The sequence below is a fragment of the Pistacia vera genome, unplaced genomic scaffold (genome assembly GCF_008641045.1).
Source record: "Pistacia vera cultivar Batoury unplaced genomic scaffold, PisVer_v2 Contig107, whole genome shotgun sequence".
Lineage (NCBI taxonomy): Eukaryota > Viridiplantae > Streptophyta > Magnoliopsida > Sapindales > Anacardiaceae > Pistacia > Pistacia vera.
The window spans coordinates 3,922-148,100 of NW_022195104.1; the positions used below are offsets into that span (position 1 = coordinate 3,922).

The following is a 144,179-nucleotide window of genomic DNA, read 5'->3' on the forward strand; positions in this document are numbered from 1 at the left end:
GAGTATATTTTGTGTTTTGTGTCTAAGAATGAACCTGTTTTCCCAAATTAAAACCTTAAATATATTTTAAAGGACATTATTCTTCACTCTCGCCCACTACTTTCCTACATTTCAAACGTCATCGTTCGGCTGTTCAAAATTATTAAAAAAAATTTTAGTTACTATCTATGTTTATACCAAGAAAATTCCCCATTTTTAAATTAATTCATATCTAAAGTCAACACAATGTTGACTTAATTTAAGTTTTAGTTTACTTTAGCTTAGGTTAGATCTGATCAAAGTCATGAAAATTTATATTATAATCTTTGGATGCCAAAAATTAAAAAAAAAAAAATATTAAAAGAAATTTTGCTAAAGGTTTACTCAACACATTTACTCAAAATTTTGCTTCTCATAAATTTATTCAAGCAAGAAAGTAGTGTGTTATTATATTCTTTTCTCTTATGTTTTTAATATTGTATTATTATTATTTTTGCTTAAGGTTTGATATTTTTTAAAGTTTGCACTAGTTGTTTGACAAACAATGGCGGAGCCGCGAAGGCCCTCTTTCAACAAAAATCCTAGATCCGCCACTATCTCAAGGTAATCAAGGATATCCGGGCTAGTTTGCACGTATCTCAACTAATCTCGCATACACCTCAACTAATCCCTTGAGGTCTTAAAGTTAAGGGTCGGGTAATCCTCCAATTGTCACTCTTATTAGCAACAGAAGGAAATCGAACTCAAGACGTTTTAAGTAATATATCCAAAAGTCTCAGTTGACCATGTGGCCACGTAAGGGTTAGTTATTTGACGTTTTAGTTCATATTAGGTCTTGTTGATAAAAATTAATACAAATATCGTTAATAGTATATCAATATTCTCCTATAGAATTATGTGTCTTAGAATATGATATTATGATAAATAATATAAATAACTATTTTCTTAATTTAAATGTATGTTCGTGAAGTTAATATATATATACAAAAGATGAGTTGTCACTACTTTAGAATTAATTGGAGAGGTCGTTATAATTAATACCAAAACCAAAAAGTTGCTTTCATGACTTTTGCTCTCATAAACATTATAAAAAAAATAAAGGGAAAAAGATTTTATATTGGAAGCAAAAGCAAATACGAATGATGAATAAGTGGGGGACTAATGACCATAACCTAATTACAAAACAAAGAAAATATATATACACATATATATATATATATAAGTGGGACATCTTCATTATTATGTATAAACTACAATCCATCTTTACTTTTGACTTTCAAGTTATGATATATTTCTCACAGCTAAGCTCCCACCCATTTTATATAACCAACTGCTAGCTAAGCTAATCATCTCCTTAATTTGTTCTTAATTAACATAACTCAAGCACAACACTCCCTCTCCATGTTGAAATGATGATTTCTTCACATTTATGATTGTACAGGGCTTTGAAAACGCCAAGGAAGAATGAATGGCTAATATTTTCGGCTTCTTGTGAGCTTCTGGTATTGTAATTGTGGTGGTGGGTTGGGAATGGCAGCTACTGTTTGGAACTGTAGAATGGAGCCCAAGCGTGCGGTTGTAAGGGAGCAAGCAATTAATCACCTTCAATCAACACCTTCTGGGCTTTGTCAGAACAATCGACATGCTTAATTGAATGCGAAAGAAACATGGTTCATCATTTATTTTTCTCCAAGTACTCAGATTTAAAGGATGTATGACAACATATAGTGAAACTGTAGTGTGCTTAAGATTAATCTCTAATCACCAAAACAAATCTCCTTGGGAAAATATGTCAGCCCTAAGTCGTTAATGTTATATCTCACGCCTTAAACAAACGGTAAATTAAAGAATCAAACAGATCACACACACACACAAGAACACCAAGATTTCCTGTGGTTCACTTACTCAATTCGAGTAAGTTACGTCCACGTTAAGCTCGGGAAACAAGCGAGCTCACTGCACTAAAATTTACCAAGAACTCAGTTCAGATTACACACAGTATATCAAGCCCCTCAATCCTTATCTAAATCTGTAACTCACCATAGAGATCCTATCTTTGAAATCCCTAATGATCTATGTATACTAATACACTCGAATGACCTGAAACCAGCCACTCAATCACCAGTTACAAGATTCAATCCACAAAATTAATTAATAAATCCTAACAAACCCAATTTTGCTGATGAAGAAGAGAGAGATAAAACGCTTTAGCTCTCAATCTACCCTATTGGTAAGCTTTTATATGGTTGACTAAGGGACTCATTCCAACCATTGGATCTTCAGTTAATCAACGCTCAAAAGACCTTGCTTCATTTAATCATAAAACGTCACCGTTTCAAGCCATCACAATAACAGTAAATCTCTACAAATTAAGGTAGAATTAAGTCGCCATTCATTTAATTTATGTGTAATCTTGTAACTAGGCGTTCATTCTTTGACTACTTGACCAGTCATTGATCATATTCACCTGATGACCCGATGACAATAGCCCAAAAAACAGAAAAACCATAGTTAGGCCTTTGACTTTGGACCAGCCCCTGGGTTGGTCAGGACTTTGGAGATCACTCTTTTGTTTCCTACGCATGCCAAGAAAAATTCATGGAAAATGGATATCAAGAAGTTGAAGGAGGTCTTAGAAGTGATCAAAAAATTGTTCATGTGAACCCGACGAAATCAATAGTGGGTGTATTGGTATTTGGTAACTGAGAAAATTAAGACAAGACTTTCAAACATTTGATAATAATCATACTTTTGTTATTACTTATTGACTTTGCTTATACATGCATTAGCAACTTTACTGTGGCCTGTTCCATTTTATAAAGTTAATTTCGTCGATTTTGAATAATTACCATGTTATTACTTGTGCTATTTTTGTTGATTGTGGTGTTCATGTGGAGCAACATGGTTTCAGCTACAATCCAAGTGACACTTGGGTTGGAACATTGCGCAATTTCCGACGACGGAAGAAACTTGCAGCCTGCTGTTTAAGAACCTTGTGAGAATTCCAGTCTCGCAGTCCTCAAGGGACACCCACTGAATATCAATAAAATGATAAGTTGTTGAAAGCAAACTCTGTTAATTCTTCAAACTCCAATGTTCTAGCTAAACTCTCACACCTTTTTACGATTTACTATTTGTTTTTGTGGTTCCATGCTGCCATAGAGCTACACCTACACTAAGGAACATTGAAATACTCAATATTCATGTTTAAATATACGGGGAACAGTAACCTCTCAAATATATAATAATTGAACATAGAAAACTTAGCCTTAAATTAACTAAATCAAAATGCCACCCTCCTCGCAAACCAAGCAAAGATCTTCTCGTTGATTGCATGGCGGTAGACAGGCGCAAAACACACATTTCTTACGTTTCACGTTATCGTATGAACCAACACACCACCGCTTGTTAATGTTAAGTTGATTCATGGCCCTCTCACTTAATTCATTTTATTTTTTCAACTTTTGTTGGTACTATTGAATCTCTCTGTTGGGACCATCGAATTTCCCTGTGATTATAAACGCTTCGAGATTTTCGTTTCAATTGATACAATACAAATCAACACATGGGCTGACTCGAGAGTTGATGCAGTCGTTATTTATTACGAGATTGTTTATTAAATTATAATATTAATAGCCACCATTTTACTGAAGGCAGGGAGGATGTTGGAACCATAGTTCCTCTCCTAACTTTGACTTGGGCTCGTATGTTGTGTAGCTAGCTGCTAGGTGTTAAAATCTATATACTGTATATATTTGACTTGTATTTCAAGTTATGATGAAGTACTCTCTATATAAATACACTGCTTTGTGCCTTCATATATCTCTCTTCTCCTGCCTGATTTCGACAACAAACATACCCTAGCTACCAACCAAATTAAGAAGAAACACATCCATGGCTCCATTGGGGTTAACATGTTTCCTTTTTATACTTCTTTTTACTACTTCAAGCTTCTCCAATATTACCGCTTATGCACACCATCAAGGTAATAGTACTTCGGTATTTCCATTTTCTTTCTCTTGCTCACAGCTCAACCCAGCAAAAGCCACTACTTTTAGTTTCAGGTTAATTACTAATTACTAAAGTTTAATTAATTTCCTTTTAGATGGCGATGCAGCTGTTGAAGTTGATGCTGTTTCAAAGGGAAAGGTAAAGACGTTTTGATATGTAATATTTTTTTGTTTTTGGGCACATTATTTTTTTTATTAAAACGATATGTTCCCTGCAGGGAGTCGTCGATGGTGAGATCACTTCAACTGGTGCGAACGATCAAAGACCTGGCGGAAGGAGAATGGGTTCCGTCGTTCAAGTAAGGAAGGCAAAGAAGGTGAAGGTGTCTGGTGTTTCTGGAGAAACAAGTCAATTTGCTGCTGGAGGAGTTGTAGACCAAAGGAAGAAGATGTCTAATGTAGCATGTAAACAAGGAGTTGGTCATCAATTTTCTAAAGAAGCGGATCAGAAAGAATTTGTAGCTTTCAATGCTGATTATCGTGCACCCAGGCACCACCCACCTAAGAACAACTGATGTAAAGAAGGAATTATGAATATTAATTCTCTGCTTTCAAAGTTTAGGCTGAAATACTCCTGGTTTCCTTCTGTTTGCACTTTGCTCCTTCCTCAAGAACTATGATATATTGTGCACTGCATCATTAATTACCAAATTAGTAGTGCTCAGTTTTTGTTTTTCTGCAATGCATTGTAATCAGAAAATTTTGAATGAATTACCAAAGAAGTAAATTACCCAGGTTTCAGTTCATTTGTGTGAGAAGTAATGTAATATCGGGTATAGTTTAAAACTGTTTTCAATGTAGTTTTGATGAGAAAATGAAGATTAAGCTGCATATGGCGGTGGGAGCCTAGCTAGGAGTTGCATGCATTCCACGGAAACCTAAATGGGTGGGGGTGTGATGAGAAGGCAGGCATGGTTTAGTCAAATCAAATGTCATTGGTGTCTCCCATACACAAGAACATGAGTTTGGTAAATTGAAAAATCTGAAATGCAGTTACCAAAATAAAGGCCAGCGAATGAAGTAGCTAGGAATGGAAAATGAATAAGGGCAGCACGTGAAGGCGTTTTCAAGTTGATATTTTTACCGGAAATATTGGTTACAGGATATTCAGTAGGAGTCAGTGTTGCCCGTGTTGCCAAATTGTTAATAGAAACAACAAATTGTTGGTGTTGGTGCTCGTAATACATTACAGAGAGAAGAAGGCTTTATCTTTTTTATTTGAGGAGTTGTCGTTTCAAGATCAACAAGGTTGAGTTGAAGTTTCAGTCTTGTGTCATTGCAACTCAAAGTGATGAGATGAGTTTAACTGGATTTAGACACTGTTCTACCACAAGCCCACGTGGGTTGGGTAAGTCCTTTTTCTAGTAAATTAAATATTTTATTGTAAGATGGAGCAAAACCTTGTTGAATTTCTTTGAACAAATTTAAAAAGGAGGAAGGGTCTCTTCATTAAGAATGCAATGCAGATACACAGGTTTTTGATTGATTCAAGTTTATATGTTATGGATTCTTCAAACTCTTGTTTAAATAGCATCAAAACAAGGTGCTGGAGGTCGAGTACTGACAAACAAATAATTTGGTTCAACAATATTGATATTTATGTTGATTCTAATCCCTAGTTTTTAATAGCTAATTAATTATTATTAGATATTAACAAATTTCCCTCTTGTGATTTGGGATTATATTTACCCATAAAATTTAAGGAATACACAAATTATCTAGTCACACACATGTCAAACATCCTAAATAACCTAAATTGTTAAAAAAATAAAATAAAAAAGGTTTAAGGCATAACTATTGTGATTTTTTTGTCATTTATTATTGATATTAAATGATGCTAAAATTATTTTTTTTTCTTTACTTTATTTTCTATTGTTAAAAGAAAATTTTATATGAAGGCGTCCCTAGCTCCATCGTAGACACCAAGCACATAAGTTGTGCAAAATCTTTAAAATAAATAAATAAATGCAAAAAAAAAAAAAAAATTCGTAGTGCAGCTATAATGTAGTGTTTTGAAGTACAATTCGTGAGTTAACAACTTTTTCTCACATAAATAATGGTTTAATAACATTTCTCACCCACAAACTTTTAAAATATCATTTTTTATTCAAATTTATATTCCGACAACAAACAGAGAGCAAATTCGGTCTAGACTATTGGAGCTTTTGAAGAAGGGAGAGGTCGATTAGTCTTTTTGTGGTAGAATGTTGGATTTTTTGGTGGTTGGGATTAATCGAAATTTAACTTGGGAGGGGCGGCTGCGCAAACCCTAATCGCTCGATTGCTAATGATTGGCAAGATCAGCTGGAGTAGGATTTGAGGGGTTTTGGTGAGTAATGATCAAAGAAGAGAATGGTGGTGATGTGGGGTCGCAACAATACCAAAATTGGAAACATAATATAAATTTGAGTAGTAAATGAGTAATACTACACCCACAACCTCTTATCACAAATTTTCTCTCATAATCTCGACATGACAGCTCGCAATCAGTCAGTCACAATTTATCAAGTGGGAGCTAACTAATTGCGAGTTGTCACTTCGAGCTATGAAATGAAGTTTGTGAGAAGAGACTGTGGGTGTAACATTTTTTTGTAGTAAAATAGTATTTTAAAAGTATGTGGATAGGAAAATATCATTAAGCTATTATTTTGGTGGGAAAAAGTCGTTTACTCGCTACTTGTTTGACCCTCTTTATTTTGTATTAAGACTAAATTTAATATTTTGTTTGTTATAATATAGATATTGAAAGTTATTAAAACACGCGGGTTTTACTAAAAGTGTCCGTTGATATAGAATTCTACACCAACCAGCGTGATCCGATCGACCTTGCCAGGATCGGAACCGATGTATGCGTAATTAGTGAAAATCAGCGATGAATATGAATGAAATAAACTAAAAATAAAGAGATTTTTACAGTGGTTCGGCCAGGTTAACAGCTTACGTCCACTGTGTTTTTATATTTGCTATGAGAGCTTACAATGCGATTTTTATCTGAAATTTGTAACCCCCTCCTTATTGTCTGAGGGGGGGTTTATACACAAGATTGGTACAAAGGAAAAAACGAAATTCGAGGGATTACAATTGATTCAAATTATAATTCTAATATCCTCACGATTGGGTGTTGTGACTGTGCAGTAATCACCATTGATCTAGTCTTTCTCGCAATTACTAGGATCTGAAGTAATCTGGGAATTGATTGAATGATTTTTTGAATTGTTCGCGACTAACTTATATTGGGTCGAGCTATAGCTCGACGAGCTTATGCTGGGTCACCAATCATAGTTGTCAAGCTCATTCTAAGTCGAACTATCATAGTTGTCGAGCTCATTTTGGATTGAGCTATATCCTCGAGTTAGCTCGAGCTTGGCGAAAAAACCACACACAACATCTTCCCCCTAATGTTCGATGCTCGTTTCGGGCTTCGAAAACTATTGCTCAATTTGATGCCAAACTCGGCTTCAACAATGAGTCTCCGAGTGCCTGTCCAATTAGGCCCCCGTGATCGACCTTGTGCTTGGTGGACGTACCTCACACTTGGATCTTTATTCCTCATGGTACTTGTCAAAACTCAAAATATGAACAGTCAGGACATACAAGTAATTTCTGCGTGGTCATGCCGCTTTAAATGCGGTAGCCTTTGTCAGTTACGTTTCGTCGCGCGTGGGCGACGTTAGCTATTCACGTGCGAAGTTGAGGCGACATGCGGTGACAGTTATCATTATAGCAATGTAACGATTCGTCGCTCCTTGCGGATGTTTGACACGTGGCCATACCTACGGGCTGAGATTCCTCGATGAATGAAGGGGTCATGATCTACTGTAAGTCGACGACCACGATTAAACCCCGCCCTTCATCTCCCATGCAAACCACTATAAAAGGCAGCAAAAAACCTCAGAATAGTCACTCCGAAAGTTATTATGACTCTAGTTCTCCTTTGTCATTGTTCTTACATCATCACAGTGGTCTTTCTTACGAGTTTCCAGCACTTTTCTTATTCCGGTAAGGCTCTTTTCCTTATTTTTTTCTATTTTTCTGATTTTGCGTCAAAGGGTGGCTACTGTAGTGGCCACATTGGATGTTTTAAGGTTTTAGTAAGGTTTTTGGTTGTGTCTCCGGTGGTCTCAGGTTTTAAAGGGGCTTAACGCGGTGGCTGTTGGTATCCCAGGTAGGTCGCGTCCCTTCGTTGTATTACGTGAGCTATCTCGGGTGCTTGAAATAGAAGCGAGTGTGGAATGGTCGTTGATTTATTTGAGCTCTAACACATGTTCGCTTCTTTTTTCAAGTACCCAGAGGCGAGCTACAGCCATATCTTCCTCCAGTAGTCGCACTATAGATCGAATGTTCGATTCATCGGCAGGCTTGGCAGCCCTTGGAGATGTGTCCCTCGAGGTCTCTGAAGAATTCATCACTCGAAGCTCAGACCCTGACGCTACGGGCTTGTCCGATCATGCTTCGATTCAGCTGGCTCACTCCCCGCCGTCTCCAGCCCATAAGCTACAAAGAGAACCACAATCCTCGATCACCCTCAAGGATCTTGAACACATAAGAGTAGTCTACGCATCGCAACTTAACTTGATGTTTCCGAGGGAATATTCTCGGAAGAACCCCCCTCATGGAAGGGTAGCCACCTCTGAGACTCTCATGAACATGATTCCACCAGTTGAGGTTCCCGACCTTGGAGAGGAAGTCACTGTTCCTCTTGTTGATAAGACATTTCTTCCTCTCGGCGACAACCTTCCTGGACAGGTCGAGGATGAAGCTTCTGCTCCCCACCCACCTGAAAAGTCGTTTTTTTTTTTCTTGCCTTGGTAATTAAACTTAATCAATGAAAGAAACTTTTATCGTTTCCATGTCAAGCAATATTTATTATACTTTTATGGAGTTGATTTGCCGTCCTGGTAGGACTTGTAACACCAAAATCTGAATTTGCTTAAAGTTACGCGTAGCTCGCTTCGTAATAAGCTTTTACGGATTTGTACGAGGAAATCTTATGTGCCATTCAACTTCGATTTCGGACCTTATTGACTTTTTCAAGTTTTTTGGGCGTCAGCTTAAGGTCGATTTCCTTCGACGTATTTTTCCTTGAAATTGATTTCAAGTTTAACTTCATCAATTTAGGGGTGTTTCACCCTCAAAGAGTTGGATTTTGGCGTGACTTGTTCGAGATAAGCTGCCTTTCCTTGACTCTTGACTCCGAGTTTTTTTTTTTTTTAGAATATCATCGCTTAGGTTGCGATTTTGTAAAATGCTAACGATCTTAAGATGTCTACAATGAATCATAGAAAATAATGAATAATATCCCGTTTACTAATCAAGTATTTTGGCCATAAATGGCGTTACAACGAACGTGAATGCAGAACATAAGAACAAGTGAAACCCGAGCTGCTAATTGGTAATATCTTCACAAGTGCTCGGCGTTCAAGCTCACATTATTGCTTTGCCGTTGAGGCGTTCCAAGTGAAAGGATCCTAGCATGAACTTTTTGGATATCCTAAAGGGACCATCCCATTTGGGCCCAAGTGCCCCCAAGTTCGAGTTTTGAGTACCCTAGACAACCTTTCTGAGGACCAGATCACCCATTTCAAAGTCTCTGTTTTTTACCTTGGTATTGAAGTATCGCTTGGCTCGCTGTTGATATGAGGCGAGCCTCAACTGAGATTTGGCCTCATGTTCTTCGATCAGGTCTAGCCTCAAGCGGAAAAGGTTAGGTCGAGTTCCTGGTAGTCGTTTTGTAGGACCATAAAGCTTTTGGCAGCTCGTCAGCCACCTCCCTTTAAGGTCATCAAGCTTCTTCTTTATGGTGTGCTTGATCACTTTGTTCACAACCTCTACTTATCCATTGGTTTGAGGCCGATAGACGACAACGAAACTCTTCTTGATGTCAAGCCACTCGTAGAAGGTCTTGAAATCTTCGTTGTAGAACTGCTTTCCATTGTTGGTTATTGTTGTGTGGGGAATCTCAAATCAAGAAATTATGTTCTTATAGACAAAATCATTCAGCCTACTCGACATTATTGTTGCCAGTGGTTCGACTTCTGCCCACTTGGTGAAATAATCAATGGCAACTACCGCAAATTTAACGCCTTATTTTCCCTAAGGCAATAGGCCGATAAGGTCGATGCCCTAGATCGCAAATGGTCATGGGCTTGTCAAAGTGGTCAATTCTTACGATGGAGTTCGTGGAATATCTACAAATCTCTGGCATCTGTCACATCTGGAAACATAATCTATTGCATCATCATAAACCATTGGCCAGTAATATCCCTGGCGGAGCACCTTGTAAGCTAGAGATCTGCCCCTTACGTGGTTCCCGCAATTTCCCTTATGTATTTCTCTCATAAGATAATTTGCATCCTCGTTGTCAATACATCGCAGCAATGGTACATTGAATCCACACTTATACAGTCTATCGTTGATGAATGTGTACTGAGCTGCCTTCGTGCGGAGTGCTCTAGCTTCAGTTTTGTCCTCTGGCACTGCGTTGTCCTTCAAGTAGGTGGTGATTGCATTCATTCAGTTGTACCTTTAACTTGTGGTTAACACTGGATCTTGTGGAGCGGAGATGCTTGGTTTCGTGAGGAATTTAACTGGGATTGAATCAACCTTCTCATTGTTCATTACTGAGGCTAGGCAAGCCAATGCAGCTGCTTGCGAGTTTTTCTCCCTTGGGATCTGGTGAATGGTAAAGCATCTAAACTATCCGAGCTCGGTCTCTACTTGCTGGAGGTAGGATGTCATCCTATCTTCTTTTGCTTGGTATTCTCCGGTAACTTTATGGACCACGAGTTGTGAGTCACTATAGATCTTGATGGACTCTACCCCTATTTTCCTAACTAGTCGTATACCTGCGAGCAATGCCTCATACTCAACTTCATTATTGGAGGCGTTGAACCCGAACCTTATTGCGGCTCTGATTGGGTCTCCCTCTAGACTTTCGAGCAAGAGGCATGCTCCTACTCCCTTTTCATTCAATGAGTCATCTATGTACAAAGTCCACAGTCATAAGTTGTCACTCTTTTGTTTCTATTGCTCGATCTCTCTAGACGTATTTGCCTCTAGCGGGCTTGACTCGACTTCTAGTTGATAGGAAAACTAGGATATAAAATCTGTCACAACCTGACGTTTGATTGATGTCCTCGAGATATACTTGATGTCGTTCTGACTCATCTCCATCGTCTACTGGATCAGTCTATTCGATGCCTCGGGCTTCTGCATTATCTTCTTCAAGGGAAAGTTTGTCAGCACATGGATAGAGTGTGCTTGAAAATAGAGTCACAGCTTTCTAGCGGCAACAACAAGGGCGTAGGCGAGCTTCTCCATCTCCGAGTACCTTGTTTCCATGTCGAGCAGTCTCTTGCTCACATAATACACTGGCCATTGTATTCTTTTCTCTTCGCGTATCAACGTCGCGCTTACAGCGGATTTTGATACTGACAAGTACAATAGTAGCGGCTCGCCCTGGATGGGTTTTGATAGTAGGGGAGGCTGTCCGAGGTGTTTCTTCAGCTCCTAGAAGGCTCTTTCGCACTCCTCTATCCATTTGAAACCCTTTTTCCCCTTCAAGGTCTCAAAAACTGGTAAACACCTATTTGTGGCTCGAGAAACGAACCTACTGAGCACAACCACACGTCTAGTCAGGCTCTGTACCTGTTTTATTCTAGTCGGGCTTTTCATGTCAAGCAGGGCCTGAATCTTCTTTAGGTTAGCTTCTATACCCTATTGGTTCACGAGGAAGCCTAGGAATTTTTTGGAGCTTAACCCGAAAGCACATTTCAGTGGATTGAGCTTCATTTGATACTTGCTGAGGATGTCGAACATTTCTCCCAGGTGCTCAATGTGACTTTCGACGACCTTTGACTTGATAAGCATGTCGTCGATGTATACTTCCATGGATCGGTCGATTTGGTTGGCGAACATTTTGTTTACCAAGCGTTGGTAGGTTGCCCCAGCGTTTTCGAGACCAAATGGCATAACCCTGTAACAATAGATTCCACGGTCAGTAATAAAAGAAGTATGTTCTTCATCGAGCTGGTACATCGAGATTTGGTTATATCCCGAGTATGCATCCATAAAACTAAGTAGTGCGTTTTTCGTTGTCACGTCTACTAGCTAGTCGATTCGTGGTAGCGAAAAACTATCTTTTTGACAGGCCTTGTTCAGATCCATGAAGTCGACGCAAGTCTGTCACTTGCCATCCGACTTCTTGACTAGGACTAGATTGGTGACCTAGTCGAGGTACTTGACTTCCCTGATGAAGTTGATTTCCAAGAGTTTGTCGACTTCATCCTTGAGTGCTTGAGAGCGCTATGCATCCATGACCCTTCTTTTCTGTCTTATGGGTCGAGCCTATGGGTCGAGGTTCAACCTGTGGCATATTACCTCAGGACTGATCCCAACCATATCCACGTGCACCCATGCGAATACGTTGAGGTTTCTCTTTAGGAACTCGACCAAATTATCGGCCATTTCTCTGGTCAAGCTGCTGCTGATTTTCAGCACGCGAGTTACATCTTCCTCGTTAACTCTTATTTCTAACAACTTTTTGGTCGGTCCTGCTGCAGGCTCTTCTTTGTGGATGCGAGGATCTATAGTGTCCTATAGCAACCCAGGGTTTGGCTTGGATTCTGCGATGATCATTTTCTTTGGGTACGACCATTTCTGTGTGGCATTTATAGCCCGATTATAGAATTCTCGAGATTCCTTGGTGCAGCTCCTAATAGTCAAGACTCCCCTGGAAGTCGAAAATCTTATCGCTTGGCAGCGCACTGATGTGACTGTTCTTAAATCATCTAGGATTGGCCTTCAAAGGATGACGTTATATGTATTCGGGCAGTCCACCACTAAGAATTTGGCCATCACTGTTCTGACCTTTGGTTCTGTTCTTAGAGTTACGAGAAGGTCGATAGTACCTTTGGGAACCAAGCTGTCCCCGGTGAACCCATAGAGCGACGAGGGGCACACTCACATGTTCCTTTCTATGAATCCCATTCCTCAGAAGGCTCCCAAGAATATGATGTTTTTCGCGCTCTTGTTGTTGACCATAACCTTTAACACTCTTGCATTGTCGATCCTGGCCGCGATTATAATCGTGTCATGATTATGACGTGGGGATATTTCGCACTTGTCAACTGCGAACCCCACTACTTGGCTTTCTTGTTTGGGCCACTTTGGTGGCTTTTTCTCATAGCTCATTATTTGGAGGACCGAGTCTGTCCTCACTTCCCAAGCATACTGCTCGCGAGCTTGTCTCGAGCTCCTTGTTATGTCGGGCCTTACGTAGATCATATTCACGAAGACTTCGTTGGGATTTGGTTGAGCCTGTTGAGCTGAACCTGAACCTGAACCTGTCCTAGGGCCTGACTACTTTGCTCGCTAGGGTTTTCACGAGTCAGTTCTGCCTTAACAAATTCTTGCAGGTGGCCTCTTCTTATCAAGTCTTCGATGGCGTCTTTCATGGCTCGGCAATCATTCGTGTTATGCCCAACATCTCTGTGGTACCGATAATATTTATGCCAGTCTCTTTTGCCTAGAGCCCCCCTCATCATTTCTGGAGTGGGCAGTCTCTTCGCCTATCGGGACACTTCATAAATGTGGGCGATGTCTTGAGTGAGAGGGGTGTATTCTGCATACGGCGGGAAATGTTGCCTGTCATCGTGGTTATCTATCCTCTATTTCTTTTGGGACCTGTTGCGATCCCTGTCGTTGCAGTCTTAACCCCCACGCTTATTTGAGGGACGATCTTGTCTCCTGTCTGGGACCCCCCGCAGTGAGCTTTTGGCTAACGCTACCAGCGAGCTCTCTACTCGTTGGCATTTCGTGGCCATCTGGTAGAATTTGGTCAGGCTCACATGATCTTCACTCTGGAGCTCTTTCCACAGCTCCGTGTTAGGTCTAGTCCCTGCGATCACCAAAGTTTGAATGGATTCTTCGGGGGCGTCAGCGACTTTTGCCTACTTGTTCTGGAACCTCGTTAAATACGAGGTCAGTGATTCGTCTCGCTCTTGGAGAATGTTGCTCAAGTAGCTAAGCAACATCGCGAATTGCCTCCTTGCCTGAAATTGTTGTTGGTACAGCGAGGAGAATTGTTGCCAAGAGTTTATGGAGTTCACCTTGAGCCTTTTGTACCACCTCTTGGCATCTCTGACTAATGTGACTGCGAAACACTGGCATTTCGCTAAGTCATTGACCTGGTGTAGCTCCATCAAGTCATTGAAGCTGTCGAGGTGGTCTTTGGGGTCCCCTCTCCCTTCAAACTTGCCTTTGGGCGCCTTGAACCCTTGTAGGAGCAGGGCTTGATGAACTTTCTCCGTAAATAAGTTCCTCTGCCAAGTTGTTATGGCAAGCTTTTAAGTCGTCGAGCATCCTCTGCATGCGATCTAAGTCTTCATTTTGGTTGCCCTAGCTGGCTCTATTAAGCCTCACCTCAAGCAAATGAGTCAGCAAGTCTGTTGCTTGCGAAGCTCCTCCGGCATGCTCATTGATGCGCGAGGTTGAGTCATGATAGCTGGATTGATATGTGCTATCATGCTCATCAGTGCGTTGCTCGCAACGTCAGTCATAACCGGAACATCAGTCATTGCCAGATTAACACACATGACTCACTTCGCGAGCCTAGAAAGATCAATCTCGCCTTGGGCGTGGGCTAAAACCAGCATGTTGACGCTAGGGATACCATCGAGCTTCTCGGCGGAATCCGTCGCCTTTGCTTTCCCTTAACGGCTGTTTCCCGGTCACCTCCCAAGGTTTGTTTGCCTGCAATACTCACGCTCGTGCGTGGAGTGCTGCTTGTAAGGTTGGAGGTATTGATCACCCCTTGGCGGTGACGAAACAAACTGTCCACCTGCAGAATTCATACCTGTTGGGATTGCGTTGGCGAAACGCTACTGGTCGTGGTTCTGGGCAACTGGTTGTTGGTTCCTTAATTCAGCCACGTTTTATTGCACCGCCTATGCAAACATTGTCCTGATCATCTCCATTAGTTGGTCGTTCTCGGGGGCTGACGTCCCTACCCCTGGTTGTTCGCAGCGTGCTGAGTTGGCAGCATAGGTGGTAGGTGTCCAGCGTTCTCCTATTGCACCTCCTGGTAGGTGGTTTCCACGTTCTCATGATTTTCGGTGATAGTTTTTGATCTGGTGTGCACCATTTTGGCCTTGGAACAAGTAAATTGCGGTGAACGTTTGCCAAAATATTTGAAATATTGGCAGATGCCTTCCTTCTAGTGCCAAAATGTTGATATAGAATTTTGCACCAATCAGTGTGATCCGATTAACCTTGCCGAGATCGGAACCGATGTGTGCGTAATTAGTTAAAATCAACGATAAATATGAATGAAATGAACTAAAAACAAAGAGATTTTTAAAATGGTTCGGCCAGGTTAACAGCCTATGTCCACTGTGTTTTTGTATTTGCTGTGAGAGCTTCCAATGCAATTTTTATCTTAAATTCGTAACCCCCTCCTCGTTGTTTTTGGGGGGGTTTATATACAATATTCGTACAAAGGAAAAAAACGAAATTCGAGGGATTACAACTAATTCAAATCGTAATTCTGATATCCTCACGATTAAGCGCTGTGATCACCGTTGATCCAATCTTTCCCGCAATATCTGAGATCTGAAGTAATCTAGGGATTGATTGAATGATTCCTTGAATTGTTCGCGACTAGCTTATGCTGGATCGATCAATCATAATTACCGAGCTCATTATGGGTCGAGCTATCATAGTTGTCAAGCTTATTCTGGATCGAGCTATATCCTCGAATTGGCACGAACTTGGAGAAAAAACCACACACAACAGTGTCGAATTGGCAAAACCAAATTCCAAGTGTCCAATAGGACCCCCTTCTTGTTTGGCCGGGGGTCAGAGTATGCAGATTGGTGTTCATGACCCAAACTAACCTTTCTACCTCAAAATATCTTTCTAATATCAAATTTTATAAATGAAAGAATCATTTTTCGGTAAAGGATTTAATAGGTGATAATTAATTGATAAATATTTTCTCTTGAAAGAAAATTCAAAAGAAAATATTTATTGTTATACCCGGGAAAACAAAGGGCTGACGTGAGAAGAGTCACGTTACGGGTGACCTGCTCCCGTCAGGGCAGCATGCACACGTCAGACCTGCAAAGTAATGTGGGGCTCACACGCGTCCATTCCTCTGCAGCAAGTCGTGCGAAATCAGCTTGGAAAAAGGATAATGGTACGTAAAGCCGGATTACATCCTGACAATCACACCAACCCATGGATTTAATGATGATTACACGCCTCAATTTGTTATAAAATGAAGAAGACCCCTCCATTAAGGGGATTAGGCCATTCTTTACAAAAATAACTCTCTCTTGTAAAAGAAAACACTTACTTTTCATAACTTTTTGTACGTCAGTCCGCTTCGCGACCTGACCCACACTAAAATCAATACAACTCAGTGGACGTAGGACTTGCTACCTTAGCATCCGAACCACTTTAAAAGTTTTCCCTGCATTTATTTCATTTCATATATCCATTATCACGTGCATTAATTCATCAAAGAGCAAAACCCACGTGACAATTGGTTGGTGCCGAAATCGGAGCATCAACAGTTTGGCGCTAGAAGGAGGGCCGATTTAGCGTCTACCCTTCATCAGGAGAATCTTTGACCTACTGGTCTTACAGCTACAATGGCCCGCCAATCTGAACCTGAGCAGGGGAACCAACATGTTGAAGGAGTCCCCGCGACCCAGAGGGACACCCCTTCCAGCGTACCTCCAGTATCGCAAAATGCTATTGGGAATACCCCGGCAGCTCCGCAACTGGACCCTGCCATCCGAAGCTACCTGGAGAGGTTCGACAATACTCTCCAGACGGTCAACCAGAGGTTGGACCGTTTGGACCAAGGCATGTCATCCGCGGCAGCCGGAGCAGTACAACCGCCAAAAACGAACCCGCAGGTCACGCGAAAAGCGCGGCAAAGGGCGATAGCCCGTGCCGCGAGCACTGCAGCGCGTAAACGCAAGGGTAAGCAAGTGGCAAAAAGTAAGCCTACGGGCTCCCAAGGGCCAGCGAATACAAGGGGTGTCAGCAAGCTGAGACTCGGTGAAAAGGTAGATCCCGAGCTGTCCATGCCAGTCGCAGGCAAACCCAAGCGAAAATGCTGGACGCGATGATTCCTATCACCACCAGCAGAACGACCCCGATCGTTCCCATGCGGTGCCCCACACCTCGCGGGCGGTTCGTACGCGAGGGGGTGGTGAAAATGCCCCGCACAATACATCGCCTTCGCACGCCTCTAGTCAGCGTGTGTCGAGCGCTGGGGAAATACCGACCGAGGCGAGGAGGCATCCGACCTCCGAACTCTCCTGAACCGCAACAGGGAAGGCCGGGCCGCATGGGTGAAAACAACCCAGGTATGGCACCTTACCACAAATTGAGGAGCTCCAGCGAGCTCTAGATAGGCTAAGGAGCAGCAAAACGAGCAGCGCAGGTCGCCTCTACATCCCCATTTTCTCTTGAAGTGCTAGCTGCCGCTTCCACCAGGGTTCAGAATGCCAGATATGCGGCCGTTTGATGGAAACTATGATCCGCAGGATCATTTATATGAGTTCAACGACCTGATGGAGCTCCACCAGGTTTCGGACCTTGCGAAGTGCCGCTGTTTGGCGTGACGCTGACCTCTCACGCCAAACGATGGTTCAGGTCGCTCCAGCGGGATCCATCAGTTCGTGGCCTCAGATGAGCACGGCGTTCCTGCGGCATTTCCAAGCCAACCGGAAATTTTCAATGCCTTTGAGCTACCTCAGCAATATAAGGCAAGAGAGAGACGAATCCTTGCAGTCCTACATTGATCGCTTCCACAGGGAGCTCAACAAAGTGGCTCACGCACCAGAGGAGTCCATCCGAACTCTTATAAAGCTGGAGTTCGCCCGCAAACCGAACGTTGGAAAGAACTGCAGGCTGAGGATGATATCTCTCTCACCAGATTATAACCTGGCAGAAAAGTATCTTCGAATAGAGAACTCACTGGGGCGCTCCGCCGTCGCGATACACGGCACTTCCAATAGTATGTCAGGTCGGGGAGACGACAGGCGAGCTGATCGCAAAGGAGACATTGACAGTCAGCGAAAAGGGAAGAAACCCCACCAGAGCAGAAAAAGTCCTATGCTCCTGTCCCCCCGTCGCGACCGCGACGGGACCCAATACACTCCGTTGAATGCATCCATATCTGCGATCCTCAACAAATCCGAGGAAGCTAACCTGCTCGGTGAGCCTGAACCAATGAAAACCCCCACTACGGCTAGAAACAACAAGAAGTACTGCCGTTACCATCGGGAAAATGGGCATCTCACCGATGAGTGCCGAGCTCTAAAGCAGGCTATCGAAGAGCTCATCAAGAAGGGGCACTTCAAAGAGTACATTGATGACTCCCAAAAGAAAACCAAGGGGAGCGAAAGAAAAAGCGCCGTGATCGCAGCGGGTACGACAGTGTTAATATAATCTTCGGAGGTCCGCACCTCGCGGGAAACACGCGAGGAGCGCAGAAAGTATGCTCGCAAGCTCGCCACGACCCGATTAGGGTAATGAATACATCGCAGCGACCTCCAAAAGCCCGAAAAGGGAACCGATCACCTTCTGCGAGAAAGAGGCAGCTCGCTTGCACCATCCTCACGAGGATGCTCTGGTGATCACGCCCCTGATAGGGTGTCATTGTCTGCAGAATGCTTGTAGAACCGGAAGCGCCGTGAACATCCTGTTCAAATCCGCTTTCGACAGAATGAACCTGGTCGAGGCCGACCTGAAACCGGCCTCGATGCCTCTGTATGGTTTTACGGGGATCACTGATCCCCAATGGGATAATCCAGCTCCCACTCACGCTCGGCGACTACGACGAAGTGACTAGGGTTACCGAATTTTGGTCGTGGACTGTCCGTCGGCCTTCAACGGCATCCTGGGGCAACCTCTACTGAGAACCTTCAGGGCAGTCACTTCCATTTATCATCTCAAGATGAAGTTCCCCACTCCATCGGGGATAGGGGAGGTAAGCGGGTCGCAAAGCGCATCTCGCGAATGCTATGTAAAATCAGTCCAAATGGTCGACAAAGGAAAGGGCATTTCGCGTTGTGCACCCCGCCATGCTATGGCGACCAGCCGGATGTGAGCCACAGCCTGGTCCGGCGGGGGATAACATGATTCGCGAGTTCAAGAAATTCCCCCGAGCGGCCCGGTTGAGGATCTGTCCGAAGTTTCGGTTGATCCAAAAGAGCCGAGCCGAATGCTAAAGATCGGAAGCTGTCTTAACCCTCAGCTCGCCTCCGAGCTGGTGAGCTTCTTGAAGGAGAACATTGATGTGTTCGCCTGGTCGCATGCGGATATGGTCGGGGTCAGCCCGAACGTTATATGCCATTCATTAAACGTCAACAGTGAAGCTAAGCCAGTTCGCCAAAAGAGAAGGGCAATGGATCCGGAGCGGTACGCCGCATTAAAATCAGAAGTGGAGAGCCTTCTCCGCAATGGATCTATTCGCGAGGCTCTCTACCCGACCTGTGGTGCTAACCCGGTCTTGGTCAAGAAGCAAATGGCAAGTGGCGGACCTGCGTAGACTTCAGCGACATGAATAAGCTTGCCGAAAGACAGCTTCCCCCTCCCAAGGATCGACCAGCTCGTTGACGCCCACCTCGGGGCACGAGCTGTTAAGCTTCATGGATGCATACTCGGGATACAACCAAATCCCGATGTATAGGCCAGACGAGGAGCATACGACCCTTACGGACCGGGGACTATACTGCTACAAAGTCATGCCTTCGGCCTCAGAACGCAGGTGCGACCTACCAGAGGTGGTCAACCGAATGTTCTCCGACCGATTGGGAGGACAATGGAGGTCTATGTAGACGACATGCTGGTCAAATCCCAGATCGCCACAGATCATATTTCGCACCTCGCTGAGATGTTTGACATACTCCGACTCTACAGAATGAAGCTGAACCCTCTCAAATGTTCGTTCGGAGATCGTCAGGAAAGTTCCTGGGATATATGGTCAATCAGCGGGGTTAGAGGTAAACCCCGAAAAGATTCAAGCTCTGCTCGATAGGAAAGTCCGACCAGCAAGAAGCAGGTCATGAGTCTGAACGGGCGAATAGCGGCACTTAGTCCGTTCATATCGAGGCTAACGGACCGCTGTTTACCGTTCTTCAATGTTCTGAAAGAAATAAGAAATTCGAGTGGACTTCCGAATGCGAGCAGGCATTCCAAAGTATAAAAGAGCATCTTGGGAAGCCACCACACCTCTCTAAGCTCTTCCACGAGAGATCCTGCTCATCTACTGTCCGTGTCTCAGTTCGCGGTCAGTGCGGCTTTAATACGAGAAGAGGAAAAGTTCAGTGGCCGGTATTATGCAAGTAAGCGTCTATCGGATGCCGAGATGTGGTACCCGGAAATGGAGCGGCTAGCTTTTGCCCTGCTGGTCGCGTCCAGAAAGCTGCGACCTTACTTCCATGCCCATACAATCAATGTGATGACGAGTTACCCTCTCAGGCAGGTCCTCCAGAAACCGGAGGCCTGGGTAAATTGCTCAAATGGGCCATGGAGCTGAGCCAGTTCGATTTAAGGTACACGCCCAGGTCGACTATCAAAGGGCAGGCTGTTGCAGACTTCATTTCGGAATTTTCCTATTCCCAAGCGAGCAACAGTCTAGCGAAGTCGGGCAAGAAACTATCCAGAACCTGTTGACATGGAACCTCTGTCGACGGGTCATCGAAAGGAAAAGAGCCGGTGCGGGTCTTTCCTGGTAAGCCCCGAGGTGATCCGAATTCATGGTATACGGTTCGGGTTTAAACGACCAACAATGAGTCCGAATACGAAGCTCTGCTCGCCGGGTTGCGACTCGCAAAGAAATGGGTGCAACCGCGATCAGCATTATAGCGACTCTATGCTGGTCGTCCAACCAGATCCTAGGGGAATACCAAGCCAAAGAAGAGAACATGGTCCGCCTAAAAGAAGCTAAGGTCTCTCTGGGGTCGTTTAAGCACTTTGAGATCGCTCAGATTCCCAGAAAGCAACTCAATAGCAGACGCCTTGGCAAAGATAGCCTCGTCACTAGATTCAGAGGCTCCCGATAGCATTCCTGTTCGCTTTGTCAACGCTCCAACTATCAGTTCGACCGAACAGGCCGTGAACGAGGTTCAGCCAGATTCCTGGATGACTCCCATTTCCAGTACCTCAAGGATGGGACCTTGCCCAGCGACAAGGTCGAGGCAGGGTCCTACGAGTAAGGTCTGCTCGGTCGAGCTGATAGTTGGAGCGTTGACAAAGCGAACAGGAATGCTATCGGGAGCCTCTGAATCTAGTGACGAGGCTATCTTTGCCAAGGGTCTGCTATTGAGTTGCTTTCCCTGGGAATCTGAGCGATCTCAAAGTGCTTAAACGACCCCAGAGAGACCTTAGCTTCTTTTAGGTAGCGGACCATGTTCTCTTCTTTGGCTGGTATTCCCCTAGGATCTGGTTGACGACCAGCATAGAGTCGCATAAATGCTGATCGCGGTTGCACCCATTTCTGGCGAGTCGCAACCCGGCGAGCAGAGCTTCGTATTCGGACTCATTGTTGGTCGCTTTAAACCCGAACCGGAGTATACCATGAATTCGGATCCCCTCGGGGCTTACAGGAGAAGCCCGCACCGGCTCTTTTCCTGTTCGATGACCCGTCGACGTAGAGGTTCCATGTCACAGGTTCTGGATAGTTTTGCCCGACTTCGCTAGACTGTTGCTCGCTTGGGAGATAGGAAAATTCCGAAATGAAGTCTGCAACAGCCTGCCCTTTGATAGTCGACCTGGGTGTACCTTAAATCGAACTGGCTCAGCTCCATGGCCCATTTGAGCAATTTACCCGAGGCCTCCGGTTTTGGAGGACCTGCCTGAGAGGGTAACTCGTCATCACATGATTGTATGGGCGTGGAAGTAGGTCGCAGCTTTCTGGACGCGACCAGCAGGGCAAAAGCTAGCCGCCTCCATTTCCGGGTACCGCATCTCGGCATCCGATAGACGCTTACTTGCATAATATACCGGCCACTGAACTTTTCCTCTTCTCGTATTAAAGCCGCACTGACCGCGAACTGAGACACGGACAGGTAGATGAGCAGGATCTCTCGTGGAAGAGGCTTAGAGAGGAGTGGTGGCTTCCCAAGAATTGTCCAGTACCTCAAGGATGGGACCTGCCCAGCGACAGGTCGAGGCAAGGGTCCTACGAGTAAGGTCTGCTCGTTTCACACTCATCGGGGATCAGCTGTACAGGAGAGGATTCAGTGCCCCACTCCTCCGATGTGTGACCAGCGAAGAAGAGACTACATCATGAGGGAAATTCACGAGGGGATCTGCGGTAACCACACAGCAGCTTGGTCTCTGGCGAACAAGATTGTTCGCCAGGGATACTTCTGGCCCCGAATCCAAGAAGATGCGAACACTTCGTCAAGAATGCGACAAATGCCAACGGTTCGCGAACATTCCGCGAGCCCCTTCTCACGAGCTAATCACTATGTCTAGCCCCTGGCCGTTTTCCATGTGGGGAATCGACCTCAGCCCCATGCCGGTTGGAAAGGGAGGGGTCAAGTATGCCGTGGTCGCGGTAGACTACTTCACAAAATGGGTCGAAGCCGAGCCGCTAGCCGCGATCACGACCAGAAAGCTGAAGGACTTCGTTTTCAAGAATATAGTGTGCCGCTAGGATTCCTCACACCCTCATCTCAGATAATGGAAAGCATTCGACAATGAGGAGTTCAGGCAGTTCTGCGACGAGCTGGGCATCCATAAAAAATTTGCCTCAGTCGCCAGACCCCAGGCGAGGCCAGTCGAAGCAGTCAACAAGACCATCAAGCACACTGAAAGCCAAGCTCGGGGCAGCCAAAGGAAATTGGGCTGACGACCTCCCCGAAGTCTTGGGCGTACAGGACAACTCCAAGGACCTCCACCTCGGAAACTCCATTTTCGCTAGCTTATAGCTGTGAAGCAATGATCCCTGTAGAGGTCGGAACCGGGTCTCTTCGGGGGACTTGTACATGAGAACGAAAACGAAGCACTAATGAGAGCAAGTTTGGATCTGGTCGAAGAGCACCGCAACAAGGCCTCACTAAGGATAGCGGCCTACCAACAGCGAGCAAAAAGATTCTTCGACTCAAAGGTCAAACGAAGAGCCTCCAGGTCGGAGACCTTGTCTAAAGGAGGTTCTCCTGGGACCAGAAGAACCGAGTGCGGGGTACTAGGACCTAACTGGGAAGGTCCATAGGGTCGACAAAGTAATCAGACCGGGGACCTACCATCTCAAAAGGTTGAACGGTTCCAAAGTACCCCGAGCTTGGAATGCCGAGCACCTCCGGCCGTACTATCAGTAATCCTGAACTCAACTCTCACTATTTTGTAAATTTCCTTTAAGTATTACCTTGTTCGCTTAAAACAGTTCGTATGTGTTCTGTTCGCATTTGTAGACAATTATGTAAATTGCAAATTGTAAATTGTACACACATATATGAAAAGAGCACTGCGAATTGAAAAGATAATTTCATTTACAAGAAAATTCCAAAACCCGATTACAACAAAGACAGTTCATTACGCCTAAGGTGGTGGGGAGATCCTTCGAGCCAGAGCCACCCGCCGATCAGGTCCCTGGGCGGCCGCGGCAGCCTGGTCGTCCTCTTTGGCATAATCCCAAGGTCGCTGCCACCCTCCGGGAGGGCGGACATGTCCAAATCCGGGTTCCTTGCTCGCAGGGTGTAGATACACCCAATCGCCCAGTCCGCGGCCTTCTCCTCCAGCTCCTCCGACTGATTCTGCATTTCATCAGTCAGAGAAGCGACCCTCGCTTGACTTCCTGGAGCTCGGCCTAAGAGGCTAGTCTTTCCTGCTCGGAGACCTGTCTATCCTCTTAGCTCGTTGAGCCCGTGAAAGGTCGCCTGAAGCTCCTGGTCCTTTTCTCCGACTTCTCTAGAGAGCTGGCGGTCGTCCTTTGGAGTTCTCTGACTTCCTCAGCAAGCCGATCGAGCTCTGCCCTCTGGAAGTCCACTGTTCGCTGAGCAGCGTCCTTTGGTTCAGGTACCTATTCGCTGCTTCGAACGCTTGGGTTCTTTCCGCTTCAACGGACTCCAAGTTCTGCTTCAGTTTCGCGACCTCCGCCTCCAGGTCGCTCGTTCCCTTTGCGGCCCCAGCCGCGTCTTCTCCATGGACATCCTCATCGCAAGCAACCCCTGCGAGCAGTATACGAGTTAGAAATAAAATCAAATGGGAATTCAAGGTACAGCTGGTTTACCTTGCTCAGATGCTGAACGAGGTGGCCATCAGGTCGTCCCCCGTGTCTGCAAATTCGCTGTACGACTCCGATAGCTCGCTCTCGAGCAAGCCATATACAATTGGCTGCAGGTACTCGGGCAGACTCCCCAGCGAGTCCAGAAAAGCGCGTCCTTCGCCTTGTCGCCAGTCACCGCCCCGCTCGCGGGTTCCTTTCCGACTCCCTGGATTCTGGCGCACTGGGGGCTCCTCCTCGGATTCGGTCTCAGATTCTTCGACCTGGACCTGTTTCCTCTTCTTGGACCTTTGGGCGGAGCCTTCCGCCTGGGGCGAGCAGGAGGTGCTGGAGCGACCTGTTCTGTTCTGGTCGCTCTTGTGCAGGACGAGGCTGTGAAGGCGCAGAAGTTCGCAGCGGTTGTGCGGGAATGACGAGCAGCTTCGGCCTCCCTCTTCCCTCTCCCTCCCTCCTTGATCGAGGGAAAACAAATGGCGCTCGGCGGACTGCCCGGACTCCTTTGGGGGCATGGTCTCTGCATTTAAACTTGTCAGTAAGGGAATTTATATCACGACCAGAAAGCTACCAGCATAACTTACCGTCCAAGGGTTCTAACGATGCCTTGTCGGTGAAAAAACCGTACTTCCGCAGGTTCGCGGTTGTCACAAGCTTCCTCGCGTCCCGCTGTTCCTCGTCTAGTACCCCGAAAGTACGAGCCTGTTCGGGTCGGCGAGTAATTCTTGGTTGGTCGTTCTATTAACTGCATAAGAAAACAGGTCGTTAGCTAACGATCGTGCGAGCAGATAACAAATCCAGCAAAAGAAAACCTACTTGGATCCTGGAAGTGGCGGTGACCGTTATAAACGAAAAAGAAAAACTTTGTCTCGTAGGCCCCCGCATTGCTGGGATAGCTGTGTATCCCGCAGCAATGGTAGGTCACCGAGACAAATAGTAAGAATCCTTGTCCCTACTTTCTTCAGGTAGTAGGCGACACCGAGCTCCACCGCGACGGCTCCCCCAAGCTGTTCTCGCAGCACGCAATGTACATCGCGACGGCGATGACATACGCGTTTGGCGTCAGCTGCATTGGTGCGATCCGAAATGATCCAGGACCGACCTGATGAAAGGATGGAAGGGAATCCTCCCTCACCCTTGAAGATCTCCTCAGAGATCGCGGCAAGGCCGTCGGTGGGCGCCGTGACGGCCTAGTGTGGTCGAGGAACACCTCCTTACGGATATCGAACTGCCGCTTTATTCTAGCATATTCCTCGGAGGTAAGGACCGAATAGACGTCGAGAGCTGCGTCCTCGGAGCTCCCCGCAGGACGAGCTGGCTCCTCCCTCGGTCCTGGATGTTGACAGTTCCATTCCAGTCTGCAACATCGACAGACACGGTCATTTGGGCCTTCGTGTTTGTCCCGTACGGCAGCAAGGGACAAATACTTAAAACCTAGTGGTGATTCAAGCCGCCATCCAGGCTCGGATCCATAACGGCGTCGCGACTCCGGTGAAACACCGGAAGACCCAACGCCGTGGTTCAACCAAACCAATCCAAAAAAAAAAAGAGAGAGAAAGAAGAGAGATAACCTTACTCTGTGGTATATGGAGCTAGGGCTGAGACTCGTTCCGGTTGCCTGAAAAGCGTCGATCGGGAGAAAATGATTCTTGGTTTGCCAAAGTTTGTCACTCGAAGCGAAGAAATTTCGGTGACCTCATCTGAAAAATACAAAGTTTTTATATGGATAGCGAAACGACGTTCACCCTCGGAGACGAAACGGCAGTCTCCTCTCCCTCCGCATTAAATGCGCCCCCACGTCGCATTAAATGCCGTAAAAAGGGGCGCCATTTCAAACCCACGTCGCATTAAATGCAGTGATAAGGGCTGTCGGTTTCAAACGCGTTAAACGGTCAAAACTGTAAAAACGGCGTCGGGTCATCATACCGCGCATTTAATGTGTCTGACAAGCGCTGTGACGCATGCAGGGCGCCTGACAGCGCAGGGACAGATTCATTGAACCACTAAGGTGCAGAAAGGAGCGTCCGTCAAGTCCAGGTCGCTGGGATAAAGATTGTCAGGTTGCTTAGGCAAGGGATCGCGCGAGATCGTGTTCGCTGCGAGTCTTGAGGCGAGCTCACCCCATCCAGGTCGGAGCGATCAAAGTCTCCAGTGTGACTTAGTTTCCAAGGCTCGTTCCTCGAACCTTAAAAACTAGGGGGCTTCTGTTATACCCGGGAAAACAAAAGGCTGACGTGGGAAGAGTCACGTTACGGGTGACCTGCTCCCGTCAGGGCAGCATGCACACGTCAGACCTGCAAAGTAATGTGGGGCTCACACGCGTCCATTCCTCTGCAGCAAGTCGTGCGAAATCAGCTTGGAAAAAGGAAAATGGGACGTAAAGCCGGATTACATCCTGACAATCACACCAACCCATGGATTTAATGATGATTACACGCCTCAATTTGTTATAAAATGAAGAAGACCCCTCCATTAAGGGGATTCGGCCATTCTTTACAAAAAAAAAATAACTCTCTCTCTTGTAAAAGAAAACACTTACTTTTCATAACTTTTTGTACGTCAGTCCGCTTCGCGACCTGACCCACACTAAAATCAATACAACTCAGTGGACGTAGGACTTGCTACCTTAGCATCCGAACCACTTTAAAAATTTTTCCTGTATTTATTTCATTTCATATATCCATTATCACGTGCATTAATTCATCAAATAGCAAAACCCACGTGACAATTGGTTGGTGCCGAAATCGGAGCATCAACATTTATCAATTAATTATCACCTATTGGTAGGCTTGAATAGTAAATAACTCTCAAAGAAGTTAGTTAAGTCAACAACTGGACCACTGGTGGCTTGGATCTGGACCCGTCGGGACCCTGTAGCCGTCCTACAAGTTTGACTTGTTTAATCATGATCCACAAAATTCCACCACTAAAGAATGCGTGCTGTCTTTACACGCAGAAGCCCACTTTCCACACACCCTCAACAATTCTCCCATCTTCATTTGGTCTCCGTCAAAAACACTAGTCATGTCCACACACGACGGCGCCAGAGCCCATATTCTCGTCTTTCCTTACCCAGCTCAAGGCCACGTGCTTCCGTTGCTCGATCTCACCCACCAATTGGCTCTCTCTAATCTGTCCATCACCATCGTCATCACACCCAAAAACCTACATACTCTCACTCCCCTTCTCAGTGTTCACCCCGATATTCAAACCTTGGTCCTCCCGTTCCCATCTCATCCCTCCATTCCCGACGGTGTTGAAAACGTTAAAGACTTGGGCAACGCCGGTAACATCTCCATTATTAATGCTTTAGGCAAGCTCTTTGACCCAATTACTCACTGGTTTCATTCCCACCCCAACCCTCCAGTTGCGATTCTTTCGGATTTCTTCCTGGGATGGACTGTACGCCTTGCGCATCACCTCAACATTGTCAGAATCGCTTTTTTCTCTTCTGGTTCGTTTTTAGTTGCGGTTTCTGAATATCTTTGGAATCATTTAGATGAAATCAAGTCAGGGACTGCTATTCAGCTTCATAAATTGCCAGGATCTCCGATTTTTAAGGAAGAGCATCTGCCTACCCTAGTTCGACTGTATAAGAGGGATGATCCACAATGGGAGTTTGTGAAAGAGGTATATGTTGCAAATTTTTTGAGTTGGGGTTGCGTTTTCAATTCTTCCGAGGCATTGGAAGGTGTGTATTTGGATTATTTGAAGACAGCAATGGGTCATAACCGTGTTTTCGGGGTTGGACCATTGAGTTTGGTGGGTCCTAATTTAACTCGTGGTAATAACCCAGATTCGGACCCGAATGCCAATATCTTCAAGTGGCTGAACGAATGTCTGGATGGATCTGTTCTTTACGTCTGCTTTGGGAGTCAAAAGGCGTTGAACAAAGAACAAACAGAGGCTTTGGCAATAGGACTCGAGAGAAGCGGGACCCGATTTTTGTGGGCGGTTAAAACGGGTTTTTGCGGGCAGGCAGATAGTAAAAACGGGTTAATACCGGATGGGTTTGAGGAACGGGTCGCATGTCGAGGGTTGATATTGAAAGGTTGGGTTCCCCAAGTGGCAATATTAAATCACAAAGCAGTGGGTGGATTTTTAAGTCATTGTGGGTGGAACTCTACTTTGGAAGCAATCGTGGGCGGGGTGATGATATTGGCTTGGCCAATGGAGGCTGATCAATTTGTTAATGCAAAGCTCTTGGTTGATGACATGGGTGTGGCGGTTAGGGTGTGTGAGGGTGCTGAGTCGGTGCCTGACTCGGCCGAGTTAGGGAGGATTATTTCGGAGTCATTCAGTGAATGTGCAGAAATGAAGATTAAAGCGAAGGAGTCGAAAGAGAAGGCTTTAGCAGCGGTGAAGAGCGGTGGGAGCTCAAATCGGGAATTGGATAAACTTGTGCAAGAACTGAGAAGACTTCATCATGTCAAATGAAGTGTAGTTGTGTTGTGAAAGAGAATAACATCTGCAAAACTATTATTATAGTCTCTTTTAAGAATTTATTATATTATATGAAGAGCCAGTGGAACTTTTCCATGTTGAATCTCAACAACCATGAATGAGAATGGGTAGTTGAAAGTATTAAAATAATTTTTTTTTTTGGTAATTTTATAATAAATAAAGAATAGAACTAAGATGGGGGAACCCTACACAATGCAACTCTTTACATCAGCAAAATTGGCTACGTGATGTTAATAATCTCCCCTTAGTTGTTCCACAAAATTACTGAATTTAGTGTTTTAAAAACGTGTTAAATTTATGAAAATACTGATATATATTTATATAGATTACTAAAGCTCATTCTTGTTATTAATCGTCATGTGGATTCCGCGTACGATGCCATATAAGATCTTGGGAGTTCTATTAATATATAATTGTTATGAAAGATTTCAGCTATAGAATTGCTATTTATTAGTATTAATAACATATGTTGGGCATCCAAATGTCTAATTAAAATATATATAGATTTATGTTAGTCCTTTCACAATTACCTAAATATTTATAACAATTAAATAGTGACATCCCAAAAGTCTAAAGAAAACTTTGTTTATATGCGCAGATTCATATTTGTCCTTCTCTCGGTCAAAGCATTGCTAAATATTGTTAGTTTTAATCTTCTTGATGACTTCTATGTAGGTATCAAGTACGACATAGCCTCATGCCCTCATCCATGTTAGTTGTAGAATACTACCTTTTGAAACGTTTTCATGTACCTTACAAAAAGCGACCCACTGGCACCCAAATTGCACAATTATTTGTCCTTATGTAATTTCTAAACATCGGAAAAACAAATTTCCAAAGAAATGCATATAGATGTTGGATCTATGGTTTATCTAATTTCAATTGATTTTTAGCTCTCTACTTTGTTGCTGTGGCTACTGTTGCTGCTTTAATTGGGTAGCATATTGTGAGAAAACTGATTATTTTATTGGGAAGGGCATCGCTTATCATCTTCATTTTAGCCTTTATCATATTTGTTAGTGCAGTATCTTTAGGTTGGTGCTAATCTCCATTTTGCCTAGCTTGATAATATCATTTTTCATTCAGATATCATTTTACTTGGACAAAATCTGAAACTGATCTTTTCATTTGTTAATAGGTGGGGTTGGCATATCCAACATGATCGAGAAGATTGAAGAGCGTGACTACATGGGATTTCAGAACCTTTGCAATATCCTTCTTATGAGTTAAGACTTCAGTTCACTTTGCTCAAAGACATCCTTATCTATGGCTGTAGATTGTCATCATCGTCTTTCCAGCAATCTTCAAACTAACAATAGTGGCCATTTTTTTAATAGAAAGGGATTTGTGATGTGGGTTGATTTTATGAATGGAAAATATAAAGAGCTGTGAACAATCTTTTCATGGAAGCTTTTGGAATGATACTTTGGACAAGGGATTCCAACTTTATTACCATGCATTCCCCTTATGACTTTTTTTTTTTATGGGAATAACTTTTGATGCGTGGTTCCAATTTCAAGTTCCACATCATGAATATAAGAGAAAAATCTTCTTTGACAAGAAATTTTTCACAATTTAATCCATAGCAATGCAAACGGGACAAGTACAATGAATGGTCAATTTGGCCCCTGAAATTAGGGTACCAAAACTCATTTGGCATGAGTTAATACTTCAATTCATTTCATGCATGTATAACCTTTCACGAATAATATAAATGCCCTCACATTCAGATAGACAAAAGCAATACAACCATCAAAAACAATTACTGTGAATATGAATGTCAAGGGTTTCTATTAGGGGTGTTTAGAAAAATGTAAAAACCGAACCAAACCGATAATCGAACCGAAAAATCGGTTAATTGAAAAAACAGTTTGGTTACGGTTACCGGTTCGGAAAAAAATAAAAAACGGTTAACCGAAACCGGTTTTACAAATATATATTAAATAAAAAAATAATTTCATTTTGGACTTTTATTTGTATCAATTTTTAATGTATTGTTAGTAGTGGTCAATGAATATGTATGAATGTTTAATTTTTATTTAGATATGTATTGTTTATATTTACAATTTAATTTAGGAAAAAATTTAAAAAAAATTAATAAAAAAAAAGGAAAACCGATTAACTGAAAAACCAGTTTTCCCTCTAAATCGGTTCGGGAATTTTTCCAAACCAAAAAACCGGTTCGGTTCAAAAAAACGATTAACCGGTTCGGTTAACCGCTTTTGAACACCCCTAGTTTCTACAATACATTGAATGCATGTGAAGTATTACTATTTAATATTTATGGGATTAAACAATATAACCAAAAAACATTTAATTTGAATATGAATGTCAAAGGTTTCTATAGAAGAAAACAATAAACAAACAGATAACTATTTCAGCATTTAATGTGAATGTGAAAGATTTCGACAAAATATTGAATGTGAATGTGAACGATTTCTACAAACCAAATAGGCCATACCAATAACTCACAAACACATGCATTTACAAACCACTAAAACTTTACAATAAAACTATTTACAAACTGTTTCAAAAACAACCACTAAACATACCCGCACAACGTACAAGCCTTCCATCTAGTTTATAATAAAGTGATGCAATTATCCCTCACCTTTTATCTTAGTTAACCCCAATTATTACTTACTTCTTAATTACAATTTTATCCCCTATAAAATTATTAAATAAGATTCAAAAGTTATTAAAAAGATAAAATATAAGTTTCAAACACACAACTTAATTTTTTTTAATCAGTATAACACAATTGTGGCATGAAGTCTTTCTATTAAAAAAAAAAAAAGTTTTCTCTCGTTTTGGGCATGCAAAAAACAAGGTAGTTGAGAATTATAGACATAGAATGTGTGGCTCACAGTTCATGTGGGTAAGGGGTAATTGAGCTGAGCCGAGCCAAGTATTGATAAGCTTGAGCTTGGTTTGATTGAAACAATTGGACTCAAGCTCGGTAGATATATGGTAGGCTCGAGCTCATTTTATGTGGGTGATAGAATTGATGGTTTTCGATTTTATATTAATATATATGATATCAATATAAAATTAAAATAGTCAATCTCGACTAAGCTCGCGTGCTAATCGAACTGAATATTGAGAAGCTCGAACTTAACTTGACTCGGCATGCGAACTACTCGAGCCGAGCCCGAGTAGCTTGGCTCGTCTAACACCCCTATTGTAGTATGAAATTAAAATTTATGTAGTTAAAATATTAAATATATCCCAAAAATAATAATGGAAATAAACATGTATTAGACTCATGAATTAGATTTTATGTGAAATTAAAAAAGTTATGAATTGAAACAAAACAAGTTATAGTTAAAAACTCACCTAATGTTTGATTAGTTGATAGAAAATTTTGAGTAATCCGATACTTATAAGACTAAATAGATAATAATAATAATGAGTATAAGAAAAGTAGTTTCTGTCATTATTAATTAATGATAAAAATAATATAATCTTATAGTAATTTCCTTAAAGTTTTTCATTAAAAGTTCAAAATCAAAATATAAATTAGATGGGGTCTTAATATTAACAAGTCAAAATAGAAATTTAAAAAATTCTTTTACAATTAATATCAATAGGTCGTTGTAGTATAGTGGTGAGTATTCCCGCCTGTCACGCGGGTGACCCGGGTTCGATCCCCGGCAACGGCGAATATTTTTTGACTTTTCTTCTTTTCAATTTTTCTAGTTTCATTCAATATTTTTTTTTTTCGCTTTCAATTCTTTCTCAAATTTTGCTTCTCTTTCAATTTTTTTACCAAATTTTTGTTTTCCTATAATTCTAGTTTTATGTAGCTAATAATTCAATATACTTGTTTTAACATTTTTTGTTTTTCTTTCTCTTAAATTTCACAATTTTTGTTTTATCTCTACTTCTAGTTTTATGTAACTATTAATTTAATTTCATAAATCTAAAACTAACTCTAATCATTCAATTCCAGAAATCTAAAACTAACCTGGAAATGTGTTTATTTTTACTTTCTTTTTTGATCCATTTAATCGTTAAAAAAACTGTCTATTGTAATGCTTCAAAAATTATAATTAAATATTTAACATTAATAATAAACTATGATCTTGAAATCAAAGACATTATTACTTATGATTCATGAAATTGTAATTAAACCTCATTTATCTTGAAGATTTTTCAGTTCTTGCACAAGTCTTTCCAAATCCTTTGCCGAGCTCCCACCGCTTTTCACAGCTGCCAAAGCTTTCTCCTTCAACTCCTTGGCTCTAACCTTAACTTCACCACACTGATTCATCGCCTGAGAAATCACTCTCCCCAACTCGATTGAGTCAGGCACCGAGTCAGCACCCTCGCACACCCTAACAGCCACGCCCATGTCCTCCACCAGCAATCTTGCATTAACAAACTGATCTGCCTCCATGGGCCAACCCAATACCATCACCCCGCTCACTATTACTTCTAATACTGAGTTCCACCCGCAATGACTCAAGAATCCGCCCACCGCTTTATGATTTAATATTGACACTTGAGGAGCCCACCCCTTCACAATCAACCCTCGACCCGTCACCCGCTCCTCAAACCCTTCGGGTATCGTCCCGTACCCCTCACCCATTTTAACGACCCATAAAAATAGGATCCCACTTTTTTCAAGCCCTAAAGCCAAAGCCTTCATTTGTTCGCTTGTTAACGGCTTTTGACTCCCGAAGCAGACGTAAAGCACTGAGCCATCCGGGCACCGGTCTAGCCACTTCAACGAATAGTCATTCGGACTCAAATTCGGGTCATTTGCAGATTTTGACCCTGTACCCAGTGAAGAAATTGGGCCAATGCCAAAAACACGACTGTGACCTATTTTTGTTTTCAAATAATCCAAATACTCGCCTTCCAGATCCTCAAAAGAATTGAATACACAACCCCAACTCAAAGTATTTTTCAACAAGCAATCTTTCACGAACTCCGAATCAGGATCCGATTCTTTATACCGTCTAAACACAGAAGGGAGTTGCTCTTGCTTAAAAATCGGAGATTTTGGCAAGCCATGCAATTCAACAACAGTGGAAGACTTGACATCATGAAAATGGTTCCAACAATAATCAAAAACCGATGGCAAAAGGGCACTGACTGAGAAAAAAGCGATTCTGATAATATTAAGGTGACGAGCGAGGTCTAAAGTCCAACCAAGAAAGAAATCAGATATGATGGCAACAGGTGGATTGGGGTGGGAGTGAAACCAGTGGATTATGGGGTCAAAAAGTTTGACCAAAGCGGACATGACAGGGAAGTTTCCAGCGTTACCGAGTTCTTTGACGTTTTCAACGCCGGGAGGGATGGAAGGGTGGGAGGGGAAGGGGAGAAGTAGGGTTTGAATACGAGGGTGAGAGTTGAGGAGAGGAGTGAGAATTGGGAGGTTTTTGGGAGTAACTAAAATGGTGATGGTGAAATTATGGAGAGATAAGTGGTGGGTGAGATCGAGGAGAGCGAGCATGTGACCTTGAGCAGGGTAAGGAAAGATTAAGAGATGAGTGGAGGTGGAGGTGTACATGGCGGCTATGAGTGGTGGTGATCAGTGTTTAGATTGAGAGTGAAGATGCATGGTTGATTGTTATAAGGAGGCGGTGAGATTGGACTGTCGTCTAGCATCACTCATTCACCTGTTATCTTTTTCAAAAGAAAAATGGATAGCGAATTCATGTTGACTCTCGATTAATTAGGAATTTTTTTTTTTTAAAAAAGAGAATGATGCCACGTGCATAATTTTGGTATACATTTTTCCATAACGATACCATTACTCATTTGGTTTACAACTTGAGATTAGATCATTGGTTTCATGGGCGGTGGAAATTCTTTATAAATGCTAGTCCCTCACTTGTATTTCAGGAGAAGAGAAAATAAGAGAAGCTCTCGCTTTAAGCTCTAATAATTCTGTTTAATTTTATTAGAGTCCCTCTTCAACTATTCTATAACAAAAGTATATATGTAAGAGTAAATTTCAAGCCCTTTTTGCTTTAGGTTTATTAATTTTTATTCTGATAATGTTTGATTTGTGATTAATTCTTGAATGAATACCAATATGTTTGTGGTTGTAAAGGATGGTGGATGATGGTTGTACTGTTTGAGAGATGGTGTTGGACTGTTGGACAGTTGGAGTGTGCTTGCATGAGGAGTGGGGCTGTTTGGGAAATGATGTTGGACTGTGCTTGGATGGGAAAAGGGTCTGTTTGGTGGACAAGATAGAGGTTGTTTGGTCCGTAGGCGGGCTAATGTTGCGGGGGGTAGGCGATCGAGGGTATTAACGTCATTTAACCATTTTCCATTAAAATTAACTGAAAAGCAATATATATATATATATACAGTAAAACCTCTCAGTCATAATGTTGAGACTAACTAATTTTATTGCTATAAAGAGGTTATAACTTAATGGAGGTATAGTTACAAAAATTATAGTTTTGATTTCTTATTTTATAATTCATGTTTTAGTAATACAGTATTAAGATTTCAATTCATATTTTAGTAATATTAGAATTTCAATACAGCGTTTCAATTGCCTACTTTTGAAACGAATAAAAGATCGTTTCTTAGAACCAATCAAAATAAGTGTCAATGATAGAACTGTAAATACAATTGATGCATGGTCAATTAATGTGAAGCCACAGACAATTGTCAATGGTTTTAAGCGTTGCAAAATAAGGATCACTAATGTCAATGAATTGTTAGTTACAAATAAAGTGAATGAAGAGAATAAAAGAGTCACTATAGAATTGAGTGATCAGATTCGACAAATTCACTATACTAATCGAATGGATATTAATGTCTTATTCGATTATCCAAATGAGAAACAAATTGTGTATACTTTAACCAAAAGAGAAATTATTGTTGCAATTAAATAAGAAGAGAAAGGAAATAATCCTAAGGATAATAGTACGGAAATACAAAAAGTCTTGTGCCATGAAGCTCTAAACATGCTTGAGAAACTAAAAATATTTTGGCTTTAACAAGAAGGTATCCATGCTAACGAGCTATTACGTACTCGTAAGGTAAAAGATGTGATAACAATTATAAAACATAAATTATTATCCGAAACAATTTTAAATAAATATTTTATTTCATTTTAAACTTTTAATTTTACATAACATATTTTTTTTAATAATATATAGACAATTATTACTATGTAGAGGCAACTTTCCTTAAGGCGGGAATTAGAAAAATTATAACTTATTACAATGTGGAGTTTATTTTTATTTATAACTATCTTAAATCGGGACTAGAATTTTTTATAACTATGTAGAGTTTATTCTTATATAGAGTATAACTATAGAGAGATTTTACTGTATTATGATGATACTTATACTTTATATTAATAAAGATATTTTCTCTAGTTATTGGTTTACTTACTAATTTTATTCACTAAGGGTTGTATTGTTACTATCATGATTTAAAGTATGTAGGAATGTGTTGTAATTGTAACATTACTCTTTAAAGTATGTATTTAAAACTCCCACTCATACAAGAATATACTTTTGAACTTATAGAAAAAAAAAATATATATATATATGCCAAGAATCTAATTCTCTCAAAAAAAAAAAAAAAATCAATATAATATATTCTAGAAAGAGAAAAAAAAAAAAAACAACAAAAGAATTAAGAATTTCGGGGCGGGGACGAGGTTTGGCTTTAATTTCAGGGAATCTCCGGCTGATCTCCGTTTATTTTAAATGGAGATTAGGCCACGGACAGGGATGGCGATCCCCAGCCCACACCCCAGCCTGTTGCCATCCGGCCCATCCCTAATGATAACACAACATTTGGGATGTAAAATTTGAGGATGAATAGTATTACTCTGATTTTTTAACTAATAAATATATCCATAACATTTTGTTATTTGCTACCGGCAAATGAAAGTTGAATTTTACTTTTATATTTATTTGAAATTAAAAGTAACATAAAATGAACTTTATTTCTCATTTATGGAATGATTTTTGAGACTTTAATTTCTTAAATGGTAAAATAACGTTTATAACTTATCATTTCATATTTTTAGAATGCAAAAAAAAAAAAAAAAAAAAAAAAAAAGACTTAATACAGCTTTAAATTTTTTTTCATCCTGGTTGTAATTTTCGTCAACTGTACATACCAAAACAGAAATATATAATGAACTACATTCTTTGTAGAACAATTCACATTACTACTGTCAATCTTTATTTCAGCATGCTGTATAAGTAATACAGTTTTATATTTAGATTATTGATTCATCAATCATCAGCATAGCTCAAACTTAGGGGTGCATACGAGCGAGCCGAGTAATGGCTGGCTCAAGCTCAGCTTGAAACAGTTAAGTAGTGGCTCGAGCTCGGCTCGAATTAGTTAAGCAGTGGCTCGAGCTCAAGCTCGGCTTGATAAGGAAAAGTTAGCTCGAGCTCGAGCAAGCTTGGCTTGATAGAAAAAAGCTTAGCTCGAGCTTGGCTCGGCTTGACTAGAGTTAAGTACGAGCCAAGCTCGGTTTAACCTGCAACTGCAAAAACCAATGTAAACTGCTTCTGTCTTCTGCTGTTCACTCAGGCAAAAACTCAAACACTTAGGGTGCAAACCTTCATCCAAAAACAAGCTCTAAAATCATTCAAGCAATCCAAAACCAAGCTGTAAATCAACTTCCACAAAATCTTTTACAAACAGCCCACACCAGGAGCACAAAAGGCGAAACACTATACAAAAACCCCTAAACACCAACAAACAGAAAAACAAAACCAGCCTAGAAAACAAGCACAGGAAACAAAACCCACCAGCTCCGCACAAAACCACCAGCCCACTGAAACCCCCAGGCTCCTAAGAGGTTGACATCACATCCACACAAACCCACCAACACCGCCAAAAGCACCCAGCCTACTGTCCCTCTCCAACCACCTGCACACAAACATAGCAACAAGCAAACAAGAAGAAGCCATCTGGTGGTTGCTCAATGAAGGGTGGCGTCTCAGACTTTACGGTGTGAAGAAGTGAAGATGACGGTGGTGACGGTGGAGGGGGAGGTGAAATAGCTTGAAGGGAAATGTCTTTGTTTTAGGGATTTGCAGCCGAGTGTCTTTGTTTTAGATTTTAGGGCAAATCTGATCTTATGCGAGCTGAAACGTCGATCAAGCTCACGAGCTTCACCGACTCGAATGACGACGCAAGCAATTTGAAGATCGTGAGTAGTTCGAATCGAGCCCAGAAAAGCTCGACACCTTTTGCGAGCTTGAAGGTGGAGCTCAACTCGTGAACTACTCGTCTTTTGACGAAATAAGCCTGAGTTCGTGACGAACAAGCACGAGCTACTCGGTTCGACTGCACCCCTACTCAAACCTGATTATTTCAAAGTTACATGAACAGATTCATAGCCCAGTTCCATTTCCTGCAAGCATACAGGATGGAGGTTATATGAGGTGGTCGAGCCTCAAAGTGGAAGAAAGAAATCATAAAAAAGAAAGAAAACAATGCAAGTATTTAAAATGGAATGTCACGTTGAAATGGAATTTTCCACCATCTAAAGCGTTAAGATTCAAGTATTGGCTGTGAGAAAGGTCACAACCGCACCACTTTCTGATCTTTTCAGCATGCTACGAAGCTTTCAATTGAATATAGTGATTGAGTTGTTTCCACTGATGATATAGAGTTTGTTTTTGTGTAACTAGCTATGTGTGGCATGCAACCAGATAAAATGGTGCAATTCAAATACTACCATGCCATCTCCCTGGCACCTCCAGTATCCTGCAAATATATAATTTCACAAAAAATGAAGGGAAATGCAACTATGATATAATTAATTCAGTATAGAATCCTTGAAAAGCTTGATACCTGCAAATATCTTCCAGGTTTGTTTTAGAAACTAACCAAATTTTCCAGCAATATATCAGCGGGAAGGGTTTTAATAATCATTCTGGAAATGGTTGTTGTGATGTCACCACTGCCAATGTTTAAAAAACAAATAAAGATGATCATTCCTCGCAGTTGACTTATGGCATAATATAGAGTAGAATCTAGGACACTCTCAAGGCGTTGACTATGCTGCCACTGAAAAAAAAAAAAAAGTTGATGATCATGATTCATAATCTCGGTTGTAGTTTGAGAAGACAATCTCCTGTTCAAAATGCTCAGAAACTATCAGACCAACTAGAGTTTACATAATCAAGGGGCTGAACGGTTTTATTTCCAAGATAGTGATGACCTAAAAAGACCTAGATTCAAGGATAAATAATATGCACAATTAAAGAGGAAGGAAATGGATTGTAGTATTTTCACTATTTATGAATATCGGGTAGAAAAAACATGATCATAAGCAACAGCTGAATTCAATTTGGCAGTTAAAAAATAGTTGAGAGATGCATATTACAGTGTAAAATAATACCTAATGCAGTAAAATCGGATGTCAATTCACCAGCCGATCTTTCCACCAATGAGATATATGAGAACCATTACTTTCTCATTAATTTATCATCAAATAGGCCGGATTTGATCATCTTAGCAACCAGTTCATGAAATGAATTGATATCACCAACTTGATGAAAGGCATTAAGCATCACTTCACATATCTCTTGATCGGGAGGAAAGCCATCAGACATCATCATGCAGAGAAAGTATTTTGCTTCAGTAATTAAACACCTTTTGCACAGTCTATTGATCACAGCACTATAATCTCTTATTGAAATTTCAAACCCCTTCTCCACCATTTGACGGAAGAATATCACCGCACTGTCCACATCACCCTTGACACAATGTGCTTTGATTATTGTTGTGTAAGCAACTTTTGTCAAATTGATATTACGTTCCTGAAGAGAAAAGAGTAGACTATCTGCATCTTTTAGCTCACTATATACACAAAGACCATTGATGAGAATATTATATGTAACAGGTGTAGGCTCAAGATTATGCAGCAACATCTCATTGAGTAACTGAAAAGCTTTTCTTATGTCTTTACATTTGCAGAAACTCTGGATGATGGTATTATATGTAATTTCATCAGGAGTTAAACCTTTAGCTAACATATCCTCAAGCAATTGAATGGCTTCTTGCAGCTTCCACTGTCTGCAAAGTCCTTTGATAACAACAGTGTAAGTGACATGAGTTGGTCCTATAGTTTTTGCTTCCATTTCTCTCAGCAATTCAAACAAGCTATGCATGTTTCCTTCTTCACAGTATGCATTCATAAGAGTGGTATAAGTTACTGCACTTGGTTCCAACCCATGCAATCTGATAGTATCCAAAAAATTTCTAGCTTCGTTTACCTTTCCCTTCTTGCAGAATCCATAAATAAGGGAATTAAAAGTTATTATACTAGGACTAATTCTTTTTTCAGCTAGTTGTTTGTACAACTGGACAGCCTCCCCAATGGTACCACTTTTAACATACGCATCAATCATTATATTGTACAAAATAATATCCCGTGTCAAGTCACTTTTGGTAAGACTATCAAAATACAGTCTTGCCTCCGATATCATTTCTTTCTTGCACAGGCCCCGAAGAATAGCACCTTGTGCAAAAGAATTAGGTGTGATTCTCTCGGAGCACATTTTGTTATATAGTTGGATAGCATTTTGGATTTTTTCTTGCTTGCAAAGACCATGAATGAGGATTGAATATGTAACGAGATCAGGCTTCAAGCCAGTAGCTCCCATTTCATAAAGAAGTCTCAATGCTTCCTCAACTCTTCCACATTTACATAGGCTGCTGAGTAGTACACTGTATGAGATGGCATTCAACTGAAAACCTTGTGAGAGCAACTCTTCTCGCAACTTTAATCCTTCCTCAATATTCCCTATCTGGCAATGCCCGCAAATCAGGACAGTATATGTAACAAGATCTGGATTCAATCCTTTAATCAACATTTTCTGAAGGACCTTCCAAGCTCCACTGATGCGAGCAAGCAAATGAAATCCTTTGGCAAGAATTCTGTAGGTTATTGTATCAGGCTCCACCCCATGCCTCTCCATGTCATTTGTGAACTCCAATGCTTCTTCCATGGAACCAGCTACACACAAACCATGAATAAGAATGTTATAACTATATGCATCAGGATGCAGGCCATACTTGATCATCATACCGAAAAAAGCCTTTGCAGCTTCAGCAAAACCCAGTTTACAGTACCCAGACATGATGGTATTCAAAGAGACAACAGAAGGCCCAAACTTCTTCCCTGCAGTCTCCTGAAAGAACAAAACTGCATCTTGTAGTCTGGACTGCTGGCATAAGCCATCTATAAGTATGGAATTAGTATATACATTCATAGGAGTCTCACTAACTTTGATGTCATGATATACATCCCACATAATATCAGTGTGCCTCAAATTGTACAAAAGACTGTTATAGGTTTGAACAGAAGCTCTCAAGTCCAAGTCTTTCATTTTCACAAGAACGAAAAGGGCATCATGAACCATCTCAGATCTTGAATAAACAAATGCCAACATATCCCATACCTCTCTGTTTGTCTCCCAGCCCCTAAAGCCATTCAAGAGAACCTCACAAAGGAAAGGAGCAGAACCAGAGCCTAGAAGAAATCACAGAAATCTATAAACAACAAAATGAGCAACATTTTCGAAAATTAAAAGATAAAAAATGAAACTTATTGTAACAATCAGACAAACAAATAAACATAAGCTAAATCGAAAAACAAGATCAATCAATCAAGCGATGCGACTATTAATAATATTTGTGGATAATTTAAGAAAAACTCAAATGACTTCTTGCTTGAGAGTTGAGACTCAATAGTACACAATAAATTATGCTCATCTGAGCCCAATAAAAGAATTGCCCAACAGAAAACCAAACAGAAAACCAAAAAACTGAAATACGCATTATTTACAAATAATAACAAAAAAAAAATTAATAAAAAAGAAAAAAAACGAATACCTTCCTTTTGCAGCATTTGCTCTAAGACCGACCTTAACTCCTTGAATCTCCTCTTTCCCGCCAAAACATGTGAAACAATAAAGCTCGAAACCCGTGGAAGCTTAAACCCGAACTCAATCCTCAACCAATCAAAAAACGCCACCACATGATCCGGATTCTGAACCCTCAAACGATAAAAAATCTGATCAACCTGAGACTCGCTCAGACTTAATACAATATTTCTCAAATAACCCAAATCAAGAAGTCTCTTAAACTCTGAATTGTTTATATTTACAACAATTTCGGAAACGGGGTCATTGCGGCTTGCATCAATTAAGGCAGTTGAGGTGCTGGGTTCGTCGCCAGCGAGACGTGCGGCGGAGACTGAGGGTTTAGAGAAGAGTAAGGAAGAGAGAGGGTAGATGATTTGTCGTTTGATAGATAAATGGAAAGGAGCCCATTTGGTGAGCATGAAAGTAGAGGGTTTTAGGATTTAAGGAAGGAACGTTTAATTGCTTTTCTATTAGTTTCTGGGGAAATTTTGAGGGGGATTAGGGTTTAAGAGAGAAATCAATTTGAGGATTGAAATAGAAATTAAGGGTTTAAGAGAGCCGTTAGTTTCCCGGCAATTTTGAATGTCCAGATTCTCCAGAAGAAAGGGGTTTAGGGCAAGTATTGATCGAGGGGGAAGAAACCGAATAAGAGCCGAAACGACGTGGTTTTGAACAGATATGTTAATAATTAAATTATATATTTTATCCTAAAAATTATCAATTATTAGGCAATAAACCTCTGATTAATTTTAAGGCCGAACGACGCATACCCAAGGTTTTCTGGAATGATAAGTGGGTATCCAAAAAGTTTTGAAATGATAAATAGGTACATTCCATCATGTTTTGTTAGTGATTTTCGTTTGATAATAGTGAAAAGACTAGAATACCTTTGAAAGTTTGATATTTTAATTTTTTATAAATTTAAAAATTAAAAAAAAACCCCCTAGGTTTGCTAATTTAACTAAATACACCAATATATAAAAATTTTAAAAAATAACAAAAACACCCCCACCACCGCAGTCCCAGATTCCGGCCACCATCATCGGAATCTGGCCGGAATATTGCGTTACGACACAGACCCGTCGGGTCTGTGTCGTAACGCATCAATCTAGCCTTTTCCGGCCTCGACAGCTAGATCTAACTGTAGATCTGGCAGGAAAATACGAGATCGACACGTTAAGACATGGATCCGACGGGTCTGTGTCGTAACGTAATTTTTTGGCCAGATCTAACCGTAGATCTGGTCTTTTCCGGCCAGATAAGCCACGCATCTTGTCAGAAAATGCCAGATCTACGCGTTACGACATAGATCCGATGGGTATGTGTCGTAACGCAATATTCCGGCCAGATTTTGGTGGTGGTGGCCGGAATCTGGCTACGGGTGGCGGGGTGTTTTTGTTATTTTACAAAATTTTTAGATATTGGGGTATTTAGTAAAATTAGCAAACCTATGGGGTTTTTTAGAAATTTTTAAATTTATAAAAAACTAAAATATCAAACTTTCAAAGATATTCTAGTCTTTTTACTATTATCAAATGAAAATCACTAACAAAACATGATAAAAGGTATCTATTTATCATTTTAAAACTACCAACTGTCGTTTCAAAAAACCTTGGTATGCGTTTCGTTCAGCCTTAATTTTAATTACCGATTGTGTCTTTTCTGTAGCAAGCCATGTGATTTCTCATTTCTAAGACTGCACGGGTTTTGGGTCCTCCTCATTTCTATATTGAATCAACAACTCCATATTGTAATTTTAATTTTTTAATTTGATAATTATTATTATTTTTATTTTTTAAAAAAAAGGGGTTTTGGGTCCTCCTCATTTCTATATTGAATCAACAATTTCATATTGTAATTTAAAATTTAAAATTTAAAATTTGATAATTATTTTTTTTAAATAATAACTTAAATATATTCAATTACCTCTTTACTCTTATGTAAAGTTAAATCTAACTCTAAGTAATTGATCATTACCCCTTAATCTAACAATTATAACATTTGTCCTCCTATTGATAAAATCTGAAAAGTTTATACATTACTTAATAATGTCCCTGTTTTAAAACTATTTTTCAATTGGCCCGCAAATCAGGACGTATATGTAACAAGATCTGGATTCAATCCTTTAATCAACATTTTCTGAGGACTTCCAAGCTCCACTGATGCGAGCAAGCAAATGAAATCCTTTGGCAAGAATTCTGTATTTATTGTATCAGGCTCCACCCCATGCCTCTCCATGTCATTTGTGAACTCCAATGCTTCTTCCATGGACCAGCTACACACACACATGAATAAGATGTTATAACTATATGCACAGGATGCAGGCCATACTTGATCATCATACCGAAAAAAGCCTTTGCAGCTTCAGCAAAACCCAGTTTACAGTACCCAGACATGATGGTATTCAAAGAGACACAGAAGGCCCAAACTTCTCCCTGCAGTCTCCTGAAAGAACAAAACTGCATCTTGTAGTCTGGACTGCTGGCATAAGCCATCTATAAGTATGAATTAGATATACTTCATAGGAGTCTCACTAACTTTGATGCATGATATACATCCCACATAATATCAGTGTGCCTCAAATTGTACAAAGACTGTTTAGGTTGAACAGAAGCTCTCAAGTCCAAGTCTTTCATTTTCACAAGAACGAAAGGGCATCATGAACCATCTCAGATCTTGAAAAACAAATGCCAACATATCCCATACCTCTCTGTTTGTCTCCCACCCCTAAAGCCTTCAGGAGAACCTCCTTCGACTGCACCCCTACTCAAACCTGATTATTTCAAAGTTACATGAACAGATTCATAGCCCAGTTCCATTTCCTGCAAGCATACAGGATGGAGGTTATATGAGGTGGTCGAGCCTCAAAGTGGAAGAAAGAAATCATAAAAAAGAAAGAAAACAATGCAAGTATTTAAAATGGAATGTCACGTTGAAATGGAATTTTCCACCATCTAAAGCGTTAAGATTCAAGTATTGGCTGTGAGAAAGGTCACAACCGCACCACTTTCTGATCTTTTCAGCATGCTACGAAGCTTTCAATTGAATATAGTGATTGAGTTGTTTCCACTGATGATATAGAGTTTGTTTTTGTGTAACTAGCTATGTGTGGCATGCAACCAGATAAAATGGTGCAATTCAAATACTACCATGCCATCTCCCTGGCACCTCCAGTATCCTGCAAATATATAATTTCACAAAAAATGAAGGGAAATGCAACTATGATATAATTAATTCAGTATAGAATCCTTGAAAAGCTTGATACCTGCAAATATCTTCCAGGTTTGTTTTAGAAACTAACCAAATTTTCCAGCAATATATCAGCGGGAAGGGTTTTAATAATCATTCTGGAAATGGTTGTTGTGATGTCACCACTGCCAATGTTTAAAAAACAAATAAAGATGATCATTCCTCGCAGTTGACTTATGGCATAATATAGAGTAGAATCTAGGACACTCTCAAGGCGTTGACTATGCTGCCACTGAAAAAAAAAAAAAAGTTGATGATCATGATTCATAATCTCGGTTGTAGTTTGAGAAGACAATCTCCTGTTCAAAATGCTCAGAAACTATCAGACCAACTAGAGTTTACATAATCAAGGGGCTGAACGGTTTTATTTCCAAGATAGTGATGACCTAAAAAGACCTAGATTCAAGGATAAATAATATGCACAATTAAAGAGGAAGGAAATGGATTGTAGTATTTTCACTATTTATGAATATCGGGTAGAAAAAACATGATCATAAGCAACAGCTGAATTCAATTTGGCAGTTAAAAAATAGTTGAGAGATGCATATTACAGTGTAAAATAATACCTAATGCAGTAAAATCGGATGTCAATTCACCAGCCGATCTTTCCACCAATGAGATATATGAGAACCATTACTTTCTCATTAATTTATCATCAAATAGGCCGGATTTGATCATCTTAGCAACCAGTTCATGAAATGAATTGATATCACCAACTTGATGAAAGGCATTAAGCATCACTTCACATATCTCTTGATCGGGAGGAAAGCCATCAGACATCATCATGCAGAGAAAGTATTTTGCTTCAGTAATTAAACACCTTTTGCACAGTCTATTGATCACAGCACTATAATCTCTTATTGAAATTTCAAACCCCTTCTCCACCATTTGACGGAAGAATATCACCGCACTGTCCACATCACCCTTGACACAATGTGCTTTGATTATTGTTGTGTAAGCAACTTTTGTCAAATTGATATTACGTTCCTGAAGAGAAAAGAGTAGACTATCTGCATCTTTTAGCTCACTATATACACAAAGACCATTGATGAGAATATTATATGTAACAGGTGTAGGCTCAAGATTATGCAGCAACATCTCATTGAGTAACTGAAAAGCTTTTCTTATGTCTTTACATTTGCAGAAACTCTGGATGATGGTATTATATGTAATTTCATCAGGAGTTAAACCTTTAGCTAACATATCCTCAAGCAATTGAATGGCTTCTTGCAGCTTCCACTGTCTGCAAAGTCCTTTGATAACAACAGTGTAAGTGACATGAGTTGGTCCTATAGTTTTTGCTTCCATTTCTCTCAGCAATTCAAACAAGCTATGCATGTTTCCTTCTTCACAGTATGCATTCATAAGAGTGGTATAAGTTACTGCACTTGGTTCCAACCCATGCAATCTGATAGTATCCAAAAAATTTCTAGCTTCGTTTACCTTTCCCTTCTTGCAGAATCCATAAATAAGGGAATTAAAAGTTATTATACTAGGACTAATTCTTTTTTCAGCTAGTTGTTTGTACAACTGGACAGCCTCCCCAATGGTACCACTTTTAACATACGCATCAATCATTATATTGTACAAAATAATATCCCGTGTCAAGTCACTTTTGGTAAGACTATCAAAATACAGTCTTGCCTCCGATATCATTTCTTTCTTGCACAGGCCCCGAAGAATAGCACCTTGTGCAAAAGAATTAGGTGTGATTCTCTCGGAGCACATTTTGTTATATAGTTGGATAGCATTTTGGATTTTTTCTTGCTTGCAAAGACCATGAATGAGGATTGAATATGTAACGAGATCAGGCTTCAAGCCAGTAGCTCCCATTTCATAAAGAAGTCTCAATGCTTCCTCAACTCTTCCACATTTACATAGGCTGCTGAGTAGTACACTGTATGAGATGGCATTCAACTGAAAACCTTGTGAGAGCAACTCTTCTCGCAACTTTAATCCTTCCTCAATATTCCCTATCTGGCAATGCCCGCAAATCAGGACAGTATATGTAACAAGATCTGGATTCAATCCTTTAATCAACATTTTCTGAAGGACCTTCCAAGCTCCACTGATGCGAGCAAGCAAATGAAATCCTTTGGCAAGAATTCTGTAGGTTATTGTATCAGGCTCCACCCCATGCCTCTCCATGTCATTTGTGAACTCCAATGCTTCTTCCATGGAACCAGCTACACACAAACCATGAATAAGAATGTTATAACTATATGCATCAGGATGCAGGCCATACTTGATCATCATACCGAAAAAAGCCTTTGCAGCTTCAGCAAAACCCAGTTTACAGTACCCAGACATGATGGTATTCAAAGAGACAACAGAAGGCCCAAACTTCTTCCCTGCAGTCTCCTGAAAGAACAAAACTGCATCTTGTAGTCTGGACTGCTGGCATAAGCCATCTATAAGTATGGAATTAGTATATACATTCATAGGAGTCTCACTAACTTTGATGTCATGATATACATCCCACATAATATCAGTGTGCCTCAAATTGTACAAAAGACTGTTATAGGTTTGAACAGAAGCTCTCAAGTCCAAGTCTTTCATTTTCACAAGAACGAAAAGGGCATCATGAACCATCTCAGATCTTGAATAAACAAATGCCAACATATCCCATACCTCTCTGTTTGTCTCCCAGCCCCTAAAGCCATTCAAGAGAACCTCACAAAGGAAAGGAGCAGAACCAGAGCCTAGAAGAAATCACAGAAATCTATAAACAACAAAATGAGCAACATTTTCGAAAATTAAAAGATAAAAAATGAAACTTATTGTAACAATCAGACAAACAAATAAACATAAGCTAAATCGAAAAACAAGATCAATCAATCAAGCGATGCGACTATTAATAATATTTGTGGATAATTTAAGAAAAACTCAAATGACTTCTTGCTTGAGAGTTGAGACTCAATAGTACACAATAAATTATGCTCATCTGAGCCCAATAAAAGAATTGCCCAACAGAAAACCAAACAGAAAACCAAAAAACTGAAATACGCATTATTTACAAATAATAACAAAAAAAAAATTAATAAAAAAGAAAAAAAACGAATACCTTCCTTTTGCAGCATTTGCTCTAAGACCGACCTTAACTCCTTGAATCTCCTCTTTCCCGCCAAAACATGTGAAACAATAAAGCTCGAAACCCGTGGAAGCTTAAACCCGAACTCAATCCTCAACCAATCAAAAAACGCCACCACATGATCCGGATTCTGAACCCTCAAACGATAAAAAATCTGATCAACCTGAGACTCGCTCAGACTTAATACAATATTTCTCAAATAACCCAAATCAAGAAGTCTCTTAAACTCTGAATTGTTTATATTTACAACAATTTCGGAAACGGGGTCATTGCGGCTTGCATCAATTAAGGCAGTTGAGGTGCTGGGTTCGTCGCCAGCGAGACGTGCGGCGGAGACTGAGGGTTTAGAGAAGAGTAAGGAAGAGAGAGGGTAGATAATTTGTCGTTTGATAGATAAATGGAAAGGAGCCCATTTGGTGAGCATGAAAGTAGAGGGTTTTAGGATTTAAGGAAGGAACGTTTAATTGCTTTTCTATTAGTTTCTGGGGAAATTTTGAGGGGGATTAGGGTTTAAGAGAGAAATCAATTTGAGGATTGAAATAGAAATTAAGGGTTTAGAAGAGCCGTTAGTTTCCCGGCAATTTTGAATGTCCAGATTCTCCAAAAGAAAGGGTTTTAGGGCAAGTATTGATCGAGGGGGAAGAAACCGAATAAGAGCCGAGACGACGTGGTTTTGAACAGATACGTTAATAATTAAATTATATATTTTATCCTAAAAATTATCAATTATTGGGCAATAAACCTCTGATTAATTTTAATTACCAATTGTGTCTTTTCTGTAGCAAGCCATGTGATTTCTCATTTCTAAGACTGCATGGGTTTTGGGTCCTCCTCATTTCTATATTGAATCAACAATTTCATATTGTAATTTTAATTTTTTAATTTGATAATTATTTATTTTTTAAAAAAAGGGGGTTTTGGGTCCTCCTCATATCTATATTGAATCAACAATTTCATATTGTAATTTAAAATTTAAAATTTAAAATTTGATAATTATTTTTTTTAAATAATAATTTAAATATATTCAATTACCTCTTTACTCTCATGTAAAGTTAAATCTAACTATAAGTAATTGATCATTACCCCTTAATCTAACAATTATAACATTTGTCCTCCTATTGATAAAATCTGAAAAGTTTATACACGACTTAATAATGTCCTTGTTTTAAAACTAATTTTCAATTTATTAATTTCAAACATTATAAAACAAACCAACAGAATAATGAAATATAAATCAACAAACCACCACTAGGTAGCATGATAATAAAAAAACAAAAGAATGTTTCATGATCTTGAGTTCGAGTCTCCCAAAAACTAATAAGGGTTGAGGTACGCAAAAATTGGTCCGAACACTCTCTGTGATTAAAAAATTATATATATATAAATCAACAATTATAACTCTCCTCCTAGTCTTTAATCTCCTTAGAATTTTTCACTTCTTATGTTCTAAGTAATTTTATAATTCTGTCCTCAATAAACCCTATAGTGAGAATAATGTAGATGAAAAACAAGAATTAATTAGTCTGAATTGAAAATGAGTTTAGAATCCCAACATCAGCATCATGAGTGGTAATAGTTGAATGGGGTATTATGATAAATGATAACGTACCTATAAATTCTCAAAATCAAATAAATTTAAGGGGGCGCAGGTACATCACTTGCCTACTTGAAGCTTGACAAGAGTCCATGACTTCGCTCTCAAACAAACTCCCATCAGTTCATCTTCTCTTCCAATTCCCATATGAACATGACAGTATAAGGAAGACTTAGATTATTTATAGATGAAATTTCTTTGTCTATGCAGGCAAAAAGTATGGCTCAATACTTCATGGAATAGGAGTACAAGTTAAGAATTATTCCATTGGACCCTTTGAGATCAACACCACAACTAAATTTCTACACTTTCTTCTCATTTCCTGACTGCACACACTGCTATTGCCACTGCNCTTTGTCTATGCAGGCAAAAAGTATGGCTCAATACTTCATGGAATAGGAGTACAAGTTAAGAATTATTCCATTGGATTGGACCCTTTGAGATCAACACCACAACTAAATTTCTACACTTTCTTCTCATTTCCTGACTGCACACACTGCTATTGCCACTGCCACTGCAACTAAAAACTGCACTTTCATCAGTTTTATATATATATACTTTTTTTATCACAATAATACTGTTCATGTAAAAGGACTTGCGGAGAACAGTAGATTGATGATGATTTACCCATACGTATAATTCAACAAAACATTAACTTAATGATCACTTTCTGCATACATCAAGCAAAACAACAAGGAATACTTCTGTTCTGCAAACGAACCACTGATCCAGAGCCATTTATGAAAATTTTCACCGAGTTTTCAGTGGGCAAATTTTAAATATATACCAACGAAAAGCTCTATCATATGACATATACGAAAGTGGACTTGATGATTTTTACGATACAAAAAGTAGGTGATCAGTAAAGTTTTATCTATTTATTCCCATGGGTCAAATTTAGACTTTGGAAATGGTAGGTCCAAATTCAATAAGAATCTTTTTAAGCTAAAAAATTATATTCAAACACAAACTACTACATCCTATAAATATAAAAAGGGTTTTGCTTAAAACCCAAGGAGTAAATAGCAATCCATAATGAAATTCACATTTCACCAACTTATTTGATCTGCCTTTAAAACCTCAAACTTTTTATTGATCTCAACCCACTTTTACATCTACCCAATTTAAGACTATCCACATTTAATTTATTCTTATCTTCTCCTCCTCCAGAATGTCTAAAACAACTGTAAGAAGACACATTCTGGAGAAGAACAGAAGTCCTAAGGAAAAGGAGAAACCTGCTCAAAGTTTATTGTCTAAACACCTGAAAAAAATCTACCCCATTGGACTGCAGAGAAGCAGTTCGTCATTATCTTCTTTGTCGTCTTTATCATTGTCTTTGTCACAGAACTCCAACGACTCCTCTGTCACAGACTCTAGTTCACCACTGGAGCAGAAAATTTCATTGGCACTGCGCTTGATTTCACAGCCTGGAAGAAGAGAAGCCGCCGTGGCGAAAAATGTTCAGCAACAACAACAACTAACTCAGGATGCTACTGATGGGGAATTGAGGAGGTGTAACTGGATTACTAAGAACAGTGGTAAGCCAAATTTAATCTTAATAAAAGTATGATTAATCATGCCGAATTTCAGAATCTATTTTTGGTTGATGTTTTCGAAAAGAAATATTTTAGAGGACGTCATACTTAATAAAAAAATTAATGATTAATAATGACACTTATAATTTCAAGTTTTAATTACATTTAGTGGTTGAGAGTTCAGTAACATGAATTGAAAATGCCGAAGCTCAAGTCCTACTCTGTCTCAATCATGGCTTATTATGGTAGTTGATAATGATAAAAATATTACCAAGTGTTGATAAAAAAATTTATAATAAAGCCTTCCTGTTACAACTATACTGCATGTTAAAACTGTGTTTATAGTCTGAATCCGGATATTCTTGAAACTGTCATTAATTAACCAGATTAAACATCAACATCTTCACCTACTTTACGCATTTCAGATGTACATTTCTTCTTAACTGAGGACATTAATATATACTAATTACAAAGATATATATTTTTTATTTTAATAAAAAACTGTATGAGATTGACATAATGTTTGATACAGATAAAGTTTATGTTGCATTTCATGATGAATCCTGGGGAGTTCCAGTTTATGATGACAAGTAAGTCAGTTGTAATATTTAATCCAGTGAATATATAAATTATGAAAAATCAGTGCCAATTTTTAAATGGTAAATTTTTATCAAACAGTCAACTGTTCGAGCTACTTGCATTGTGTGGTATGTTGATGGATTACAACTGGACTGAAATTTTGAAAAGAAAAGAATTATTCAGGTACTACTTCTTTTGCACTACTCAAACGTAACTAAAATTTACATATTTAAAGATACCTTCATCATTAATCAAAACATTTGTCGATAACATAGAGAAGCTTTCGCGGGATTCGATCCTAAGGTTGTTGCCAAAATGGGGGAGAAAGAGATCTTAGAGATATCATCAGACAAAGCAATAATGTTGGAAGAGAGCAGTGAGGTGCATACTAGACAATGCCAAATGCTAATGAAGTAAGTTATAATTCTTTTTCTGCAATCTCTTTGAATTTGCAGTGCTCATAAGTTGCTCACTTGACCTCATTGTCCAAGTGCAGATTGTGCACGAATTCGGGTCCTTCAGTACTTTATGTGGGGTTATGTAATTAAAACCAGTGATCACAAATACAGATACCCAAGAAATTTTCCCTTAAGGAGTCCAAAGCGAGAGTCATCAGCAAGGATTTACGTGACGCGGGGTTCCGATTTGTTGGACCGGTGATAGTTTACTCATTCATGCAGGCGCAGGGCTGCAATTGACCATCTAGTTGATTTTTTTAGTACAGTGGTGTGTAGGCCTTGCAGAAAGACCTTGGAGGCATATCTGATAACATCAGCATTTGTGTCAGAGTGCTAACCCTTTGGAAAAGTCTCACAAATTTCTACATTCTTGTAAATGCATTTTCTATATGTATGCATGAAATGCATTTTTTTTTTTTTTCCATCTTTTTGTGGGCAAAATAGTGACTTCACTTGCCCATCGTTGTACTTTATAATTTATGCAAATATTCATTTGGCGACTCTTTTGTCATCAATGAGATAAACTAAATGCCTCTCACTTCATGGGTTTATAATTTGCAATTATTGTGGAATCTTTTCTTTCTTTTTATGTGGTTTAAGTAAAAGAGCAAAAGGATTTCATGAGCCGAGTTCAGTCCCCTCGATTAATAGGGGTGGTTTTAGGGTTTTATCCGTGACAACCGGAGATTAGTTGACTGGAAACCTGCGGTGATTAAAAAAAAAAAAAAAAAGCATTAGTAAAATTAGAATGTTGACAATGACAATCTAATAACAAGATATATTCCATATACAATAATAGTATCAGTATAATAGTTTTATCCCTCTTGATATCTTTATCAAACTTCAATTAAGAAATATTCAAATCAGCAGCCTAAATCTTATATTATCGTGATTTTTAGGATAAGGTAGACGAAGCTTTGTTTATGAAAACAGGAAAGGGATTATTCTCGATACCTTTTATTAGCAAAGTGAGATTATAGATGCAGTCAAGTGGCCTATATTAAGAGTTAACGATTTTTTCCCCCCAAATAATGGTTTAAGACACTTTTCCACCTACAGACTTTTAAAATATATTTACTACACAAATTTATATTCACGCGAACAGAGAGCAAACTCGTCCAACTTTGGGTTTTTGAAGAAGGGAGACTGATGATTCTTTTGGTGATAAAATTGATTTTGGTGGTTGGGATTGATGGAATTTGAACTTGGATGGATGTGATAAACATAATGTTCGATTGCCGTAATTGATAGGATCGGAGTAGAATTTAAGGGGTTTTGATGAATGATAACGGGGAAAATGGTGATAGTTGGGGTTACAACAATGCTAAAACAAAAAAAATATAAATATGGTAATAAATAGTAAAATAGTTTTTAAAAGACTAATAGAATAGTGTCGTTGAATCATTATTTAGGTGGGAAAAAGCCGTTTACTCTATTAACCAACAAAGCTACGGACACCGAAAATCTGCACCAAAATGTGTACCGGCCATGTGTAACGCATCTCTGAATTTTTTTATAATTTTTTTCTAGTGAACGGCCGTCAATCAAATTTGGACGCCGTTCACTCACATGACGCCCGTCCATATTATATGGACGGCGTCCATATACAAGGGACGGGCGTCCCCATTTAAAGGACGCCCGTCCCTATTAAAATACAATAAAAAAAATTATAAACATTAGGGACGGCCGTTTCATCCTTTATGGACGGTCGTCCCTTTGTTTTGGAGCGGCGTCCGAAAATAAGGGACGCCCTTCCTTAACCAAACTATAAAAAAAAAAAAAAAAAAAAACTGTGGACGGCCGTCCATAACTTATGGACGCCTCCCATGCGTTTGGCTGGCGTCCATTACGAATGGACGCCAGTCCCTTAAGTTTGGACGGGCGTCCATTAGATGGACGCCCTCCATACTTAAAAAAAATAAAAAAAAAAAAACCGTGCTTCTTGACCCATTGCTAACTAATTATCTGAAGTTGCTTACCCATACCAAGCGCATATCATGATGCTTGAAGAGACGAAATTTAAACAAACCGTGCTTCTTGACCCCTCTGTTTTGCATTCCTCCAACACTCAAAAGCTGCTATGACGCTAGCTGATCACTCTGCTCCACCATACAAATGAGCAAGCCAAATTTAGCAGCAGTTGCTCTCTTATTTTCATTTGAAACATAGGAAGGTAAACAGATCCCTAATGTCAAAAGCAACTGCAAGTGTCAAAGTTGGGTCTAGACAATTCATCATTATGGCAAAGAAAAGCATCTTGCTCATTAATGATGAACGAAAGAGAGCAAAGTTGGTTCCTGTTCTGGGCTGAGAGCAAATGAAAATGGCGGAGAAGCTATCAAGTTGTATTGTATCTATGGGGGACGACAAGGTTAGCTACTGGAGATGTGTGGCCAAGTGCAATACGCGTCCGTTGGGCTGGGATGAGGGTTGTCTTCCAGCTCGAAGCTGGTTTAGAAGAGGACTGCAAGTGGTTTAGAAGACGAAGAAGAAGAGGTTTAGATTTTATTTTTTTTTTAAGTATGGACGGAAATGGACGCCCGTCCAAACTTAAGGGACTGGCGTCCATTCGTAATGGACGCCAGTCCAAACGCAAGGGACGGCCGTCCAAAAGTTATGGACGGCCGTCCCACTGTTTTTTTTTTTTTTTATAGTTTGGTTAAGGACGAGCGTCCCTTATTTTCGGACGCCCGTCCAAAACAAAGGGACGACCGTCCATAACGGATGAACGGCCATCCCTAATGTTTATAAATTTTTTTTATTGTATTTTAATGAGGGACGGGCGTCCTTTAAATGGGGACGCCCGTCCCTTGTATATGGACGCCGGTCCATATAATATGGACGGGCGTCCATATGAGTGAACGGTCGTCCAAATTTGATGGACGGCCGTTCACTAGAAAAAAATTATAAAAAAATTCAGAGATGCGTTACACGTAAGCTGGTACACATTTTCGGTGCAGATTTATCGGTGTCCGTAGCTTTGTTGCTCTATTAACAATCTACTCTTCAGAAGCTAAATCCTATTGGATGGCTTCACAAGAAAGTTACAGTGGCCTTCAACCATACTACGTTGACAACATGAGAGGCCCAAAACCATGGTGAGCTGAGGCCTAAATTTTTCATGAAATATCCGCCCGGTGGTATAATTTTAGCCCATCAGGTGTCCTTATAATTGTTTACACACTATTATTCTGTTTTCTTGCATCCTCGACACTCTAAAAACCTTTTCATCTCATCAACCTCAATTCCCTGTATAAATCCCAAACTTCCTCAAACCTTATGATAAAAGAGATATTTCTGCATCTTCAACTAATAAGCAGTACTGAACTTACATTATTAATAGAGAAGTATAGACATGAAAATTTATTATAGAAAAACTGCTTCTGTATTTTCCATTCCCGCAAGCATTCAAAGCACTTCTAAATGAAGTTGACTCAAGTTTAACTTCATTATTCTATGCTAATGTTGTAGGGTTTTCCGTGGAGTGAGTTAGTCTTCAATGAGGCACATTCTTTTAACAAGAATAAGTAAATCCTTTGTTCGTCTTAGAGCATACTGTTAATATATATATATGTAAGGTGTTTCTTTAAATGATAATTAATGTTTCATTTCATATATCTACCCCAATAAAGAAGCCACAAGCACCAGTTGAAAAAATATCAACAACTGAGTTCCCAAAAGAATCCCAACATATTTCTATCTTTTTGGGTTTTGATCTACAGAAGCCCTTTAAAGTGGAAACCCTTATTTCTTTCGGCGACCGTACCAACCATCTTAAAATTTGCAGAAAGCTTGTTTAGTTTTGTTGGAGGTTTGACAGCTAGCATCCTTGAGCAGTATTAAACTTTTGACAATAAAAATAGTTTCCATCAATAATCAACATCTTGATATGCAGTAGAAGGATCCTACATCCATTATAGCTAGCGAAAATAATAAAATTGTTGGGTGTTTGCACTGTGTTGGTGAGACAAGAGTGTCAAAGAAACTTCAAATTGCTCTAGATATGCTAAATGCCGCTGAACAGAATCATGATGGGAGCATCCCCATCAGTATTTTAATTCACCTCATAAAAATAAAAGCTGTAAAAGCATGCATTTTTAGGCTGTACAGGTTTAAAAATGATGGCTTTGTAATTAAGTTCCTGCCTAAGCTGGCAGCTTGCTTTATTCCATATAATTCCTTTCTCACCATAGATAATGAGAGTCCGTAGTTGGATTAGAGTATTCTATCCTTTTCATTTCACATACTACTTTTATCCTTATCTCTAAAGTCGTATATTGTTCCGTTCATCTTAATCTTTTGGCTTTTTCCGGAGTTTCGAACTTACGATAATCGATAGGCCACCTTAGAACATCTCTGCAGTCTCTGAACCTAAAAGCCAATACATTTAATCTGTTTGGCTCTACCGGACGGTATTCGAATACTTACATGTTACATGCAGGGATACTCCAAATTTTTATTCTTGTTTGATAATTTCTTTATGTTTCCTCGAATAATTTTTGCAGCTTTTCTCTTTTATGTACTTATCTTAAGAAGTGGGTTTTTTTCTTGAAATCGAGTTTCTTTTGGTAACATGCAAGTTCTCTCTGCACATGTTGTCAACTTTCCTCTTCATTTACTTACTCTCTCTCTCAGTCACAGATGGATGGGATTTTTAGATCTTATCAGATAGTAAACCAAGGACATTATACCAAACTTGAATAAGTTTAATTACTTGATGAAAACCAGATTATTTGAAGAAGGAAAGAGTAAGCAAACTATGATTATACAGCTTGATTTCCACATGGTCAGATGTCCTTTTAAGTCATTGAAAAACCAAATACTTAGCCAAATGTAATTATTATTTGGCTTGAAAGAGGACAAATAGGACGGGTCCCAGTCCCTCTTTTTTCCTGTCTTTGTTCCCATATTGGTTCATCATTATCTTTATTTCTAATCCATGTAAAAAAATACAAACATATTGGACCCCAAGTGGCTATAAATTACAAAATACAGTAGACTGGGTGAGAGATTAGAGTGCCACGCTTGTCTTTTGTCCATAGCAATAAACAGCTGTAAATTCTTAATCTATTTTGTTTTTGGTTAGTCAAAATATTAAGGCAATTATATGATAAGAGTGATTAGCCTGCTATCAATGACTGGCTGCTTGATGAAGACTTTCACCAAAAACCTGTCTGTCTTATCTCTATCCTTTCCTCTCTGGCTGTCTGCGGATAACTTTCGATTCTACACGTGAACATGACTTTGATTTTGACACACAAAACATAACACTCATTATCTCAACCATTGCTGCCCATCCTCCAAGCAAAGCTTTTAGACATTATGGAATGTTCTGTTTAAATCAAGTGATGTTAACTATTTACTTTCTAAAGTTCCAAAAAATGCCACTTCATAATAATGAAGCGGTGATGTTTCAGTGTTTCTCGCACAGATCGATATAGAACCAAGTTACAGTTTTCTTTGTTTCTTTCTTTTTCAACTATAATCAAGTGCTATAATGAATTTTGCATGCATGAACGAATGGCATAAGCCACAATAACCTCCAAATATAGCAAAAACGAAGAACCCAGACCCACTGAAACCAGCAGCAGAAACTATGATAAACCCCTATATGTTGTGCAGATTTGAGGAAGAAAAGTCAAGAAAGTAAACTGTGTATTACATAGCTAGCCGGCTAAAGGGGCAAAATCTTGAATTGGGACAAAGTCCAACTGTTAATAGGAACCCATTATGTCATGTTTCTTTAACCATTTATCTTGGTTTCTTTTGTATGTCAGCATGGACAAAATCTATTTGTGTTACTTGCCATGAATAGTTTGAATTTGAACAAGCATGACATGTTGCCATGACTTGTGCCGTTCTCGGAGTGAAATTAAAAAGTTACAAAATATAATACAATCCCATAAAGTGAGACGGCGGAAAAATTAATATGTTAATAATATAATCTGTGGATGAGAGCCAAATGTTGAAAATACGTCATAAAATACATTTATATAACCATTAAGTGGATACTGATGTCCGCCCAACTATGTTATAGTCACCAAGGCAACAAGAAATCCATTTTCATGCGATTTGCTAATTTATGTGGGCTCTACCTCGGGTAGATCATGTATTCATAACACTTAATATTATATTTCCAACTGATTGTAGCTCAGGACTTCCAATGCGAGACTGGGAGTGGCAGCACTATCTGTCTGTCTCTAAATGCAAGGACGATCTGGTACCGGCGCACTGTGCCCCAGTTCTTAAATCATCTCTGAAAAATTCAACATTTATTACATTTGACTGCAGCTGCATTCTACTATGTACCGAAATTGGATCATGAAAAACTGACACCCAGTTATCTAGTGTTTGCTCATCAGTATATTGTTCATCTCTTACAGCAACGAATCAATAACCAACTAAATTTCTAAGAGAAATAACAATTATTAACCAAAAGCAAATGGAAGCTACAAAACGGGTCAGTATTTACATAAACATTTTTTTTGAAGGATAAAATTCTACAAATTATTTATCAAAACAAGTCCCATATGAAGTTAAAAAAAAAAAAAAAAAAAAAAAAAAAAAAAAAATCAAAACAAAAACGTAAAAACAAAATACAAACAATTGTTACAATTCTATTTAGCTATGCACTTCGCTGATGCCAAGAATATTTACAGCAATTCCTCCAACTATTGCTCTCCCCTACAACAGCTCCCATGCAGAAAACGCATCAACCAAATCTATCCTAACAATCTATTACTCCCACAAACCTACGTTTTATTTCTTCATTTCATATCAAGTACTCTCTCCGATACCAAACTATACTGGTTTCTAAACCTCAAAACTGGCACGAAGTACCAAGCCTCTGTCTCTGCTTCTGACCTAACGTAATTGATTTCCGACTGGCAAATGCTGGCTTGAGCAGGTCCTGGAATTTTTCTAAAAACACCATCCATTCCTCCTCCGTTAAATCTGCCAGCTGCACAAAGCTCACACTTGCAGGTAGCTGCTCATTTGCACTCCTGTGTCCAGAAGATGAATTTGAAAGATAACCATTTTCTGGCTTTGAACCAAGGAATTTCTGATACTTCTGATTCTTCTCACCCAAACTGGTGTTCTTCAGTGACATGGAAAGTTTTGAAATGGATGGGATCCTTTCAGGAGTTGGCAAAGTTGCAACTTCTTGCTCTACCTCTCCTTCATCACTTTCCTCTGCCTCCTCAATGCTTTCCTCCAGTTTTGAAAGGGGATAACGGCCATTCCCAAACCCAATTCCAAGTTGAAATGGAGCTCTGATTCCATAGTCATCAGCTGCCATCTTTGGGGTAAAGTCAAATTCTGTTTCCTCGCAATCTATATCAAATAGGAACTCATCATCTCCCATACCTGCCTTGGGTGAAAACACTTCTCTCTCCTCTACCAATCTCCTCGCTTCAATACAAATAATCTCCAGTTCACTGGGTTCCTCTTCCCCAGCACGAAATTCCCTACTCATCATCTCACCAATTTCAGCAAGACAAAGACCAAATTCAGCAGCTTCCTTCAGGAAAATTGTGCAGAGAACCAACACCCGCAGACAAGCCTCTCGGATCATAGGGAGCTTCCTTCGCAGCATTTCACAGTCACGATCAGGATTAAGTTTTCTAATGTAATCTAGTTCATCATCTGAAAATGGAATTGAAGCCTGAGGCCAATGGATCCACTCAAAGTAGGGATCCTCCAAAGTTTCTGGCAAGCTTAGGCCATGGTCAATTGGAATGAGCTCCACGTGACCAAAGTTCCCAACACCATCAAGCTTCCTCACTAAAAGGTTTCCCGCATGTCTATCAGTGTTGAAAATTCTAACATCTAATATCCCTATGCGATGCACCGCAGAAACTGGGAAGCTTGATGTCCCTTGATCACTTGCATCAAAATTATGCTTTATGAACTGCTGGAAAGATGCAATCTTACTAACCAGATTCTTTTTGTGAGCCTTGTTCCCATTTACCCCATCATTGACATTGAAGATTGAGTGTGTGATCTTCACCAGGGCAGTGGGAGGCACATTTGCAAAGTGATCATAATCAAGAAGGTAAGCAGCTACCTCTCTGATCCCTGTTTCCCCAACCCGCACCGATCGTTTCAATCCTGGTTGCCCAAGAGCTTTACCAACAAAGCCCTTGGGATTGTTGGGTGCAAAAGGTTCTTCATCTGTTGGTTTCACAATGGCAACATTCTCACCTCTGCTGTTCCTAAAATAATATGCACCTCCAAGCCCACTATGAACAGGAATAGGGTCAACACCCATCTTAATTGCCTTCACAATGTCCCTTACCAATTGTTTGGTAATATAAAAGCAATCAGACTGGCCCAGTATTTCAATAGGACCACTCTTATCCTTTTGCTGGATATCATTTCCCCTAGGCGAAAGGCACGGAGTGGATGAACTCCTATGCAGTATGTTCCGTGTCAAAAGAAGTGGGGAATCATTTCTAACCGCACTAAGATCATTCTTTAACACCATATCCCCAAAAGTCAGTGAGCTCTCCTCGGTAGGCACATTGAGAGCAATCTGCAACCTTCGTTTCACAGTATGAGCATTGTCTCCGCGATCCAACTCCATCCCTAATACACAACCAGTCTCTGTTTGAACGAAAACTCGTCTCCTCCCCGCAGGCTGTTTCCCTTCCACTCTCTTGTTCCCGTGGTATTCTCCGCTGAGCGGAGTTTTAAAGACTGCCACTGCCATCTGAGTTTGAACTGGGCTGTCTAACTTACGAGACATGAAATGGAAAAACAAACCACTATTTTCTTGGCCGGCAACAAAGGCGGCTGTGGAAGAGAGTTTCTTCCTTACCTCCCAAGAAGGCGCCAAGCTCTGAACCAGACACTAATCGATATTTAATTAATGAAAATAATCCCCAAATTATCATCAATTGATGAACTCAGATAGATCCCATCCCAAAACTCTAAAAGGCCGAAAGCTTAAAACAGAAACCAGAAACAGAGCAACTAATAAAACACCCTATGCTACATTAAAAAAGCCATTATCCGAAGCCGCTCAAGAGTCAAGAATCTGAAACAAAAAACAGCAATATAATTAGATATTAGAAACAAATACCAGATAGGATAGCCAACTGACTTAAGAATGATTGTATGACAACAAATACCAAATAGATACCAGAACAAAAGGCGTTAAGCTAAAGGGTTGTTAATTAAGCGAAATAATTTATTTAATATAAAAATAAAAATAAAACATTGTTTTCTTCCTGCTTAAGTAAAACTCAAAGCCAAAGAAGATAAAAATAATCAGCGCGAGTGGATCTAGATTTAAAACAAGATGAAAGCAGCGAACATTACACCATTATTCAACATTCAAAAAATCTAAAACATTTTCGACCTCCGTAAGCAACATTTTCTTAAACCTTACTGCATTATTAGACTTCCACATAAGCTTTTTAACTAAAACTAATTGAAATAAGAAAATTAAAACTTGAAAATGTAACAATCCGAATTGGAACAACCTTAAATCAAATCGAAGTTAAAAACCGGCATTTGACATCAAAAGTGATTTACCAGGTTCCGAGATCTGACCGGACCAGACAATCTCGAACTCCTCGAAAAACAAGAACGGCAATAACGCAGTGATTGACTAATTAAAAAGCATAGAGAGACAGAGAATGAAAGGTGCCAAGTGAAGATGAAATGAAAGGGAAAGTTTAAAGGGCGGCAAGGAATGGTTCCGAGTTGACTCAGTGAATTGTTCTCGCAGGCCACACACAATAAACCTTGTTTGCTGTTGTGTCTCTCAGGACGTACTACAACTTAACGCGTGAAGTCGGGTTAAAAAACTAACCCTGGTTAGTTAGAAGGAGAACTCTCTCTCTCGCCCTTTCCCTTTCTTTGTCTCGGTTGGATTGTGAATTTTGTATCGAAGGCTCTAGAACACGACATGAGAGCCGCTGGATTCAAGGAGCGGTGAAGGAAGCAGAGCCGTTTGATTGGGTGCGGTGACGTGGAGATAATGGATTGGGTATTCGACGTGGCGGAGTCACCTGCTATACAGGTTCTGTCAGCGAATGGGAGGTTTTCGTTTTAATTATTAAATGCCTGAAATACAGTTTACGTTGATTGACGAAAATACCCCTCCTCTGATGAGTACTAATATATTTGCCATTACGGTGGGGCCAGGTGAAAATTGCATTTCTCCTATCAGTTAAACTTATCGGACGGTTTGGATTGGATATTTTTTGTGGGTGGAAAGGTGTGGTAGCATGGGAGAACAATAATTCAAATGGGTCATTTTAGAAGTTTTCTTGTTGAAGATAGTTTGATTATGATATATCAAGTATAAACTAATATTATCCTAAATAATAATTTAATGTATAGGATTTGGGGAAAGCGTTATAAAGGGCAGTCAAGTCCATCTAGATGTGGGTGTTTAATTATACATAATCATAAGCAGTTTAAATTAGAAGATCTTGCCTCCATGTTGCCTATACCTTTGCAGAATTTCTTAATACAATTAGGTTTTTTTTAATAATATATAATTGATGACAGGCTTTTAATATCTACTTAATTATTTGTAAAATATTGTTTTTTTATACAATTATTGTGACAATCCCATGTTACTTGCTATATTCAATCTAAATGGGTTTAGTATATAGGAGGAGGATGTAGTTTTCAAAACAAAATAGATAATGACCCAATAAGAGAAATTTAAGCTAGTAAATTTAAGGCGTAATAACCCTAAGGTGTTGGCGAAGGTTTGCTCATTCCTTGAGTTCTTGAGAGTAAATGACTTTTTCTCACTCAAAGTTTGCCTTAATGACACATTTTTATTAAAAAAGTTTCAAAATACAACTTTTCCACTCAAAGTTTATATTATGTTAGTATCGAACATACACTTCACTTTCTTAGCCGGTATTTGACGAGTTACCATGGGTCAAAGTAAGAAGGATTTTGTAGAGCGGATGGCGATAGATCAAATGATAGTAACTGATTGAATATTCGCCGTTGAAAATCAGCTAAAAAGAGGAAATCCTAGCTTTGCGATGATCGACAATCGGCGAGAAATCAGGAGTCAAAGTGAGAGGGGTTTTGTAGAAAGGAGATCGGAGGTTTAAATGATGGAGATAATTTTCGTCATCAGAATCGGCTTTAGGTGGCAACGAAATATAAAAATTAAGTGAGAAAGTGGTATTTTGAAACTCTTTGGGTGGAAAAGTGTCGTTAAGGCAAACCTTGGGTGGGAAAAAGTCATTTACTTGAGTTCTTGGGTTTCAACTTGGAGTCACCTATCACTATAACATTGTGGCTTACTTAGTTATTTGGGCTTATAGGGCGTTCAATAGACCGAAATGATTAGTTGAAGTACGCGCAAGCTGGCACAGACAACCTGATTACCAAAAAAAAAAAAAATTATGGTGTGATTGTTGTATCTAATAGATTTATCAGAGCAAAACACAAGTAAATAAATATAATTGTATCAAAACAAGATGGATGTAGCATTTTATTTAACCTTCTTTTAATCCATGTTATTGTGTAAAATTAGCAAGATGAATGCTTAATTTGTGTTGAATCATCTACCCCTTTTTAATAGTGTAATAATACGTACCATATATAAAATATGTATATGTATGAAAAAGTAAATGCAAAAAAATCCCAAGGAGCTAGCCTGACGGTCAAGGAGATTTGCTCCCTTCCTTGAATATCTGGATTCATAATTTGAAGTCATCTACCACAATAACATTATAGCTTATTTGGTTCTTTGGACTTGTAGGATGTTTAATAGACTCCAAAGATTAGTTGAGGTATGCACAAATTGACCTGAACACACCGACGCTTACCATTCTTTTACACAATTTTCATTACATCATGATGTAACATATGTCACAACCAAACAAATTTTTAATTATTTTAAATTTTTACTATTATAATAGAATTTGTATAGTTGTCGCATATACCACATCATGATGTAATAAAAATTGTATAAAAAAGTGATGTAAATATAGTATTACTTCTCGATTAATAGGATAGCTTATGTGACAACAAAAGAAATAAGAAGGTCACTCATGAACATAATGCAGTTGAAATCTTCAAAAGAAAATGCAACATTAATTAAGTTGTAAAGCCTTTTACTTATATTTTTGTCCTTCCATACGCCTACACAAGCCTAAATGGAAATGCATGTGTCATGGAACTTATGTTACACTACACATTTGTTCTTTTTCTATATCTATTTTTTAATTATTATAAATTTCATATCATAAATTAAACCTGCTCATCATAATTTGGTGAAGAGGTTTTTGCTAATGGATAGATTTTATTTTTAATTTTTTTTTTTTAAAAAAAATCCTCAACATCCACTTTTAACTTTTAAGTACATCATTTGTTAAATTTTCTTTAACAAATAAATCACTTCACGTATAATATATTAATTTTAATAGAATAGAAAATACAGTGAAAGTAAAAAACAAAAACAAAAAATGTTAAATTTTTTATGAAAGAAAACATTTTTTTTTCTAAAATTCTAAGAATTGGGGTAATGAAAAATATAGGTGTCTATAATATTTTAATGGGTGCCATTATTTTTAACTCTACTAGAAAATCAGGTATTTATGTCTATTTTCTGAATATTTTTTTAAAACGAAACGGGTGATATAGAGCTTGTTTGGCCGAACTTATGAAAATTAGCTTATAAGCAGTTTGTATTTATAAGATAATTTAAGCTTATAAGCATTTGAAATTTAAACAGTTACGTATTTGGTTAAAGTACTTATAAGTGATTGATAAATAGTTGACGCATTAGTAAAATGTAGCTTATAAATACACTTTATTACTAAAAATGATACTACATTATTTTATTAAATAATAAATAAGGTTATAAGATAAAATTTTAAAATTAAATATGGGTAATGTGGTAATATAATTGGTTAAAGTAGTTTATAAACAGAGTGCTTATAAACAAATTTTTTTATTTTTTTTTTGGTTTATAAACCAAAAAGTTATAAACAAACAAATCCTCTTAATTTTAGAGCTTATAAATTGTTCTCAAACAAACACCCCCATGATATTCTTCAAATGCAAAAGCTAATATGATTAATTTTCTTTGAATTAACTAGTGTTAAACTGTTAATAGATGACTTCGGAGATTCCCAAGCTTATTTAATTATATATATGTTTTGTCCTTTGAGGGTTGGCAAACTAAAATGCCATGTATGAAACACCGAAAGGGACATGCTGCATGTTAGTTTGCCATGTCACATGCATCAGATTACATATATAATACAAAAATTAGGGTTTTCTGGTTGCGTTTCAACCTAAAGTTAGAGAAATATGAAAGTTTTTTACATGAAATTGATTGATAGGTATATATAAAAAGATATTAGTCTTCATCTGATGGCTATATATCAGTAGGATTAATGCTGTGGGTTTTCATCATCATTTTTAACCCCATTAAGAATACAAATTAGTGTTAAAGTCAATTTCTTTACAACTTATAGCTTCGCCAAGAGGAACACTTGGCCAATATAATTTATCAATATTATCATACCATTGACATTATTATTGATTTTATAGCAAGGTTTTAAGATTCAATAACATTACAACACTCTTATATTATATTAATTAAAGAATATATATTTTAGGATTTTGTTTAGTTGATAACTTATAAGTTTGAAATACTTGAAAGCTATATTTAGTTTATAATAAATATGTTTGACAAATAATATTGGCACTATGAATTATTAAATGTTTAAACGTTACAGTTGGGAGTAATTATCTTCTTTTCTCTTTTTGACTTGAATTAAAGTTGAAACTCTGGATTCTATTGACTACACTCACATGGACTTGAATTAATATATAACCATACTCTAACCTATAATATTGAATTATTTACTGTGAAATGGTTACTCACACAACATATAAATTTACTAATTTACAGATGGTTGCTTAACGGCAAATAATGTTTTGAAAACGGGACCTGACTGGTCCAACCGTCGACTGATGTCCTCATTAGTCCAAATTTTCAATTTTACTATTCACCCAAATATCTAATCTTACCATTGATGAACGAGAGGTTACCAAGTGCCGGGGTTATAAGGGTTTTGTAAAGTGGAGGGCGATGGTTCAAGGGGTGGTGTCAGATTGAATTTTGAAAGTTGTAATTAGCCGAAATTTGGCCAAAAAAATTAACCCAATATGTGAGTCACAACCGAAGAACAAGAGGCTATAAAGTGCCAAGGTTAGCTGAGTTTTCTAGAGTAGAGGTCAATGGTTTAGGTGATGGTGTTGGACTGAATTTTTTATGCCGGAATCAACCGAATTTTGGCCGCAAAAAATAAATCCAATCACAACTATGTTCGCGAATCACAATTGACAAACGGGGAGCTACCAAATTTCGAGGTTAGAAGGGTTTTGTAGAGTAGAGGATAGTACTTCAGATTAAATTTTAGACGTCAGAATCAACCAGAATTTGGCCAAAAAAGTCAAAACCCAAGCAGATCATAGGAGTGTATTTTGCTAAATTTCAAATCTATAGGGACTGAAACTTTTTAGGGGCCAATGCCTAATGGAACCACCGGTTTAATCGGTCAGACCGATCAAATCGTGAAGGCCCTGTTCAGTTTTCAACAACAACGTCCCAATTAATTAATACAAAACGTCTATTTTCGTATTTTACTCGGCTAATGAGATAAGCCAAAACAAGTGCATCAAAAGACTAATTGAATTGTAAGGTATAACCATGAATATTAGAGGCTTTCTTGATTATAGTCATAAAGTTGTGATAGTAACTCAGTTGACAGACGATTTGGTAGGTTAATTAAATTGTCAAATTAAGTGCATCGTATAGGTTAAGAAAAAATAAATAGCAAACGTAGGAAATTACGTTTGGGGTGTCAAGGAGTAATGTTTAAGTAATGAGGGGACCAACTTTTAGATTGTATTTAAGGATTTGCGTTAATTTTTGGGGATAACATTAACAATTTGGTTTTGATAATAAGGAGGGGGGGGATTGTAAAAATATTAAGCTTAAGGGATGTATAATTTACATATTTACACATGATTTTTTTTTTTAAAAAAAAAAGAAGTTGTGAAACAAACTTTGTATACTTATAAGAATTGTTGCATTATCTAAGAACTAATTAACTTAAATGTTACTTTCAGATTACATTGGACTTGATAAATATGAGTAAAACCACGGGTACCAAAGTATTTATCTCAATTGAAGTCTGAATAGGTATAGAAAGGGTAATGTAGAGAATGATTAAAAAATGGGTGGGTAGGTAGGTGAGGTGGCAGGATTTGTCGGAAAAAAAGGACGTGCAAGGCGGTCAAGGGTTGATTTTAATTTGGTCTAACCTAGAAAAGAGAGAGGTGAGTCAGGTCATATTATTAAATTCACTTATTAACTCTAAACTTTTGATCCACTTGTGTAAGATTTTAAATGATAAGAGTCAAATAAGTCCCCACCACTGTGCACGTGATGGTGACTCCCCTCATCAGTCATCATCTGACCTGTCGGTATTATCCTGCCACGTGTTCATTCAAACTTTACTTCTAAATCAATTTTTAACTCCTATTTTATATTCTTATTTTTTTAGGTTCCTGGAAGAGATCCCCTGCACATGATCCCAATCGCAATGGAAAATGTTTCATACCATATTTAAATTAGAAAAAAAAAAAACAATTCAGAAAAAATGTATTTTCAATAAGAAATATTAATTTTTCAAGATTCTTATCCATTAGAATCTTCATTCACTTATATATGCTATGCATATACTAGGTCATTAATTTATTAAATATTTAAACTTGTATTAATGGAATGCATGTATCTCATATTAATTTTAGGATAACGTGAATGCGTAATGGAAGAGGCGTGGGGTGTGGCAGAGATAATTCAGTCCATTGGCAAATAAAATGATGGGGGCTGAATGCTGATGCATTGCATTTATGCACAAAACAAACTTTTTGTCCATCTCAAACTGCTATAATTCTTCTTCTATGCCCAACATGGTTTTGGATAAAGTAATAATAAAAGTAATAAATTTACCATATAGTTCGTTTGTTTTTAACAGTCAATATGAATGCCACCGCGTGTTTAATAAAATGACTATATGATTCTAGAGGAGGGAAGTAGAGGTTAAAATTGTAACAACAAAGAATCAGACAAAAATTTTTAGGGTATTAAATAAATCTCGGAGATTATTGAGATGAGTAATGCTAGTCTTACTCACTTCCCCTACTCACTTCTCTTACTCATCTTTGTTAAAATTTTACTCACTTCTCTTTCTCACATTTGTTAAAATTTTTCACTTTTTAACAAAAGTGAATAAGAGAAGTGAGTAGGGGGAGTGAGTAAGGTTAGTATTATTTTATTGAGATATGCACAAATTGAAAAAAAAAAAAGGGGTAGGATATTTAAATGTGAAAATAAATGAACAGTTAGGATATGATGGGTAGTTGTATATTAAAATAAAAAAAATTCCGGTGGGCGGTGCACATGGATTGATCATATATTTGTATGTGCGCCTCTGGTTTAGAGCTGGGCTCCCTCTTAGTCCCAGACCCAGTCCCAGTCCCAGTTCCGGTCATTCGTCAGTCGTCTCTGGCTTTCTCAGAGATGCTTATATTTAGAATATTACGTCTCACGTGGATTAACTCTGCAGATAGTTTGGTCTTCTTCCATCCACTACTTCTACCTTTCATTCAACCACGTCTTTTTTATTTTTATATTTTTTTAAATGATAGATCAGATAAATCGCTGTCTAAATTCTAATGTTCCAAAGTTTTATCTGTTATAATGATTACTGATAAGATGCCTAGTGGTTTATTAACAATAATACAAATGTCACTAAAAATATGATGTGTGAATTATTTATTTAAAATTACTTGTCTTTTTAAAAGTTATAATGAGGGTACGATTATTAAAATAAATATTAAAGTGTTGCTGTGATTCTAAAATATCCCAAGTCTAAATGGGAGACCGTTGTAGATATATTCATGTGAGTGTGTTTGTCTTTTAAGAAAGAATGAAACAAGATAAACAGGTAAAATGAATATAGACATTCATTTAAATATATTTTAACTTCTTTTAAGTTTTTAGGTTCAAACCTTGGGGTCATCTACTATAATAACATTATGACTTATTTAGTCTTTTAGGCTTATAAGGTGTTTAATGTACCTCAAAAATTAGTTGAGATATGCTTAAACTGATCAGACATACTGGTTGTCAAAAAATAAAATAAAAAAATATACGCATTCAAATTATATACCCATAAATGAGAAAGTAACAACCTGGAGGGCTTGTTTTAACTTGTATATAAACATTGGAAGTGGCATGGCGTGAAGATCAATACATTTAGTCACATAACAACTCCAAGAACATACAAAGACAAATAAGATCAGTAAAACTATTACTAAAGAAAGACAAAATAAAGCCCAATAGGAACCAAACCTAAAATGGAAAGACAGAGATTGCATTGAATATCAGGAATACGAGTCCGGGTTTGATACGTCACATTCCTTTTACAAAGCCCGTCCATGAAAACCAAACCCACTACTTTCCGGTTGAAGGATTTATATTGGGCCTTCCATTATCACCCCTGTTCAAGCCTAAATCTGATTTATGTTTGGCCTTCCATTATCACCCCCGTTCAAGCCTAAATCAACCCCTAAGTCCAATCAATATTCTTTTGACGCGGTCTTCAGCATCATAAAATTTACTATATTATAACTGAATGAAGCTGCCCAGAGTCCAATTACATATATACACGCTTGAAGGTGGAAGAATTTGTTTATGAAATCTCAGAAAGACTGTTAGGTTAATGAAGTTTCATAGAAATTAAGATGGATGAGATCAGCCAGGGTCAGAGGACGCAAAGCAAACCTCCAGGATATTTGAGCACACAAATACATCATTCACAGTATTATTGTCGTTGTTTAATCTGAATAGAAAAATGGGTAATCATAAGAAAGAGAGCCGGGACTCATCCTTCTTTACGTCATTTGTTTCATTCTTGGGTATCTCCGGCGGACGCGAAGATAGGAAGAGCAGAAAAGCTGCGCCACCCATGGCGCCAAAGCAGCCATACATCCGTTATACAGAAGGTTTTTTTCATAAAGTGGGTTTATTTAGTCTGCTAATTTGCATACTGGTGAAGTTTATGGTTTTTATATTTCGTGCTTCGTCTTTTAACTTATGTGTCAAATTTGGGGCAAGTTTTGCCTTAGGATTTGATCCTTTAAGGATGGACTCTGTAGTCTGTATTGTTATTGTGCAATCAGATGCAAGAACTTCAGTTCAATCTGTTCATGACAAACTTTTATACATCAAACTATAGGTATTTTACTGGATTATAAGGATAAGTGCCAATTTAAATTTAATAAAAGATACGAAGTATATATAACATATATATTCCCTGTTAGTTATGTATTCTTAACTCGGCCGTCAACATCATAACAAATTTACTATTATAAGTTTATAACTGAATGAATTTGCTCTGTCCAATTACATATATACACGAGTAAAGATAGAATAATTTGTTTAGAAGAATTGTGATGAAGTCAATAATTTTATTAAAATAATTTTGTTAGACTTAATGAAATTTCTAGGAATTTCATAACTTAACCATCAGAAAATGATATCGGAAACCTCGATGAGATCAGCCATGGTCAAAGGACACAACATTTTGCTTGTTCACTACGAAATTCATAATTTATTTAATAAGAGATATTGTACTAAGTTTACCTGACCAAACAAATTAATCTCCAGGAAGTTTGAGTACATATATCTCTGAATTCAAATAAACATTCTCTTTCAAGTGTCGGGAAACTTTTTTCATTGTAAAATTGGTGTTGTGGGATTTGATTACATTACAGAAGTCAAAGTTAAAACAAGGAAAATGGGTAAGCACAAGAAAGAGAGCCTAGGAGATTCATCGTTCTTTACAGCACTACTTTCATTCTTCTGCACATCCCACCACACCAGCCCGGAGGCAGCCATGGTGAAAGCTGCAAAGCATTTCTCTAGTGCTCATAAAGTGCGGCTAATTTGGTACTGGTCATCTATGTTTTGCCTTAATATTTGATCCTTTTTAATGGATTCTGTATTATTATATGTAATTGTGTAAATAAGCTGTATGAAGTTCAGTTTAGTCCTTTTATTTTTTATAGGGAAGTTTTCAATTACCTTTTCATACATTGTTTTAGATAATTATTGATCAAAGACATCTCCATTTCCAATCATGAAATCCATAATAATAACAAGGCCAAATCTTAGTAGTAGAGATAAAATTGTATTTATCACTCCATATAAAGTCGCAAATTTATATCAACACAGATCCAATATGAAAATTTAGTACGTCCAGACAATGAAAGAAAGAAAAGTTTGAACATCTAATTATCAACTCTTCGTTATCTTTTCTTTTTCTTTCTCTTTCTTCCTCCAGAAGGACAAGGTTTCGTCGAACTGCAGACAGTAGGACAATAAATGAATGATGATAAACCTTACAGAAACACTACGTATATATCATACATAATGTTCTATTAGAAATGAATATTAAACTTTTACATACCGGTTTATATTCTTCGTTTATGCTAGAACTTGGAATATTCACAATTTGCCACGAGTCTTCCTCACAAGTCCATGATCCATTACCTTCTTCCACTTGTTCAGAATTGTGGAGAGATGGAATCTATAGGACTTGGGGGTTGGTCTCATCACTCACATGTAACCAATCGAGAGATGGAATTAATTCTTGAGCCTCCTGCCTATGATCTTCAGAATTATCATAATGATCAGGTTCTGAGCAGTTATTTTTCACAGGCTTTGACGATACAGTGCCTGGTATTGTTGCAAAAAATCTCATTAACTTCATCCCTTGATTCTTGATGTAGTATGGAAATAATATCTTATACAGAAAAAGGGGAAACAAAGATGTACAGAGGATTGGTAATAGGAGAAAAAAAGAAAGTGCGATACAGATGAAGGCAAAAGAAATGATGTGAAGAATGAAATTGTTGCACAACAGTTTAGTAATATGAATATTGTATGATTCTGCGGTTGAAGACCAAGCGATGGATATAGGTACATTACATATGGGATCTTTCAGTCGTTTCAGTTACTGTGATTAGATTTATTGGGATATACATGATTCTTTTGAGAAAATAAAATTTTTTTTTTTTAATTTATGTTGCTTATAATTAATGATGATTTTGTAATTTCAAAAAAGGGATATATCATGTTTGTTATAATATTGCATCACGTAAGAAAGCGGTATGGCATGCAAAAGGGCAAAGATGGAGTTTCACCGAATATTTATCTAAATTAAAATTGAAAGGTTTTGAGATATTGAGGGACTTTGTAACACACAAATGAAGAGATAGTCTTCTTTGTTCTCAGAGATGTTTTGGCACGCAGACAATATGACCATATCATATTGTGTATTTTGGGGTGGGCCTTTAGACTTTAGGTTTTAATTTTTTAATTTATTTTCATCTGTTAATAAACTTGTTGAATCCTACATACCCCCTCACCTCACGTGAATCACTCTGTCAAAGTTAAACTAAAACCAAAGACAAATCAGGTCTTGCATTGACTTTTTGTATAGTGTCAATTTTATAGAAATTCAATATAATTCAAGCTTGTTATATATTATTACTTTCTTGTAATTCTCAATATCCTTTCATGTCCTAACAAAACATAACTCCATATAATAATATCACGTTTTTAGATATCTAAGTGTCTAACATATTTATATACCCACTTCAACTTTTTATAAAATTTAATATTACATCATCAATTTAGTGACAGTGCTATTTGGATCAGTTGATCCGATCATCAAAAACTTTTTTGGAAAAGTAAATTTACAAATTTCCCTTTAGTAAATTAAATTTATTTTTGGCTCCTAAACCCTACATTTTGAAGGGAAAACAATTCTTTCCATTGACATTACGGAAGGATGAGAGAGAAGTAACGATTACTTCAATATTTCCAAGAATAGATTGGAAAGTTTGAATTAATTTATTGTAAAAATTAATTAATTTTTTTTAAAAAAAAGCAAAACATGTAAACTCTTTCTTGTTCTACACCTTACTCTTCATCTTCACGGCTCAAAAAAGGAAAAAAAAAAGATAAAAAAAAAAAAACAAGTAAACTTCAGTTGTTCATTACTGTAAAAGGTGGAAAAAATGAGATGAATGAAGCTACGAGTTTTAGAGATACGAGTATATGAATAGATGGGTGTAATGAGATTTTTGTGTTTGCTATGAACATTGAAAGATATAGAGTTTATAATCTTGTGGATGTTGGTACGATATAAAGAAGGTATAGACAATGATAAAGACTATCTAAGCAATGTGATGATTAGCTGGGTAGAAATACATGGATGTGGACGATGACCGAGGTTGTACATGCTTTTTTCTTGTGTCAAAACTGTTTGCAAGTGTAATCCCTTATGATAAACACCTAAAGTGAAATGCATTGATTTTCAACACAATTTCACACAAAGGTACACTGTTTTATCTTATTTTTGCCATCAAATGAATATGCTAGTTCAGATTTTGATAAAATAGCTGCTGGATAAAAAATGTTTTCTATAATTGATCTGAATGTTGTGTGGATAAAATAGATGGAGCTAGATAAAAAAATGTTCTGTATATTGATTTGAATGTTGTATGGATAAAAAAAAAGAGAAAACTGGATAAAAAATGTTCTGTATATTGATCTGAATGTATTTTGTATATTGATCTGAATATTGATAAAATAGAGAGAACAGGATAAAAATTATTTTTTGTATGTTACTATTTTCTATATATTGATCAGAATCTTTTAAGTATATTGATAAAATAGAGATAGTTCAAGAAAAAATTCTAGTTCATATTGTGATAAAATAGAAAGAGCTAGATAAAAAATGTTCATATCTGAAAACCTAAGAGTTTTGAAGAAGAATAAGAGAGTATACATTATCCAATACTTGTTTTCGTATTTGTAGTGAAGAATAAGTTTTAGGTGTTGAGAGATTTTGTAACGACCACTTTTTACTTTCAAAACAATTTATATATTTTTATTTGTTTTCTATTAATTACACAATTTTATAAATTCTTACAACATCAGAGGGTTAAATATAATATTTATTATTACTAATAATCAACTCCATTATAATAAATTTCCCTTCATCTCATATTGCATCTCCTTATTAATAATTTCACTTTTTCCTTATTCTTTTTCTTTTAAAAAAAACTAGTTATTCATTAAATTACTAATTCAATGGTTATACAGTTTAATTCTTTAGTTTAATTAAGTTAATTTATTTTTAATTTCATTAATAGTTAAATACGAAATAAAAATCTAGTATTGATAGTTTGAGATAGAGGTGGGCATTTGGGACTGGGCCCAAAACTCGGTCCTAGGATGCCTGGTCCCAAAACGGGACCAGGCCTAAGGAGGAGGGCCCGGGCTCTCCACTGGGCCCAATTTTTTTTTGATTTTTTCAATATAATCCCTGTCAAATTACCTAAAACCCCTTATCATTTTTAAAATAAATATAAAATACGAGGGCTAAAATGAGATTTGACAAAATTTATTAAAAAAATTTTTTTTTTTTAAATAACCTTGCAGCAGCCAACGGTAATGTTTTTATTTTTAACCGTTGGCTAGCAACAGTCACAGCCAATGGTTATAAGTTTAATATAAATTAAAACTTTTTTTTTCATTCCTCCCCCCCCAAATAAATACAACTATAAATAACCCTAAAATCTTTCATTTTTTCCACACCAATCATCTCTCATTCTCTCAATCTCTCTACTCCAAATCTCCAATCAATTTCACGTTCAATTTATATTTATATTTATAATTATTCATATATTCAATTTTTTTCTATTTTTCAATATCATCATAATTTCATATTATTATTTAATTTCTTTTCATTTTAATTATTTATTATTTTATCATAAATTTATAATGGCTTCCCCAAATCAATTTTACGTTCCATCCAACGAAGAAATGGAAGGCTTCAATCCATTTTCACCATTCCCTCCAGAGGAAGCAGCTGCAATTCCACAACCACATTCGGTCGGGACGAGGTGTAACCAAACACATGCGAGCTGTGAGTCAACGGGCACGGGCATAGCCCAACCCCCCCGATCGTCAAAGATGGTCGTGTCCAATGTATGGCGATACTTCACCAAATCAAAACGGCTAAAGACAAATGGGGAGGGGGAAGAATCGTATGGGATATGTAATTTTTGTGGAACCATGCATTATTGACACTGAGAAGGGGACTTCGACGATACGATAACACGTGGAGAAGAAACACCCCCAAATAATGCAGTTGTCCGATGCATCTTCAAACGGATCAAGTAGACAAATTCAAACTCAACTTAATTTTAATTCACAATCCTCAACTCTTTCAACATGGCAATATAATGCACATGTTGCACGAGAGGAAATAGCAAAATATATAGTTGCTACGGACTCTCCCATTTGTTTATCTGAAAATCTTTTTTTTTTTTTTCATATGATTAAAACTGCATTTTGTCCAGCATATACCGCTGTTAGTAGAAGTACAAGTAGAAGAGATATATTAAAACTTTATAACAAAATAAATAATAAACTTAAAAACGAATTTCAAAATTTTAGGAATATATCTATTGTACTTACATCAGACATATGGGCTTGTAGATCAAAAATCGATTTTTTAACTGTCATAGTACATTTCTTAGATCATAATTGGGGTTTACAACAAAAATTGATAGGTTTTAAACCATTATATGAAAAACATAGTGCCGAAACTATTTATTTTACAATTCTTGAAGTTTTGCAAGAATATTTATTAACTGATAGAGTTGTAGTGCTAACGCTTGATAATGCAGCTGCTAACACCGTGGCAATCTCTTTATTTGAAAAGAAATTGGATCAGCGTGGTGAAGGCAAATTTTTTCACTAGAGATGTGCTTGCCAAATCATCAATTTGATAGTTAAAGTAGGTTTATATGCTATAAATTCGAAGATGGAGAGGGTGCGCAGAGCTATCAGATTTATCGTCAACGGTAGTAATAAAAGATGGCAGGAGTAAGTCAAATATTGTAAGCAAGAGGACCCACTGGTTCGACCTTTGAAGTTATGTACAGACATGCCTATCCGTTGGAACTCCACCTACCTGCTGTTGGAAAAAGCTTTGCCAACCCTGAAACAAATTACATATTTCGTCAATCGAAAGAACCATCCAGAGGAAGTTGTCAGCTATGATGATTGGGCGGTTTGTGAACTTTTTTATTCATTTCTTCAAATTTTTTATGATGCTACTAATACCTTAAGTGGTATTTATTATCCAACTACTAATTTAGTGTTAGATATTTTACTTCAAATTTCTAAACTTTTGCTGAATATAGATATAATAACATTTTAAGTGAAATTGTTTCAAAGATGGAAGAAAAATATGAGAGATTTTGGTTAGGTATTACATTCTTATATGGATTAGGCCTTGTTCTAGATCCTAGGTTTAAATTACACGTAGTTAAATGTATAATTACTGAGATAGGCCATCATTTAGGACATGATTATACATCTTATTTGACTAACTTTAAACAAAAATTGGAGAGCCTTTTTTCTTTATATGAGAACAGGTACAGTGGAAGTGGAACGTTCAGGAGAGAGGATCCAGACCTTAATGTAGCCCTCCGTCAAGGATCGAGCAAGTGGACGTATGTGGAACATGGCGGAAGTAGCAGCTCCAACTCATACATACATGGACCAAATGAACTGAATCGTTACCTACAAGTGGACTTGTCCTATATGACGATGAAGGAGCAACATGATATGGATATTCTTCAGTGGTGGAACCAACATGAAAGTCAATTCCCCATTGTAACCCAAATGGCACGTGACATTTTATCTGTGCCGGTTTCTACAATTACATCTGAGTCAACATTTTCAATGAGTAGTCGGATTGTTGAAGACAGAAGATGTTCTTTAACTGATGAGATGATTGAAGTGATAACGTGTTTACGGGATTGGACTCATGCAGAAAGAAGACTACAACAACACCTTGAAGATTTCGAACTACTCGAACTCTTTAGGAATACTGATTTGAATGATGTAAATACTGTTGACAATGAAAATGAATAATTTAATTAAAAAAAATTATTTAATTGTTTATTTATGAAGCGTGAATATGTGAAACGTGAATTTATGTTAAAAATTAAAAGTAACTATTAATTAATTAATTAATTATTTTTTAAAATTAATTAAATTTTTAAAAACTTACTAATCTACCCTTACAAAATACTAAAAACCCCCTATAAAATTTTGTTTCACCCCCAAAATATAAAAAAAGATTAGGGGGGAAAAGAAATTGTCCAGGCCCGTAAGACCGGTCTTGGGCCCATAGGACCAGTCCTAAGGACCAGTCGGGGTCCTTATTTTGCTCATAGGCTTGGGCCCGGTCCTAGGACTGGTCCCATTTGGGACTAGTCCCAAACGGGCCCGGGCCCAGGCCTGTTTGGGATTGGTCCTTGCCCACCTCTAGTCTAAGACTTTGAAAAGGAAAGATATAAATTTAAGATTGTGGGGGTCAAATATCACCTGTGGCCTTATCAGGCCTAGACAAGCATTTTCTACTACAATGGCCCAAGGTTGCAATCCAATTTCAGTTGGGCCAGTATTAGAATTCATGACGTGGGCCAAAACGTGCGGCCCAAATCTAGCCTTTCTTTAGAATGGGTGTTACCAACAGCCCACCTAAGGCTAGGCCTTCCAAACCAAGGTAAGTAGGACTCTTCCTATTTGGTTTTATCCTAATTTGCCTAAGAATTCGTATCTTAGGTGAATTCGGACTTCTGCTACTAATGAGGCAAGTGAATCAGGATTTTTCCTATTCACTAGACCTTTTCCCTTACGGATTCAGAGTCCTACTAGGATACCAAGATCTTGCAACTGCTATATAAACAAGGGTCACTCCTCTGTTTAGGCATTCAATCTCAATACCACCTACTTGCACCCAAGCTTTTACTCTTAAGAGCCATACTTTTACGCCCTGGTTTTAGTCTTTGACTTAACCTCCAGTAACCCTTCTTTCCCTTAACCCTCACTAAATTTTCTCATTCAACCTTATTGACTTAAGTGTCGGAGTGCCTATGGTAGACACCAAATCGGTGTTTATGTAAACTTCATGCTTGTTTGCTTTGTGTGCAAGTGCAATAGATTGTCAGTGGCCTCAACCTCACGGGACCAGACCTTACTTCCGCAACCATAGATTTTAGCATCTACAGTTTGGCACCCATCGTGGGGCCTCTGGCAATCAATTCTCGTTCAAACTCCTACTCTACAAAGAATCACGCTATGGCTAAAATCATAGATACTGCCTTAGCAAACCTCATGGCTAAAGTTGAGGCCTCTCGACACTGATGCAGCAACAAGCTGACAAAGTCTCAACGTTGGAAACTAAGAACAACAACATCGAGCCGAGAATCAAAGCCTACAGGAGAAGGTAAATCAGTTCTATTCTCTTGACTTCCCATTTAATCAGATACCGAAAAATCGCTTCCGCATTTTGGTAAATTCCCTGCAACCACTGATGACTCCAGACCCTAGATCCTCGACCTTAGACCCACAATCCTCCCAGCTCTAGTCATCCATAACAGATGGCTTGATACCCGCCAATACAACTAACTTAGCCATGCAAACATGACCCCTGTCAGTTGACCCCTTAATCACCCGTGACCAGCTCACTTAAGCCATTCCAAGCCATTAGCAACAAAATATCACCAACATTGACCACCCTATCAGCATGAATAACCCACACTACATCCAAGACCCCTCCAGCTCGGCTCACTCGTAGGGGTTAACCGACCTCCTTTACTAAACACCATTCAGCTCGGCTTATCCTCATTGGTCAAGCGATCCCCAGTCACACCTTTGACATCCATGCTGGCAAAAACACCCGAACCGTACGATCGAATGATTCATCTTGAAGGGAGGAATGAAACTCTTGACCCCCAACAATAGTCCAAACTACACCTCATGACTTAGCTGCCTACTGGTCGAGCGAGAAGAACTCCAATCCCCAAATAGTCATCCAGACCTACTATCTGCTGCCACACTCCCTGGAACAAATATTGGCAAAAAAGCTAGCCGACATGGAAGCTATGATGAGATGCATACCCGAAGTCCCTACACTAACCAAGAAAAGCCTTCTCCATAATTTTGCTGACTCACCTTTCGTTGACCTATAGCCCTGGCCGAGCTACCACAAAAGTATACCATCTTAAACATGAAAGCCTATGACGATACAATCGACCTAGATGATCACATCATCTCCTACAACAAAGGATGTTTGTCGTCTCCATACCACTGATCTCACGGACGCATGCATGTGCAAGACTTTAGCTCTAACCCTTAGGGTCCCTCTCCAATGATTCGAACCTAACCACAACTTCATTTGTTCATTGGCGCAACTCACCGACACATTCATTGAGCAGTTTGCAAGCACCAAGAAACTTGAGAAGCTATCAATCAACCTATAACAGGTGTATCGGAGGAGAGGAGAGCCATTGCGAGAGTCTGTCAGTAGATTCAATAAAAAGAAGATATCCATCCCATCTGTAATTTTGAAACAACAGTGGATGCCTTCAGAAGGGGCTCCTCCCTAATGGAGAACTTTAATAAGACCTGACCAAACTGGGCTGTAATACCATAAATGATGCCTTGGCTCGAGCATTATTCAGATAAGGTGGGAAAAGATGAAGCTAATCACAGAAGATACACACCCTATGATGAACGCCGATAGAACCAAAATGAAAGGCGCTAGAAGCTCGATCATATGAAACAAACAACCTACCTCCCTTGCGATTCTAATATAAGTAACCAAAAACAGTATGATTGCCACCCAGCCTGACCTACATACAAACCCTCAGTTTCTTCTTTTGGTGGTCCCAAAGTGTAACCTTAATGTCGAGCCAGCCCAAGTGGTTTCAATAATGAAGGGGATGGGTCCGACAGTCAAGTAGCCACAAAGCTAAGACCCAATGTTAAAAGAGACACGCCAAATGGTGCGAGTTCCATCATGACCATGGGCAACACTACAGTTGATTACATCACTCTGAGGCTAGAGGTGCAACTCTACTCAAAAGAGGACACCTTCGGGACCTACTGACAGATAAAGGTAAAACACCATGAACCAGAGACGAGAAAAATAGATCCTCCCTTCCCCTAGATCCAAAGCTAAGGATTACTGCAACATGATATCCGGTGGCTTAGAAATCAGTGGAGTAAGTTATTCCTAAACAAAAAACATGCCTGAGTGAGTCTCACCTTGAGCCCGATCTTCCTATCCACTCATATAGAAGCCTCTTCAATAAATCATCTCGTTTGAAGATGATGAACTAGCCACCTTGACTGCCTCACACTATGATGCTTTAGTATTCCCTACAGACAGTGAATTTCTTTTCAAGAGGGTATTCATGCATAAGGTTCTCGGCCAAAATTCTCTTCCTAGAGCTGTTAAGACAGTGGGTCTAGACGAGACAGACATTAACAGACCGCCCATATCCTGTTGGGTTCAGCTTTGAACAGAAATACACAATTGGTGAAATAACCCTTCTTGTCAATACCAGTGGGGTAAACTAAGACTTACTTCCTAGTGATGGATTGCCTTTTACCTTACGATGTCATTCTGGGTTGACCTTGGATTCATGACATGAGAGTAGTCTCCTCAACCTTCCATCAAACAACACATTCCCTACCAGGTGGGGAGTGAGAGAAATTAAGGGCGACATGAAAGCTCTAGGGTTTGTTACAAAAATGCCTTCAAAGGCAAGTCCCATACTTCATAGCAACTACAGACAAATCTAACTCGTCTAGCCAAGTCGGATCAACTGTCATGGAAGAATTGGATGAGTACAGATCGACCTAGATCACCCCAACCAGAAGACTCAGATTGGCCAACCTGTGCTCGGACTCAACTACTATGTCAAGAAATGCAATAGTTGTCAACGATTTTCTCATGTCTTGCAGCTCCCCTCGAATGACTCAACTCCGTCCTCACCCTTTAGCCATTCATGAAATGATAATGTTATCATTGGCAAGCTCCTAACCACACCCGACAATGATGTGACATGTTGGTTGTCACAGACTACTTTACAATGGATTGAGGCAGAGGCATTGCCCAAGTGCGAGATCGGGAGTTGAAAGCTTCATCTGGAAGAATATAATCTTTCGATTCGAGATTCCAAAAGAGATGTTATCGACAACGGGTCCCATTCATCAGCTCTGGCTTTTGTTTTCTATGAAATATGGGGATCAAGCTCAGCTTCTTGACCTCTGGAATCCCTAGTCAAATGGACAGGCCGAATCATTTAATAAGACAGTTAGCAAACAATGAAGAAGTGCCTTCAGAAACCACAAGGGGCATGGGTAGACAACTACTAGGAGTCTTACATCATATAGAACAACTGCCCACTCATCCATAGGCGAGACACCTTTCTCCCTTTTTATGGTGCAGAGTAGTCATATTAGCAGAGATGTCAATCTCATCTCCTAGGCTCTAATGGATGAGTGAATAATCAAACAGTCAGAACCTATGCCACACTTGGTACTGTTGATGAACTCCGGAAAAGCCTAGATAGAAAAGCAATCTATTAACGGTGGGTCGCTCGGCACTACAACTAAACATTTGAGTGAGAACATTTAAAGAAGGTGATTGGGTCCTCCGAAAGTATTCCAGAACACAGGAGGTCATGTTGGCAAACTCGATCCTACTTCGGAGGGTCCATACAAATCACAAAGTCGTTAGCAAGAGCGCCTACAAACTCCAATCTCCCAAGCAAAGACATCAGCCTAGTTGGAATGCCATCCACCTCAAACACTATCACTTCTAATAGATTGTTCTTAGCTTTTTTATAGTTTTTCAAAAAGGTTGACTGGGCCTGTCCACCTCTTTCAATGCCAGTCGGCCTTAAGGTCTTGATTCAATAAAAGTACTATTAAGCACAAAACATGTCTAACTATTCTACTACTATCATGCACATTGACTAAGCGTTAAGGAAAAGGAAGTTAACTACACAACCAGTCTACCGACCCCAAAAGCCTTGCTTTAAATTGCAACTATAAAATCGGTCACGCCGACTCAGGCCTAACGCCTAAAATTTCAACTATAAAGTTGGTCACATTGACTTAGGCCTAACACCTTATTTCAATTACAAGTCGGTCACGCCGACTCAGCCTAGCACCTTAAAATTTGACTACAAGTCGGCCCGCCAATTTAGGCACAACGCCTTGATACTCAACTATAAGTCGGTCACGTTGACTCGGCCACGAGCCTTAAAAAATTCAACTTTAGATCTATCACACTGACTCAACCATAAGGCCGAATGACTTTACCTACATGTTCGATCGGTGATACCGATTTGGCCTACTCAACACTCCATTACTTACAAGTACTTGATGTTTTATGGGTTAACAACTTCTCAATCAGTCGGTCATACCGAAGCACTATGAGACATCGTTATGAACATTTCTTACGAGCCAAAACCAACTGGTCACTCCGATCGAGCAACCACATACTTATTTGATTACTCTACATATTCATTAGTCCCGCCGACCTGACCTCAGTACAACTCAAACGTTCTAAGTATACGAAATACATACATCAACATAAAGAATTGCAACACTGATAAAAGCTGAATAAAAACATAGTATTAAAAAAGTTGAAAATGCATAGAATTGAAGATATTGAGCAAAACGACACTACATGCCTTAAAGTTACAAAAACGGAAACATAACAACTAAGGGTGCACACTGATCATCCCAAGTTGACTAGTCTTCAATTGGCCCAACTTCCTTCTCTTGACCAGCTAATCCCCCAAAAGCAGTTGCATCCTTAGTAACTCAATCGACCCCGCCAAAGCTTCCTCTTGGTCCTCAACAAATTCCTCCATCTAATCTTTGGGGTCAAACTCAACTCGTTCCCTCTCTACTTGGTCATCTACACCGGCTGCCTTAGCCTCTATCTCTTACCCTAGATCCTCGACCTTAGACCCACAATCCTCCCAGCTCTAGTCATCCATAACAGATGGCTTGATACCCGCCAATACAACTAACTTAGCCATGCAAACATGACCCCTGTCAGTTGACCCCTTAATCACCCGTGACCAGCTCACTTAAGCCATTCCAAGCCATTAGCAACAAAATATCACCAACATTGACCACCCTATCAGCATGAATAACCCACACTACATCCAAGACCCCTCCAGCTCGGCTCACTCGTAGGGGTTAACCGACCTCCTTTACTAAACACCATTCAGCTCGGCTTATCCTCATTGGTCAAGCGATCCCCAAGTCACACCTTTGACAATCCATGCTGGCAAAAACACCCGAACCGTTACGATCAGAATGATTCATCTTGAAGGGAGGAATGAAACTCTTGACCCCCAAACAATAGTCCAAACTACACCTCATGACTTAGCTCGCCCTACTGGATCGAGCGAGAAGAACTCCAATCCCCAAATAGTCAATCCAGACCTACTATCTGCTGCCACATCCCTGGAACAAATATTGGCAAAAAAGCTAGCCGACATGGAAGCTATGATGAGATGCATACCCGAAGTCCCTACACTAACCAAGAAAAGCCTTCTCCATAATTTTGCTGACTCACCTTTCGTTGACTCTATAGCCCTGGCCGAGCTACCACAAAAGTATACCATCTTAAACATGAAAGCCTATGACGATACAATCGACCTAGATGATCACATCATCTCCTACAAACAAAGGATGTTTGTCGTCTCCATACCACATGATCTCACGGACGCATGCATGTGCAAGAGCTTTAGCTCTAACCTCTTAGGGTCAACTCTTCAATGGATTACGAACCTAACCAACAACTTCATTTGTTCATTGGCGCAACTCACCGACACATTCATTGAGCAGTTTGCAAGCACCAAGAAACTTGAGAAGCTATCAATCAACCTATACAAGGTGTATCGGAGGAGAGGAGAGCCATTGCGAGAGTCTGTCAGTAGATTCAATAAAAAGAAGATATCCATCCCATCCTGTAATTTTGAAACAACAGTGGATGCCTTCAGGAAGGGGCTCCTCCCTAATGGAGAACTTTAATAAGACCTGACCAAACTGGGCTGTAATACCATAAATGATGCCTTGGCTCGAGCAATTATTCAGATAAGGTGGGAAAAAGATGAAGCTAATCACAGAAGATACACACCCTATGATGAACGCCGATAGAACCAAAATGAAAGGCGCCTAGAAGCTCGATCATATGAAACAAACAACCTACCTCCAGCTTGCGATTCTAATATAAGTAACCAAAAACAGTATGATTGCCACCCAGCCTGACCTACATACAAACCCTCATGTTCTTCTTTTTTGGTGGTCCCAAAGTGTAACCTTAATGTCGAGCCAGCCCAAGTGGTTTCAATAATGAAGGGGATGGGTCCGACAGTCAAGTAGCCACAAAGCTAAGACCCAATGTTAAAAGAGACACGGCCAAATGGTGCGAGTTCCATCATGACCATGGGCACACTACAGTTGATTACATCACTCTGAGGCTAGAGGTTGCAACTCTACTCAAAAGAGGACACCTTCGGGACCTACTGACAGATAAAGGTAAAAACACCATGAAAAACAGAGACGAGAAAAATAGATCCTCCCTTCCCCTAGATCCAAAGCTAGAGGATTACTGCAACATGATATCCGGTGGCTTAGAAATCAGTGGAGTAAGTTATTCCTAAACAAAAAAAACATGCCTGAGTGAGTCATCACCTTGAAGCCCGATCTTCCTATCCACTCATATAGAAGCCTCTTCAATAAATCATCTCGTTTGAAGATGATGAACTAGCCACCTTGACTGCCTCACACTATGATGCTTTAGTATTACCCTACAGACAGTGAATATTCTTTTCAAGAGGGTATTCATGCATGAAGGTTCCTCGGCCAAAATTCTCTTCCTAGAAGCTGTTAAGACAGTGGGTCTAGACGAGACAGACATTAACAGACGCCCCATTATCCTGTTGGGTTCAGCTTTGAACAGAAATACACAATTGGTGAAATAACCCTTCTTGTCAATACCAGTGGGGTAAACTAATAGACTATCTTCCTAGTGATGGATTGCCTTTTACCTTACGATGTCATTCTGGGTTGACCTTGGATTCATGACATGAGAGTAGTCTCCTCAACCTTCCATCAAACAATCACATTCCCTACCAGGTGGGGAGTGAGAGAAATTAAGGGCGACATGAAAGCTTCTAGGGTTTGTTACAAAAATGCCTTCAAAGGCAAGTCCCATACTTCATAGCAACTACAGACAAATCTAACTCGTCTAGCCAAGTCGGATCAACTGTCAATGGAAGAATTGGATGAAGTACAGATCGACCTAGATCACCCCAACCAGAAGACTCAGATTGGCCAACCATGTGCTCGGACTCAACTACATATGTCAAGAAATGCAATAGTTGTCAACGATTTTCTCATGTCTTGCAGCTTCCCCTCGAATGACTCAACTCCGTCCTCACCCTTTAGCCATTCATGAAATGATGAATGTATATCATTGGCAAGCTCCTAACCACACCCAGACAATGAGTGTACATGTTGGTTGTCACAGACTACTTTACAAAATGGATTGAGGCAGAGGCATTTGCCCAAGTGCGAGATCGGGAGGTGAAAGACTTCATCTGGAAGAATATAATCTTTCGATTCGAGATTCCAAAAGAGATAGTTATCGACAACGGGTCCCAATTCATCAGCTCTGGCTTTATGGATTTCTATGAAATATGGGGAATCAAGCTCAGCTTCTTGACTCCTTGGAATCCCTAGTCAAATGGACAGGCCGAATCATTTAATAAGACAGTTATGCAAACAATGAAGAAGTGCCTTCAGAAACCACAAGGGGCATGGGTAGACGAACTACTAGGAGTCTTACGATCATATAGAACAACTGCCCACTCATCCATAGGCGAGACACCTTTCTCCCTTGTATATGGTGCAGAGGTAGTCATATTAGCAGAGATGTCAATCTCATCTCCTAGGCTCTAATGGATGAGTGAATAATCAAACAGTCAGAACCTATGCCACAACTTGGATACTGTTGATGAACTCCGGGAACAAGCCTAGATAAGAAACGCAATCTATTAACGGTGGGTCGCTCGGCACTACAACTATAACATTTGAGTGAGAACATTTAAAGAAGGTGATTGGGTCCTCCGAAAAGTATTCCAGAAACCAAGGAGGTCAATGTTGGCAAACTCGATCCTACTTCGGAGGGTCCATACAAGATCACAAAGTCAGTTAGCAAGAGCGCCTACAAACTCCAATCTCCCGAAGGCAAAGACATCAGCCATAGTTGGAATGCCATCCACCTCAAACACTATCACTTCTAATAGATTGTATCTTAGCTTTTTTATAGTTTTTCAAAAAGGTTGACTGGGCCTGTCCACCTCTTTCAATGCCAGTCGGCCTTAAGGTCTTGATTCAATAAAAGTACTATTAAGCACAAAACTATGTCTAACTATTCTACTACTATCAATGCACATTGACTAAGCGCTTAAGGAAAAGGAAGTTAAACTACACAACCAGTCATACCGACCCCACAAAAGCCTATGCTTTAAATTGCAACTATAAAATCGGTCACGCCGACTCAGGCCTAACGCCTAAAATTTCAACTATAAAGTTGGTCACATTGACTTAGGCCTAACACCTTAAATTTCAATTACAAAGTCGGTCACGCCGACTCAGGCCTAGCACCTTAAAATTTGACTACAAAGTCGGCCACGCCAATTTAGGCACAACGCCTTGATACTCAACTATGAAGTCGGTCACGTTGACTCGGCCACGAGGCCTTAAAAAATTCAACTTTAGATCTATCACACTGACTCAACCATAAGGCCGAATGACTTTACCTACATGTTCGATCGGTGATACCGATTTGGCCTACTCAACACTCCATTACTTACAAGTACTTGATGTTTTATGGGTTAACAACTTCTCAATCAGTCGGTCATACCGAAGCACTATGAGACATCGTTATGAACATTTCTTACGAGCCAAAACCAACTGGTCACTCCGATCGAGCAACCACATACTTATTTTGATTACTCTACATATTCATTTAGTCACGCCGACCTGACCTCAGTACAACGTCAAACGTTCTAAGTATACGCAATACATACATCAACATAAAGAATTGCAACACTTGATAAGAAGCTGAATAAAAAACATAGTATTAAAAAAGTTGAAAATGGCATAGAATTGAAGATATTGAGCAAAACGACACTACATGCCTTAAAGTTTACAAAAACGGAAACATAACAACTAAGGGTGCACACTGATCATCCCAAGTTGACTAGTCTTCAATTGGCCCAACTTCCTTCTCTTGACCAGCTAATCCACCAAAAGCAGTTGCATCCTTAGTAGACTCAATCGACCCCGCCAAAGCTTCCTCTTGGTCCTCAACAAATTCCTCCATCTAATCTTTGGGGTCAAACTCAACTCGTTCCCTCTCTACTTGGTCATCTACACCGGCTGCCTTAGCCTCTATCTCTTCCCAGAGCTCGGTGTCGCCATTAGGGTCCCAGTGTGCGATATTCTTGGCCTTGTATTCCTTCATTAGCTCGGCTCTGGCCTTGATCACGACATTCTTAGCTATAGATTTGCATTGCTCCCTGAGTGCGATCGACTCTTCCTCTTTCTCAGCCAATACTCTTTTCGCACTAGAGAGCGCCTTCTTGGCTTTAACCAAAGCCTTCTTCAATTGGACCGACTCCAACTCGGCCTGCCGCTTCTTAGCGAAGATCTCCTTTGCGTTATTCAGGGCTTAGGCCTCTCGATTTTTCAGATCGATGTTGGATTTAGTCAACTCTTGGGTTCGCGCATCCTAAGCGACCATAGCCTTCTTAAAATAGAGGGTCCTTCTCAAAGCCTACAAGAAAACACGCAGGTTAGCTCCATAACTTAATAAAAAAGTTAAAAATTAAGAATTATTTGAAGTTGTTGAGTCACTGCCCACTCAGCCATTGTAGCCATCCCCATTTGATTCAGTCGAGTTTCATCAGCGAGTAGCAAAACTGATTCGACTAGATTGCCCATCTTGGGTACATCAGAGTAGATCGAGGCTGTGTTAGGAAGAGTGATCGTCACTTTCTCATCCTCATCAAACATGACCTCCTTCGATGACCTAGCTCCGACCAATGACTATCCAGCTAGAGGAATCGACTCGGATTGCTAGACTTGAACTCTCGTCGGGGTTGACTCCCTTTTCCTTTTGGCTCTACACTGCACAGCCACATCACTTGCATTCAATATGTCTACCTTAAGGTTCCTCATCAGCCTCTCTGCAATGGCACACTCCTCAGGTGTTAGTGGATGAAGAAACGAATGGCCGAATAGTATGTGATTACTGTAGCGAATTACTAGCACGTGCCACACTTGCTTCGATGAGGGGAATGGGATACCTCTTTGAACAACTTCAACTCCAGCCCACATATGACTCATTCTCAAGTTGGATCCCTTTAAGATCACTCTCCAGTCTCTCTATTCCTTTGGAATGGCAAGAACTTCCCTCATCATCACATCTAAGCCATCACCGCTCTATCTGGCTCAGCTGAACTTGGGATCTGCGAAAGGAAGAGGAATAAGACTTAGTAATCACAAGTATAGATAAGAGTTGGTCTCTCACTTGTGGCTCTCCATGTCTACAGTATCTCACCCCGGCCTTTCTCATCGAATATAGCCTCCCCCTTCATAAAGAAGAATCACTCCTTCTAATTCTTGTCACTTGACCTCATGTTAGTCACCAAGTGGATTCGGTCGTGCCTAAAGGTGATGGCGTATCTACCTTTCCCTTGGTCATGCTCCTTCAAGTAGTAAGAATGCAATAGCTCATGCAGACCAAACATCACTCGGTTCTGAGCGCATAACACCACCAAACACAACAATAATCTCCACCCATTTGGCATTGTCTGTGTTGGTACAATCATGAAATGATTCAACACCTCCCAGATGAGCCAAAGAATGGGAAGGCGCAAACCATCGTGAAACCATATCTCATACATACTCACCTATCCTTTTGCCTCCCAATCAACCCATTCGTAGCTCTTTGAGATTCTGATCTCAATAGAGTTACGAACATAATACTGTATCCGAATTTGCCACTGGTCGTTCTCCTTGAGTAAAGGCGGATAATCGATGCCTAAGACCGCTACCTGGTCGGCTAGGCTTCTCTATCGAGCTGCCACTAGTTCTTGAAGCTATCTGACTCATCCTTCATTTCTTCCCCACTCGTCTCTTGTCTCTCTGAACTGTCACTACTCAACTCGACAGCACCACCTGGCTTGAAGATGGCCACGTTCAGCCCCTTGGGAATTCCCACTAGCACGTCGCCCACTTTTGGCATCACAACCATAGTGGGGGCTCACTCGTACTCGCCTTCCACGTTTGTCTCCATGTGACTCTCCTTACTCGACTTGGAGTGCGACATCAAATGACACTATAACAAGTCTCGTTACGTTCGACTTGATCTTGTAGACTGACCGGATGACTAAGTGTAACCTAACTTCAACTAACCCTTTCACGCACAACCTAATGCTTCACTCGACTCGAACAAAGACATCCAAACGAGCCAAATGGCTACCCTAAGTATGTCGACCTTGTCTTCTTTGACCCAATGAAGCCAAAACCATTCCAGGGCTAATCAGACTCTGTTTCTTAGAAGAAGAGCAAGAGAACCAGTGAAAAACACAAAAATTCCAACTCCCTCAAAATCTCTCCAAAAAACTAGCTTAAACACTGAAATTGCTACAAATGTGGAGAATAGAAAAACAAGAAAAAGAAATCGAGACTTGTAGAAGAACAAAAGTTTTATCGTGAATGAAAATGAAGCTCGCTTGTAAATCGCTGCTACAATCAGAGAAGATTTTTGAAAAGGGATGAAGAAACCCAAACGCAAAAGTGAAAGTGAAAACGAAAAGCAGCCTGAAGGATTTATCCTTTTTCTTCACGTCTATTCTGTCAGAATGGGCATGCGGTAGTTGGCGATTGGGTGCGACCATTCGGATTCCCACTCAAAGGTTAAAAACAAATCTCTATCGTACATGTGTCGTACGATAGAATCACCTCAGGATCTGCAATCTGTCTTGACCCGCTCAAACTCTATGAAACCTTACAATACATGCGTCTCATTACCATAGCGCCACCAATCACTCAAACAGAACTCAACTCAACTGGACAAGCTAACCCGATCTCTAGTCCAAAAGGCGATAAGTATCTTCCCCATGAAGTTTATACCACATAAGCACTCGACCTGACCGGCCAACCGAATCCTAAACAGGGGCCACTCTTATGTTTAGACATTCAATCTCAATACCATCTACTTGCACCCAAGCTCTTACTCCTAAGAGTCATACTTCTACGCCATGGTATTAGTCTCCGATTTAACTTCCGGTAACCCTTCCTTCCCTTAACCCTCACTAAATTTTCTCATTCAGCCTTACGGACTTGAGCATCAGAGTGCCTATCATAAACACCAAATCGGTTTTTATGTAAACCTCACACTTGTTTGCTCTGTGTGCATGTGCAATGGGTTGTCAGTGGCCTCAACCTCACGAGATTAGACCCTACTTCCACAACCGTAGATTTTAGTATCTACAAAGACCAAAATGATGGACATGTAAACATTTAGTAGCTAGAGAAATTATAATGAAATTGGTTTAATTTAAAAAGAAATCACGAAGTTTGTTTTGTAATGTAAGAATTAAGAACTTAGACAACTATGGAACTTTCTTTTGTAATCTAAGTGTTCATATTTCGTTTGATATGGTTTTTTTTATTAGTAAGTGCTGATTTTCATGTCGGAAGGAAAACATTATTAATTGTTCGATTTGGAAGGAAACTATGGAATCTGGAGAGCGAAAAACGGTATTAGAAACAATTTTCGACAACAATGAAGATGACAACTCAATGACCTATGACATGAACAAGGATGGAGTGACCCATGGCAATGAAATTGTAAATTTGGATACCGAAGCAAGTACTGATGAATGGGAACATGGTCCTTAGCTAGGTATGCTTTTCCGTGGCTTGGAATCTTTCTTCAAGGCATATAAATAGCATGCAAAATATAAATGCTTTGTTATTGTGAAGAAATCAACATGTAAGGGGAGGAATGGTGATTGAAGATATCAAACTATTGTTGTGACAAAGGAAGGAAAGCATATTATGAGAAGTCCTCGAAGAGGACAAATTATCTTACTAGGTTAAGTTCAATTCTAACATGTACTGGAAAGTGGCAGCTTACAAAAGTTTAGACCAATCACAATCATGATTTGGATCCATCAATGTGCAGGCTCATGGCAGGGCACAAGAATTTGAATCCTAAAGTGAGGAGAAATCTAGAATGTAGATAACGAGCATGTGACTGTCAACAAAAATGTACGTTATTTTGATCTAAACATAAGTCAAGACATTTATATGTCAAATATTAACGATGATTTTAGGAGTAGCGAAATGAGTGAAAGGATAGGGAATGTAAACAATGATATTAATCAGACAATGAATATCACTCAAGAGTTATCCAATATTGATATGAGAAATTGGATCAAATTATCGTAATGACAAAGGTTTTAGGGTGGAATTTTCTGTTTGAATGATTTGGATGAAATTATTTGAGGTTCCTAATTGTTATGAGTTGTAAGTATTATTTTGTTATTGTTAAGAGGCTTGGTAATTTATTTATTTTTTGGTAAAAACACTATTGTTTGTTACTAATTTGATTGATGTTATTATGGTTTAGGGTTTAGCCACTTAACAATAATGTTTTCATATAATTAAACATCTAGTTGGATGCAGATTGCATGGCATTTAGTAGAAAGAAAAAAACAACTTTAATTGAACGTACTCTTTTTTATGTTAATTAAAAGAAAAAGTCTTCCCTAAACCATGTAATATTGTTTATTGGAAACATGTCTGTATGATCTCTCTTCTTTAATGTTGTTTTCTCTCGATTAAGTCTACATTATTTTTGGCAGTGTATTTTGTTTTGTATTGTAATTATTCAAATGATAGACTTTCAAGCAATACATTTTAAATCACTGTCTCCATCCAAAATCATTGTCGCTCCCCCTGCCATCGCCATCGACACCAAATCACTGTTACCATCCAACCATTACTACCACTGTCACACAATCACAATCCCTATTCAACCAAATTAATAAATTTTAGGAAAATCATGTTCTCCAATGGACAATGGATTTTCCTAGGCTCTAACCAGCCCCACACACCATAGAAAAACTTATAACACTTTCTGGGTATAATGATAGCAATATCAATACACCCTATATCAATTGTCGAAACACACCTGCAATAGTTGCATCTGCCAAATCTTATCACCAAAAGATTAAGCATTATAAATAAATCAATGTTACTGTAGCATCAGAAATTAAAACATTTTGGCTGTCCCATTAGAAAACAACAACAACAACAACAACAATAATAATAATAATAATAATAATAATAATAATAATAATAATAATAATTTATGCAAGCTCATTATAAACATAAAAATTAAATAGTACATTGATTTCTATTTCATTTTCATTATAAACAAGCAGAAACTAATTAAAATGAAATGTAAAATCAAAGTAAATGAAGATAAGGTATACATGACCTGGTTGAAGCAAAAATAAAATCTAACATGCATGACCATGGAAACAAACACAAACATCAATTTTATTCAAGGTAAACATGACATCAACACAAGCAAAAACGATAAGGAACACATATTAAAACATGACAACTAAACTACTCCATAATCCCACAACATCAAGTTCATTTAATTAATTGTATTCCCAACATTCTTCCCGACTATTATGTCATTAATTAGTATGTAGCATCGTTCACATCCAAAAAAATGTCATTGGAGCCATAGGGGAAAGTCATTGAGCAACACTTCTTCAACAGCAAGACTCGAAGTCCTACTCGAGCCTACGAAATAACTCATTAATCTTATTTTTTCAGACTGGAGTTGTGATCTGTGCTCTTGTACATGATTTCCATAGCTGTTGGGCTTGAAGGAATTGAGTTACGTATGTTAGAGTGTAGCCATGGAGATGGAAGAAGCAAATCAAAATAAGAAAGAAATTTGAGAGATTGTTAAGAACGTCACGGTTTTATAATGCATATGAGGTTTCCTTCAAACTTTTCATTAAATATTTTGTTGGTCAACGTATTAATTGAGGAGAAGTGCCAATGTAAACTTGATTTGGAACATAGCAAAGTATTAATGGACGGGTGTGGTCAACATATTAATTGAGAGTTTAATGCTAGTTTAACTTGCTTTGGAGCACATCAAAATATTAATTTCGCATTGAAAAGGTTTTCAACTTACTGCAATTTCATTTGAAGGTGGAAATCAGTTGTATCTCATCCATTGATCTTAGAGGTATTTACAGAAACCTCCTGGCCCATTTTTTCCTTTTCATCGAAACTCTGTTAACACAAAGTGTTTTGCTTTAGGATAAATATTTATTTTCTGATAAGAATTGTGTTTCACTTTGGATAAATTTATCGTTAATAGTCTTAAAAGATAATATTATTTAAAAGATAATATTATTGTTAATGGTTTTAAAAGATAATGCGAACCCTAATTCATATTAGAATACTATGTAGCATATAATGCTATACTATGCAAGTAAGACGATTTTTAAAATGACATGCATATATCATTTTAAAATTTTTTTATGATTCACAAAATCATAGAGTAAAAAAAAAAAAAAAAAAAAGTTATACTACATGTAAAATTGTGACAAACATGTTATTTCAATAATATATGTGTATGGTGTTATTTGGTGAATCATGTCATTTACCAAATTACATGTTAACTTACACGTTGTATAATAATATAGATATATATATATATATATATATATACACACACACATATATGGTACACTGTATATATGGTACACTATATACAAAATCACATAGTATATGCAACATGTAAGTATACTCAATTCTAAATTGTGAAATACAACATGAAAAGATAATATATATTATCTTAATGAAATAATTCAACAGTATCGGATACTATATGCATACTTCAAAAATATCACAGAACTCAGGTTCAGGGTTTCTTTTTATGTAATGTCTAAACTTAATTATTTCATCTTCAAGTTGGATTATTTCATTATTTTCTTCCATACTGTTGAATGGTTTGAGCAAAGTGGCTAACTCATTTCAAGTTACAGCTTGCAATTGGTGGAGGTGGTGGTGGTGAAATTGAAAAGAAAATCAAGCATGGTGGTGGTGATGGAGGTGAGGATGATGACTACTTTAATGATTTTGATGATGCTGATGAGGGAGATGAGAATGGACTTTTCCAGAGGCGAATGCATCTTGAAGAGGTTGGAGCCCCTATAGGCCCAATTAGACTTACTAAATAATTGTTGATTAAATAATTCTCTCTTATAAATAAATAAATCTCTCCTTCTCAATTGTTTTTAACTTAAATTTCTAGATGTCACCAATTTATTTAATTTCTACTAGGTCTTTGATAAAATATTCTTAGAAGCAGTGTTGAATGAATGGCAGAAGACAATGATGGATCTACCTGCTAGTTTCTGACAAGCTTATGGAACGGTGTAGTCTCTCTTCGATCATTTATTTATGAGCAAACGACATAATCCCACCCAAAGTTTGGGGAAATCCCAAGTTGGTACCCCTGGTTCAATTTATCCCATTTTGCCACTCTTAATCTAACACCGTTCGCCTGGTTTTAACAGCAAAAGGGTAAAAATGACATTTAAGATAAATTAATTCAAATAATAAAGAAGCCTAGGGAAATGTTGCAAAATAAATTCAAATAATAAAGAAGCCTAGGGAATTGTTGCAAAATGTGTAGAGAAAGATAATGTATGACGGCTGGAGTTATTGCAAAAGTCAAAAGAAAAAAAAATAATTCTCTAACACTCTTACACTTTCTCTTTCAAACGAAAATGCAGATTTTTTTTTTTTTTTAAATTAACCCATAGACATTAACCCATGAACCTCATCGCCTCTACAACAAAAATGGCAACCATTAATCCCTCTGACCTTCTTCCCATCCCATAGTTGAACTTATAAGCTTACCATATATGGTCTCTTATTGCCGCTTTGACTCCTTAACAAGATGAACAGAATCAATATTCCAATGAATATCCTTATCTCCTCATCATCCTTTTAGCTAACAACCTCTCTTTCAAGCCTTACCGAATCCTTGCCACTTGGTTTTTTTGCTTTGACTCCCAAACAAGATGAATAAAATCATTCGTATGCTTATCGTCTTCATTAGTGGCATTTGGCGAAAATGGTAAACCGTAAGCTGACATCAACGACAACCGTAAACCGGTGAATATGAAACGACAACCAGACCCAGACCCAGACCCATTAACCCGAAACCACTGTACCGGTCATGCAGACACAACCTTGGGAGGAATACGAGCCATCAAAGAGAAGAGAAGTCTCACTGGTTAGAGGAAGACGAACGACAGGTAAAGAAAGATGACGGTTCGAGGAGATGGACAATATAGTGACGTGGTCTGCAACGAGGTATATCGACAGTTTATTTACGTATTTTTCTTATACGGTTTGTGTTGGATTTTTCTATGAATTGGTTTTCTAGTTATGTGTTTGGTGGTGGTGTATTGGTGTTAGGGTTGTGGTGGTGGTGTTAGGGTGGTGGTAGATGGATTAGTGGTGAATATTTGCTGGTTGGTTAGTGACAGTGATTGTTTGATGGCGGTAAGGTGGTTGTTAGGTGGTGGTAGGATGGTAATGGTGGTAGTAGGGGGCTTTAGGATTAGGGTTAGAATTTTGGTGTAGTGGTGGTTTAGGATATTGGTGTTGCATGGCAATGTTAATATTGGTAGTGGTGTATGTATGGTGATATAGTTGTGGTACAGTTGACAATGGTGTTAGAGTGACTTTCTGTATTTTGGCTGGAAACTAGTTACCGTCTTAAATGCTACCTAGTAGTGGTTGACAACTTCTGGTATAACAATGCCACGTACCTAGGGTGGTGGTATAGAGGTGATGGTGGTAGTAGGGGGCTTTAGAATTTGGGTTAAAGTTTTGGTGTAGTGGGGGTTTAGGATATTGGTGTTACATGACAATGTTAGTATTGGTGGTGGTGTGTGTATGGTGGTAAGGTGGTGGTAGAGTTGATGGTGACGTTAGGGTGATTTTTGGCATATTGGCTGGAAACCAGTAACTATCTTAAATGCTACCTAGCAGTGGTTGACAATATCTGGTGTAATAATGCCACATACCTTGGGTGGTGGTCTGGTGGTGGTAGGGTGGTGATGGCTATTGTAGGGTGGTGGCAGTTGATTTTTTGTTTATAATTGATTGGTTGTGTTTGTTTATGCAGGCTGAAACCAAATTCCTATGACTTTAAAGTTGAAGTGTTTAGTTTAGAATAAAATATACTAAATGTTGATCTGGATGAGTATAGTTACATATATTTATTAAAGATGTAAAACGATGTGTGGCTTAGGAGAATGAGGTTGTCGAAATGAACCCTTATGAGAAGTTTAAGGTAGAGGTTGAGCTACCCTTTTCAGGGGCTAGATACATAATGGAAGGGGATGATGATATGGAATTCATATTTGAGCAATATAAGAGTTTTGGCAAGCGAGTGATAAGGGTCTATGTAAAAGCCATACCAATGGACTTTGTTGAACCTATAACTTTATTAGAAGCCCAACCAGAGGACAATGAGGGTTTTGTGAGGTAGGATAATGAGAAAGCTGAAGAGGCTATTCCAGATGAGTTCTATTGGAGTGTTGAAAGTGATCATGACGAAGACCATGAGAGTGGGCAAGATGGATAAGGAAGTGGGGTGGTTGAGGGAAATCAAACTAGGCAAGGTAATGGTGGGTAGAAGACATTAAAGTTCAAGGAGAAATGTCTGAATACCATGAGGACAGTTCATATGAAGGGTCTACTGATGATGAAGATGCAATAACTAGGTTTAGCAAGCACATGAAGGATCAACAGTTTGCATATGGGGATGCAGTAAAAACAAATGCTGATCACATTTACCCCATACTTGACCCATTTAGTTGGCCTGACTTGCTTGGGGCTAAGCAGCTGAATCCACCTATCAAACATAGCAAGGTTGGGAGACCCAAAAAGGCCAGAAAAAAGGATACCGATGAAGAACCAAGGATGACCAGAGGTGCAACATTTAGGTGTGGGATCTATCGAACTTTGGGACATAATAAGAGACGCTGCCCACAAAATCATTCAAACAACAAGAATCAAAGGGTATTTTAAAGCTTTTATTTAATATGATTAGTATTGTTTTTGTAATAGAATTTGCTTGCATTAACATTTGTTTTCTTTGCTTTGTTTAGAGAGGAAAAGCTTCATCAGCCCCAACAAGTCAGACATGTCAACATTGAAGCAACTGTCAAGGGTAGTAGGTTACTGTAACATCAGTCCTTCAAATTTTAACATTGTTACATTGCTTCAAACTATCAAGGGCAGCCTCTTAAATTTATTTTATGATTTTTTTTTTTTAGGTACTTAAGGAGTGTGGCGTTGAAGCATGCTGTTATTTTTTTTGTGTGATAAAACTATAGAAGCATGATGTTGGTTTTTTTGGATGTGTGAAGTTGAAGCATACTATTGTATTTTGGTGAAATTTGGAGAAGTTGTACATAGGACTTTGTTTGTTAGTCTTGGTGTGCAAATATGGTGTGATAATATTGTACATATAGCAACTAATTTAGTTTGTCTATTTTGAATGTTGTAATTGATTTAGGACTACTGTAGTGGGTTTTTTTATGTAATATGCAGCTTTAATTTTCTGTTTTTGGGTGTTGATCATCACATTTCAAGGCCAAATTATGTATTTTTCATATATATGTTCAATGCAAAAGTGTTTAACTCAGTATGTATGGTTGTAGTATGATCTTTGATGTTGGTTTTGTGTAGGATGTGTTTGTGTTCAAACTTAAAACTTTTCAGGATGTATGCCAATTTTTAAGAAATATTACTTTGCTGTTATACAGCTAAACCCTCAAAATTCAAACAATTGTTGCTGAACTTTCAAACGGTTTAGGGGCATTAGGGTAATTTCACTATATTAGCAAAATAAACTAAAGATAGCGGCATTTTTTGTTTTTTACACGTCTATTTAGTTTTTTATTTGCTAAATAATCTAAAGTCAAAAGTTCAAGGGTATTTCAGTCATTGTTACTCGTTGTCACTATGTTAGATCCATCAGTTATTAACAGTGTTAGATTAAAGGTGGCAAAACAGGATAAATTGAACCAAGGGTATCAACTGGGGATTTCCCCACACTTCGGGTGGGATTGTGTCGTTTGCTCTTTATTTATTTGTCTGTTGGCTCTTATTGCTACACACTTACTTTAATATTGCTTCTAGGGATTAGTCAGCTCAGCTCAATTGCTAAAGTTCCTAGCAATTAATGTTAGACCAACTACTACCAGATTTATTTTGTGAGCGCTTCCTGAAGGAATTTCTAGGGCATTCATTGGTAGGTAATGTCTCGATTTGCCCTAGAATTATTTGGAATAGTTTCCTAGAGTTATTTATTTATTTATAATTTTCTGTATTTTCTTCAGGATTGCATTGTGACTTATGTCTCGAACATTTTTATGAATTTCCTGCTTCACATTATTTTCTTGAAAAGTCATTATTTTGTTTGTAATATAACATACCTATTTATACCAAGCTATTCCTAATAACAAAAGCAATCCCAATAAATAAAAAAAAAAAAAAAGTTTCTATTACAATCTAACATTCAAGTAATGGAAAAGAAGAAGAATCATAGTTTTTATTACAGTTATATTCTCACATAAATTAGAAGATGTGAGCTAAAAGAGAAAATGGTGAAGGCTTAAAATTATTTCCCTTTTACCATTACTTGAATCCATTATATTGTTCATAATTATAGGTGATTAATTGTAATATATTTTTAAATAAATATTTTATTATTTATCATATTTACTTAAAAACAATTATGTTATGATGTAATCAAAACTAAATTTATGTCAAATAATTAAATATAATTACTTGCTTAAATGATTACTAATTTTTTCTTTTTTTAGAGAAAATCAATAAAACTCTTTTAAAAGTCTTGAGAGAAATATCTCCATTACATTATTTATATAACCATTAAATAAATTACTATCAAATTGTTTTCCATTTATATATTCATCCAATAAAGTCATACTAAATATACATAATTTGAAAATTAAAAAACACAGGCGTGACTTGGATCTTGAAACTTAAATATACTAAATACAGAATTAAAATAATGTTGTCTTGTGTTTGGTGATGAAAGGGGCTGGAAAAAAATATTTATGTTAATAATTAACTAAAAACTTTAAAAAATTATTTAATATTTATTTTTAAATTATAAAATACATTATACCATTTTCATCATTTTAATTTTTAAATTATTTATATTAATAGTTAAATGATATTTATGCATGTATATGTATGGTATACTAAAAAATCACATAGTAAGTCATACTAATTAGGGATGGGCGCAGGCCGGGTCGGGGCCAGGGACCCCATTCCCCATCCTCGTTATCCACTCCCACTCCCATGACCGCCTCGACCCGTTCTCGTGGACGGGGATTTTTCTCATGACCGTCCCCGGCCCGTGAGGATGGAATCACTCCCATCCCCGTCCCAGCCCGACCTGATGAATGGGGATTTATCCCGCGAATGGGGATTTTTGCCCCGTGTAGATCAAAACTTTCCGCATGTTCTCACGACAATGATATTAAATTATTTTAATTGTGAGAAACTAGCACGTTAGTAGGTACTATATTTGACTGTTTAATTTTAGTAGTTAATTCATTAAAAAGTCTAAATTTAAGGTAAGAAAATATAAAATCAACAATTTCTTGTAAAAATTAAATTAAGATTTAAAAAGCAATATATAACTACCACCATAAGCTAATTTAATTGTTACTAAGTTAGTGACACCTTTTCTATATAGTATTAAATATAGGAATTTAGATTCCACATTCTAATGCTTTATGTTGCTGAGGCATTGTAATGTTCCACTGAAATAGTCTCATCTACTAAAATTCATAAAATAAATACCTGAAAGAAAATTTCGCTAAGAATTGATATGAATATGGTGAATAACAACAATTTCTTGGCAAAAATTGAAACATACTCATGGATTTCAAAGTAATAAAATATAAACATCCTTCAGGCTGCAACATAAACCTCATAATATACTCAAATCATCCATTGCAACATAAACTTCATAATATATTGGTTTGGTAAATTATAATAATCTAATCAAAAATTTTTTTGGGCCATGTATTATTATTTTGTGGAATTCATAAAGTAATAATATATATATATTTAATTATTAGACTCCCTCGTTTAAATTATTTTTCTATAAATTTAATACAAACATTAGAAAGTATTATAAAAGTAAATATCATAAATTTAGATATATTACTTAAAACCATGATTTAAACTCTAATTTTATATACAATCTCGCAAAGGGAACAAAAAAAAAAAACATAAAATTCTTGAAAAAGAGGGGCGGGGCTTCGCGGGGACGGGCCGGGGGGGGATTGCACTATCCCCTCCCCTTGCCCGTCCCCGGGTGCGGGGATTTTTCTGAGACCATCCCCAGCCCTATCCCCGAATTTTTCGGGATTCCCCGCCCCATTCGAGCTGGGTCAGTCCGGATCCCCACGGGGCCGGGGCAAACGCCCATCTCTCCATACTATATGCCATATTTATCACATATATACATATGACATGTAAAGATATATAGTACATCAATACTTTCAATGCATTTATCACATATTTATGACATTTAAAGATAAATGTATATATATATGGTACACTATATATATGACATGTAAAGATAAATGTGCGTGTATATATATATATATGGTACACTATATATATGACATTTATGGCATGTGAAATACAACATGTAAAGATTTATATGGTACACTATATATATGACATGTATATTTTTGTATGTTATATATATATGACCTATTATATACACTATATATACGTATCAATTTGGAGAAGGCATGATGTGCAAACAATGTCCAACAATCATCTTCAAATAGTTCTCGCAAAAGAAAAACAGGAATAGTGCCAACAGTTTGCACAACATGTTCACTACATGTTGTTATAATTATTTTGCTCCTAGGTGCATCTTATGTGTTGATTTTCTTGGAATTTTAATAAGTCCTAGTATTAGATTCATATTGTTTGTGTTAGTATTTGTTAGAGATTTTTTTGTGAACTTGTGAATTGATTGTTGAGAGATTTGGGGAAGATATTTATTTTTCCTATAAATGTAAGCAAGTAGTAAGAAATATTTTATCATCTTTTTTAGAAATTGTCATTTGTTTTTTGGAGGCTTAAAAAAAATGAAATACAATTGTTAGACAACATACTCTGAAACATGCGGATTTCATTTTGCGTCAATTCAGCCAACTTTACTAGAACTAAATTTTGAAGCTAAGGGCCCTAATAGCTGACAGTTTGATTTTGCCTTTAGTTAGGGGAGATTGCCTGCCACTACACTAAATCAACTTAGCCAACTTTCACTTTAACTAAATTCTGAAGCTGAGGCCGCAATAGCTGACAGTTTGACTTTGTCTTCAGTTAGAGGAGATTGCTAGCCGATGCACTAAATGAGTTTCCCTCGAAGCAAATCTATCACCATTCTATTCATTTTTCTTCCCACCTTTCTTGATCAAATTCTGGTCCACCACAACAAGGAAGAGCAAGAAAAAAACCCAGTCTAACTCCACCATTCATCAATCCCAATCTCAATGTCTTATTACTAGGTCTATTTCAAGTGCATGTAACATGCACCAGCTCTGCACGAAAGTTGCAAAACATCTCATTCACCATAATTCTCATTCCATAAATCATCTAAAACTAGTAAAAACTTTTTTGACTCCAACTTCCTTCTCAAAATCTTTTGAAGTGGTTTTAGGTTTATAACATGAAAACACGGTTTACCTAACGACTCTAGGATTGTCTTTGTAACCTTTACCAAATCAAAGTTTCTTGAAACAAAAGTCCACCCTTTGAGTTCAAAATTTGTATCCATCATTTCGTCTTTATACACAATCTGATAAAAGGTTATCTTGCCAACAACCTTGAGTCAGATTATACCTATCTTCAGAAAGTTCTCGCAAATGAAAAACAGAACCAGTGCCAACAGTTTGTACAACATGTTCACTATGTGTTGTTATAATTATCTTGCTCCTAGGTGCACCTTATGTTCTGATTTTCTTGGAATTTTAATAAGTCCTAGTAGTAGATTCTTATTGTTTATGTTTGTATTTGTTAGACCTTTTTTGTGAATTGATTGTTGAGAGATTTAGGGAAGATAAATATATATTTTATAAATGTAAGCAAGTAGTAAGAAATAATATATCATCTTTTCTAGAAATTGACATTTGTTTTTTGGAGGCTTAAAAAAAATGAAATACAGTTGTTAGACAACATACTTTGAAACATTCGGATTTCGTTTTGCTTCAATTCAGCCAACTTTTACTTGAACTAAATTTTGAAGATGAGGGCCCTAATAGCTGATAGTTTGATTTTGCTTTCAGTTAGAGGAGATTGCCTACCACTGCACTAAATCAATTCAACCAACTTTTACTTTAACTGAATTTTGAAGTTGAGGCCGCAATAGCTAACAGTTTGACTTTTCCTTTAGTTAGAGGAGATTACTAGTCGATGCACTAAATGAGTTTCCCTCGAAGCAAACCTATCACCATTCTATTCATTTTTCTTCCCACCTTTCTCTATCAAATTCTACTTCACCACAATAGGGAGGAGCAAGAAAAAAAATCAATCTAACACCACCATTCATCAATCCCAAGCTCAATGTCTTGTTACTACGTTTATTTCAAGTGCACGTAACATGCACCAACTCTGCACGGAAGCCGTAAAACATCCCATTCACCATAATTCTCATTCCATAAATCATTTAAAACTAGTAAAAACTTTTTTGACTCCAACTTCCTTCTCAAAATCTGTTGAAGTGGTTTTAGGTTTATAACATGAAAACACGGTTTACCCAACGACTCTAGGATCGTCTTTGTAACCTTTACCAAATCAAAGATTCTTGAAACAAAAGTCCACCCTTTGAGTTCAAAATTTTTATTCACCCTTCGTCATTATACACAATCTGACTCAAGGTTGTCTTGCCAACACTACATTGACCTATTAAGCAAACAACACTAACTCCTGCTTCAATATCCTCTATCAAGAAACCAATTAACTTCTCGCTATCCTCTTCTTTTCCAAAGACATGATCAACTACCAATGAAATCTAGGGTAACCTTCGCCACAGTCCGGTAACCTTCTCTACAACATTTTCTCTCAAACCAAGCTCCACTATCTCTTTTGCAATTTTGTTAATTCTCTCAATTATCTTCTTTATATTGTCAACTAACTACTAGTTGAGGACAATAATAACAATTTTAAGGGATTGTATGTACTCGTCAACACACTTTGGTTTAATCTTAGATTTTAGTGCCAAATTCATCTAGTACATCATTTGCCAAATCTTGTAATTCATCAAACCTCAATTTAATGGTTGTCTTTTATTAGTTACCATGGAGCCAACAATGCAATGCTTTTAAATAATTAGCAAAACATTGAACTAATAATTAACAAAAAAAAAAAAAAAATAACAAACTTATAACAGAAATTCATCAACAAATTACAAGATATGAAAACACTTTGACATTATACTATCTTATATGAAACAGAGGAAAAGTATGAGTAATGACAAAAACAAAACAAACATTGATTATATTAATTTTTCTATTTTACATAAACCACAAATAAATGAAAAGTAAAAGGTAGAATAATAATTTAGAGTTCCAAGACTATATCTTCTTTACTTGCTTTCCCTTTGTGTCTTTAATCACAACATCTATTTTTGACACTAATAATCTCATATTTGTTAGTTTAGAATCAATTTTCCATTGAGTAGCAACCTCCAACAACTCACGAGAAGCCGAACCTATCAAATAATGTTGAAATGAAAATTTCACCAAGAGCCATTGTTCAGCTCTCAACAATTACCTTACTTGAAGAAATGATCCAGAATAAAAACCCTAGAAGCCACTTTATTCTAATATTTACTCCTATTCACTCTTCTTTCCACTTGGTAGAAAACAGAGTTGGAGTGGGCTAAGAAAAACTAAATATTTTAAATATTATTTATTTGTTTTTTTAATGTGATCTTGAATCTTGAAATTTTTTCTCTTCTTCATTCTAGTATATTTTATGGTTTCAAGTAGAAACGGGTCTTTTCCCCACCTCGCCCCACTTCACCGTGAACGAGGCAGGGATTCCCTGAAAAAATTGGGGAGAGGGATAGAGGTCTCCCCGCCCCACCTCACCTTAGGTTTGGTGAATTGTCATACAACTCTTGATATATTTATATATTTAAAGAATTGCCTTCCCTATATATCCCACTTTTTCCACCCCTAACCCTTATCCCACATCACAACTGCCCTTCCCCTTTGTCCTCTTCCCTTGGCCTTTCTCTAAACCTCTCTTCTCTCTTCTCTCACCTCTCTACTCCTTATCCTCACAAGACTTCAAAGTTTAGCATATCTCGAGAGTGTGACCCATATGTTTGTGGTAAGGGTAGTAATTTAGATTGTTTGCCATATATGTTTGTTTAGGGCGGTGATTGGGGAAAGTTCTAGTCTAGCCCTTAAGGCATGGGCAAAGATAATGCCAACCTTCCCCTTCTCTTTTTTGAAGACAAAGTCATCGCCATTCTCAATTTAGGCTAAGATAGAGTTGGCTTTATTTGGACTGGAGGTACATAGTAGGCAACTCCTTTGCTTTTCATTTGTTGGACATCCCTTTCCTTTTGGCAATCGGACTCGACGTGGGCCTTCTTTCAAAAAGGGGAGCTTTTCCTTGGTTTGGTCCTCGTTGTGCGGGGAAAAATCCCTGAACGACAAGGGAAAATTCCTGTAGTGTGAGGCGGAGAAAGGGATTTGTTGGAAATTCCTTGTCATCCTCGTAACAAAGACAAGATAGGGATAAGGAATCCTTGGGGTCCAAATGAATTAACCAATATCGTGGGATGTTTTTGGTTGGGAGAGAAGCGACACAGGACAAAATTCAACTTTTTTTTTGGTGATTTAGTGGGGCTACCACAACAGCAATAAACATCACACTTGGCAAATGGAAATCTATGGGCCTGTTTATTTTAAAACATTATTCAACTTTCCTATTTGGATTAAAAAATGGGAAAACAGTTTGTTTACTTATTTACCCAATCCTATCTGAAAATTAATCCTATCCAAAAATCCTTATATGTCTAGAAACTTGGACTCGTTTTCTTATTTTCCAATCCTATTCGATCGAAAACACTTTTCTCTTCTTTTTTCACCTCCCTTCTTCAAAACCAGATCTCTCTTCTGCAATTCTTCTCTCCCATCACTCTCCCTCTACTCCAAATACCTCCTCTCCCACTCCTCTGCCACCTCCACCAAAGTTTCTAAATTCATCAAGCTCTACGCCATCGACCTCGATAGCCAAAAACACGAGAATATTTTTTATTCGATCTAAAATTCTAATTTTTAGATTTTCGATTTGCTAGCAATTCAGATTCTAGGATTTACATATATAGCAAGTCACATAATGTTAAATAAATTTTATGCACATTGAATTTCAACGTCAAATTATCGTTATTATTGTCTTCCATAGAAATAATGCCTGAGATCAAATTTTCATGGGGCTTTAAAATTTAAATACATAGATTATGTACCATCTTTTAAATAATTACTTGAATTTAAGATTGTTTAATTAAGTTACATATGGTAGAAGAGATTATTGGAGGATACAATATGTATATGTATATGTATATGTATATAATATTTTCTTTTCTTACTAATTACTACTTGCTATATATAATTTCCTACCAATTAATGGCAAGAGTATTACATTTAAAGTTTAAAAAGTGAAGCCATATCCAATACTAATACTAAACAAAAGCACACAATACACAAAAGCTTCAACCACATCACTTGGTCATTTGTTGTCACATAGGCATTTATTTTTTTCCTTCACGCGTCGACTTTAATTTCCTTCAGCATGCCAATTCATACCAAGAAAACTTCAACAAATCCTTCAATTAATGTCCAATGGTCATTTATTGTCATGTAGGCTTTTTTTTTTTCCTTCATGCGTCCACTTTAATTTCCTCCAGCATGCCAAGTCATACCAAGAAAACTTCAACAAATCCTTCAATTAATGTCCAATCTCCAATCTTTTTATGGGTAAGGATGAAAAAAAAAACTCAACATGCACAGCTCCTGCAAATAATATTTACATCCACATAATGCAGTATAAAGTCGCACGAATCAAACAATTTTCTTTTATCATTTTTCTTCTTCTCTTGACAGCCCAATGGATCAAACACTACTAAAGGGAGAATCCCACCAACACCTTCTCTACCAGTTTCTCCAATTGGTTTGAAGACATTGTACAAAATCAAAAAGCACCAACTCAACAAGCTCAAGAAAGAACTGGATGATCTTACCTCTCGATGCATAAAACATTTTGGGATGTAAAACATTCGAGTGATTGTACTGAACCCGTCCCCCCTTGTCAAATGCTACCATGCTTTTAAAGAACTCAATGAAGCCTAGTCTACAGCCCTTCCAATAATTGAGATCTCGAATGATACATCAAGTTCTAGGGTATTAATAGTTTTAAAATGTTGGATTTAATTGTTGTAATTTTCTATTTTTTCTTTCGTTTAATCATGTCGATGACTTAATGAAATATTTAATTTGTGTCACCTGTGGATGGTTTTTGTTTAATCTCGCTATTGTTTCAAGATTTAATCTTTTGCAGTTCATGTGCATTGTTGTTAGTTAAGAATGGAGATAGGTTCAATTTTTTCCAATCAAACAGTCGTTGATAGTGAAAGTATATATATAGTGACAGTTACGGATAGACACGAAAGGAAATATGGTATATAGTATTTATGGGTTAGGAGTATGTGTACCTTTCACTGTAGAATTAAAATAATTTAAGTATGAGAAAGAAAGTTGGGCTATGTAACACACGTTCCATGCATTATTAACTTAAAATGTGAACAAGAAGACAATCATGGTTAATGACGTTGTGATGACTGATGATAATAGTTATGTGAAAATTGCATATTAACAATAATGTCGGTTGTTAGGTTTAGGCTTTTCATCTTTAAACACTATGATAAGGAAAATATTGTTTACAAATCTAGATGCAATGTCGCAATCTGTTCTAATTTTCTAAACTTCTATTTTGCCTAATCATTTTTTTTTTAATTATATATTTCTTCATCGATTATTAGTCTTCATAATTGGCATTCATTTATTTGAAAGAATAAATAAATCAATTATTAAAACATTTTAATAAGAAAAACATAATAAAATATAAGAGGATCTTATATTACAAGCCTAGTACAATTGAGAGAGATATATCTTGTTTGTTATAATATTGCATAACGTAAGAAAGTGGCATGGCATGCAAAAGGGCAAAGATGGAGTTTCACCAAATATTTATCCAAATTAAAATTGAAAGGTTTTGAGATATTGAGGGACTTTGTAACACACAAATGAAGAGATAGTCTTCTCTGTTCTCAGAGATATTTTGGCACACAGACAATATGACCATATCATATTCATCATGGACAATCAATGTCTCTCTTGGAATTTGCAAGTAAGTTTATATACCCACTTCAACTTTTTATAAAATTTAACATTACATCATCAATTTAGTGAGAGTGCTATTTGGATGAGTTGATCCGATCATCAAAAACTTTTTTGGAAAAGTAAATTTACAAATTTCCCTTTAGTAAATTAAATTTATTTTTGGCTTCTAAACCCTACATTTTGAAGGGAAAACAATTCCTTCCATTGACATTATGGAAGGATGAGAGAGTATTATCGTTATCCAATACTTGTTTTCATATTTGTAGTGAAGAATAAGTTTTAGGTGTTCAGAGATTTTGTAATGACCACTTTTTACTTTCAAAACAATTATATATTTTTATTTGTTTTCTATTAATTACACAATTTTATAAATTCTTACAACATCGGAGGGTTAAATATAATATTTATTATTACTAATAATCGACTCCATTATAATAAATTTCCCTTCATCTCATATTCCATCTACTTATTAATAATTTCACTTTTTCCTTATTCTTTTTCTTTGAAAAACAACCAGTTATTGATTAAATTACTAATTCAATGCTTATACAGTTTAATTCTTTAGTTTAATTAAGTTAATTTATTTTTAATTTCATTAATAGTTAAATGCGAAATAAAAATCTAGTATTGATAGTCTGAGACTTTAAAAAGGAAAGATATAAATTTAAGATTGTGGGGGTCAAAAATCACCTGGGGCCTTATCAGGCCCAGACAAGCATTTTCTACAACAATGGCCTTAGGTTGCAATCCAATTTCGATTGGGCTAGTATTAGAATTCATGACGTGGGCTAAAACGTTCGGCCCAAATCCAGCCTTCCTCTAGAATGGGCGTCACCAACAGCCCACCTAAGGCTAGGCCTTCCAAACCAAGGTAAGTAGGACTCTTCCTATTTGGTTCTATCCTAATTCGCCCAAGATTTCGTATCTTAGGTGAATTAGGACTCCTGCTACTAATGAGGCAAGTGAATCAAGATCTTTCCTATTCACTAGACTTCTTCCCTTATGGATTTAGAGTCCTACTAGGATACCAAGATCCTGCAACTGCTATATAAACATGGGTCACTCCTCTGTTTAGGCATTCAATCTCAATACCACCTATTTGCACCCAAGCTCTTACTCCGTGGTTTTAGTCTCCGACTTAACCTCCGATAACCCTTCTTTCCCTTAACCCTCACTAAATTTTCTCATTCAACCTTATCGACTTAAGTGTCAGAGTGCCTACGGTAGACACCAAATCGGTGTTTATGTAAACTTCATGCTTGTTTGCTTTGTGTGCAGGTGAAATAGATTGTTAGTGGCCCAACCTCACGGGACCAGACCTTACTTTCGCAACCGTAGATTTTTGCATCTACAGTTTGGCGCCCATCGTGGGGCCTCTGGTAATCAATTCTCGTTCAAACTCTTGCTCTATAAAGAATCACGCTATGGCTGAAATCATAGATACTGTCTTAGCAGACCTCATGGCTAAAGTTGAGGCCTCTCGACACTGATGCAGCAACAAGCCGACAAAGTCTCAGCGTTGGAAACTAAGAACAACAACATCGAGATGAGAATCAAAGCCTACAGGAGAAGGTAAATCAGTTCTATTCTCTTGACTTCCCATTTAATCAGATACTGAAAAATCGTTTCCGCGTTCTAGTAAACTCCATGCAACCACTCATGACTCCAAACCCTAGATCCTCGACCTTAGACCCACAATCCTCCCAGCTCCAGTCATCCATAACAGATGGCTTGACACTCGCCACTATAAATACAGCTAACTTAGCCATGCAAACATGACTCTTGTCAACTGACCCCTCAATCACCCGTGACCAACTCACTCAAGCCATTCCAAGCCATTAGCAACAAAATATCACCAACATTGACCACCTCATCGGCATGAATAACCCACACTACATCCAAGACCACTCCAACTCGGCTCACCCTCAAGGGTTGGCTGACCTCCCTTACTAAACACTATTCGACTCGGCTTATCCTTATGGGTCAAGCGGCCCCCAAGTCACACCTTTGACAATCCATGTTGGCAAAAACACCCAACCATTACGATCGGAATGATGCATCCTGAAAGGAGGAATGGAACTCTTGACCCCCAAACAATAGTCCAAACTACACCTAACAACTTGGCTCACCTTACTGGACCGAGCGAGAAGAGCACCAATCCCCAAATAGTCAATCCAAACCTACTATCTGCTGCCACACCCCTAGAACAAATATTAGCAAAAAAGCTAGCCGACATGGAAGCTATGATGAGATGCATACCCGAAGTTCCTACACTAACCAAGAAAAACCTTCTCCATAATTTTGCTGACTCACCCTTCGTTGACTCCATAGCCCTGGTTGAGCTACCACAAAAGTATACCATCTCAAACATGAAAGCCTATGATGATACAATCGACCGGGATGATCACATCATCTCCTACAAACAAAGGATGTTTGTCGTCTCCATACCACATGATCTCACAGAAGCATGCATGTGCAAGAGCTTTGGCTCTAACCTCTTAGGGCCAACTCTTCAATGGTATATGAACCTAACCAACAACTTCATTTGTTCATTCACCCAGCTCACCGACATATTCATTGAGTAGTTTGCAAGCACCAAGAAACTTGAGAAGCTATCAATCGACAGGTGTATCGAAGGAGATGAGAGCCATTGCGAGAGTATGTCAGTATATTCAATAAAAAGAAGATATCCATCCCATCATGTAATCTTGAAACAGTAGTGGACGCCTTCAAGAAGGGGCTCCTCGTCGATGGAGAACTTTACAAAGATCTGACCAAACTGGGCTGTAACACCATAGAGGATGCCTTAGCTTGAGCAATTATTCAGATAAGATGGGAAAAAGACGAAGCTAATCACAGAAGATACACACCTATGATGAACGCCAATAGAACCGAAATGAAAGGCGCCCGGAAGCTCGAAAATATGAAACAAACAACCTACCTCCAGCTTGCGGTTCCAACAGAAGTAACCAAAAACAGTATGATTGCCCACCCAGCCCGACCTGCATACAAACCCTCCAGTTCTTTTTTTGTGGTCCCAAAGTGTAACCTCAATGTCGAGCCAGCCCAAGTGGTTTCAATAATGAAGGGGATAGGTCCGATAGTCAAGTAGCCACCAAAGGTAAGACCCGGTGTTAAAAGAGACACGACCAAATGATGTGAGTTCCATCATGACCATGGGCACACTACAGTTGATTGCATCACTCTAAGGCTAGAGGTTGCAACTCTACTCAAAAGAGGACACCTTTGGGACCTCCTGACAAATAAAGGTAGAAACACCATGAAAAACAGAGACGAGAAAAACAGATCCTCCCCTCCCCTAGATCCAAAGCTAGAGGATTACTACAACATGATATCCGGTGGCTCAAAATCAATGAAGTCAGTTATTCCTCAACAAAAAAACATGCCTGAGTGAGTCATCACCTTGAAGCCCGATTTTCTTATCCACTCACATAAAAGCTTCCTCAACAAATCATCTCGTTTGAAGATGATGAACTAACCACCTTGACTGCCTCGCACTATGATGCTTTAGTAATTACCCTACATGTAGCGAATATTCTTGTCAAGAGGGTATTCATGCTTGAAGTCTCCTCGGCCAAAATTCTCTTCTTAGAAGCTGTTAAGACAGTGGGTCTAGAGGAGACAGACATTAACAGACGCCCCATTATCCTAGTTGGGTTCAGCTTTGAACAGAAATACACAATTGGTGAAATAACCCTTCCTGTCAATACCAGTGGGGTAAACTAATAGACTATCTTCCTAGTGATGGATTGCCCTTTACCCTACAACGTCATTCTAGGTTAACGTTGGATTCATGACATGAGAGTAGTCCCCTCAACCTTCCATCAAACAATTACATTCCCTACTAGGTAGGGAGTGAGAGAAATCAAGGGCGACATGAAAGCTTCTAGGGTTTGTTACAAAAATGTCTTCAAAGGCAAGTCCCATACTTCATAGCAACTACAGACAAATTTGCCTCATCCAGCCAAGTCGGATCAACTGTCAATGGAAGAATTGGATGAAGTACAGATTGACCTAGATCACTCCGACCAGAAGACTCAGATTGGCTAACCATGCGCTCAAACTCATCTACATGTGTCAAGAAATGCAATAGTTGTCAACGATTTGCTCACGTCTTGCATCTTCCCTTCGAATGACTCAACTCTATCCTCACCCCTTAGCCATTCATGAAATGACGAATGTATATCATTGGCAAGCTCCCAACCGCACCAGACAGTGAGTGCACATGTTGGTTGTCACATACTACTTTACAAAATGGATTGAGGTAGAGGCATTTGCCCAAGTGTGAGACCGGGAGGTGAAAGACTTCATCTGGAAGAACATAATCTTTCGGTTCCAGATTCCAAAAGAGATAGTCATCGACAATAGGTCTCAATTCATCAACTCTGGCTTTACAGATTTCTGTGAAATATGGGGAATCAAGCTCAACTTCTTGACTCCTTGGAACCCCTAGTGAAATGGACAGGTCGAATCATTTAATAAGACTGTCATGCAAACAATGAAGAAGCGCCTTCAGAAACCAAAAGGGGCATGGGCAGACGAACTACTAGGAGTCTTACGATCATATATAACAACTGCCCACTCATCCATAGGCAAGACAGCCTTCTCCCTTGTATATTAGGGGTGGAAAAATCCGGTTAATCGGACGGTTAACCTGTTGCTTAAACCGAACCGGTTTTTGGTTTTCAAAAATAAATTGAACCAAAACCGGTCCGATTTCAGTTATAAATCGATTATAAACCAAACCGAAAATTTGGTTTGGTTAATCGGTTTTTAAACCGATCAATTAAAATTTATGATGGGCTGCCTTTTTTGGCCCAATTCGGTCACCATTATGGGCTGCATTTTTTGGTCCAATTCGGTCCTTTTTATTTTTTTTTCCAGGTTTAATGACATAAGCGTTGGAACACCAAGGTCCAAAATCAAACAACTGAGTCATTTCTAACCAAATAACAATTGATTCTCAACTCCAAAATCATTATTCATTTATCACTGAAGTAACACAAAAAACTTGTAGTTCTCATCTTTTTAGTAAAACCAAAAAACAAGAAATTTGGTTTCTGTAGATTCCCATGGAAAAAAAAAAAAGTCAAAATCATGTATAGAAATAACAATAATTTCTTTAAAAAAGAAAAAGAACATTATTCATAAAACCATCTCAATTTGCTTTCAGATCATCTGAATCCTCAACCTTTTTGACGGCTTGTGCCTTCCTCAAAGTAGTTACTGCAACTTATCCAGAACATCTTCCTACTTTTTTTTAGAATCTTCAGTGCAATTTTCCCACTATGTATAAAACTTTCTTTGCACTCACCACCCTTTATAAACAAGCAAAACCCACATGGCCACACCCTCCCACCTTCACCTTCAATTTCTTTTCCATTATAGATCATTCATTCTAAGTTCTAACTAACAACTACACATAACAAGAAGAATAATTAAAAAAAAAAATATTTACAAGACATCAAATATCTGAGCCATGGGCGAGGTCACCAACAAATACAAAGAAAAAAGCCAAAGAGATGAGGTCACCCATTGGAAACAGACGACGACGTGGAGACTTGGTGAAGGAAGAAGAATGGTGACTGCGACTAGTGACTGCCGACCGTTAAGCAATAGATCGGTGAGCAAAGATCAGCGGCACGAGTAAAGATCGGTGGCGTGAGTAACGTGAGAAATTTGTGTGGCTATTGGCTGAGGTGTGACCGCGTGACTCTGACATGAGAAGTGAGAACAGAGAACTGAGAACTGAGAGTGAGAGATAGTGAGAATCCGAGAGAGAGTGAGAGACAGAGACTGAGTCACTAAGACTTTGAGAGTGTGAGAGATTGAGAGTTACTGAGGTGAGTGTCTGAGTACCGGCGCGAGTGAGCCTGAGATCTGAGTACTGGAGCAGTGGAGCTCCAAGCTAGAGATTGGAGTAGTGAAGACTGAAGTGAGTGAGTGTTAGACTGTGTTAGGGATTGCAAAATAAAAAACGTAAAATGCAATAATTTTTTTAAAATTTCGATTCAGAAAACCGGTTCCGGGTAACCGGAATTAATTTTGTGAAAATTACTGAAACCGAATTGGATATTCGGTTTTTTTAATATCTGAATCGAAACCGAACCGAAACAAAAAAAAACCAAATTTTTGGTTCGGTTCGGTTTCCGGGTTTTTTTTTCCACCTCTATTGTATATGGTGCGGAGGCAGTCTTCTCAGTAGAGATGTCAATCTCATCTCCGAGGCTCTAATGGAGGAGTGAATAATCAAACAGTCAGAACCTATGCCATAACTTGGATACTGTTGAGGAACTCTAGGAACAAGCCTAGATAAGAAACACAATCTATCAGCGGTGGGTCGCTTGGCACTACAATTGCAACATTCGAGTGAGAACATTTAAAAAAGGCGATTGGGTCCTCTGAAAAGTATTCCAGAAACCAAGGAGGTCAACGCTGGTAAACTCGATCCTACTTCGGAGGGTCCATACAGGATCACAAAGTCAGTCAGCAAGAGCGCCTACAAACTCCAATCTCCCGAAGGCAAAGACATCAGCCATAGTTGGAATGCCATCCACCTCAAACACTATCACTTCTAATAGATTGTATCTTAGCTTTTTTATAGTTTTTCAAAAAGGTTGACTGGGCCTGTCCACCTCTTTCAATGCCAGTCGGCCTTAAGGTCTTGATTCAATAAAAGTACTATTCAGCAAAAAACTATGTCCAACTATTCTACTACTATCAATGCACATTGACTAAGCACTTAAGGACAAGGAAGTTCAACTACAACCAGTCATACCAACCCCACAAAAGCCTACGCTTTAAATTGCAACTATAAAATCGGTCACGCCGACTTAGGCCTAACGCCTTAAATTTCAACTATAAAGTCGGTCACACCGACTTAGGCCTAACACCTTACATTTCAATTACAAAGTCGGTCACGTTGACTCAGGCCTAGCACCTTAAAATTTGACTACAAAGTCAGCCATGCCAAGTTAGGTACAACGCCTTGATACTCAACTATAAAGTCGGTCATGTCGACTCGGCCACGAGGCCTTAAAAAATTCAACTTCAGATCTATCACACTGACTCAGCCATAAGGCCGAATGACTTTACTTCCACGTTCGATCGGTTATACCGATTCAGCCTACTCAAGACTCCATTACTTACAAGTACTTGATGTTCTATGGGTTAACAACTTCTCAATCAATCGGTCATATCGAAGTGCCATGAGACATCGTTATGAACATTTCTTACAAGCCAAAACCAACTGGTCACACCGACCAAGCATCCGCTTACTTACTTTTTATTACTCTACATATTCAGTCAGTCACGCTGACTTGACCTCAGTACAATGTCAAACGTTCTAAGTATACGCAATACATACATCAACATAAAATATTGCAACACTTGATAAGAAGCTGAATAAAAAACATAGTATTAAAAAACTCGAAATGGCATAGAATTGAAGATACTGAGCAAAAAGGCACTACGTGCCTTAAAGTTTACAAAAACGAAAACATAACAACTAAGGGTCCACATGACCCAACTGATCATCCCAAGTTGACTAGTCTTCACTCGGCCCAACTTCCTTCTCTTGATAGCTAATCCACCAAAAGTGATCGCATCCTTAGCGGACTCGGTCGACCCTGTCAAAGCTTCTTCGTGTTCCTCAGCAAATTCCTCCATCTAATCTTTGGGGTCAGACTCAGCTTGTCCCCCCCCCCCCCCCCCCCCCCCCAACTTGGTTGTCTACACCAGCTGCCTTAGCCTCTATCTCCTCCCAGAGCTTGGTGTCGCCATTAGGGTCCCAGTGTGCAGTATTCTCAGCCTTGTATTCCTTCATTAGCCTTGATCACGACATTCTTAGCTATAGATTTGCATTGCTCCCTGAGTGCGATTGACTCTTCCTCTTTCTCAGCCAGTACTCTTTTCGCACTAGAGAGCGCCTTCTTAGCTTTAACCAATGTTTTCTTCAATTCAGCCGACTCCAACTCGGCCTGTCGCTTTTTAGTGAAGCTCTCCTTTGCGTTCTTCATTGCCTAGGCCTCCCGATTTTTCAAACCGATGTTGGATTTAGTCAACTCTTGGGTTCGTGCATCCTAGGCGACCATAGCCTTCTTAAAATAGAGGGTCCTGCTCAAAGCCTACAAGAAAACACGCAGGTTAGCTCCATAACTTAATAAAAAAGTTAAAAATTAAGAATTACTTGAAGTTGCCGAGTCACTGCCCACTCAGTCATCGTCGTCGTAGCTGTCCGCATCTGATTCAGTCAAGTTTCATCAACGGCTAGCAAAAATGATTTGACTAGATTGCCCATCTTGGGTACATCAGAGTAGATCAAGGCTGTGTTAGGAAGAGTGATCGTCACTTTCTCATCCTCATCAAACAGGACCTCCTTCGATGACCCAGCTCTGACTAATGACTATCTAGCTAGAGGAATCGACTCGGATTGCTAGACTTGAACTCTCGTCGGGGTTGACTCCCTCTTCCTTTTGGCTCTACATTGCACAGCCACATCACTCGCATTCAATATGTCTACATTAAGGTTCCTCATCAGCCTCTTTACAATGGCACACTCCTTAAGTGTTAGTGGATGAAGAAACGAATGCCCGAATAGTATGTGATTACTGTAGTGAACTACTAGTACGTGCCACACTTGCTTTAATGAGGGGAATAGGATACCTCTTTGAACAGCTTTAACTCCGGCCTACAGATGATTCATTCTCAAGTTGGATCCCTTTAAGATCACTCTCCAGTCTCTCTATTCCTTCAGAATGGCAAGAACTTCCTCATCGTCACATCTAAGCCATCACCGCTTTATCTGGCTCGGTTGAACTTGGGATATGCAAAAGAAAGAGGAATAGGTCTTAGTAATCACAAGTATAGATAAGAGTTAGTCTCTCACCTGTGGCTCTCCATGTCTATAGTATCTCACCCCGGCCTTCCTCGCCAAATATAGCCTCCACCTTCATAAAGAAGAACCGCTCATTCCAATTCTTGTTACTTGACCTCAGGTTGGTCACCAAGTGGATTCAATCGTGCCTAAAGGTGATGGCGTATCTACCTTTCCCTTGGTCATGCTCCTTTAAGTAGTAAGAAAGAAATAGCTCATGTAGACCAAACATCACTCGGTTCTGAGCGCATAACACCTCCAAACACAACAATAATCTCCACCTATTTGGCATTGTCTATATTGGTACGATCATGAAATGATTCAACACCTCTCAGACAAGCCGAGGAATGGGAAGGCACAAACCATCGTGGAACCATATCTCATACATACTCACCTATCCTTTTGCCTCCCAATCAACCCGTTCGTAGCTCTTTGGGATTCTGATCTTAATAAAGCTATGAACATAATACTACATTCGAATTCACCGTTTTGCTCTACTCTATTGCCACAGGGAAGAGTATTGATGTGGGAGACATAAATTTTAACAGCGTCAAGCTAGCATCCAAACAGGGGCAAGCAAGTTACTGTTTCCTGCATCTCATCACAGCCTTATGCCTAAAAGTTGGGGTCAAGGTTCAGGATGACGAGCAGCGTATTCATGCTGCTCCAATTCTAGATTCAGATTATTACAAGAAACACCTTGACCGAACGGAAGCTGTGCAACCAAGAGCAGGGGCGAAAAAGCAGAGAACAAGCCTTGCCACATCATCCAGCTCCACAGGTACACAAAAAGAGATGATACAGCAGATGATGGGCCTAATAAAATATATGAAGAGACGTCAGGATTGGATGGCGGAGTTGACTCAGATGATGCATGAGCTGATGAATGGGAAGCGACTGTTGAACATGGTCCTTAGCTAGGTATGCTTTTCCGTGGCTTGGAATCTTTCTTCAAGGCATATAAATAGCATGCAAAATATAAATGCTTTGTTATTGTGAAGAAGTCAGCATGTAAGGGGATGAATGGTGATTGAAGATATCAAACTATTGTTGTGACAAAGGAAGGAAAGCATATTATGAGAAGTCCTCGAAGAGGACAAATTATCTTACTAGGTTAAGTTCAATTCTAACATGTACTGGAAAGTGGCAGCTTACAAAAGTTTAGACCAATCACAATCATGATTTGGATCCATCAATGTGTAGGCTCATGGCAAGGCACAAGAATTTGAATCCTAAAGTGAGGAGAAATCTAGAATGTAGATAACGAGCATGTGACTGTCAACAAAAATGTACGTTATTTTGATCTAAACATAAGTCAAGACATTTATATGTCAAATATTAACGATGATTTTAGGAGTAGCGAAATGAGTGAAAGGATAGGGAATGTAAACAATGATATTAATCAGACAATGAATATCACTCAAGAGTTATCCAATATTGATATGAGAAATTGGATCAGATTATTGTGGTGACAAAGGTTTTAGGGTGGAATTTTCTGTTTGAATGATTTGGTTGAAATTATTTGATGTTCCTGATTGTTATGAGTTGTAAGTATTATTTTGTTATTGTTAAGAGGCTTGGTAATTTATTTATTTTTTGGTAAAAACACTATTGTTTGTTACTAATTTGATTGATGTTATTATGGTTTAGGGTTTAGCCACTTAACAATAATGTTTTCATATAATTAAACATCTAGTTGTCTGCAGATTGCATGGCATTTAGTAGAAAGAAAAAACAACTTTAATTGAACGTACTCTTTTTTATTTTAATTAAAAAAAAAACTCTTCCCTAAACCATGTAATATTGTTTATTGGAAACATGTCTGTATGATCTCTCTTCTTTAATGTTGTTTTCTCTCGATTAAGTCTACATTATTTTTAGCAGTGTATTTTGTTTTGTATTGTAATTATTCAAATGATAGACTTTCAAGCAATACATTTTAAATCACTGTCTCCATCCAAAATCACTGTCGCCGCCCCTGCCATCGCCATCGCCACCAAATCACTGTTACCATCCAACCATTACTACCACTGTCACACAATCACAATCCCCATTCAACCAAATTAATAAATTTTAGGAAAATCATGTTCTCCAATGGACAATGGATTTTCCTAGACTCTAACCAGCCCCACACACCACAGAAAAACTTATAACACTTTCTGGGTATAATGATAGCAGTATCAATACACCTTATATCAATTGTCGAAACACACCTGCAATAGTTGCATCTGCCAAATCACCAGAAGATTAAGCATTATAAATAAATCATTCTTACTATAGCATCAGAAATTAAAACATTTTGGTTGTCCCATTAGAAAACAATAATAATAATAATAATAATAATAATAATAATAATAATAATAATAATAATAATTTATGCAAGCTCATTATAAACATAAAAATTAAATAGTACATTGATTTCTATTTCATTTTCTTTTTAAACAAGCAGAAACTAATTAAAATGAAATGTAAAATCAAAGTAAATGAAGATAAGGTATACATGACCTGGTTGAAGCAAAAATAAAATCAAACATGCATGACTATGGAAACAAACACAAACATCAATTTTATTCAAGGTAAACATGACATCAACACAAGCAAAAACGATAAGGAACACATATTAAAACATGACAACTAAACTGCTCCATAATCCCACAACATCAAGTTCATTTAATTAATCGTATTCCCAACATTCTTCCCGATATTATTGTCATTAGTACATAGCATTGTTCACATACAAAAAAATGTCATTGGAGGCCATAAGGGGAAAATCATTGAGCAAAACTTCTTCAACAACAAGACTTTCGAAGTCCTCATCGAGCCTACGAAATAACTCATTAATCTCATTTTTTCAGATCTTGGAGTTGTGATCTTGTGCTCTTGTACATGATTTCCGTAGCTATTGGGCTTGTAGGAATTGAGTTGTGTATGTTAGATGTGCTAGCCATGGAGATGGAAGAAGCAAATCAAAACAAGAAAGAAATTTGAGAGATTGTTAAGAACGTCATGGTTTTATAATGCACATGAGGTTGCCTTCAAACTTTTCATTAAATATTTTGTTGGTCAACATATTAATTAAGGGAGAAGTGCCCAATGTAAACTTGATTTGGAACATAGCAAAACATTAATTGGACGAGTGATGGTCAACATATTAATTAAGAGTTTAATACCTAGTTTAACATTGCTTTGGAACACATCAAAATATTAATTTCGCATTGAAAGAGGTTTTCAACTTACTGCAATTTCATTTGAAGGTGGAAATTAGTTTGTATCTTCATCCATTGATCTTATAGGTATTTACAGAAACCTCCTTTGCCCCTATTTTCCTTCTTTCATTGAAACTCTGTAACACAAAGTGTTTTGCTTTAGGATAAATATTTATTTTATTGTAAGAATTGTGTTTCACTTTAGGATAAATATTATCGTTAATAGTCTTAAAATATAATATTATTTAAAAGATAATATTATCATTAATGGTTTTAAAATATAATGCGAACCCTAATCTCATATTAGAATACTATGTAAGCCATATAATGCTATACTATTAATGCAAGTAAGACAATTTTTTAAAATGACATGCATATATTCTATTAAAAAAAAATTTTATGATTCACAAAATCATAGACGTAAAAAAAAAAAAAAAAAGGTTATACTACTATGTAAAATTTGTGACAAACATGTTATTTCAATAATATATGTGTATGGTGTTATTTGGTGAATCATGTCATTTACCAAATTACATGTTAACTTACATGTTGCATATATATATGGGGTACACTATATACAAAATCACATAGTATATGCAACATGTAAGTATACTCAATTCTAAATTGTGAAATACAACATGTAAAGATAATATATATTATCTTAATTAAATAATTCAACAGTATGACATACTATATGCATACTTCAAAAATATCACAAAACTCAGGTTCAGGGTTTCTTTTTATGTAACGTCTAAACTTAATTATTTCATCTTCAAGTTGGATTATTTCATTATTTTCTTCTATACTGTTGAATGGTTTGAGCAAAGTGGCTAGCTCATTTCAAGTTACAGCTTGCAATTGGTGGAGGTGGTGGTGGTGAAATTGAAAAGAAAATCAACCATGGTGGTGGTGATGGAGGTGATGACGATGACTACTTTGATGATTTTGATGATGGTGATAAGGGAGATGAGAATGGACTTTTCCAGAGGCAGATGCATCTTGAAGAGGTTGGAGCCCCTATAGGCCCAATTAGACTTACTAAGGAATTGTTGATTAAATAATTCTCTCTTATAAATAAATAAATCTCTCCTTCTCAATTGTTTTTAACTTAAATTTCTAGATGTCACCAATTTATTTAATTTCTACCAAGTCTTTGATAAAATATTCTTAGAAGTAGTATTGAATGAATGGCAGAAGACAATGATGGATCTACCTGCTAGTTTTTGACAAGCTTATGGAACGGATGTAGTCTCTCTTCGATCATTTATTTATGAGCAAACGACATAATCCCACCCGAAGTTTGGGGAAATCCCAAGTTGGTACCCCTGGTTCAATTTATCCTATTTTGCCACTCTTAATCTAACACCGTTCGCCTGGTTTTAACAGCAAAAGGGTAAAAATGACATTTAAGATAAATTAATTCAAATAATAAAGAAGCCTAGAGAAATGTTGCAAATTACATTCAAATAATAAAGAAATAATAAAGAAGCCTAGGGAATTGTTGCAAAATGTGTAGAGAAAGATAATGTATGACGGTTGGAGTTATTGCAAAAGTCAAAAAAAAAAAATTCTCTAACACTCTAACACTTTCTCTTTCAAACGAAAATGCAGATTTTTTTTTCTGAAAAATTAACCCACAGACATTAACCCACAAACCTCATCGCCTCTGCAACAAAAATGGCAGGCATTAATCCCTCTGACCTTCTTCCTATCCCATAGTCGAACTCACAAGCTTACCATATATGGTCTCTTATTGCCGCTTTGACTCCTTAACAGGATGAACAAAATCAATATTCCAATGAATATCCTTCTAGCTAACAACCTCTCTTTCAAGCCTTACCGAATCCTTGCCGCTTGGTTTTTTTGCTTTGACTTCCAAACAAGATGAACAAAATCATTCGTACGCTTATCATCTTCATAAGTGGCATTTGGCAAAAATGGTAAACCGTAAACTGACATCAACGACAAACGTAAACCAGTGAATACGAAACGACAACCAGACCTAAACCCATTAACCCGAAACCATCGTACCGGTCATGTAGACAATACAAGCCATCAAAGAGAAGAGAAGTCTCGCTGGTTAGAGGAAGATGAACAACAGGTAAAGAAAGACAACGGTTCAAGGAGATGGACAATATGGTGACGTGGTTTGTGGCAAGGTATATCGACAGTTTATTTACGTATTTTTTGTATATGGTTTGTGCTGGATTTTCTGTGAATTGGTTTTTTAGTTATGTTTTTTGTGGTGGTGTATTGATGTTAGGGTTGTGGTGGTGGTGTTAGGGTGGTGGTAGATGGATTAGTGGTGCATGTTTGCTAGTTCAATGGGGGTATGTTGCTGGTTGGTTGGTGATGGTGATTGTATGATGGCGTTAGGGTGGTTGTTAGGTGGTGGTAGGATGGTGATGGTGGTTGTAGGAGGCTTTAGGATTAAGATTAGGATTAGGATTAGGATTTTGGTATAGTGGTGGTTTAGGATATTGGTGTTGCATGGCAATGTTAGTATTGTTAGTGGTGTATGTATGGTAATATAGTGGTGGTATAGTAGTGGTACAATGGTTGTACAGTTGACAGTGGTGTTAGGGTGACTTTCGGTATTTTGGCTGGAAACTAGTAACCATCTTAAATGCTGCCTAGTAGTGGTTGACAACTTCTGGTATAACAATGCCACATACCTGGGGTGGTGGTATGGTGGTGATGGTGGTAGTAGGGGGCTTTAGAATTAGGGTTAAAGTTTTGGTGTAGTGGGGGTTTAGGGTATTGTTGTTGCATGACAGTGTTAGTATTGGTGTTGGTGTGTGTATGGTGGTACAGTGGTGGTAAAGTTGATGGTGACGTGGTTTGTGGCAAGGTATATCGACAGTTTATTTACATATAACAATGCCACATACCTGGGGTGGTGGTATGGTGGTGATGGTGGTAGTAGGGGGATTAGGGTTAAAGTTTTGGTGTAGTGGGGGTTTAGGGTATTGTTGTTGCATGACAGTGTTAGTATTGGTGCTGGTGTGTGTATGGTGGTACAGTGGTGGTAAAGTTGATAGTGGCGTTAGGGTGATTTTTGGCATATTGGCTGGAAACCAATAACTGTCTTAAATGCTGCCTAGTAGTGGTTGACAATATCTGGTGTTACAATGCTATATACCTTGGGTGGTGGTAGGGTGGTGATGGCTATTGTAGGGTGGTGGCAATTGATTTTTTGTTTATAATTGCTTGGTTGTGTTTGTTTATGCAGACTGAAATCAAATTCCTATGACTTTAAAGTTAAAGTGTTTTGTTTAGAATATGATATACTAAATGTCGATCCGGATGAATATAGTTACATATGTTTTATTAAAGATGTGAAATGATGTGTGGCTTCGAAGAATGAGGTTGTCGAAATGAACCCTTATGAGAAGTTTAAGGTAGAGGTTGAGCTACCCTTTTCAGGGGCTAGATACGTAGTGGAAGGAGATGGTGATATGGAATTCATATTTGAGCAATATAAGAGTTTTGGCAAGTGAGTAATAAGGGTCTATGTAGAAGTCATACCAATGGACTTTGTTGAACCTATAACTTTATTAGAAGCCCAACCAGAGGACAATGAGGGTTTTATGAGGCAGGATAATGAGAAAGCTGAAGAGGCTATTCCAGATGAGTTCTATTGGAGTGTTGAAAGTAATGAAAGTGATCATGAAGAAGACCATGAGAGTGGGCAGGATGGACAGGGAAGTGGGGTGGTTGAGGGAATAGAAACTGGATAGGAAAGTAGGGTGGTAGAGGGAATTAAAATTGGGTAGGGAAGTGGTAAGGTTGAGGGAAATCAAACTAGGCAAGGTAATGGTGGGGTAGAGGACATTGAAGTTCAAGGAGAAATGTCTAAATACCATAAGGACAGTTCATATGAAGGGTCTACTGATGATGAAGATGCAGTAACTAGGTTTAGCAAGCACATGAAGGGTCAACAGTTTGCATATGGGGATAATGGGAAAATCCACTTCAAAGTTGGTCAAATGTTTGAGGGAGTTGATCACTTTAGGAAGGTGCTTCGAGATTATGTAATTCAGAGAGGGTATTTTGTTAGAAAGATTCACATTGAGAGAAGAAGATTTAAGGCCAAATGTAAGCAAGCAAACTATCCATTTCATCTATATGTTGCATTCATGCCTGATGATGTGCCTTTTCAGATTAGGAAGTATAGGCACACACATACATGCACGAGGGTTTATAATAATAAAAAGGCAACCAGTGCTTGGATGGTTGAAAAAATGGGAGACTTCATCATATCCCAAAAGGGTTCATCAATTAAGCTATTGCTAGGTGCATAGTAGGAAACACTATCTGCAGTTGTCTAGATCCAAACTTTATAGAGCTAATAAGCCGGCAAAGGGGAGGTCAGACAAGTTCCATGCAGAGTCCTTTGCTGGTTTGTTGAAATATGATCACATTGTCAAACATACCAACCCAGGTTCCATGTATAATGTGAAATCTGTTAGTCCAGAAGGGATTCCAAACTTTCAGAGGTGTTTCTTAGGATTTGCAGCACAAAAGAAAGGGTTTATAGAGGGTTGTAGGCATTTTATAGGTGTGGATGGTTGCCATCTTAAAGGGCTTTATGGTGGAGTACTATTGTCAGTAGTTTCTATGGATGCTAACAATGGCATTTTCCTGGTAGCAATTACCATTTGTGAGATAGAAAACAAGGAATCATGAAGATACTTCATAACCTTGTTGAAGGAGTTTATAGGGGACATTGACCCTGTCACTTTCATGAGTGATAGGCAGAAGGGTTTGGTGGATGCTATACAAACTTATTGGCCAAATGCTAGTGTTAGACATTATGCTAGGCATGTTTATGCTAACTTTAGGAAAAAAATTCCCTGGGTTAAGGTTAAGGAACTTGTTTTGGGCTATTAGTAGGGTTGCCAATATCACTAATTTTCAACAAGCCATGGAAAAGGTTGAAGCTGTAGATAGAGAAGCTCATAGGTGGATGATTGAAAATGATGTGAGATCCTGGTCAAGGCATGCATTCGACCTTGATTCCAAATCTGATCATGTTACAAATAACATGTGTGAAGTGTTTAATAGCTGGTTAGGAAAGAACAGAGAATTACCCATACTAAGCTTGTTAGAGCATTATAGGAGGCAGGTTATGGTACAGATGCAAGCTAGGGCAAAGGCTAGGAATGATTGGGTCACAACTGTTCCCCTTGTTGTACATAGGAAAATCAATGGTCTAATTGAGACTGCTAGGAATGTTGAAGCTATCTGGCCTGGGAGTGATTAGTTTGAAATGGTAGATAACAACTGCCTTCCCAGTAGACGTTAGATCTTAAACCTTCAATCTCAAACTTGTGACTATGGAATGTGGCAACTTTCTGGAGTCCCTTGTGTACATGCAGTCCGCTGTTTGCTTTTTAGGAACATTAGAAATATGGAAGATTATGTAGACTCTTCATTGATGATCACTTCATACGTAAAAACATATGGTGATCACATTCACCCCATACTTGACCCACTTAGTTGGACTGACTTGCTTGGAGGTAGGCAACTGAATCCACCTATCAAACATAGCAAGGTTGGGAGACCCAAAAAGACAGAAAAAAGGATGTCGGTGAAGAACCAAGGATGACCAAAGGTGCAACACTTAGGTGTGGGATCTGTCGAACTTTGGGACATAACAAGAGACGATGCCCACAAAATCATTCAAACAACAAGAATCAAAGGGTATTTTAAAGATTTTATTTAACATGATTAGTATTGTTTTTGTAATAGAATTTGCTTGCATTAACATTTTTTTTCTTTGCTTTGTTTAGAGAGGAAAAGTTTCATCAGCCCTAACAAGTCAGACATGTCAATATTGAAGCAACTGTGAAGGGTAGTAGGTTAGTGTAACATTAGTCCTTCAAATTTAATATTGTTACATTGCTTCAAACTATCAAGGGCAGCCTCTTAAATTGATTTTATGATTTTTATTTTTTTTAGGTACTTAAGAAGTGTGGAGTTGAAGCATGCTGTTGTTTTTTGGTGTGATAAAACTGTAGAAGCATGATGTTGGTTTTTTTGGATGTGTGGAGTTGAAGCATGCTATTGTATTTTGGTGAAATTTGGGGAAGTTGTACATAGGACTTTGTTTGTTAGTCATGGTGTGCAAATATGATGTGATAATATTGTAAAGACAGCAACTAATTTAAGTTGTCTATTTTGAATGTTGTAATTGATTTAGGACTACTGTAGTGGGTTTTTTTTATGTAATATGCAACTTTAATTTTCTGTTTTTGGGTGTTAATCATCACATTTCAAGGCCAAATTATGTATTTTTCATATATATGTTCAATGCAAAAGTGTTTAACTCAGTATGTATGGTTGTAGTATGATCTTTGCTGTTGGTTTTGTGTAGGATGTGTTTGTGTTCAAACTTGAAATTTTTCAGGATGTATGCCAATTTTTAAGAAACATTACTTTGCTGTTATACAGCTAAACCCTCAACATTCAAACAATTGTTGCTGAACTTTCAAACGGTTTAGGGGCATTTTTGGTTTTTTACATGTCTATTTAGTTTTTTATTTGCTAAATAATCTAAAGTCAAAGGTTCAAGGGTATTTCAGTCATTGTTAATCATTGTCACTATGTCAGATCCATCAGTTATTAACAATGTTAGATTAAGAGTGGCAAAACGGGATAAATTGAACCAAGGGTATCAACTTGGGATTTCCCCAAACTTCGGGTGGGATTGTGTTGTTTGCTCTCTATTTATATGTCTATTGGCTCTTATTGCTACGCACTTACTTTAATATTGCTTCTAGGGATTAGTTAGCTCTGCTCAATTGGTAAAGTTCCTAGCAATTAATGCTAGACCAACTACTACCAGATTTATTTTGTGAGTGCTTCCTAAAGGAATTTCCAGGGCATTCATTGGTAGGTAATGTCTCGATTTGCCCTAGAATTATTTGGAATAGTTTCCTAGAGCTATTTATTTATTTATAATTTTCTATATTTTCTTCAGGATTGCATTGTGACTTATGTCTTGAACATTTTTATGAATTTCCTGCTTCACATTATTTTCTTGAAAAGTCATTATTTTGTTTGTAATATAACAGACCTATTTATATCAAGCTATTCCTAATAACAAAAGCAATCCCAATAATAATAATAAAAAAAAAAAAAAAAGCTTATGTTACAATCTAACATTCAAGTAATGGAAAAGAAGAAGAATAATAGTTTTTATTACAGTTACATTCTCACATAAATTAGAAGATGTGAGCTAAAAGAGAAAATGGTGAAGGCTTAAAATTATTTCCCTTTTACCATTACTTGAATCCATTATATTGTTCATAATTATAGGTGATTAATTGTAATATATTTTTAAATAAATATTTTATTATTTATCATATTTACTTAAAAACAATTATGTTATGATGTAGTTAAAACTAAATTTATGTCAAATAATTAAATATAATTACTTGCTTAAATGATTACTAATTTTTTNTTTTGTCATCATTTGATCTGTTTAACTCATGGGGAAGATTTGCATACTAACCACCCTTGGGTGGCCAAGTGATTAAATAGCGACTCTTGGGGTATTACTTAAGAGGTCATGAGTTCGATTCACCTCTATTGCTAATAGAGGTGGCCACTGGAGGTTTACCTAGCTGTCAACTTCAGGGCCTCGGGTATTAGTTGAAGTGTATGCAAGCTAGGCCGAACACTCCAGTCACCCAAAAAATAAAAAAATAGAGGAAGAAGAAGAAGAAGATTTGCATATTTCCTAGAAACGTCTCTTGCCATATCTAATCATTGTCAGATTTAGAGATGGGCGTGGGCTGGGTCGGGGCCGGGGCTGAGGACCCCATGCCCCGGGGCCGTCCCTGTTACCCTCTCCGAGGACCATCCCCGCGGGCGACAATTTTTCTCATGACCATCCCCGGCCTGCAGGGACAAAATCATGACCATCCCCGTCCCGTCCCGGCCCGATAACCGAGCCTTTGCGGGGAATTTATCCCCGCATGGATTTATCTCCCGAATGGGGATTTTTGCCCCGTGTAGATCAAAACTTTCTGCATGTTCTCACAACAATGATATTAAATTATTTTAATTGTGAGAAACTATCACGTTAGTAGGTACTATATTTGACTGTTTAATTTTAGTAGTTAATTCATTAAAAAGGTTAAATTTAAGCTAAAAAAATATAAAATCAACAATTTCTTGTAAAATTTAAATTAAGATTAAAAAAAAATACATAACTAACACCATAAACTAATTTAATTGTTACTAAGTTAGTGACACATTTTCTATATAGTATTAAATAGAAGAATTTAGATTCCACATTCTAATGCTTTATGTTGCTGAGGCATTGTAATGTTCCACTGAAATAGTATCATCTACTAAAATTCATAAAACAAATACCTGAAAGAAAATTTCACTAAGAATTGATATGAATATGGTGAATAACAACAATTTCTTGGCAAAAATTAAAACATGCTCATGGATTTCAAAGCCATAAAATATAAACATCCTTTAGGCTGCAACATAAATCTCATAATATACTCAAATCATCCGTTGCAACATAAACTTCATAATATATTGGTTTGGTAAATTATAATAATCTAATCAAAAAAAAAATTGGGCCATGTATTATTATTTTTTGAAATTCACAAAGTAATAATTAAATATATCACAAAGTAATAATATATATATTTAATTATTAGACTCCCTCGTTTAAATTATTTTTCTATAAATTTAATACAAACATTAAAAAGTATTATAAAAGTAAATATCATAAATTTAGATACGTTACTTAAAACCATGATTTAAACTCTAATTTTATATACAATCTTGCAAAGGGAACAAAAAAAAAAAAAACATAAAATTCTTAAAAAAGAGGGGCGGGGCTTCACGAGGATGGGCCAGGGCCGGGATTGCACTATCCCCTCCCCCGGCCTGTCCCCGGGTGCAGGGATTTTTCTGAGGACCATCCTCGGCCCTATCCCCGAATTTTTCGGGATTTCCCGCCCCGTTCGGGCCGTGGCAAACGCCCATCTCTACATACTATATGCCATATTTATCACATATATACATATGTAAAGATATATAGTACGTCAATACTTTCAATGCATTTATCACATATTTATGACATTTAAAGATCACTATATATATGACATGTAAAGATAAATGTGGGTGTATATATATATATATGGCATGTGAAATGCAACATGTAAAGATTTATACGGTACACTATATATATGACATGTATATGTATGTATGTTATATATATATGACCTATTACATACACTATATATATGTATTAATCATCTTCAAATAGTTCTCGCAAACGAAAAACAGGACTAGTTCAACAGTTTGCACAACATGTTCACTACATGTTGTTATAATTATTTTGCTCCTAGGTGCATCTTATGTGTTGATTTTCTTGGAATTTTAATAAGTCCTAGTATTAGATTCATATTGTTTGTGTTAGTATTTGTTAGAGATTTTTTTGTGAACTTGTTAATTGATTATTGAGAGATTTGGGGAAGATATTTATTTTTCCTATAAATGTAAGCAAGTAGTAAGAAATATTTTATCATCTTTTCTAGAAATTGTCATTTGTTTTTTGGAGGCTTAAAAAAAATGAAATATAGTTGTTAGACAACATACTCTGAAACATGCGGATTTCATTTTGCGTCAATTCAGCCAACTTTACTTGAACTAAATTCTGAAGCTAAGGGCCTTAATAGCTGACAGTTTGATTTTGCCTTCAGTTAGGGGAGATTGGCTGCCACTACACTAAATCAACTCAGCCAACTTTCACTTTAACTAAATTCTGAAGCTGAGGCCGCAATAGCTGACAGTTTGACTTTGTCTTCAGTTAGAGGAGATTGCTAGCCGATGCACTAAATGAGTTTCCCTCGAAGCAAATCTATCACCATTCTATTCATTTTTCTTCCCACCTTTCTTGATCAAATTCTGGTCCACCACAANATTGATCAATGTGTGATATTCCGAATCCTCATTACTAATGGAATCGAAACGATCTCTGGATTGATCAGAAGATCCTTTCAATTGGCTAGAATCCGTTACTTGAACGAAACTAGATCTTGTGGAATCATATTGAATATTTGACGATACATTCCGTACCTTGCTAAAAAATCGATCCTTGTTTACCAACCACACATTGTCTAACCAAATCCAACTCTCTCTCGATATGTTCCTCAAAAAATCCGATTCGTGCGGATTCTTCCCCCAACTAACGAAGAGATCTTGGCGGAATTGCCACATATGAAATTGAGCACAATTTTGCAAAGAAATAGCCCACTTGTTTCTCGAGAAGAGATGGGAAAAACGCTCAATATCATTTGATTGAATAGTTGACCCAGCTCCTTGTTGTTTGAAGAAACCCTCCGCTTCAATTGGTATTTTTTCACGAAAAGCAAACATGAGATAACAAATCCAGTCTTTCACTAAGATTTCGAATAGCTGTCCCGAATTCAAGTTGATTATGTTTCGCCTCTTACTCGGAGAAAGACCATCAAACAATTCCCAATCATGGTCCTTGCGGATCGGATCATCTATATAATATACAAAAAGAAACTCCAGACATTTGATATCTTTCTCTTTGAATGAGATCTCAATTCCAGCGACGGTTTCATTAGATATCTTACAACTAGAATCCCTCTTTTTTCCGAGCCAGTTCCTCCACCACCGCGAACCCCAGTTAGATTCAGGCATGATACACTTTTTATTTATTGGGAGAACCCAAGTACTCTCTTTCGGATCCAGGAAAAAGCTCTCAGAGATCTTTTTTCCTTTTGGAAGATACAGGAGCGAAACAATCAACCTATTGATATTGGAAGACCCAAAAGATTCTTCCAATGTATCATTTCTGGGTCCAATGGAATTCATAGGTATAGGAAGGAGCCCTGTCAAATAGAGATTTTTTCTTTCGACCATATTTCGATTGTTAATACGATATATAAGGATCGCTACTACAAACAGTACTACACCCTTGATCGTGAAATATCGATTGCTTGTTGAACCCTGTGAATTGCGTGAAAATAGGATACTCCAAATTCGTGGGTCCAAGAGTTTTATAAAACGTTCTTGGTGGAAAAAAATGTGAATGAAAGATCCCACTGAATTGAATTGGGTCCATGAATCTAAGAAATAGTGAGAATTCTTGATCTCTCTCAATATCTCTCTCAATTCGAAAATCCAGGATTTGAATTGATGTCCTTTCAGTAGATTCATATTGTTTATGTTTGTATTTATTAGACCTTTTTTGTGAATTTGTGAATTGATTGTTGAGAGATTTGGGGAAGATATATATATAAATGTAAGCAAGTAGTAAGAAATAATATATCATATTTTCTAGAAATTGTCATTTGTTTTTCGGAGGCTTAAAAAAAATGAAATACAGTTGTTAGATAACATACTTTGAAACATTCGGATTTCGTTTTGCTTCAATTCAGCCAACTTTTACTTGAACTAAATTCTGAAGATGAGGGCCCTAATAGCTGATAGTTTGATTTTGCTTTCAGTTAGAGGAGATTGCCTACCACTGCACTAAATCAATTCAACCAACTTTTACTTTAACTGAATTTTGAAGTTGAGGCCGCAATAGCTAACAGTTTGACTTTTCCTTTAGTTAGAGGAGATTACTAGTCGATGCACTAAATGAGTTTCCCTCGAAGCAAACCTATCACCATTCTATTCATTTTTCTTCCCACCTTTCTCTATCAAATTCTACTTCACCACAATAGGGAGGAGCAAGAAAAAAAATCAATCTAACACCACCATTCATCAATCCCAAGCTCAATGTCTTGTTACTACGTTTATTTCAAGTGCACGTAACATGCACCAACTCTGCACGGAAGCCGTAAAACATCCCATTCACCATAATTCTCATTCCATAAATCATTTAAAACTAGTAAAAACTTTTTTGACTCCAACTTCCTTCTCAAAATCTGTTGAAGTGGTTTTAGGTTTATAACATGAAAACACGGTTTATCCAACGACTCTAGGATCGTCTTTGTAACCTTTACCAAATCAAAGATTCTTGAAACAAAAGTCCACCCTTTGAGTTTAAAATTTTTATTCACCCTTTCATCACTATACACAATCTGACTCAAGGTTGTCTTGCCAACATTGCATTGACCTATTAAGCAAACAACACTAACTCCCGCTTCAATATCCTCTATCAAGAAACCAATTAACTTCTCGCTATCCTCTTCTTTTCCAAAGACATGATCAACTACCAAAGAAATCTAGGGTAACCTTCACCACAGTTTGGTAGCCTTCTCTACAACATTTTCTCTCAAACCAAGCTCCACTATCTCTTTTGCAATTTTGTTGATTCTCTCAATTATCTTCTTTATATTGTCAACTAACTACTAGTTCAGGACAATAATAACCAGTTTTAAGGGACTGTATGCACTCGTCAACACACTTTGGTTTAATCTTAAGATTTTAGTGCCAAATTCATCTAATACATCATCTGCCAAATCTTGTAATTCATCATACCTCAATTTAATGGCTGTCTTTTATTAGTTACCATGGAGCCAACAATGCAATGCTTTTAAATAATTAGCAAAACATTGAACTAATAATTAACCAAAAAAAAAAAAAAATAACAAACTCATAAAAGAAATTCATCAACAAATTACAAGATATGAAAACACTTTGACATTATACTATCTTATATGAAACAGAGGAACAGTATGAGTAATGACAAAAACAAAACAAACATTGATTATATTGATTTTTCTATTTTACATAAACCACAAATAAATGAAAAGTAAAAGGTAGAATAATAATTTAGAATTCCACGACTGTATCTTCTTTACTTGCTTTCCCTTTGTGTCTTTAATCACAACATCTATTTTTGACACTAATAATCTCAAATTCGTCAGTTCAGAATCAATTTTCCATTGAGTAGCAACCTCTAACAACTCACGAGAAGCCAAACCTATCAAATAAGGTTGAAATGAAAATTTCACCAAGAGCCATTTTCAGCTCTTAACAATTACCTTACCTGAAGAAATGATCCAGAATAAAAACCCTAGAAGCCACTTTATTCTAATATTTACTCCTATTCACCCTTCTTTCCACTTGTTAGAAAACAAAGTTGGAGTGGGCTAAGAAAAACTGAATATTTTAAATATTATTTATTTGTTTTTTTAATGTGATCTTGAATCTTGAAATTTTTTCTCTTCCTCATTCTAGTATATTTTATGGTTTCAAGTAGAAATGAGTCTTTTCCCCACCTCGCCCCACTTCACCGTGAATGAGGCTGGGATTCCCTGAAAAAATTGGGGACCGGGATAGAGGTCTCCCCGCCCCACCTCACCTTGGGTTTGGTGAATTGTCATACAACTTTTGATATATTTATATATTTATAGAATTGTCTTCCCTATATATCCCACTTTTTCCACCCCCAACCTTTATCCCACATCACAACTGCCCTTCCCCTTTGTCCTCTCCCCTTGGTCTTTCCTTAAACCTCTCTTTTCTCTTCTCTCACCTCTCTACTCCTTATCCTCACAAGACTTCAAAGTTTAGCATATCTCGAGAGTGTGACCCATATGTTTATGGTAAGGTTAGTAATTTAGATTGTTCGCCATATATGTCTGTTTAGGGCGATGATTGGGAAAACTTCTAGTCTAGCCCTTAAGGCATGGGCAAAGATAATGCCAACCTTCTCCTTCTCTTTTTTGAAGACAAAGTCATCGCCATTCTCAATTTAGGCTAAGATAGAGTTGGCTTTATTTGGACTTGAGGTACATAGTAGGCAACTCCTTTGCTTTTCATTAGTTGGACATCCCTTTCCTTTTGGCAACCAGACTCGGCTTGGGGATTCTTTCAGAAAGGGGAGCTTTTCCTTGGTTTGGTCCTCGTTGTGCGGGGAAAAATCCCTAAAAGACAAGGGAAAATTCCTGTAGTGCGAGGTAGAGAAAGGGATTTGTTGGGAATTCCCTATCACACTCGTAACAAAGACAAGATAGGGACACGGAATCCTTGGGGTCCAAATGAATTAAACAATATCGTGGGATGTTTTTGGTTGGGAGAGAAGCGACACAGGACAAAATTCAACTTTTTTTTTGGAGATTTAGTGGGGCCACCGCAACAGCAATAGACATCACATTTGGCAAATGGAAATCTATGGGCCTGTTTGGTAAATTATTTTGAAACATTATTCAACTTTCCTATTTGGATTAAAAAATGGGAAAACAGTTTGTTTACTTATTTACCCACCTATCTGAAAATTAATCCTATCCAAATATCCTTCTATGTCTAGAAACTCATACTCGTTTCTGATTTTCCAATCCTATTCGATCGAAAACACTTTTCTCTTCTTTTTTCACCTCCCTTCTTCAAAACCAGATCTCTCTTCTGCAATTCTTCTCTTCCATCACTCTCCCTCTACTCCAAATACCTCCTCTCCCACTCTCTACCACCTCCACCGAAGTTTCTGAATTCATCAAGCTCTTCGCCATCGACCTCGATAGCCAAAAACACGAGAACATTTTTTATTCGATCTAAAATTCTAATTTTTATTGATTTGCGATTTGCTGGTGATTCAAATTCTAGGATTTACATATATAGCAAGTCACATAATGTTAAATAAATTTTATGCACATTGAATTTCAAAGTCAAATTATCATTATTATTGTCTTCCATAGAAATAACGCTTGAGATCAAATTTTCATGGGGCTTTAAAATTTAAATACATAGATTATGTACCATCTTTCAAATAATTACTTGAATTTAAGATTTTTTGATTAAGTTACATACGGTGGAAGAGATAATTGGAGGATGCTATATGTATATGTATATGTATATAATATTTTCTATTCTTACTAATTACTACTTGCTATATATAAATTCCTACCAATTAATGGCAAGAGTATTACATTTAAAGTTTAAAAAGTGAAGCCACATCCAATACTAATACTAAACAAAAGCACACAATACATAAAAGCTTCAACCACGTCACTTGGTCATTTATTGTCACGTAGCCATTTATTTTTTTCCTTCACGAGTCCACTTTAATTTCCTTTAGCATGCCAATTCATACCAAGAAAACTTCAACAAATCCTTCAATTAATGTCCAATGGTCATTTATTGTCATGTAGGCATTTTTTTTTTCCTTCATGCGTGCACTTTAATTTCCTCTAGCATGCCAAGTCATACCAAGAAAACTTCAACAAATCCTTCAATTAATGTCCAATCTCCAATCATTTTATGGGTAAGGATGAAAAAAAAACTCAACATGCACAACTCCTGCAAATAATATTTACATCCACGTAATGCAGTATAAAGTCACACGAATCAAACAATTTTCCTTTATCATTTTTCTTCTTCTCTTGACAACCCAATGGATCAAACACTACTAAAGGAAGAATCCTACCAACACCTTCTCTACTAGTTTCGCCAACTGGTTTGAAAACATTGTACAAAATCGGAAAGCACCAACTCGATGAGCTCAAGAAAGAACTGGATGATCTTACCTCTTGATGCATAAAACATTTTGGGATGTAAAACATTCGAGTGACTCTACTGAACCCGTCCCCCCTTGTCAAATGCTACCATGCTTTTAAAGAACTCAATGAAGCCTAGTCTACAGCCCTTCCAATAATTGAGATCTCGAATGATACATCAAGTTCTAGGGCATTAATAGTTTAAAAATGTTGGATTTAATTGTTGCAATTTTCTATTTTTTCTTTCGTTTAATCATGTCGATGACTTAATGAAATATTTACTTTGTGTCACCTATGGATGGTTTTTGTTTAATCTCGCTATTGTTTCAAGATTTAATCTTTTGCGATTCATTTGCATTGTTGTTAGTTAAGAATGGAGATAGGTTCAATTTTTCCAATCAAACAGTCGTCGATAATGAAAGTATATATATAGTGACAATTACGGATAGACACTAAAAGGAAATATGGTACATAGTATTTATGGGTTAGGGTGTGTGTAGCTTTCATTGTAGAATGAAATTAATTTAAGTATGAGAAAGAAAGTTGGGCTATGTAACACACGATCCATGCATTATTAACTTAAAATGTGAACAAGAAGACAATCATGGTTAATGACGTTGTGATGGCTGATGATAATAGTTATGTGAAAATTGCATATTAACAATAATGTCTATTGTTAGGTTTAGGCTTTTCATCTTTAAATATTATGATAATGAAAATATTGTTTACAAATCTAGATGTAATGTCGCAATCTATTCTAATTTTCTAAACTTCTATTTTGCCTACTCATTTTTTTTTTTAATTATATATTTCTTCATCGATTATTAGTCTTCGTAATTCATGTATTTGAAAGAATAAATAAATCAATTATTAAAACATTTTAATGAGAAAAACATAATAAAATATAAGAGGATCTTATATTACAAGCCTAGTACAATTGAGAGAGATAAAAAAAAAAATTATAAGATATCCTCACACATCATATACATTTGTTCTTATAGTACGTTAAAAGAGATTCAAATAAGATAATTTCATAAGATTCTTAAAGGCGCACGTTTTTAATAAATTCTAGTTGAAGTATTTGCTAACTAATTCTATTTCATCTTTGTATCAGATTTTATACTTAGTCTTATCTCTTTCAATCCAATGATATATCTTAAACGTTGCATAATGCAATTTATTTTAATTATTAAAAAAAAAAAAGCATCGTTGCTCTCAGAGTTCTAAAGGAAGTAGAAATTCACTCAATTATGTTGATGAATTTAATTGATAAATAAAAGGATGTCAGGATGATTTCAAATTGATAAACACAAGTGTGTAGTTTGTGCTGTAGTAAAAGGAGACTTTCAAACTTATTTCAGATAAATTTATTATAATATTTAAATGTTCTTGGTAACAAATTCAATATTTTACAACAAATCCAAGATTTTGAAAATATCTCCTTGAAATTTAATTTCCCAACTTAATGATGAGAGAGATTTGTCTCACTATTAAAGCACTTTTTTTCTTCTTAATTCACCTAAGGCAAATAGGTATTTTATTCATGGATCATCCTATGAAAAGTCAAATATATCCTTATTTGATCTAGATCAATTGATCCAACAAACATTTTCGTTTATTTAATGATAGATTAAATAAATCCCTATCTAGATTCTGTGCTCCAAAGTTTAATCTATTATAATGATTACTAATAAGATGTTCAGTGGTTTATTAACAACAATCCAAATGTCACAAAAAATATGATACAGGTAATTTTTTTACTAGAATTATTTATTTAAAATTACTTGTATTTTTAAAAGTTATAATGAGGGTACAATTATTAAAAGAAATATTCAAATGTTGCTGTGATTCTAAGGAAATCCCATGTCTAAATGGGAGACCATTGTAGATATATTCATGTGAGTGCGTTTGTCTTCACTAAGGAACAAAACAAGAGTGAATTTCAAGATAAACAAATTAACAATTTTTAGGTGGTTGAGTGGTTCAATAGAGACTCTAGGATGTAATACTCAAGAGGTCTTGAATTCGAGTCTTTTCTCGGTTGATAATAGAGATAGCCACTGGAACTCTTATCTAACCAGTAGTTTTAAGGTCCCAAGAAATTAGTTGAGGTGCACGTACGTTGGCTCTGACACCTCCGATCATTAAAAAAAAAAAAAAAATGGTCAAATGAATATAAACATTCAAATCATAAACCCATATATGAGAAAGTAACAACTTAGAAGGCTTGTTTTAACTTGTATGGAAACATTGGAAGTGGCATGGCTTGAAGATCAAATTTAGTCCATGTATAACAACTCCAACAACACACAAAGACAAATAAGATCAGTAAATCTATTACTAAAGAAACACAAAATAAAGCCCAATAGGAACAAAACCTAAAATGGAAAGACACAGATTGCATTCAATATCATGAATATTAGTCTGGGATTGATACATCACATTCATTTTACAAAGCCCATCCATGAAAACCAAATCCACTACTTTCTTGTTGAAGAATTTATACTAGGGCTTCTATTGTCACCCCTAAGTCCAATCAAATATTCGTTTGACGCGGTCTTCAGCATCATAAAATTTACTATATTATAACTGAATGAAGCTGCCCAGAGTCCAATTACATATGTACACGATTGAAGGTGAGTGAATTTGTTTATGAAATCTCATAAAGACTGTTAGGTTCATGAAGTTTCATAGAAATTAAGATGGATAAGATCAGCCATGGTCAGAGGACACAAAGTTTAGCTTGTTCATCAAGAAATTAATTAATTAATTAATATCTTATATAAGCAAACCTCCAGGATATTTGAGCACACAAATACATCATTCACTGTTTTGTTGTTGTTGTTTAATCTGAATAGAAAGACACAACCACTGAAACAAGAAAAATGGGTAATCATAAGAAAGAAAGCCGGGACTCATCCTTCTTTACATCATTTGTTTCATTCTTGGGTATCTCCGGCAGACGCGAAGATAGAAAGAGCAGAAAAGCTGCACCACCACCCATGGCGCCCAAAGCAGCCATACATCCGTTGTACAGAAGGTTTTTTCCATAAAAGTGTCGTTAATTTAGTCTGTTAATTTGCATACTGGTGAAGTTTATGGTTTTCATATTTCGTGCTTCGTCTTTAACTTATGTGTCAAATTAGGGGCAAGTTTTGCCTTAGGATTTGATCCTTCAAGGATGGACTCCGTATTGTTATTATGCAATAAGATGTAAGAACTTCAGTTCAATCTGTTCATGAAAATTTTCCTTTACCTTCTATTAGCTTTTAATGAGTCAATAGTTTATGGAAGACCTCTTATTTCTACATTAATCAAAGAAACATCTGATTCTAATCATGAAATCCAGTTATAATTAAGTGAAATCTTTGTAATAGAAATGAAATATTACCCCATTACAGATCAGTAGAAAACATTTACATGACCAAGAGCTATTACAAGCCTATAAGGTGAGATTCTTGAAGTGTATATGTACATAACAAAGTTTTCAATCTCTTGGCTCTTCAAATATTCTGTAAGTATACATGAAAATAAATAACCAATTAATGAAGAATGAGAAATCAACTAAAACCGGATTACATATAACTTTATTACATAAAGACATACATACATAAAAAATATTACATATACGACTCAATCTCACAATCTTCTCTTACAACTCTAACGTGGCAGCAGAGTTGACACTACCACATCAATTGACGACTTTGATTAAATGCGAACGGCGGTTCCTTAGGGACGAACGACTGTTCCTTAGGGACGAACGACCATTCATTCATAAGGAATGATTGTCCCATTCATAAGGAATGATTGTTCCTTATGAAGGAATACGGAATAGTCATTCATCCCTAAAAAACAACCGTTGATATTTAATCAAGATCATCTAGTGTCTTAGGTGTCGTGGAAGTTGACATAATTGTCAATTGCCACGTTTGAGTTATAAGAGAAGATTATCTTTCATATATTATATAATTAATATATATATCTATATATATATATATATATAACAATTAACAACAACAACAATAATAATAATAATATATATATATATAACAATTAACAACAACAACAATACTAATAATATATACATCTTCCTATAAATTATATTTTTTAAACATCATAATGAATTTACTATTATAAGTTTATAACTAGTGAATTTGCTGTGTCAAATCACATATAAACACGCTTAAAGATGGAATAATTTGTTTAAAAGAATTGTGGAGTCAATAATTTTATTAAAATAATTTTGTTAGACGTAATGAAATTTCTAGGAATTTCATAACTTGACCATCAGAAAATGATATCGGAAACCAGGATGAGATCAGCCATGGTCAAAGGACACAAAGTTTTGCTTCTTCACTACGAAATTCATAATTTATATAATAAGAGATATTGTACTAAGTTAACCTGACCAAGCAAATTAATCTTCAGGAAGTTTGAGTACATATATCTCTGAATTCAAATAAACATTCTCTTTGAAATGTCTGGAAACTTGTTTCATTGTAAAATTGGTGTTCTGCAATCTGATTACATTACAGAAGTCAAAGTTAAAACAAGGAAAATGGGTTAGCATAAGAAGGAGAGCCGTAGAGATTCATCGTTCTTTACATCACTAGTTTCATTCTTCTGCATATCAGGTTGAGGTGATGAAAGGAGAAAAAAAGATGCACCGCCCACCAACCCGGAGGCAGCCATGGTGGCTGCTGCAAAGCATTTCTCTAGTGCTCATAAAGTGCGGCTAATTTAGTACTGGTCAACTTTATTTTGCCTTAAAATTTGATCCTTTTTAACGGATTCTGTATTATTATATGTAATTGCGTAAATAAGCTGTATGAAATATAATTTAGTCCTTTCTTTTTGTACGGGGAAGTTTTCAATTACCTTTTCATACATGTTTTAGTCAATTATTGATCAAAGACCTCTCCATTTCCAATCGTGAAATCCATAATAATAATAAAGCCAAATCTTAGTAGTAGAGATGAAATTGAATTTATCACTCCAGCTCAACCCCTCTTCAAATGCTAAAGTAAATAATCAAAACGTTAATTTTCATAGTCTGATATCAAATTTGAATTTAATAATTGATTCCAATGCCTTTCCTGTTAGCCATATAAACTCACAAACTTAAATCAACACAGATCCAATATCAAAATTCAGAACGTCCGGACAATGAAAAAGAAAAAAAAGAAAAGTTTGAACATCCAATTATCAACTCTTCATTATCTTTTCTTTTTCTTTCTCTTTCTTCCTCTAGAAGGACAAGGTTTCGTCGAACTGCAGACAGTAGAACAATAAATGAATGATGATAAACCTTACAGAAACACTAAATATATATCATACATAATGTTCTATTAGAAATGAACATTAAACTTTTACATACCGGTTTATATTCTTCGTTTATGCTAGAACTTGGAATATTCACAATTTGCCACAAGTCTTCCTCACAAGTCCATGATCCATTACCTTCTTCCACTTGTTCAGAATTGTGGAGAGACGGAATCTCTTGGACTTGGGGTTTGGTCTCATCACTCACATGTAACCAATCGAGAGATGGAATTAATTCTTGAGCCTCCTGCCTATGATCTTCAGAATTATCATAATGATAAGGTTCTGAGCAATTATTTTTAGCAGGCTTTGCCGATACAGTGCTTGATATTGTTGCAGAAAATCTCATTAACTTCATCCCTTGATTCTTGATGTAGTATGGAAATAATATCTTATACAGAAAAAGGGGAAACAAAGATGTACAGAGGATTGGTAATAGGAGAAAAAAAGAAAGAGCGATACAGATGAAGGCAAAAGAAATGATGTGAAGAATGAAATTGTTGCACAACACTTAGTAATATGAATATTGTATGATTCTATGGTTGAAGACAAAGCGATGGATATAGGTAAATATGGGATCTTTCAGTCGTTTAATAATGAGTAAACCATTTTAATTTCTCACCCAAGGTTTGGCCTAACGACACTTTCTCATCCAAAAAGTTTTAAAATACAACTTTACTACTCACAACACAATTCTGTTAGTAAATTTCGCTATAAAGAAAGGTAGGATGGTAAAAAATCCATTATAAGTAAGAGGCAGGATGGTCAATTAACATTCAATATTTCTAAAATTGAAAAAGGCTACAAACAAAAGTCGGCCATGTTTCCATCTCTAATCGCCAGTCGACGACCACTGCATCTTCATGTGAACTCACTGTTTCACGGCCAGATTCTGACTGTTTTAGACACCTAAAATCACCCTTGTTACCACCATACAAATCCCCTTCCTCACCTCTTAAAAACTCCACACTTTACTAGCCTCTCCCACTCATTGTGACCTATAGTCGCCATCGTGAGACAGTCGCGTTTTGTGATCGCAATCCCTTGCAAAACATTGGTTTTTTTTTTTTTATGGTGTTGAATTGTGGTTTGTTGTTTGAAGTGTTCGTGTTGCTGTTGTGTTGATTTTCTGGTCGCCAACTGTTCCCCAATCTCTCCAACCTCACTGCTCCATCCAAGCCCACCACTGATAAGAGCTTGAAAATACACATTTAGTTAGTGATTTATGGGGATTAATTGTAGCAAATTAGACTTAATTTGGTAAAGTTGTTTAATATTTTCATAATTATCTTTTACGGGATCACAGGTATTTTTGAGTGTTTTTCAGGCTACTAGTACTTAAATGTTATGCTCGGATGAAGAATCATGTTGGCAACACAATGAGTGACGAGTGGAAACAAACGGATCAAGAATCGGAGTTGAATTGAAGAAGTTATGGAAGTTGAAGTAAAGAGAAGATTCTAGATTACGTTCCAGCTTGAGCATACCTCAGTATTTTGAGAATATCTTGAGCTTTAGAACTCGGATTAAGACAATTCTTGGACCATTGGAAAGATGATTCAAACGCTACATTTCATATGTTTACCACTTTTCCAAATTTCATCGTTATCGAGTTCAAAAATCATCATCTTTGAAGAACAGTGGAATGATGCGGAAAGAAGGGCAGCAACTACTGTGCCGCGGTACACTTTTTCCAGTAGCTACTATGCCGCAACACCGTGTCGCGGCACAGTCACGGAAGTTACTAACTTATTATCCATTTTTAGGTAGGAGAATAGGGTTAAGGGTTCTAAATCAAATAGAATTAAGGAAAAACAAAACCCTAACCCTTGTGGGATATAAATAGAAGTCTTTTAGCATTATTAAGAGGATTCTTTAGTGAGAAGAAAGGGAGAAAAATCTGCAGAGAAGAGAAGTAACAGAAATTCTGGAGCTTTGATTCACAATATAAAGAAGTTTTCCTTGTTCTTTTCTTATAAACTCATGATGATTGTTTTAATAAATATGATTGTTTCTTTCATGTTTATTATGAACTAAATTTATTCTCTAGGGCTAAGATGTAGCCCAATCTCTTGATTATGTATTGATCTTTGATTATTAACTTTTATTGAGAATTCTTCCTAAGTTTTACTATTATTCCTAATGCTTTTGATTCTTAAGGGCCCAAGAATTGAATGAACTAATGGACTAGGTTGAGATCGAGAGATCATACTTAGTTGGTCTACGGTAGTAAACCATAGGTTAAGCGAACGTTAGAGATAGGCTATCACGACTTGTGAGGTTTTGGTAAACTCTATAGAGCATAATGATCTCCAATTGCTTAAATCTGATTAGAGATAATTCGGGTTAGTAATTAGGGGTTAATTTGATAATTGTTCGAGAAAAAGTTATTGGAAATTCAGGGAGTTTGACCTGTAGAAAGAGCTTAATAAAATTAGTATGAGAGATCGATACATATGAATAAGAGTTGATGTGGAGTTTATACCCTAGGTCTAGTCATCTTGTTTTTAACCAAAGGTTTATTTTAATTGTTCTCTTTTCAGTTTTCTTTTTAAATTCAATTGTTAATTTAGTTTAGATTTTCCTTGATACAATTTAGATTGATCAAATAGTGATAGGATAGTTTATTGGTAATTGATAATAGTAATTCCCTTGGGTTCGATATCCGTAATTTTACACTTTATTATTTGCACGATTTCGTACACTTGCGAAAATCTACAACAACCACCTGTTCGACCTATTGCCCCAACGAAAAGCCCTAGTCACCAGCGAGCCAACGTGCATGCAAAGCCCTTGCGCCATGCCCAAAGAGCATGCAAGACAACTCGCACGAGCTCCTAGCGCCACTAAAACTGGCGACGTTGGCTTGCCCCTTCACCACCACCAAATTCCTTGACTTCCATACTCCAAAAACCCTTTGACTATTGCCTAATTGCTCCCAATGTTTGCCGATGTCGTTTGAATTTGAGTTTCACTGCTTCCAGCCGAATCTGGTGGCCAAAATCCAAGCCGTCACCACCCCTTGCTTCATTGGCCTCCACTCTACAAAGCCCTTACCACCTTGCTGCCCACTTGCTCGCCTTTCATCGTCCAAACAACACTACTGCCTGCCGTCAATTTCGTTCCAAATAATAATAATAAAATTTCTTTTTAAGTCAAATAGTAAAGGGTATTTTCGCCTTCACAATGCATATTATTGTATTTAACAGAAATTGTTAACGGAACATAATATTTGGATAGTAAAATTGTATTTTGAAACTTTTTAGGTTGGAAAGTGTCATTAGGACAAACTTTGGGTGTTTACTCTTTTATAATTTCAAAAAAGGGATAGGAGGCATATCGTGTTTGTTATAATATTGCATAACGTAAGAAAAGTGGTATGGCATGCAAAAGGGCAAAGATGGAGTTGCACGGAAGATTTGTCCAAATTAAAATTGAAAGGTTTCGAGATATTGAGGGACTTTGTACACACAAATGAAGAGATAGT

The 144,179-nt window shown here is 37.7% G+C and overlaps 5 protein-coding genes, 1 non-coding gene and 1 pseudogene across 24 annotated transcripts; 3 read left to right on the forward strand and 4 right to left on the reverse strand.

The window, feature by feature from the left end:
• The first annotated feature begins 27,166 nt into the window (after nucleotides 1-27,166).
• On the forward strand, nucleotides 27,167-28,974 carry LOC116131859 (UDP-glycosyltransferase 89A2-like). Its single transcript, XM_031417527.1, has one exon. It carries the CDS (start codon nucleotides 27,259-27,261, stop codon nucleotides 28,669-28,671), a length of 1,413 nt encoding a protein of 470 aa, XP_031273387.1. The 5' UTR covers nucleotides 27,167-27,258; the 3' UTR covers nucleotides 28,672-28,974.
• A 3,314-nt stretch (nucleotides 28,975-32,288) lies between these two features.
• On the forward strand, nucleotides 32,289-32,360 carry TRNAD-GUC. Its single transcript has one exon. It is a non-coding gene; the product is annotated as a tRNA-Asp (tRNA).
• A 426-nt stretch (nucleotides 32,361-32,786) lies between these two features.
• Nucleotides 32,787-34,324, reverse strand: LOC116131779 (UDP-glycosyltransferase 89A2-like). Its single transcript, XM_031417457.1, has one exon. It carries the CDS (start codon nucleotides 34,217-34,219, stop codon nucleotides 32,834-32,836), a length of 1,386 nt encoding a protein of 461 aa, XP_031273317.1. The 5' UTR covers nucleotides 34,220-34,324; the 3' UTR covers nucleotides 32,787-32,833.
• A 2,997-nt stretch (nucleotides 34,325-37,321) lies between these two features.
• LOC116131602 (putative pentatricopeptide repeat-containing protein At1g13630) lies at nucleotides 37,322-42,185 on the reverse strand. 10 transcript variants are annotated; one of them, XM_031417298.1, is made up of 5 exons: nucleotides 41,554-42,185; nucleotides 39,056-41,191; nucleotides 38,506-38,721; nucleotides 38,390-38,418; nucleotides 37,322-38,062 (listed from the first exon to the last, which is right to left on the reverse strand). In XM_031417298.1, the coding sequence occupies exons 1-2, from the start codon at nucleotides 42,002-42,004 to the stop codon at nucleotides 39,123-39,125; spliced, it is 2,520 nt and encodes an 839-aa protein (XP_031273158.1). In that variant the 5' UTR covers nucleotides 42,005-42,185; the 3' UTR covers nucleotides 37,322-38,062; nucleotides 38,390-38,418; nucleotides 38,506-38,721; nucleotides 39,056-39,122. The 10 variants fall into 10 exon arrangements, with proteins under 10 accessions (XP_031273158.1, XP_031273150.1, XP_031273146.1 ...); XM_031417290.1 differs by having other exon boundaries at nucleotides 38,245-38,418; XM_031417286.1 differs by having other exon boundaries at nucleotides 38,192-38,418.
• A 2,157-nt stretch (nucleotides 42,186-44,342) lies between these two features.
• On the reverse strand, nucleotides 44,343-48,289 carry LOC116131665 (putative pentatricopeptide repeat-containing protein At1g13630). 10 transcript variants are annotated; one of them, XM_031417341.1, is made up of 5 exons: nucleotides 47,899-48,028; nucleotides 45,401-47,536; nucleotides 44,851-45,066; nucleotides 44,537-44,763; nucleotides 44,343-44,407 (listed from the first exon to the last, which is right to left on the reverse strand). In XM_031417341.1, exons 1-2 carry the CDS (start codon nucleotides 47,912-47,914, stop codon nucleotides 45,468-45,470), a joined length of 2,085 nt encoding a protein of 694 aa, XP_031273201.1. In that variant the 5' UTR covers nucleotides 47,915-48,028; the 3' UTR covers nucleotides 44,343-44,407; nucleotides 44,537-44,763; nucleotides 44,851-45,066; nucleotides 45,401-45,467. The 10 variants fall into 10 exon arrangements, with proteins under 10 accessions (XP_031273201.1, XP_031273212.1, XP_031273229.1 ...); XM_031417352.1 differs by having other exon boundaries at nucleotides 44,344-44,407; nucleotides 44,590-44,763; XM_031417357.1 differs by having other exon boundaries at nucleotides 44,346-44,407; nucleotides 44,735-44,763.
• A 2,348-nt stretch (nucleotides 48,290-50,637) lies between these two features.
• On the forward strand, nucleotides 50,638-52,648 carry LOC116131838 (annotated as a pseudogene).
• A 5,966-nt stretch (nucleotides 52,649-58,614) lies between these two features.
• On the reverse strand, nucleotides 58,615-61,915 carry LOC116131725 (phosphatidylinositol 4-kinase gamma 5). The gene is made up of 3 exons (XM_031417389.1): nucleotides 61,635-61,915; nucleotides 58,826-61,134; nucleotides 58,615-58,765 (listed from the first exon to the last, which is right to left on the reverse strand). The coding sequence occupies exon 2, from the start codon at nucleotides 60,841-60,843 to the stop codon at nucleotides 58,915-58,917; it is 1,929 nt and encodes a 642-aa protein (XP_031273249.1). The 5' UTR covers nucleotides 60,844-61,134; nucleotides 61,635-61,915; the 3' UTR covers nucleotides 58,615-58,765; nucleotides 58,826-58,914.
• Between the last annotated feature and the right edge of the window lie 82,264 nt (nucleotides 61,916-144,179).

Bases quoted from the DNA above. Each gene is read 5' to 3' on its own strand.
- LOC116131602 (XM_031417318.1), bottom strand. From the start codon at position 42,004: ATGCTCACCAAATGGGCTCCTTTCCATTTATCTATCAAACGACAAATC. The intron at 41,192-41,553 runs GTATTCGTTTTT...GATTTCTTCTAG, and splicing joins GCAAATGCTGCAAAAGGAAG to GCTCTGGTTCTGCTCCTTTC.
- LOC116131859 (XM_031417527.1), top strand. From the start codon at position 27,259: ATGTCCACACACGACGGCGCCAGAGCCCATATTCTCGTCTTTCCTTAC.
- LOC116131725 (XM_031417389.1), bottom strand. From the start codon at position 60,843: ATGTCTCGTAAGTTAGACAGCCCAGTTCAAACTCAGATGGCAGTGGCA.
- LOC116131779 (XM_031417457.1), bottom strand. From the start codon at position 34,219: ATGTACACCTCCACCTCCACTCATCTCTTAATCTTTCCTTACCCTGCT.